Source organism: Mustela erminea, chromosome 20, assembly GCF_009829155.1.
Source record: "Mustela erminea isolate mMusErm1 chromosome 20, mMusErm1.Pri, whole genome shotgun sequence".
Classification (NCBI taxonomy): Eukaryota; Metazoa; Chordata; class Mammalia; order Carnivora; family Mustelidae; genus Mustela; species Mustela erminea.
In genome coordinates this window covers 39,794,204-39,916,099 of record NC_045633.1, presented here as the reverse complement: position 1 = coordinate 39,916,099, position 121,896 = coordinate 39,794,204, and the positions used below count along the sequence as shown (strand labels likewise).

The 121,896-nt window shown below is 44.1% G+C and overlaps 6 protein-coding genes, 2 non-coding genes and 1 pseudogene across 14 annotated transcripts; 4 read left to right on the top strand and 5 right to left on the bottom strand.

The window, feature by feature from the left end:
* Positions 1–420: 420 nt before the first annotated feature.
* On the bottom strand, positions 421–39,808 carry PSPH (phosphoserine phosphatase). 4 transcript variants are annotated; one of them, XM_032328113.1, is made up of 9 exons: positions 39,705–39,808; positions 39,111–39,257; positions 12,231–12,358; positions 11,921–11,981; positions 6,103–6,261; positions 5,311–5,445; positions 4,291–4,436; positions 3,088–3,236; positions 421–897 (listed from the first exon to the last, which is right to left on the bottom strand). In XM_032328113.1, exons 5-9 carry the CDS (start codon positions 6,240–6,242, stop codon positions 790–792), a joined length of 678 nt encoding a protein of 225 aa, XP_032184004.1. In that variant the 5' UTR covers positions 6,243–6,261; positions 11,921–11,981; positions 12,231–12,358; positions 39,111–39,257; positions 39,705–39,808; the 3' UTR covers positions 421–789. The 4 variants fall into 4 exon arrangements, with proteins under 4 accessions (XP_032184004.1, XP_032184005.1, XP_032184003.1 ...); XM_032328114.1 differs by lacking the exons at positions 39,111–39,257; positions 39,705–39,808 and adding an exon at positions 15,087–15,200 and having other exon boundaries at positions 11,921–12,015; XM_032328112.1 differs by lacking the exons at positions 39,111–39,257; positions 39,705–39,808 and adding an exon at positions 15,087–15,200.
* A 315-nt stretch (positions 39,809–40,123) lies between these two features.
* On the top strand, positions 40,124–50,792 carry CCT6A (chaperonin containing TCP1 subunit 6A). Its single transcript, XM_032328104.1, has 14 exons — positions 40,124–40,363; positions 40,802–40,865; positions 42,811–42,945; positions 43,707–43,880; positions 44,351–44,454; positions 45,075–45,185; positions 45,473–45,632; positions 45,715–45,797; positions 46,728–46,824; positions 47,161–47,308; positions 47,706–47,839; positions 48,538–48,640; positions 49,556–49,628; positions 49,901–50,792. The coding sequence occupies exons 1-14, from the start codon at positions 40,227–40,229 to the stop codon at positions 49,971–49,973; spliced, it is 1,596 nt and encodes a 531-aa protein (XP_032183995.1). The 5' UTR covers positions 40,124–40,226; the 3' UTR covers positions 49,974–50,792.
* Positions 43,474–43,607, top strand: LOC116581575. Its single transcript, XR_004282117.1, has one exon. It is a non-coding gene; the product is annotated as a small nucleolar RNA SNORA22 (small nucleolar RNA).
* On the top strand, positions 47,352–47,491 carry LOC116581574. Its single transcript, XR_004282116.1, has one exon. It is a non-coding gene; the product is annotated as a small nucleolar RNA SNORA15 (small nucleolar RNA).
* Positions 50,793–51,082: 290 nt separating the features above from the next.
* Positions 51,083–62,316, top strand: SUMF2 (sulfatase modifying factor 2). 4 transcript variants are annotated; one of them, XM_032328108.1, is made up of 10 exons: positions 51,106–51,202; positions 51,625–51,871; positions 52,666–52,822; positions 55,842–55,956; positions 56,383–56,427; positions 56,772–56,922; positions 57,717–57,772; positions 59,832–59,916; positions 60,087–60,231; positions 61,453–62,316. In XM_032328108.1, exons 3-10 carry the CDS (start codon positions 52,686–52,688, stop codon positions 61,535–61,537), a joined length of 819 nt encoding a protein of 272 aa, XP_032183999.1. In that variant the 5' UTR covers positions 51,106–51,202; positions 51,625–51,871; positions 52,666–52,685; the 3' UTR covers positions 61,538–62,316. The 4 variants fall into 4 exon arrangements, with proteins under 4 accessions (XP_032183997.1, XP_032183999.1, XP_032183998.1 ...); XM_032328107.1 differs by having other exon boundaries at positions 51,625–51,880; XM_032328106.1 differs by lacking the exon at positions 51,625–51,871 and having other exon boundaries at positions 51,083–51,202.
* Positions 61,177–71,757, bottom strand: PHKG1 (phosphorylase kinase catalytic subunit gamma 1). Its single transcript, XM_032328105.1, has 10 exons — positions 70,946–71,757; positions 68,658–68,771; positions 67,989–68,167; positions 67,481–67,535; positions 64,766–64,831; positions 64,347–64,510; positions 63,857–63,947; positions 63,577–63,730; positions 63,313–63,438; positions 61,177–62,943 (listed from the first exon to the last, which is right to left on the bottom strand). Exons 2-10 carry the CDS (start codon positions 68,738–68,740, stop codon positions 62,698–62,700), a joined length of 1,164 nt encoding a protein of 387 aa, XP_032183996.1. The 5' UTR covers positions 68,741–68,771; positions 70,946–71,757; the 3' UTR covers positions 61,177–62,697.
* A 3,704-nt stretch (positions 71,758–75,461) lies between these two features.
* Positions 75,462–79,527, bottom strand: CHCHD2 (coiled-coil-helix-coiled-coil-helix domain containing 2). Its single transcript, XM_032328116.1, has 4 exons — positions 79,361–79,527; positions 77,301–77,550; positions 76,395–76,554; positions 75,462–75,769 (listed from the first exon to the last, which is right to left on the bottom strand). Exons 1-4 carry the CDS (start codon positions 79,408–79,410, stop codon positions 75,759–75,761), a joined length of 471 nt encoding a protein of 156 aa, XP_032184007.1. The 5' UTR covers positions 79,411–79,527; the 3' UTR covers positions 75,462–75,758.
* A 2,007-nt stretch (positions 79,528–81,534) lies between these two features.
* NUPR2 (nuclear protein 2, transcriptional regulator) lies at positions 81,535–83,047 on the bottom strand. Its single transcript, XM_032328117.1, has one exon. It carries the CDS (start codon positions 82,367–82,369, stop codon positions 82,073–82,075), a length of 297 nt encoding a protein of 98 aa, XP_032184008.1. The 5' UTR covers positions 82,370–83,047; the 3' UTR covers positions 81,535–82,072.
* A 31,342-nt stretch (positions 83,048–114,389) lies between these two features.
* On the bottom strand, positions 114,390–118,845 carry LOC116580738 (annotated as a pseudogene).
* Between the last annotated feature and the right edge of the window lie 3,051 nt (positions 118,846–121,896).

The following is a 121,896-nucleotide window of genomic DNA, read 5'->3' as shown; positions in this document are numbered from 1 at the left end:
AAGGCGAAACCCGTTTGGGATGAGTAAAATGTGTTTTTAGTTCTTTTACTTCATGGGATTATCAAATGCCTGTCTTTTAAGGTCACTGCTTTTGTTTAAGGCTCCATTTTTTTAAGCCTTTGTAACATTCCTGATAGGACTAATTCCAAGAGCTAATGAAGCGTCTCCAGCCGCCACCACCCCCACTACCACCCCCACCACCCCCACCAACACCCCCACCACCCCGCCCCCCCGCCCCCCGCCCAGTGTGAGGGTTGGCGGGGTTGCGTGGTTACCAGCACTGCGCCCTGTGATCAGGGTAGGGTCTCCCAACTTCTTGGTCCCTTGCCTGGAGGCTGTTTCTACTCAAACACTGAACGTACCTTAAACATTTGATAGTGAAATACACGACAGGCAGAAAGTGACAATGCCACCAATCTGTACTGATACATGATAAATTTTTATTTACCTCCAAAGGGAAAACCAACATTCACATAAGCTGCCTACCCTGTATTTCCAATAGGCAAGGTGTTTCATTTACTATCCACCTTTACAAGGTTTCAAATAAAATATAGGTAGGAAAATACATAAAGAATTCAGATTATAAAACTCTCCACGTAATTAATGGTCATAATAATGTTGGGACTGCAGTTAAAAAGGAGCAATTTTCTGTAGTCTACTTGGAAGTACAGATAATCGGTACCAAACCTATACATTAGGCTGTAATAAGCAATTATAAGCAAATGGTATCAAACTGTGTAACTCTTAAAAATTTACCTAAAGTTGTTATGAACCGTATAAAAATTGATATTATTCTTCCAGTTCTCCCAAAAGCTCTACAAAATCAGTGATGTACCATTCTGTGTTGTCTTTTACTTGTTGTCTGATCACATTTCCTCCAAATCCAATGAAAACATCCTAAGAGGGGAAAAGGGGGGGAAAGAGTTAAACAAACAAAAAAAAGGATACACCCTGGGGCAGTAAGTGTTCCTTGAAAGAACAAACTGTGCTAAGAGAGGTAAAGCCAAGCCTTCAAAGGGTGCCTTCTTGCCTCCCCTGTCCCAAGAATGAATGAGACCGAGCACCTCTGCTGCAAATCCACTCAGGCCCAGGCCACTGCAGCCTTCCAGGAGAATTTAAGCCCCCTTAACACCAGCACAATCCCTTACAAAGATAAAATCCCCTGAGTTCTAAACTGGACGCAGGCACAGCCAGGCCAGACGATCTCAAAGAGGGAAGATGAGAGAGAAGCCTGGGGTGCAGGTGAAGTCCCACTGGCCCTAGAATCAGGACCACAGCAGGCATCTCCTGACGGGCCCTCTGTGAGCCTGACGGACCTCCCTCCCAGGGAGGGTGTTATTCTGGGCTGAAGGAGATGACAGCCCCAGGATCTGGGGCAACACTCTTCTTTCCATCATTAAATTTAATATTGCATCTATGTTGTTTCCTTAGTATCTGCCAAGTGATACCTTCTTATAGTCAATGGTCTTTTAAAGCGGTACTTTCTCTTTTTCTGCCAGGGTATAGGCACATTGTACCTAATTTGGACACTGAAAATTCTTTTACTTGCCTTTTCTCTTCATTTTTGTTTTCAGACCACACAAGGGGAAAACAGAGCGAGATTCTGACTTCCAGTTAAATTTAGCCTCATAAGCTTCCTGCCTCCTTGGCAGCCCTTTCTGCAAGCAAGCACCGACTCAGCTGTCCCAACACACTGTCGCCTTCCTTCTCTGTCCCCAAGCCTTTCAGGGCTCCCCACAGCCTAGTGGAAACCCCCAAGTGCCTGATACATAAAGTCTCCAGCAGCTGCTGAAGAGAAAGCCCATTCCCGCCAGGTTTTGCCCCCTGACAGGCCCAGGTCCGCTCCTAGTGCGTCCCCACTCTGCTCCGCTGCCCCCCCATCCACATCCTGCCAGGCCTTCACATGGGGCAGCTAACCTTCCTCTATATCACACACTCCTCTGACCATCTCTGAGGGCTATACGCCTGCGTAGACACACTCGCGCTCAGTTCAGTCAGGCCTGTCATTGTCTGATGACGGGTAAAGTCCTCTGCTATTCACAGTTTGGTCATTTCTTGACATCAGGATTAGCAGGAACCTGACAGAACTCTCCACGGTTTCCTTCAGGCACTCCTCGTTCAACTGGCCCAGCCTCTGTGACTAACTCAGCACCGGTGTGGGGGGGTCAATCATCTGAAGATGTCTTATCTTGAGCTGACGCAAGTCAGTGAAAAGGACCCAAAGGTTCTTTAACCACTTTGTGTTAATCATTTACAGAGACAACTATTTTTAGATCTCAGGAAAGTAGGTACTGAAAAGTTCACCACTCTATTTTTGGTTCTTTTTTCTTAATTTAGAATGAAATGATAAGGATAAAGTCCTACCTGAAAGGGACATATTTGATATTCTGGACACTTACTACACAGCATGCGTTTCCAGCTAGTCTCAGAAAACATTCATTCATAGGAATGAAGTGCTTTAACACAGGCACACTCTCAAACCTCCCTGAGCCTCAGTCCCCTTTAACTAGTAAAAATGAGAAGATAATGTATGAAGAAATATTATCAAATATAAAAACACAGGGGCGCCTGGGAGGCTCAGTCCATTAAGTGTCTGCCTTCAGCTCAGGCTATGGTCCCAGGGTCCTTGGAGCAAGTCCCACACTGGGCTCCCTGCTCGGCAGGGAGCCTGCTTCTCCCTCTGCCCCTCCCCCCTGCTCCTGCATGCTCTCGTGTCTCTCTCACCGCACACACATGCTCTCTCAAAAAATAAAATCATATATATGTATGTATATACATTAAAATTTTGGTTCCAGCTACGAGAGCTGTCTTACTATTTCTGGTATTATTCAAGGAAGTGAAGCTGAAAATCGGGCACACACCTGGGCTGAGAGGTGTCAGGAACCAGGTCAAAAAGTTCTAAACCATTCTCTTCCTTAGGTTTGCAAAATGTCAGCTGACATACTGAGACTCAGGTGGTTTTATTTGTTTTGGTTTTTCACAATGCTACCTAGCGTTCTTGTTTAACTTTCACCAATCTCACAGAGTTCCAAATTAGATGTCTAATACAAAAACACAACCAGAAAAACCAGCACACTTAATACGTACAGCAGGAGGGCAGGCTTCCATGTCTGTGACGCCATCTCCAATCATGACTATCTTTTGAAATTGAAATTTTTCCTTTAAAAGTTTAATAACTTTTCCTTTCCCACCAGATTCGGCAGTTGGCTGCATCTCATCAAAACCTGCATATTCACCTTAAAAAAGCAGTTAAAACACTGTCAGTGACCCAAAGAATTATACCGGTAGAGCCAGCTTTGTGCACAGATGATACCCTCACTTAAATATCACCGAGAAAGCTAAAAATGGCCCTCAATAAAGTGACACAGCCTGGATGTCCACACCTCTCCCCACCCTCCAACAGACAACTTTAAAGTACAGGTCCCTCTTGTTGAGGTGTTTAGGTCATCAACACCTTGAGGTCAATCGGTTTTACCCTCTAAGCTATCAGAGCTATAATTCTCAAACCTCACTAAGGGGACAGAACACCATGAAACAGTAATATATCGAAGTTTTAAAAAGTTAATATATAATTCATCTAAGAGGAGATTCCAACTCAGATTTTTTTTTTTTTAAAGATTTTATTTATTTATTTGACAGAGAGAAATCACAAGTAGATGGAGAGGCAAGCAGAGAGAGAGAGAGAGGGAAGCAGGCTCCCTGCCGAGCAGAGAGCCCGATGCGGGACTCGATCCCAGGACGCTGAGATCATGACCTGAGCCGAAGGCAGCGGCTTAACCCACTGAGCCACCCAGGCGCCCTCCAACTCAGATTTGATCGATTTTCTTTCTTATAGTAATTCTCACACTCTCTGCCTACTTTTTTTTTAAGATTTTATTTATTTGACAGAGAGAGATCACAAGTAGGCAGAGAGGCAACAGAGAGAAAGAGGGAGGAGGAAGCAGGCTCCCTGCCTAGCAGAGAGCCCGATGCGGAACTCGATCCCAGAACCCTGAGATCATGACCTGAGCCGAAGGGAGAGGCTTAACCCACTGAGCCACCCAGGTGCCCCTACACTGGGTGTTCTATACAACTGATGAATCACTGAACTCTACCTCTGAAACTAATAATACACTATATGTTAATTAATTTAATTTAAATTAAATTAAATCAATTAAAAAGGAGAGAATCCTTCATCTCAGTGTTTAACTCTGAGGCTGCCTTACTTAAGGTGCATTCCAACAGACATTACATAAGATACCGAACACTAAAACTAACAAGAAAGGAAAAATGGTACCATTCAATTCTTACCATTAAAGTAGAACTTCAGCCTATTGGCAAAAACATTGGTCGACGGGATATTGAGCTTTGAAGCAACATGCTCTACGATGCTCCTAAAGCCACCAGATATTAGGAAAACCTGAACATTTCGCTCTTGGAGGCGACTTACTAGCTCCCTGCAAAAAGAAATATAAAACACCAAAATCATTACTAAACATGAAACATGAAAAGGAAACTAAAATACATTTTCTTGTTTGCAAAGCATATGCCCAAACACATTGGACAAGGTATATTGCTTGGTTAATTATAATGTTTTATGTATTTTTTAAAAGATTTTATATATTTATTTGAGAGAGAGTGAGAGCTACAGAGAGACAGAGAGAGCACATACAGAGGGAGAGGGAGAGGAAGAGACTCCCCACTGAGCAGGGAGCCCGATGCGGGGCTCAATCCCAGGTCCCTGGGATCATGACCTGAGCTGAAGACAGATGCTTAACTGCTGAGTCACCCACAGGCCCCCCATGTATGTTTTTCTAAATGCACTTAGAAATTAATAGGTGGAGGCACTAGGTGGCTCAGTCATTAAGCATCTGCCTTCAGCTCAGGTCATGATCCCAGGGTCCTGGGATGGAGGCCCAGATCAGGCTCCCTGCTCTGCGGGAAGCCTGCTTCTCCCTCTCCCACTCCCCCTGCTTGTGTTCCTTCTCTCTTTGTGTCTCTGTCAAATAAATAAAATCTTTTAAAAAAAATAAAGTATAGGGGAAAAAAAAAGAAATTAATAGGTGGGGCTGGACTGCTTAAGAAACCATCCCACAACCCAATCTGCCCATGAACCTAGAAACAGAAAATGAGGAGGAAACTTCGGCTCTCTCTTTGGAGAAGGGGAGGGCAGAGGACTTGGGCAGAACCACTCAGACAGCACCGCACATAAGAGCTGAAAGAGGCAGGCAGAAGGCAGCACTAGAGCCATAGTGAGATGCTTTCAAGAGGATATGCCCCAAAATGCAGGTGCTGACGGAGAGATGGTACCAAGACCAGGGTTCCTCTTACCTTATGCCCGGGGTCAGGTGTGGGGGGTGCTCAGCTATGAGCCTTTGCACCTGTTCCCTAGAGGGCTGGATCAGAGCTAAACGCTCTGTGAGGGCAGCCTTGAAAGGCACTGCCCCACCCATGGCTCGCCGTGTCCTAGGAGGAAGACCCAACAATCAGACTAGGCAAGTCAGATGTCCCCCAAGTCCACACCTTACCTCCCTAGCTCCTCCAGTGTCCACCCATGAGGAAGGTGCTGCCTAGAGCCCCACCACACAACATGCTACAGTGCCACAGCAGCGAGGCCATGGGAATAAACTTACTGCAGTCTGCTTGAGAATCACATTAATATTTTGTGGTCACATCTCACGTCAAATGCAGCTGAACATGAAATGTCTGCGACCTGGTGACTGCAGGCAGCAATGGGGAGGGCAGGAGGGAGGGAAGGGTCTCACCTGCACATAGACTAAGAGACTCTGAACCCAAACTAGCTTTGTAGCAAGCCACTAAGGCCACACGGTCAGCCATGGACACAAAGCGCTGGACGACTGGGGATCCCCGTGGATCCCCATCCCCACCCCCCATCATTTCCTCTGGTTAGTTATGGTCGTCGTTTCCCTCACTGGGTAAGAGCCTGGTGACTGGATGATGCACACTGGGAATTCAGCCCTGAGTGACGGAAGAAGCTAACTTGCCCAGGGTTTGCTGTCAGGGCCTAAAACTCAGGGAATAACGGCCGTGGTCCTGCATGCCACCCAAACACTCTCTTGCAACTCTTTATCACTTCATAAAGTGAATAAATACTATTCCTACATTTCTGACACGGCAGCCTCAACACCACAGACTTTGGCTAGCTCATCAATTCCTTCTTCTCTGATGACCGTGCTGTCAACATCAAAGCACACTGCATCTGCAGAACAGAAGAGTTTCCTCAACTCTGAATGGGAGACCATCCTCGCAAGAATCTTCCTCCTACAAGAGAAAAAGACAGACATATTTAAACATGCTTCACCATAAAAAGATCCAATTAGGCCTACTAATGCCAATATACTTTGATCTGTATCAAAGTCAGCATATTCCACATAAACATGGACTCCTGGGCTCATTTGTTGTTGTTGTTGTTTTTAACACAAAGTAAGCACCATCTAAATATCAGGCTCTTGGAATACAAAGATGAGCAGGACCAAACTCTTCTCCGAGGAGCTCAGTCTGGTGAAGGTACCGACTTACAAATATATATCACATTCAACCAATATTCGACTATTTTTGACCTGACAATGACTGCAGAAAGGCAAGCGCTGAAGTGGAAATGTGCATAAGATACTAAAGATACTACAGGCACACAGAGAAGATGATTGAGCTTGCCTATGAGACAGGGCTTCCAAGGGGACAGAAACTCAACCCAAATCTTGAAGGGTAAGTAGCCTGAGTGGGTTCTCCAAGGGCAGGGCATCAGTTTGGTGGGTGCTGTGAGTAGGGGGCAGGGAGATGGAGGCTAGAAGAGAGGATAATGACAGCAAAGAGAAGAGCAGGGCCCAAGGCAAGGAACAAGAATGATGGCTGACATTCTGGAAACTGCCCACTGGAGTCCAGCTGCCGGGCAGGGCACCAAGCGGGGCTCTGGGCCAGGCTGATGGGTCTGGATTTTAACATCTAGGTAGTGGAAAATCCCGAAAGGCTTTTTGCCACAGAAGAGTTCAGAGCGGAACAGCACATTTGTCAGTCAGCCATACAGAGGGTATGGCCTGACGGAAGTCACCAGAGAGTAGAGAGAGGGGGACAGAGGGGGGCTGAGGACAGAGCTCTCAGGAGCAGAAAGGATCAGATCAGGAGCCTGGGAAGGAAAAGGAGGTCAAGACTCACAGGAAGAGTCTGAGAGACCACAGAGCTGCAGAAGCGATGGAGGACAGTTTCGAAAGGGATGTCGTGGGTTTTTATTTTTTAAGAAAATCACTGGACCAGAATCTTGGGGGTAAATGGGATCCTAAAGGTTCCCCAGACCCGTCTCTCATCAAATATGTCCCATATGAGGCTACACAGATGATGCAAATAATCTGTATTTAGAACACACACTGCTGAAAACAAACCCCAAGGAGCTGCAGTGCACCTGGCAGAAGGGTCCAGGGCAAAGCTGACCTGGGGGAAGAAACGTTTTATATTTTTAACACTTTTACGCCAGGGGGAGGCAAACTATAGCCGGTAGGCCAAATCAGCCTGTTTTTGTACAGTCTGTAAAGTAAGAGCAAGTTGTTTTTGGTTTTGCTTTTTTTATTGTTTTTCAAGTAGTCTCCACACCAGCACGGAGCCCAACACTGGGCCTGAATTCACAACGCCGAGATCAAGACCTGAGCTGCGATGAAGAGCGGGACACTTAACCCACTGAGCCCCAGCCCCAGGCATGTCTATGTTTTAAATAATTGAAAAAAAAAAATAGAATAAAACTTTGCGACACACAGAAATTGCATGGGTTTCAAAATTCAGTGTCCATAATTAAAGTTTCAGAAGAACACAGCCATGTTCACTGGCTTACATGTCCACAGCTGCTTTCGCATAACACAGCAGGTGGGCCACTGCAGCAGAGACTGTAAGGCCTGCAAAGCCTAAAATATTTACTATCTGGCCTTTGACAGAAAAACTGCAGACCCCTGTTTGGAACCCTTATAAAAGAGGGCTCTTAATGGGAAATTGGAGTTTCACTGGAGACCCACTGACAAGGGGGAAAGAGAAGACAGTCCGTGAATCCAGTAAGATTATAATAGAGTATTAAACTCTAAACTAACATCAGCCTCAATGTGAATTTAGTTTCCGTTAAACAGACTGAGCTCCTTTGCAGGTTGCTTCTCTTCCATTCTCTTAATGTTGTAATGCCCACAGTCCCCGGCCCCCCACCGGTCTTCTCCAACCATACTCACTCCCCGATGGAATTCATCCGGGCTCATGGCTTGAAATGTCGTCTCTGGGATGGGAACTCCCAGATGTGTACCTGGAGCCCAGTCCTCTCTCCCAAACTCTCAACTCCAACCACCTACCTGACCTGACTGACTCGTATGTCTGGGAAACACCCCAAATACAAGCCTAAAACTGAACTCCTGATCTTCTCGTCCCACCAAAACTGCCATTCTTCAATTTACCTAAAGGTAAATGGAACCTTTAGGATCCTGTTTACCCCCAAGATTCTAGTCCAATTAATTTCTTAAAAAATAAAAATCCATTCTCTCCCTTGATGGCCCATGTCCAAAATTCCTACCCAATCATTCAGGAAACTATGCTGGTTCTATCTTTAAAGTCTAATCAAAATCAAGGGGCTCCTGGGTTGCCCAGTGGGTTAAGCCTCTGCCTTTGGCTCAGGTCATGATCTCAGGGTCCTAGGATCAAGCCCCGCCCACATCGGGCTCTCTGCTCAGAGGGGAACTTGCTTCCCCCTCTCTACCTGCCTATCTGCCTGCTTGTAATCTCTCTCTCTGTCTGTCAAATAAATAAATAAAACCTTTAAAAAAAAAAAGTACTTAATCATAGCAGACCTAATGATGCCCTTGCTAAACCATTCCCCATCATTAGCATATCAATTAACCATAATATCTCTGTTATTCAATTAATTTATGCCCTCCATGATTTGGATCCTATTTCACCAACCTTCTCCCCCAAGACAAAACACACACACACACACACACACACACACACACACACACACACACACACACCTTATGTTCATAATATACAGAAGATGTCTTGTTCCTTAAATATGTCATGGTTTTTTAAACCTCTATGCTTTTGCAAATGCTATTTTCTCTGTCTGAAATCACCTAATCCCACATACTCAGTGGGCAAATTCCTATTTATTCTTCAAGATGATAATTAAATAACCTGCCTTATACTACATTATCTCCTACTCCTTCAGAGAATTAATTAATCATTCCCATTCCTCTCCTTGAGTGAAATATCTTTCATCTTTATTTCCAGGACCCCGTAGGTATAAAGTAAATGTTACATAAATTAAATAGAGTTGAATCTAAGAAGTTATTGAGAACTTAGAACTGAGATTATTGTTCTCAACAAAACTATTCCAATTTAGGGGCGCCTGGGTGGCTCAGTGGGTTGGGCCTCTGCCTTCGGCTCGGGTCATGATCTCGGGGTCCTGAGATCGAGCCCCACATGGGGGGTTCTCGGCTCAGCGGGGAGCCTGCTTCCAGTTCTCTCTGTGCCTGCTGCTCTGCCTACTTGTGATCTCCCTCTCTCTGTCAAATAAATAAATAAAATCTTTAAAAAAAAAAACCTATTCCAACTTAGAGTGCTATTAGCCTAAAATTAAAAATCCTTAACCAGCAATGATGACTATCATGAATGAAACAGAATTGACATAATAAATTCTTAAGTTGGAAGAAACTTCACAGCCATCATTTAGGTCTGGTCCCATGCCTTTCTGTAGGAATGATATTAATGTGTCCATTTCACAGATTAATGACCAGAGGTATAAGGAAATTAAATGACCCAGGTGACACAGCTCCTAAGCGATGGCTAAAAAACTAAAATTTGGATCTCAAATGCATACAGATAACATAAAAGGTGGTACATAAATTAAGATGTGGATAAACTGAGAGGCAGATAAATTAAGCAGAACTAAATAAGGTTAAACATTGGATAGGAACCTATCTGGACTGAGGAAATGTCAAAGATTGCCATGAAGAATTCAGACCAGGGTGCCTGGGTGGCTCAGTCGGTTAAGCGTCTGCCTTTGGCTCAGGTCATGATGCCAGGGTCCTGGGATTGAGCCCCATTTTGGGCTCCCCTCTGCTCTCCCACTCTATCCCTCTCCCCACATGTTCTCTCTCTCAAATAAATAAAATCTTAAAAAAAAAAAAAAAAAAAAACAGACCAAAGTTCTGCTAGCTGGACAATGTGATGGGTGATGATTCATTAACAATGAAAGAAGAAAGTCTGCACATTCTTTGGGAGACCAGTGGATAGAAACAAGTTTCATAAATTGTCCAATCTCCACCAAGCCAGGGAATACCAAGGAGCCTCGTATCCCACTCTCTGTGGCTCAGTAACCACCCACGTGGCACTGGTCCAGAGAGAATCAATGCACTTCACATCACATGGAAAGACAGCTACCCCAGCACAGAAGAGCACAGACGGTCTGTCAGCGGAGAAGCAGTGCTTAGTGCAATGCAACCCCCCTGAGCATGGAGAACGAGTCATATGTAAATGGAGGGAAAGCCAGGAGCAGACAAATTACCTAAGAAGAGCTAAAATGAAATATACCTAAGAAGAGCTAAAATGAAATAAATGGGACAGGCTAAAGACTATGCATGAGGCAACACAACATAACTAAGAATGGGCAAGACTCCTGAGGAAGACTGACGGGCTCCTGAAGTCTCAAAACTCCTAACCCCAAAGCCAGTCCACACTGCCCCCCTGCGCCTAGCCTTAGACCTGGAAAGTACAGAACGGGCATCATCTCCAAGAGGCGCAGTCTCACTGAGATGACCAGACCAATCATTATTGTTCATGTCTGAAAAGCCAGTGGCTTGAGCTTCTCCCCAACCACAGACAAAACAAATAGCTTCAACCAGACCATCAGCCTCAAATATGGAAGGAAACACACATTTCCTTAAGTAGAGTGAGGGCTGACTTCCATATCCCCAGATGAACATGAGTCCTGACTTAGGACTCAGAATTGCCGACACCTCCCATGGTGCACTATAGTGGTACCAAAGGCAGAGAAAATACGATGTTTGAGACAAAAATGGCACTGAATTTACTGGGAAGGCGGAATCTTTCTCCACACCCTCCCTGGGAGACAGAGCTGGATTACAGAACCTTAGCTTTGCCCACAAAATGCTCATATCAGGGGATATGCCCTCCACACCAGGGGTTACACAGGTTTCAGCTCCCTGCTCACACTCAAAACAAACGGCCTGAGCCTCCCCTAGCCCTTCCCAGTCCCCACCATAAAATGCCCTGCCTCCTTATTTACTGCCGGTTGCCTTTTTTCTCAGCTCTCCACCAGGAGCCATTCATAATTCAGTCAAAATTCTCATGTCTACAAGGGGGAAAAAAACATCTGGTAAGTTCAGGTGCTTCCAAGTAAATTGTGAACCTTAGAATTTCACATACACAAAACTCCTTGCTAGAGAATGGACTCTGGATCCCTCACATATGGCCCTGGCAGGGGGACAGGACAGGAGGCAGAAGTCCTGGTGGAAGGGTAGGTGCTTTGACATGGCAGTTCCCAGGCCCAGTCTGGACCACTGAGCCCCTCCCTTCCGCGGGTCAGAACAGGTCTCCCACCCGCCCGGCGCCCAGCTGGTCTGTCTGGGGGAAAGAGAGGGCCAAATGGTGAAGAAGCCTCTGAGGACGACCCCTTCTTATCCCCAACTCCGAAAGTACAAAAGCAAGTTTTCCTTCAGGGCCAGGCTTAGGGGGTCTGATTTTAGATAAGAGGGAAAAACCTCTTCACCCAGAATCTCTTTGAACTCCTTCATCTCTGTATTTCATGAGAGGCATCCAAAATCGCTTCAGCAGCTTACTCTTTGTCAGGACCGACTTCTTACCTTCACCTGTGTAAGAACAAATGCAAGCTGGTACAGAGATTGTGGAGATCAAGCACCTCCAAGAGAATAAACCTTACCAGGCTTAGATGGATGTCACCTTGCAGAGGAGCGGTGAGTCGGCTTCAGGTCCTCTAGGCACTGCAAGAAGGCACAAATGCAGCCTGAGAAGCTTCTGGGTCAGAGGAGAATCAAAGAGCCTCTGGTAAGTAGGCCTAGGGTTCCCAGTCAATGCATTTATAGTGTATTTTATGACTCAAAAAAAGTATAGCTGTTCTGCAGAACCTGAGATTTTATGGATCCCACATACATGACAGCAGACAGTTTTATTCAGGTGAGGAGGAAACTGGTAATGATAAATGACAACAACAACAGACAAACCAGACTCACGTTTCTCCAGTGCTGGATTCCTGGGAAATAACACTCTTCTCTCCCTGCTTCTTTCCTGAATAAAAATGCAGCATAAAGCTCTATGAATCTCTTTACAAGAGATCTTGAGAGTTCTGCAAGATGAGAGCCTAGAAGGAGAGGAGGAAACCAACATCAAGGTCCAGACACAAGAGAAGAAAGAGAAACTGTCTAGCTTCCCTCTCCCCACTGGCAGGATTAGTACAAAGAAGGGTCAGATGCAAAATTCCCTAAGACTGCTTCCCTTGCGAAACGCTTGACTTCTGCCTCCTTTCCACACTGCAGAGGAGTAAACACATTATTTTCTCTGGCTTTTATTCTGCAAAAGCCTCAGGTCTGACAGGAAATCACCTAACCCAATTAGCAGAATGCCAACGAGAGGGAAAGGGGAGAGGATCTACTGAGAGAACAAAACGCAGACAGAGGGCTGACTCAGGTATATCTCAGACTCTGCAAAACAGATCCTTCTGTCTTCAAAAGGAGTAGACACAGTGGCCAACATGCCAAGAACAGTCAACGAAAAGTTCCATTGCCCAATATCAAGGGAACACAGCCAACAATTCTGAATTATAATCCTCATAATTAAAACTGTAAGTAGAAATAGATAAAAGTACCAAAACTCAGAAGAAAAAAAGATAATAGAAATAGTTAAGAAGATGAGGCAAGAAAACGCAAAGAGTCTGAAGAGGGGAACCATAATGGCAATAAATAATTCAGAGGGTTCAAAATACAAACCTTGCATAACCTTTCTCTCATCCAATTTTTGAGTTGGTCTCAAAAGCAAAGAAAAGGAATGTGGCTTCCATCTTGGCCCAGCCTCCCTCCCTGCTCTAAAGAAAGGCAGTTGCCAGGTTGGTAGCTGCCCTATGGTGAGGTCCATGTGGCAGAACTGGAAGAGGCCCCCAGGAAACAGCCAGAAAGGAACTGGGGCCCTTGATCCCACAACCCTCAAGGAACTGAATCCTGTCTCCCATGTGAATGAGCAAGGCAGATCTCCAATAAAGCATTCAAATAAACTGGACTTGGCCAACGTGACCTCCCAAATTTTAAACCCACAGAAACTGTGAAAAAATGAATGTTTGTTTTAAAGCTGCTAAGTTTGGGGGTAATGTGTTAAACAGCAATAGGTAGCTAGAATAACAGCTTTGAGGTAGGCAAAACTTTCTTAAATAAAGCATGAACAATAAAAAGAAAGCATGATAGAATGGACTTCCTCAAGATTAAAAACTTGCACTTGCTCTTCAAAAGATACCATGATGGGGCACCTGGCTGGTGCAGTCAGTTAAGCATCTGACTCTTGATCTCAGCTCAGAACCATGACTCAGGGTGGTGAGATCAAGCCCCACATCAGGCTCCACACTGGGCACAGAGCCTCCTTAAGACTCTCTCTCTCTCCCCGCTGCCTCTGCCCACAACAACAACAACAACAACAACAAAAGATACCATAATGGGGGAAAAAAAGAAAAGAAAAACGAAAAAGAAAAGACAAGCTACAGAATAGGAGAAAATACTTACCATACACGTATTTGACAAAGAACTTGTATCCAGAATAAAGAACTCTTACAGGTCAGTAATAACACAACTTATTAAAATATGAGTAAAAGACTGGGATAGACATTCCAGAAAAGAAGATATGAAACGAAACTGAAAAGAAGAATGACTAAGATGAAAAAGACCGACCACACCAAGTATTGGTGAGGACAGGGAACCGCAGAACTGCTCGGGATAGGAAATGGTACAACCATTCTGGAAAACATTTTAGTGGTTTCTGATGAAGTTAAACAGAGGTTTACCCAAGAGAGACCCAAGAGCACTCTCTTTGTGACAGCCCCCAACCAGAAAGTCCACCAGCAGATAAGCGGTCACGAACGGGGGGATATCCCCACACAGGAACCGTACTCAGCGCCCCAGAGGAAGGAATGAGTACCACGCGCCAAAATAAACACAGAAAACGTGACAGTGAGAGAAGGCAGACCCCAAAGACCGCATGCAGCATGACTCCGTTTCCAGGACACACCAGAAAACACAGACGCTATGATGACAAAAATCAGGTCATGAGGGCTCGGGGGTGGGGCGACCGGGCTGCAAAGAGGCCTTGGGGACTCTTCAGGGGAGACGGAAGTATTCTATCCGCTGGCGATTTTAAGTGTGTAGATAATCTCGAAATTCACCCAAATGTACACTCAAAATGGGTGCGCCCTGTTGCGTCGAATTCTACCTCAGAAAACATCAGCTTTAGAGAGGGCACTGGCATGCATCCAGTTACCTGAAAACCTCAACCGTCCCGACGGCTCGAGGTCACCCACGCGGCGGTGAGGGCCCCGCGACCACACCGAGCACCCACCAGCAGCTGTGGTAAAACCGTTCAGAAATCCTGGACTTTGCCCCTTCCTCCCCGGACCCTCACGCCCGCACGGGTCAGTCCAGCCCCGGACGAGCAGCTCCGCGCGCGGCGCCCGTGAAGCAGACGCCGCAAAGCTTCTCTCACGAAGCGGACTCAGTCCCTGCCTCGCGGCGGTCGCGGGCGGCAGCGGGCCCGGCAGGTGCTCCGCGGACACCCCAGCTCGGCCGGGAAAGACGGCCCGGCCGGACGCGCGCCGACCCCCGACCTCGCCGCGGCGACGTCCCGGTGCAGGATTGCATCATTCATTTCCCCGGCTCGGGAACCGGCGGCGGGGGAAGACCGGGGGGCTCCTCCAGAGTACACCGGGAAGCCAAAGCCTGGAAACCCCGCGAGCGCTTCCCCCGCCGCGACCGAGAACGCCGCCGGCCACGGACAAGGCCCGGCTCGGAGACCTGAAGTCGGCACCGGAGCGCCCGGCACGCGCCCAGACTCACCCGGGGCTGCTGCCCTTCCTGGTTGCCGGGCTGCCCTTCCGACTGCAGGCAGCCGCGGGCGCGCCCCGACCCTCCGCCCGGAGCTCCGAGGGGGCGGCCTGCGCAGGGTAAGAGGCTTCCCCGAGCAGCCCCGTGAGGTCTGCTGGCAGCGCGGCGTCCTCCGGGCGGCTTTCCCAGCGGCCGACCGCACCAGCGGGGCCGTGCGCTGCGGGGCTGGGCAGAAGCGCTTGGCCCCGCCCCTGAGCGGGGCTTCTCTGAGCCCGCCCCTCCGCCGCGGACCCGCAGCCTCACCGCCTCCAGGCCCCGCCCCTGGGCGGGGCTTCTCTGAGCCCGCCCCTCCTCCACTTCATGCGGGAGGGGCAGAAGCGCTCCCCGCACGCCACACTAGGAATGAGGGTAAGAGAAAGCCAGGGACTTCTGGGCTCCTTAGGGACCTTTTCTGCAATTAACGGAAGCTTCTAGGGGTCTTTTTTGAATTCACGTTTGACCTTCTGTTCTAGGAATGTAGGTCTCTAGGAGAATTTCAGTAACTACTTCTATCATATCATATATCAACCATCACTTAAAAATATATACAGTATCAAAAGCAAAACAACTTAAATTCGCAACTAAAATGCAGAAAGCTGTGAGTGACGAAATGAGTCTGATCCTTTTTCTTTTCTTTTTTCTTGTCATCTTATTTTCTTCTAGGTGTCACTTGCCGAGCTACTTTTAAGTTGACTATAATAAATAAGGGGTGAGCACCTCCAAACATTTACCTTTGGGTCAGCTGGCTGGAGCAGGACAGTGAGGTGCCGCCCTAAACCTCAGGCGCTAACAGTTCAGGTTCCCTACAAGTGGTCACTCAGGGAGAGGGGACGCAATTGCTGGAGCAGGACAGTCGGTCACCACATCCCTGCTCTTTGCTACAGAACCTCTCAGAACACAGTTCAATCCAGAAACAAGAGTGCTGCTGCTCTTTAGCCAGGCATGCCCTTGAAGTTCAGCAAGAAAATGGTTGGTTTGGGGCACATCTGGTTTAATTTCTCCCAGATGTGTCAAAGAGGGTTCTGATCTGAAGAATGGAGAGGTGGAATTTTGATGTTCTGAAATATGAGGTAAAAAAATGATACCACTAATGGGGGAGGGTAAAATAAGGGGGTCTAAAATAACAATCTAATTAAGAACCTGTTTATATTTTGTAGTAATTTAGACATCAGTATAATAAAAGATGTTAAACACCAAATATTTGTATATAAGCATAGATGGTAATTGAGTATTTCTAAGGGGAAAGAAACCCAAGTACAATAATGTGGGAAAGTATAATTAGTTCCTGGTATTATTCATATTTCATAGATGCTTAATATGAAACATTTCAAATAAAATATTTGCCCTGAATAAAATCTGTCAGCTACTCATGGTCTCTCTACCTACCTCATAGTCACATCTGTACTAACACTTGGATCATGAGGTAGCAGTGCTCTACAACACAAACCACACTGAAAAAAAAAATGTCCAGAGGAAGCTAATGGGTGGTCACAGATAACATGAAAGAACCACAAATGTGTGTGAAATGTGTGTGTGGATGGGGGCAGTCTTGTGGGACTGAGCCCTTAACCTGTGGGATATTATGTTTGAGAAGATAGTGTCCGAATTGAGTTAAATTTAGGATAATAGGATACACAGCTAGTGAAACTTCCACATTTCATGACCAGAAGTAAAGTGTTTTGTGTAAGTAGTAAAAGTCAACATAGGAGGAAAGAATTGGGTTTTGCTGGGAGGAAAAAACCCCGAGTTTTTCTCTTTTTAATTACATACCCATAATGTATTTATTTTATAGCTGGAAATGTGTACCTTTTGGCCACCTTCATGTAGTTCATGCTCCCTACTCCTAAAGCATTTAGTTTTTGTTTTTTTTTTTAAGATTTTATTTATTTATCTGACAGAGAGAAAGAGAGAGAGATCACAAGTAGGCAGAGAGACAGGCAGAGAGAGAGGGGGAAGCAGGCTCCCCGCTGAGCAGAGAGCCCGATGCGGGGCTCGATCCCAGGACCCTGAGATCATGACCTGAGCCAAAGGCAGAGGCTTAACCCACTGAGCCACCCAGGCGCCCCCTAAAGCATTTAGTTTTAATCGATTCATAAACCATTACAAAACTAATAAATATTTTTAAACTAATCTCAACCAATATGAAACCAAAAAAATTAGAAAGGTAAATTCTTCATTCCTTTTACTCCCCAGGATTAACTGCTCACCAGAATTACTATTGACATGCACAGAGTTTTTTCTTCTTTCAAAAATGGGAATAGACCAGTATATATTATTCTGAAGTCTGCCTCATTCACAGGACATATCATGGACATATGTGTATGGTGTGACTGGCTCTAGATTAGAGGTTCCAGCGACCCCCTCCTTAGGTCTGATTGATTTGCTGGATCATGTGCTTTTTCAGAACTCAGAAACACATTTACCAGCTTACTACAGCATAGAGACGGACAACCAAACAAAGAGATACACACAGGGTGAAGTCTGGGAGAGTCTCAAGTGTAGGAGCTTCAGTCCCCATGAAGCTGGGGTGTAGCACCTCAGGGTGTCCTACAACCTGGCGGCTCTTTGAACCCCATACACTTTTGGGTCTTATGGAGTCTTCAGAGGCATGATCGATCAGTAACTCCATTTTCAGCCCTTCTCTCTTCTCAAGAGAATGGGGGCAGGACTGAAATTTCCAAGCTTCTAATTATGGACTGGTCTTTCTGGGGACTAGGTTTCATCCAGAACCCCACCCAGAGGTGCTCCATTAGAACACAAGATGCTCAGGGCATCTGGGTTGTTCAGTGGGCTGTCCAAGCAAAGCAGGAGCCATAGAGGAAATACACACATTGCCACCTGAAACATGGGGGAGAAACACCCTGGTTTCTCATTTCCTCTCATCAGGGTTTCTCCTGGCTAAATCTACCTAGAAGCCAGCTGACACAGGGAACCTAAGGGGAAATATGTTTTCCGTAGGTGTCAGACAGAACAGAGAAAAGGAAGAGCAAGGAACAGATAGGACAAAGGCAGGCCAAGGAACAGCGCAGATTACAAAGACCTACAAATAAGTAATAAAAAACTAATTCCAGGGGCACCTGGGTGGCTCAGTGGGTTAAGCCGCTGCCTTCGGCTCAGGTCATGATCAGCAGGGAGCCTGCTTCCCTCTCTCTCTGCCTGCCTCTCTCTGTCTACCTGTGACCTCTGTCAAATAAACAAATAAAATCTTTAAAAAAAAAAAAAAAAAGAGAAGAAAGAAAGAAAGAAATCAGGGCTTCTGAAACTTAAAAAAAAAAAAAAAAAACTAATTCAGGGGTGCCTGGGTGGCTCAGTGGGTTAAGCAAGCCTCTGCCTTTGGCTCAGGTCGTGATCTCAGGGTCCTGGGATCGAGCCCCACATCGGGCTCTCTGCTCAGCGGGGAGCCTGCTTCCCCCTCTCTCTCTACCTCTCTGCCTGCTTGTGATCTCTGTCTGTCAAATAAGTAAATAAAATCTTCAAAAAAGAAAACAACTAATTCCAGTAGAAATATGGGAAAAGAACATGAATATGCAATTCACTAAAGGCCAATAAACAAACAAAAAAAACTAATTAAACTAGTAAAGAAATTCAAAGAAAAATAATGAGTTACAAATTTTTTCACACATACACAAAGATGAAAAAGGTTGATAAGGATGCAGGAAAATGGGCCCTTATCTGCAGTGTGAATATAAATGCATGCAATTTTTTAACTTCTAGTTACCCATCCCAAAGAGCTCAATCAATGCAGAAATATTTCTCTTTCAGGGTGTTCATTAGATAAGTTAAACAATTTATGTTATGTATATACCATGTGGTATATATATGTATGTATGGTATATATATATATATATTATACAATAGAATACAGCATAGCCATTTAAAAGGATGGTAAATCTATATTTATTGACAAAGAGCTTTTGGACAAATTACTGAGTAAAAATGCAGAATATAAAACAATATATACAGTATGAACTTATTCATATAAATCTGTTTGTAACTGGAAGATATTTGAAATGTTTACCAAAATGCTAAATGGCTGCCTCTCGATGATTTTCACTCTTCCTTGTACTCTTTTGTGTTACTTGAATCTCCTACATGGTTGCACATTAAGTATGAAATTTGTCATTAGGGAAAACATAAAGCTATCCTTATAGTGGAGAAAAATAGGAAAACTTACATTATAAAGCAGGATGATTACAATATAAAAAGTGCAGCCATTCATGACTGAATCTTCCCTTTCCTCCTAGAAATTCTACAAAGCAATGGAGAGTTGTGGTTGAGGGGGACCTGAATATCCTGTCTTCCACAATATTAGAAGAAAAGCCACTAGAGACTCCAAGGCCTGAATAAGGGCCACCAAAAGCAGCAGAGATTGGGCAGCAACGCATGGGGGAGTGGCACTTGGGAGGTCATAAGGGAAGCAGCAGCAGCAGATCCCAGAAAACACCAGAAAGCAGATTCCCTGAGGATGAGAGGTTCACATGAAAATGAAAATACCTGTTGTTCAAAACAACCAGAACGCACACAGCGATAAGTGAGGTTGCACTTAGGCTACAAGAAACCCAGTAGACAGAGAAGGTACACAGTATCCAAAAGAATGTCTTGGAAACCAAACATGATACATCTCAGAAAGTAGATAAACAGCTCACCTCAAATGCAGGCACTATGTTTCCTGGGTTCAGGGACCAGTGACAAAGCCAGAGAGCACAGGTATGACAGCAGGTATGGGCCAGTTTAGGACAAGAAAGCAAAGGAAGAGAGGCTATACAAAAACTGCTAAGAAAAGCCACACTGAACGAGGTGGTGTGACCATGGCAGCTAAAAACTTTGGCACTGTTCAGCCTGGAAAACTACCTTGGGCCCTCTTGCCCTTCCTTCGCAGGAGATCCCTGAAAATCATGGGTCCTAGAAAACACAATTCATTTAAAAATGGATTAAAAATGGATGCCTGGGTGGCTCAGTTGGTTAAGCTACTGCCTTTGGCTCAGGTCATGATCCTGGAGTCCCATATCAGGCTCCCTGCTCAGGGGGCTGGTCTGCTTCTCCCTCTGACCCTCCCCCCTCTCATGTTCTCTCTCTCAAATAAATAAAATATTTTAAAGAAATGGATTAAAAATAAAGAAAAACAAAGTGACAAATACCTTTGTCATGAGTTAAAACTGTGTATGTCCAAAATTCATATGCTTAAGTTCTAACCTCTAGTACCTCACAATGTGAAAACAGTTGGAGTTAAGGCTCTCAAAGAGATGATTAGGTCAACATGAGGTCCTTAGACTACACCCTAATCCAGTCCAACCGGGAGCTCAAAACAAAGAGGAAAGCTGGATGCATGGAGAGACACCAGAAATATGAGTGCACACAGAACAAAGATTCTATGAGGACCCGGTGAGAAATCAGCCTTCTGCAAGCCCAAAGAGAAGCCTTGGAAGAAACCAAACATGCTGACACTTTGATCTTGGTCTTCTAGCTTGCAGAAGAGTGGGAAAACAAATTTGTATTGTTTCAGTCACCCAGTCTGTGGTTTTTTTGTTATATAAACTAATACAACTTTTCATACAAAATTACTATGTAAGAATGGTAGAAAAGAACAGCAAATCTTATCTATAGCTAAAAGTACACACCAGAAAACTGTTAGTCACAGGAAAGATGAAAACTAAGACTGATTATATATTCTGTTTTGATATTAAAAACACAGGGAGGGGCGCCTGGGTGGCTCAGGGGGTTAAAGCCTCTGCTTTCAGCTCAGGTCATGATCCCGGGATCCGGGGATCGAGCCCCACATTGGGCTCTCTGCTCAGCGGGGAGCCTGCTTCCTCCTCTCTCTCTGCCTGTCTCTCAGCCTACTTGTGATCTCTGTCAAATAAATAAATAAAATCTTAAAAAAAAAAAAAAAACACACAGGGAATTGACTCCATCCAAACAAAAATACAAAGGCAGGAGTTCAGGGAAGAGATGACATGAGAAGAGGAAGACAAAAGACAAAACAAAATCTAAGGGAAAAGTCGAAAGGGGAAAATAAAAAAATAAAGATGAAACTAAAAAAGGACACAAATAAATTAGATACTATGAAAAACTCACTTACCAATATAAAGGATAAAACTGACCAAAGCAAACAGTATATAATAATGATAGAGAATTAACCAAACTATATAAAATAATGAAAGAGAATAAAAGAGAAAATGATAGAAAACAGGCAAGGGAGATGCAACAAAAGCATAGCTGAACTTTCCAAAGAAAATAACCAAACATGAGAACAAAATAAGTATTTAAAGATACATAAATAACAGCTACTGGATTTAAAAATAAGGAAAGACACCATTGAAGAAACCATCAACAGCTTCCTGCTGACCTTGGTGGGAGGCAGTGGCTGAATTTGCATCAGCTCTTTGTCCTCAAGATCCTCCTTTAGCTCCTCCCCCTCCTGGACCTAGTGTCATAGCTCCAGGCCAAGGCTTTCCTGATCTTTCCAGCATCTGAAGGACACTCATCCCATCAAGATGAACCACAGTGTGGTCCTCACTTCTAAAAGCCATTTGAAAGCAAGAGCAGTTGCCCCAGCCAGAGATAATGGTCTCTGAATCAAGCCCAGAGGAATGACATGGGGGAGTTGTGAGAGATGCAGTCTGGAGATCCATAGAGTTCTTGTGGATCTAAAGATCTCTCCAGGAGAGGAGTTAAGATGGCAGAGGAGTAGGGGGACCGTAAGTTTGTCTCATCCCTTGAATACAGCTAGATAGTTATCAAATCATTCAGAACACCCGAAATATCAGTAGGAAGTCTGAGAAAAATTCTGCAAGTCTCCTGGGAGAAAAACCACCACTAATCTGGAAGGTAGGAAGCATAGAGACTTGAATCCGGTGTGCTATAGCTAAGGATATGGTGGCAGGGAGAGAGACTGCCTAAGGAGACTACCCCAAAGTATTAAAAACACCAGAGCCAACATTAGAACCTTTAGAAGTCGGCTACAGTGGGGGACGTGCCTGGCTTCAAGGTGCTCAAGTGGCGAAGCTGGGTGGAATCCAGGCTGTGACAGTGCGGTCTGAGGATCGCCAGGTTCGCAAGAACTGGTGGTACCTGCATGCCGAATGGTTCCCAGGCACAGGAGCATGAAAGCCCGCTGAGAACAGTGAGTCCAGGTGCCAACTTTCTGCTCTGGGTTGTCCTAAACTGCGAACCACTGAGCCATCATGTGACTGCTTTCATGGGTCTGGTTCAGCAAAAGGCAGAAAGGTGGCAAGACCCTCCCTGGGTGAACAGCCTGGGTCTACACCGCAGGAGTCCCTAAAAGTTAGAGTTTGGGAACTCAGTGCATGCCCGAGATAAATATGCTCAGACACAGGCAGGGTGAACACTGAGTTCTGACAGAAACCCGGTAGACAAGAGTGATTGATCGCTCTCCTGTAAGGGCTCACTGGAGAGTCCAGGATGCACATTTTTCAGCTCTGGAGCTAGAGAGCTGGGCAACAAGACGTTCATCCCACCCATCAGTACTGAAAGCCCTCAAGGAGCCAAACAGCACGACCTAGTGGACTCCAGAGCTGCTTACACAGAGCCCTGCCTCCCTGTGCACTGGAGGCCCGTTTCCACTAGGGCAAGTTCACCTGAGACCCGTAACAGGTCCCTCCCCCAAAAGACCAGCACAACAGCTCATTCTCACCAAGTTCACTGATCATAGATGGCTGCAAAGCTTCAGCTCTAGGGGAATTTTTTACCTGTATATGTTCTTTCTTTATTTTGGGATCTAATTTATTTTTTAAAGATTTTATTTATTTATCTGACATAGAGAGAGTCCACAAGTAGGCAGAGAGGCAGGCAGAGAGAGAGGGGGAAGCAGCCTCCCTGCTGAGCAGAGATCCCGATGTGGGGCTTGATCCCAGGACCCTGAGATCATGACCTGAGCTGAAGGCAGAGGCTTAACCCACAGACACCCAGGGGCTGGGATCTAGTTTCTTTCAACAAGGAGATCAAAACACACCCAGGATCTAGTTTGTTTGTTTGTTTTCTTTCTGTTGTTGATGATGCTGTTGTTTTTTTTTTTCTTTCTTCTTTTATTTTCTGGACAAAATGATGAGACACAGAAATTCACAAAAGAAAGAACAGGAGGTAGTATTCACAGCCAGGGATTTTTTTTTTTTTTAATTTATTTCACAGAGAGAGAGATTACAAGTAGGCAGGCAGAAAGAGGGGGAAGCAGGCTCCCCACCGAGCAGAGAGCCCAATGCAGGGCTCAATCCCAGGACTCCGAGATCACAACCCAAGCTCAAGGCAGAGGCTCAACCCACTGAGCCACCCAGGTGCCCCTACAGTCAGGGATTTAATCAATATGGCTATAAGTAAGATATCCAAACTAGAATTTAAAACAACAATTATAAAGACACCAGACAGGCTTGAAAAAAGTATAGAAGTCACTAGAGAATCCCTTACTGTAGAGAAATAAGAACTAAAATCTAGTGAGGTCTAAAGTAAAAATGCTATAACTGAGATGAAGTCCCAACTGGAGACCACAAAAATGAAGATGAAAGAAGCAGACAAGTGAACCAGTGATCTACAGGATAAAACTACAGAAAATAATGAAGCTGAAAAGTAAAAGGAAAGAAAACTATTACATTATGAAAATAGACCTAGGGAAGTTAGTGATTCCGTTAAGCAAAATAATATCCATAATACAGTAGTCCCAGAAGAAGAGTGGGGGATAAGGGGCAGAAGTTTCACTTGAACAAATTATAGCTGAGAACTTCCCTAATCTGAGGAAGGAAACAGGCATTCAAGGCAAGAAGCACAGAGAACTCCCTTCAAAAGCAACAAAAATAGGTCAAAACCTCAACATATTATAGTAAAAATTGCAAATTACAAAAATATAGTGAAAATCCCGAAAGCAGTCTGGGACAAGAGATACTTAACCTACAAAAGTAGGCATGTAAGGCTGGCATTGGCAGCAGGCCTGTCCACAGAGACCTGGCAGGCCAGAAGGGATTGGCCCAATATATTCAATGTACTAAATGGGAAAAATATGCAGCCAAGGATACTTTATCCAGCAAAGCTGCCATTCAGAATAGAAAGAGAGGTAGTTTCCAAGACAAACAAAAAGTAAAGGAATCCATGAACACTAAATCAGCCCTGCAAGAAATATTAAAGGGGACCCATTAAGAGAAAGAGAGACCAAAAATAACAATGACTGGAATGGAACAAACAATCTACAGAAACAGCAACTTTACAAGTAATACAATAGCACTAGGTTAATATCTTTCAATAATTACTCTGAATGTAAATGGACTAAATGTCCAATCAAAAGACACTGGGTATCAGAAAGAAAAAACAAAACAAACAAACAAAAGAACAAGATACATCAATATGTTGCTTACAAGAAACACGTTTTAGACCCAAAGACACCTCCAGATTGAAAGTGAGGAGGTAGAAAACCATCTATCATGCTCATGGACATCAAAAGAAAGCTGGGGTGGCAATCCTTATGTCAAACAATCTAGATTTTAAACCAAGACTGTAATAAGAGAGGAAGAAGGACACCATATCATAATAAAGGGCTTTATCCAACAAGATCTAACAATTGCAAATATATATGCCCCTAACTTGGGAGTAGCCAAATATATAAATCAATTAGTAATGAACTTACAGGTGCCTGCATGGCACACTTCTCCCTTCGACTCAGTTCCTGCATTAGGCTTCCTGCTCAGTGGGGAGTCTGCTTCTCCCTCTCCCTCTGCTGCTCTCTCTCTCTGTCAAATAAATGAACTCTTTTAAAAAAGAGCTTAAAAAAAAAAACAAATTTAAAGAAACCTATTGATGATAATACAATAATAGTAGGGGGAATTTAACACCCCACTCACAGCAACGGATGTGGATTCATTGGATTCATCTAAGTAGAAAATCAACAAGGAAATGAGGGTTTGGGGGGTTTTTTGGTGGGGTTTTTTTTTCCATTTAAAAAATTTTTTTAAAAGATTTTATTTACTTGAGAGAGACAGAGAACACACAAGAGAGAGCTAGAGAAAACATGAGCAGGGGAAAGGGCAGAAGGAGAAGGAGATAACCCACTGAGCAGGGAGCCAATGTGGGACTTGATTCCAGAACCCTGGGATCATGACCTAAGCCAAAGGCAGACATTTAACCAACTGAACTACCCAGGTGCCCTGAAACGAGAGCTTTGAGTTACACACTGGACCAGATGGACTGAACAGATATATTCAGAGCATTTCATCCTAAAGCAGCAAAATATACTTTCTTCCCAAGTACACATGGAACATTCTCCAGAATAGATCACATACTAGGTCACAAATCAGGACTCAACCAGAACAAAAAGGTTAAGTTCATACCATGCATATTTTCAGACCACAATGCTATGAAACTTGAAGTCAATCACAAGAAATTTGGAAGGACCACAATACATGGAGGTTAAATAATATCTTACTAAAGAATAAATGCCGGGACGCCTGGGTGGCTCAGTTTGTTAAGCAGCTGCCTTCGGCTCGGGTCATGATCCCAGCGTCCTGGGATCGAGTCCCACATCGGGCTCCTTGCTCAGCAGGGAGCCTGCTTCTTCCTCTGCCTCTGCCTGCCATTCTGTCTGCCTGTGCTCGCTCTCTCTCTCTCTCTGATAAATAAATAAAAATTAAAATTAAAAAAAAAAAAGAATAAATGCCGGGTGCCCGGTGGCTCAGTTGGTTAAGTGTCTGTCTTTGGCTCGGGTCATGATCCAGGGGTCCTGGGATTGAGCCCCACATCAGGCTCCCTGCTCAGCGGGGAGTCTGCTTTTCCCTCCAACCCTCCCCTTCTCATGCTCTGTCTCTCTGTCTCTCTCACTCTCTCAAGTAAATAAATAAAATCTTAAAAAAAAATGAATGAATGGGTAGAAGGAAATTAAATAATTTTAAAAAATACATGGAAACAAATGAAAATGAAAACATGACAGTTCAAATCATTTGGGATGCAGCAAAGGCAGTCCTAAGAGGGAAGTATATAGCAATACAAGCCTTCCTCAAGAAGCAAGAAAAATCTCAAACACAAAATATAACGTTACACCTGAAAGGGGGGGGGGGGCGGGGCAGCAAATAAAGCCTGAACCCAGCAGGAGAAAAGAAATAATAAAGATTGGAGCAGAAATCAGTGATGTAGGGGAAAAAAAAAAACAAACCCAACAACAAAACAAAACAGTACAACAGATCAACAAAATTAGGAGCTGGTTGTTTAATAAAAGAATTAGAAAGACTGATAAACTTCTAGCCAGACTTATCAAAAAGAGAAAAGACCTAAATAAATAAAAAATCATGAATGAAAGAGGAGAGATTACAACCAACACTGAAGAAATACAAACAGTTCTAACAGAATATCATGAGCAATTATATGCCAACAAATCAGACTATCTGGGGGGAATGGATGCATTCCTAGAAACATATAAACTACCAAAACTGAAAAAGAAAGAAACAGAAAATGTGAACAAACCCATAACCAGCAAAGAAATTGAACCAGTAATCAAAAATCTCCCAGAAAGCAAGCATCCAGGAATGGATGGCTTCCCAGCGGTTTTCTACCAAACATCTGATGAAGAATTAATACCTATTCTTTTGAAACTGTTCCCAAAAATAGAAATGTATGGAAAACTTCCAAGCTCATTCTATGAAGCCTTAATCCCCAAACTAGACAAAGATCCCACCATAAAGGGGAATTGCAGAACAATATCCCCAATTTTGCATGGATGCAAAAATTCTCAACAAGATACTAGCTAATAGGATCCAACAGTACATTAAAAGAATTACTCACATGACAGGTGGGACTTATTCCTGGGCAGCAGAGGTAGTTCAACATCTACAAATCAATCAATGTGATACAGCACATTAATAAAAGAGAAAGGATAAGAACCACACAATATTCTCAATAGATGCAGAAAAGTCATTTGACAAAGTACAGCATCCTTTCTTGATAAAAACTCTCCACAATGTAGGGATAGAGGGAACATACCTCAACATCAGAAAAGCCATATATGAAAGAACCATAGCAAATATCATCCTTAATGGGGGAAAACTGAGAGCATTTCCCCTAAGGTCAGGAGCATGATAAGGATGTCTATCCAACAAAAAGCAATAAGAGGCATCCAAAGTGGCAAAGAAGAAGTCAAACTTCTACTCTTCACAGATGACATGAAATGCAGACTTCACCCAGTCCCAAAAGACTCCACCAAAAAAAGTGCTAGAACTGATACAGGAATTCAGCAAAGTTGCAGGATATAAAATCAATGCTCAGAAGTCTGTTGCATTTCTATACACTAACAATAAAGTAATAGAGAAATCAAGGAATCAATCCCATTTACAATTGCACCAGAAACCATAAGACATCTAGGAATAAAACAAACCAAAGATGTAAAGGATCTGTATTCTGAAAAACACAGAACATTTATGAAAGAATTTGAGGAAGACAGAGAGAAATAGAAAAACATCCCATGCACCTGGGTTGGAAGAATAAACATTAAAAATGTCTATGCTACATCCAGATGGCCAACAGACACATGAAAAAGTGCTCCACATCACTCGGCATCAGGAAAATACAAATCAAAACCACAATGAGATACCACCTCACACCAGTCAGAATGGCTAAAATTAACAAGTCAAGAAATGACAGATGCTGGCGAGGATGTAGAGAGAGGGGAACCCTCCTACACTGCTGGTGGGAATGCAAGCTGGTGCAACCACTCTGGAAAACTGTGTGGAGGTTCCCCAAAAAACTGAAAATAGAGCTACCCTATGACCCAGCAATTGCACTACTGGGTATATCCTGAAGATACAAACGTGGTGCTCCGAAGGGACACGTGCACCCGAATGTTTATAGCAGCAATGTCCACAATATCCAAATTATGGAAAGAACCTAGATGTCCACCAACAGATGAATGGATAAAGAAGATGTGGTATATATATACAATGGAATACTATGCAGCCATCAAAAGAAATGAAATCTTGCCATTTGCGATGACATGGATGGAACTAGAGGGTATCATGCTTAGTGAAATAAGTCAATCAGAGAAAAACAACTATCATATGATCTCCCTGATATGAGGAAGTGGAGATGCAATGTGGGGGGGTTGGGGGGTAGGAAAAGAAAAAATGAAAGAAGGTGGGATTGGGAGGGAGGCAAACCATAAAAGACTCAAACTCAAAAAACAGACTGAGGGTTGCTGGGGGGAGGGGGGACGGGAGAGGGTGGTGGGGATATGGACATTGGTGGTGGGGGGGTATGTGCTATGATGAGTGCTGTGAAATGTGAAAACCTGGTGATTCACAGACCTGTACCCCTGGGGATAAAAATACATTATAAGTTTATTAAAAATAAATAAATAAATTTAATTTTTTTTAAAAAATGTCTATGCTACCCAAAGTGATCTACATATTCAATGCAATCCCTATCAAAATACCACCAGCATTTTTCACAGAGCTGGAACAAACAATTCTAAAATTTATATAGCCAAATTTGTACCTAAAGTAATGTTGAAAAAGAAAATCAAAACTGGAGGCATCACAGTTCCAGACTTTAAGCTGTATTACAAAGCTGTAATCAAGATAGTGTGGTATGGGCCCTGTTTTTGACACAGGGATCAATGAAACAGAAGAGAGAACCCAGAAATGGATGCTCAACTCTAGGGGTACTAATCTTTGACAAAACAGGAAGGAATATTCAATGGAAGAAAGACAGTCACTTCAACAAATGGTGTTGGGAAAATTGGACACTCATGTGCAGAAGAATGAAACTGGACCACTTTCTTACACCACACACAAAAATAAATTCAAAATGGATGAAAGACGTAAATATGAGACAGGAATCCATCAGAATCCTAGAGGAGAACACAGGCAACAACCTTTTTGACATCAGCCACAGCAACTTCTTGCTAGACATCTCTCCAGAGGCAAGAGAATCAAAAGGAAAAATGAACTATTGGGACCTCATCAAGATAAAAAGCTTTTGCACATCAAGAGAAACAACGAACAAAACTAAAAGACAACCTATAGAATGGGAAAAGATATTCACAAATGACATATCAGATAAAGAGTTAATATCTAAAACTATAAAGAACTCATCAAACTCAATACCCCCAAAAACAAAAAATTCAGCTAAGAAATGGCAGAAGACGTGATAGACATTTCTCCAAAGAAGACATCCAAATGGCCACCAGACACATGAAAAAATGCTCAACATCACTCAGCATCAAGGAACTACAAATCAAAACCACCTCACAGGAGTCAGAATGGCTAAAATTAATAACCCAGGAAACAACGGACACCAGTGAGGATGTGGAGAAAGGGAAACCCTCTTACGCTGTTGGTGGGAATGCAAACTGGTACAACCATTCTGGAAAACAGTGTGGAGTTTCCACAAGAAGTTAAAAATAGAGCTACCCTACGACCAAGCAATAGCACTACTGCATATTTACCCCTGGTATTTATCAATCAATCAATCTTTAAAAAAGAATTTTCAGATTGCATCTAAAAGTGAAACCAATCTGTATGCTGCATTATTGAGGCTCACCTAAAAGTGATTCAGAAGATTGAAATAGGATGACTAAAGATCTGCTAGTCAAGGGCAAATAAAGGAAAGCAGGAGTAACAATTTTAATTGACAATGAGGTAGAGGCCAAAAATCTTTAAATGAGAAATACTGCTTACAGTTTTAATTCACAATGAAGAGAAAAGGTATAAGTATCAGGAATTATGTTGTATAATATCATACTCATAAAGCAAAAATTACAAGTCATATAGGGAAAAATAAATTTACTCTTGCAGTAGAGGAGTTACTTTTAATGAGTACTCAAACTTACAAAAACCTTAGTAAATTTTTAAATAAAAATGTTTTGGGGTGCCTGGGTGACTCAGTGGGTTAAAGCCTCTGCCTTCAGCTCAGGTCGTGATCCCAGGGTCCTGGGATCGAGCCCTGCATCGGGCTCTCTGCTCATCAGGAAGCCTGCCTCCCCGCCCCCACCCCCGCCTACCTCTCTGCCTACTTGTGATCTCTGTCTGCCAAATAAATAAATAAATAATATTTTTTAAAAAAATAAATAAATGTTTCCACATAACAAAAACAAAAGCAAACTTCATAAAGTTAAAAGATAAATCTATTGATTCAAGGGCATGAAGAATCCAAAGTGGTCAAGTGACAGTCTTAATTTCCAATTCATTGGAATGTCTCCTATTAGAAGCATTTCTCCCTTTAGAACTAAGACCAGTAGCCTAGTAGAGCACAAGTTTTTAGGGATAGGTAGCAAAAATTTTACTGGGTTACTAGGGATGCCATTTCTATTTCCATTTCTTGATTCCTAGACTGGTGAATGCCTGGTATGAGAGAAACAGCACCCTATATTGGACATTGATTCAGAGTATATAAGCTTCCTGGAAAAACTTTCCCTCAGCCCCACTAGATACTGCCACCTGGCTGGCACTGTAACTGAATCGGAAACGCCATTCCACCATTCTGTCAAATCAGCTACTTAGGATGGTGGGGAACATTGTAAGACCAGTGAATTCCATTACCACAGGCCTATTGCCTAGCTTCATTTGCTATAAAGTTGAGTTCCTTCACCAGAACCAATGCTGTGTGGAATACCGTGATGGTGGATAAGGCGTTCATTGAGTCCACAGATGTTAGTTTGGGCAGAAGCATTATGTGCAAGGAAGGCAAATCCATGTCCAGAGTGTCAATTCCAATAAAAACAAATCGTTGCCTCTTCCATGACAGAAGTGGTCCAATGTAATCAACGTGCCATCAGGTAGCTGGCTCATCACTCCAATGAATAGTCATATCAGAGATGCAGTGTTGGTCTCTGCAGACTGAGCACTTGGCAATGGCTATAGCCAGGTCAGCCTTGGTGAATGAAGTCCATGTTGTTGACCCCATCATAACCTCCAACCTGCCACCATGGCCACTCACTGGGCAAAGACAGCAGTGGCTTGAAGGGGCCAATTGTTATCCACTTATTAAAATCATCCTCTGCTGTGGTCACCCTTTGCTGAGCATTTATACAGGACACAAATATATTCATGTTTTTCACTCATTCAGAGAAATCAACATATCTCTTTTGCAGACTTCCTTGTCAGCAACCTTCTAATCATGTTCCTTCCAAGTCCCTGACCACCCAGCTAAACCACTGGCCACAGCCCATGAATTGGTATATAATCACTCATCAGGCCATTTCTCCTTCCAAGCAAAACGAGTAACCAGATGCACTGCTTTAAGTTCTGCCCATTGAGAGGATCTCCCTCTATCACTGCCTTCATGGATGTACACAGCTGCCCACTTTTGGGTGGTGCCTGCATATCCTGCAGAACCATTTGTAAACCAGGACCAAGTTTTCTCTTCCTCTGTCACCTGATCAGAGGGAACTTCCTATAAAGCCACAGGTGCAGGCTGGGACATTGAAGGTAGGACAGCAGGAGTTAGGACCATCAATATTTGGGCCACTTCTTTATACAATTACTTGTGCTTCCAGGACCTACTGGGATATTAGTCTAGTTATAGTTCTAGGTGCAAAGAGGGGTGGTGGGAATGGGTTCTGAAGAGAATCAGCAGTGTCTTCCAAGGCAACTGTCTTGGGGAAGACCATTAGTTTCCTAGTGCAATGCAGGATATATCTCCACAGAGAGGGGTAGACAGACTGCTTCTACCAGCAAAGAAAGTACAACTGAATTTACAGGCCCAGTGTCCCAAACTTCATCAGGGCATTCTCGTACACCCCATTCCAAATATCAGGATCCCATTCCTTCCTCACCAATGCCTCCACTTTTCAACTCACATTATAATTTGGCTACTAACATGATGAGATTTGGGGTTTGGTTTTCAGCAATCTCAGCTCTGCAGCTACAGGAGTATCTTTCAGCATAGACAGAGAAGCTTTCAATCATTTATACAGTTCTTGGGCTGGGACTCTGAACCCTTCATCTCATCCATTTTCCCCCCACTTTGTTCAGTGACATTAGAAGCAACAGCAACTTCATTATACTCGTTAGTTTGACAAAAATGTTTGAAGGTATCACACACAGTAATCCAGATACTTGCCTCTTGTGTTTGATTAGGAATATCCAATAGTGGTATTTCACATATTCCTATTTTCATATCATGTCACGGATTTTATCATTACTTTTACTCTTTACTACTGGAAACACAATCCTTAGCATCTTTAAAATCTGATCAGATCAGAGAGCCAATTCTAGAAACCCCAGAACCTACTCAGAGAATTCACCCTTAAGATTCTGCTTCCTTAGAACCACTCTTAGTATCAAAATCTGTATTAGTCAGGATTCTCCAAACAGAACCAACAGGATGCATATACACATCTATATATCCATCCATAGCGAGGGAATTATCTACCATTGAGATTAAAAAAGAGAATTTTAAGGAATTGGCTCATGTGATTGTGGAGGCTTCATGAATCCAAAACCTGCAGCACAGGCTGTCAGACTGGAGACCCAGGGAAAGAGCTGCAGTTTGCATCCAAAGGCAGTCTGCTGGCACAATTCCTTTTTGCTATAGGGAGGTCAGTCTTTATTCTATTAAGGCCTTCAACTGATTGAATGAGGCCCACCCATATTATGTAGAATAACCTACTTTACTCAAAGTCCACCAACTTTTTAATATCATCCAAAAAAACACATTCAGAATAACATTTGACCAAGTATCTGAGAACCAACATTGCCCAGCCAAGTTGACACATAAAATTAACAATCACAAATGGTTATCTCTTGGGGAAGTTTATAAATTTATTTAAAATTTTTTGTTTTTTTCTAGGATTATCATATATTATCTTTCTAATAAGTAAATATATATTTTTAATAGTTTTTTAAAAAAAAGATTTGTGGGGCACCTGGGTGGCTCAGTGGGTTAAAGCCTCTGCCTTCGGCTCTGGTCATGATCTCGGGGTCCTGGGATAGAGCCCTACACTGGGCTCTCTGCTCGGCGGGGAGCCTGCTTCCCCAACTTCTCTCTGCCTGCCTCTCTGCCTACTTGTGATCTCTCTCTCTGTGTCAAAGAAGTAAATAAGGTTTTTAAAAAATAAATAAAGATTTGCTTTAGGAAGTCTACCCTAGTAGCATAGCACTCAGAATATACCATTATAGCTGTTGAATACATTGTGTATATTGTGTGTCCTATTGTATGTTTGTCTAATAAACTAGGAAGGCTCTACAGAAAAGAGCCTCCACTTTTCATGTACATATGTTTATCCCAAGCACACTACTCTGCTACAAAGTACACTCAAAGAATGAATGGTGAATAACAGAAAAAATATTACCCCAAATCCATACTATTACTCCACCTACCCATTCTAAACCTGGCCCACTTCTGGGATTTCTTTGACCTCTTCAGACTCCTAGACTAGAAATGGTGACCACGTAGTACGTTTCAAAATTCTGTCAACTTTATGTCAAGAATGCCTGTAGCCCCTGGCCTTTTGCTATCTGTATGTCCACTGCTTTGATTTGAATATCACACTTATAAAACGTGAGTTTTATTTAAAAAGTAATATATGCTTATTTCTGAAAGTGTAGGCCAAAAGAACAGATTTTTTAAAACCATATAATTCTATACTTCATTTAGGAAAAATCAAACATGCAAAATAGCCAGAAAATTTCTGAAGAAAGATTGAAGAGGATGCAGCTCTACCAAACTTTGAAACATATTGTGAAACTATAGTAAATAAAATATGGTATTCCTACTTACATAGACTTAGCTATGATTTAGTCCAAGGTGGATCCAGGTACATTTGAGAACATAGCATATGCTAATAATTGCATTACATATTAGTGGTGGAAAATATGAATTATTCTGAAAAAAAATTAAACTGGATTCTGTGTGAGCTCTTTCCAAATACCGACAACCAATTCAGTCCTCAGATACCAAGGTTCTTGATTCTCCAACACCAACTGTGTATCCAGCAATTCAATCCAATTCTAATTCTACCTGGAATTAGCCCAGACCCTGCAGTGAAGGGCTCAGTCCCAGAAGATTGCCTCCACTTCAGACTCCAGTTACAAGCTCCAGGTCTACATGCTACCTCTATTTCTGTCTGACTTGGCTGCAAATTTGGGGGTTCCCACAATTCCCTCCTCGGGTTTGAAAAAAAAATTTTTTTTAAGATTTTTTAATTTATTTGACAGAAATCACAAGTAGGCAGAGAGGCAGGCAGAGAGGCAGGCAGAGAGAGAGGAAGGGAAGCAGGCTCCCTACAGAGCAGAGAGCCCGATGTGGGGCTCGATCCCAGGACCCCGGGATCATGACCTGAGCCGAAGGCAGAGGCATTAACCCACTGAGCCACCCAGGTGCCCCAGGTTTGAAAATTTTTGAGACTAACTCAGAACTTGGGAAATCACTTCACTTAGGTTTATGGTTTATTATAAAGGATACAACTCATAAAGAAACCAAATGGAAGAAATGCACAAGATCTGGTAGTGGAGAAGAAGCACAGAGCTTCCAAGCCCTCTAGGTACACCACCCTACCAGGATACCAATGGGTTTACCCACACTGGTTATTTAACCATTTTTATAAACTATCATATAACTATGCCTCCCCCAGAGGATGGGGGCATAGGACTGAGAATACCCACTGTAATCACTGTGTTTAGTCTTTCTAGTGACCAGTCCCCATCCTGAGGCTATCTAGAGTTCTCACCTTAACTTACATCATTAGCACAGCTCAAGTATATTCTAAATGGAATTGTTATGGATAACAAAATATAATCCCATCACTCAGAAATAGTTAAGAACTTCTGTGCCAGGAACCAGGGACAAAGACCAAATATATATTTTCATAATACCACAGATTTTTATCACATTCCTTACTAAAATAAATTTCAAATGAATCAAGGATTAAAATGAAAACGAAAATCTTAAAAATACAAAAGAAAACATGGAAGAATTTTAAGAATACGTTTTAAGAGCATAAGGCCTGTTTTACACAGTAGAGCACAAAATCCAATGCCCATAAAAGAAAAAATATATATATACATATGACTACAGGAAAAGAATTTTTTAAATTTTTAATTGGAAAAAAGACATACATACAAACTACTGTACAAATAGTATAGAGACAAGTTAATTGCAACACAGAAAACATAAACAGTTCCCACAAATCCACAAGAAACCAAATAGGAAAGCAGACAAAAGACATGAATAGACAGCTCACAGAAACAGGTCACATCTAAGATACAGGCTCACCTTCACTCTCAATAAACAAAACTTTAAGATACCATTTTTCACCTACAAGACTGGCAAACAAAGAAAATGTTAAATATGTTGATGTATATTCTTCTGGTTCTTTATTGATATACACACAAATATACACACATACACTTGGAAGACTTAAAAACAAGACACTGGACACACTTTGTATATTTCATATTTTCATTTATATACTTCTGCATCTCCCTTTTGTGGCTACATAAATTTGTGAAGCTTTGCAAAAATAAAAATATTCTGAAATTTTTAATATAGTATTTTGATGCATATCCTTGTTTTGGTATAGATACATGGGGAGTGGTTACAAAAATGAGAACGTAAAATTTACGCCATTTAGTATGTTTTTCCCTCTTACCAAGAACACCTCTTTATGTCATTAAATATGCCTTCAACACCTCTGCACAAACTTTTCAACATCCTTCTTCCTGTTTGCCCTATCCTTAGTTTTCTCTCTTCGTTCATCCTCCATTCCACCTCCAGAGTCATCTTCATCACTAGTTTGTGAGGTTCCCACTGCTGGCCCAGATGTCTTAATCAAGACACGACAGCCAGGGGACGCCTGGGTGGCTCAGTTGGTTAAGCAGCTGCCTTCGGCTCAGGTCATGATCCCAGCCTCCGGGGATCGAGTCCCACATCAGGCTCCTTGCTCGGCAGGGAGCCTGCTTCTCCCTCTGCCTCTGCCTGCCATTCTGTCTGCCTGTGCTTGTTCTCTCTCTCTCTCTCTGATAAATAAAAAAAATCTTAAAAAAAAAAAAAAAAGACATGACAGCCAGGAAATACTACTTTTCCAGATTTGTCTCTTGCAATCTTCTTCTCTCCATCCTAAGTATACACCTTTCAATGGGCATGCCAGTTCCTTTCACTGTTGCTCTGTCTGGAATCACTCTCCTAAGTCCTCTTCTTGCAAGACTTATCTATGTATCTTTCAAAATCCCATCAGCCTCATCTTCTCCAAGAAACTTTCCTTGGTGCTCAAAGCTAATATCTCTGTGCTCATTGTACTTCATTTCTCTTAAATATAACATCTTACAATCTATAGTCATTCACCTATTTATAAGTTTATCTCCTTGTAGGCCATGCCTGTTGAGGATTAGGGATGTTTATTTCTATACACACTGGATGGGAATGGGGATAAGAATGAGGAGTGAAGTGGTCCTTGAAGAGTGTTCCAAGCACTGAAAAATTCAGAATGACCAGGGAATGCAGTGAGTAAGAGAAAAAGAGAAAAGGGTTTTAACCCAGAGGGGTAGACACAAGATGTTGCTGATTCTGGAAGCAAATTAAGCGTTTATATTTCAGTCTAAGGTCTTGAGGATAACAGGGATTATAAGCAGAGCTGTGGCTCATAGATTTACTTTTGATAGATTGCTCCAGTAGCAACATGGGGAAGAAAACCAGAACGATTACTTAGGGCACTACAGTAGTTATACAGGTAAGAAATCATCATGGCCTAAACCTGAGTGGTGTAAGTGGGGATGGAGAAAAATGGATATATCTAGAAAGTTAAAGTGTTCAGGGAGTAAGTGGATGTAGGGGGCTGGGGCAAAGGGAGGAGTCAAGGGTGAAATTTAGATTTCTGACCCTCTACTCATACAACACAGCATGACCTTGTTGGTCACTTAACCTTTTGGGGTTGATTTAATCACCTATGAAACTGGCTTAATTATACCTGACCTATTAAATGGCAAAGGATTCATATTAGTGAATGAAACACTACATGTGAAGTCCCATAAGAATTATATAGCTTAAAAAAAAAAAAGAATTATATAGCGTAATTATACCGTATGAATGCAAAAGTGGCAATTACTTCACAGCTTCCATGTTCAGGCACAACACAAAGCATATTACTTACAAACATAATTTCATTTAATTTTTTTTAAGATGTCACTTACCCTTACTTTATAGATTAGGAAATAGAGTAAAAAAAAAAATTAATTTGTCCAAGGTCACCTAATGGTACATATTGTTAAGCTAGAATTCTTTTTTTTTTTTTTTTTGCCAAACTAGAATTCAAACTCAAATTGTTTGACTCTAGGATTCTATTACCACCACCTTGCCTCATTAGAGTTCATTCCTCAAAATTTTATTCTTTATTGAATCCCTCTCAAATCAAATGGCTAAATATCTGCTGTCACCACAACAGCTTCAATTATAATTGAAATGGAGCTGCTCCAAGAACATGACCCTTTCTGTGAAATTCTCCCAAGACAATCTAGCGTTTTCCACTCTACACATATATTAGCATACAGGGAACACTCCCTTGCTACATTCTTTTGCATGGTATAATGAAAACAATTAATTTGCTTCAAAGTGTGGCAGTGGAGACTGCTATATGCAAACAGACTGCCTCTACAGGGATCTGTGGATCTGTTTTGCTGAGACTGTCTGGTGTCATGTTAGTGGAGCTGCCTAATAAAAATTCCATTCAGGGGGTGCCTGGGTGGCGCAGTGGGTTAAGCCTCTGCCTTGGGCGCAGGTCATGATCTCAAGGTCCTGGGATCGAGTCCTGCATCCGGCTCTGTGCTCAGCAGGGAGCCTGTTTCCCCTTCTCTCTCCACCTGCCTCTCTGTCTACTTGTGATCTTTGTCTCTCAAATAAATAAATAAAATCTTTAAAAAAAAAAAAATTCCAGGGGCACCTGGGTGGCTCAGTGGATTAAAGCCCCTGCCTTCAAGCTCAGGTCATGATCCCAGGTTCCTGGGATCAAGCCCCGCATCGGGCTCTCTGCTCAACAGGGAGCCTGCTTCCTCCTCTCTCTGCCTGCTTCTCTGCCTACTTGTGATCTTTGTCTGTCAAATAAATAAATAAAATCTTAAAAAAAAAAAAAAATTCCATTCAGGGGCACCTGGGTGGCTCAGTCATTAAGTGTCTGTCTTTGGCTCAGGTCAAGATCCCAGGGTTCTGGGATCGAACCCCATTATCCGGCTCCTGGCTTGGCAGGAAGCCTGCTTCTCCCTCTCCAACTCCCTCTGGTTGTGTTCCCTCTCTCACTGTGTCTCTCTCTGTCAAATAATAAATAAGATCCTTAAAAATAATAAAATTCCATTTATTGTGTATTTCTTGCATCAATTTTGATTTTTTTTTTTAAATATTGTATTAAAATATTATTGGTCTTGGGCGCCTGGGTGGCTCAGTGGGTTAAGCCTCTGCCTTCTACTCAGGTCATGATCTCAGGATCCTGGGATCGAGTCCCGCATCGGGCTCTCTGCTCCGCAAGGGGCCTGCTTCCTCCTCTCCCTGCCTGCCTCTCTGCCTACTTGTCATCTCTGTCAAATAAATAAATAAAATTAAAAAAAAAAAAAATTGGTCTCAATTACTAAGTTTTTGGTGCCCCTTTAAATTTTGTACCTCAGGAGATCCACCCCCCTTTCCCTACCTGCAAGCACATGCCTGGAAACCGCACAACCTTCATCTCCGCTCCCGTCTCCCCGCTCGTCTGTAACAGTCAATACGTATATCTGCACACACATAAGGTGCTGACACAGTAAGTAACGCTGTGACTCAAACGTGTGCGTGTGCTTTTCCGATTCTCAAGCATAAAGCCTCCTCAGAGCATTACACACCAGGGTATTCACGGCAGCTGAAGAGCAAAAGACCGGAAACAACCTAGGTGTCACCCAGCGACCGGTTAACCCCGTCACTCTCACAGAAAATACCCGCAGCCGTTAACGGGAAGGGGGCGTCCCTGCTCCGACTGATGTGCAAAATCGCTGAGATGGAGTGTAACACACCCAACGTGCGCGTTATAAACCGGCATCCGTGTGGAGGAAATGCTCGTACCTCTGCAGGCTTATTTACAAACTCAGCATCCGAAGTTCGGGGTATCTGAGGGTGACGGCGTTGTCTGAAGGAAGCTGAAGGAAAGGCAAGAAGCCTACTTTTCACCGCACCCTTCGGCACTTTGACTTCTAACATTTTCCTCATTACCTGCAAGAATGAGGCCAAACGTCACCTCGCAGACCGAATACGGGCGCTGAGGACTGGGAAGCACAGAGGAACCGCACGCAGCCCTCGGAATTGGTCATAAAAGGGAGTCAGTCCTCTCCGAGAACCGGATCCCGACTCACTCCACCATCGAAAACCTGCCTCGAGGGCGCCTGCGTGGCTCAGTCAGGTAAGCGTCTGCCTTCCCCTCGGGTCGTGACTCCAGGGTGCTGAGATCGAGTCCTCCATGGGGCTCCCCGCTTCTCCCTCTGCCCGGGCGCTCTCCGACAAATGAATGAAGAAAAACCCGCCTAGAGAGCAGCGCGTCCGGGGCGGGGGGGCGCTCGCCCGGCTTCTCCTCAGCCCACAGCTTGCTAACAAGGCACCGCGCACCCGCCCTCTTTATCTTCGAACCCCCGAGCACTGGGCGAGAGACACTATCAGACGCACCGCCGTGTCCCCACGGCACCGAGACCCCCTCCAAGCACGCAGCAGTCAAGAAAACGCTGCTGACAGGACGCCGAGCGAACCGCGCGAGTCGGGGGAGGGGGGAAGTCCACCCTACATCTGCGGCCGGAGACCTCCGCGAGAGCCGCCCGTTCCGCAGTCACGCCGGGACACGCTTGGCCCACAGGCCCCGCCTCCGTCCCCAGGTCCCGGGTCCGAAAAGCCGGGGCCCGGCCGCCGCCGACACCAACCGCCCGGAACCCTTACTGCCCCGTAATAGAGCCCTCCTACGCGCAATGGCTGCTGGGCGGCCGCGAGGGGCGGGACCGTCGGTGCCACCACCCAGTGAGCGGCGCTAGCCGACCCGCGGCCCAATGGTAGTGCCGCACGGGAGCGCCGGGGGCGGGGCGGGCGCGCCCGACTTTTCCAGAAGCCTCCGGGAGCGCGCGCCTCCTGGCCACGCTGGGCCGGCGTTGGGCACTCGGCGCGCCGCCCGGTCTCTTCCTCTTCCTGTGCTGGTTAGCCATGGCGGCCGTGAAGACCCTGAACCCCAAGGCCGAGGTAGCTCGAGCCCAGGCGGCGCTGGCGGTGAACATCAGCGCGGCCCGGGGCTTGCAGGACGTGCTGAGGACCAACTTGGGGCCTAAAGGCACCATGAAGATGTAAGGCGGGGCCGGCGGGGCGGGGGCCGGGCGGGCACCCAGCGCCATCGCGGGCCTGGCGCAGGGGGCCCGGGCCTCGAGCCGGGCGCCCCCGGGCTTCACCGCTCGCAGCTGCGGTCCTGCTTACCCGCAGACTCCCGGGTCGCTCCTGTTTCCTGCCCCGGCCGTTTCCTCTTGTAATGGATGCCGTTTCTGCGGAGAACAAAGCCGCCCGCGTGCGCGACTCGCTCCGCGCCCGGGGACTCCGGCGACCCCGAGGGGGGCAGGCTGTTTCTCCGAAGGGAGGGCGTGGGCACTGCACCATTCCTGTTACGGGTGGCGAGAACTGGCCGCGTGGCCCCGCTGCCTAGGATCAGGGTAAAGCCCGATTGCAGTGGGACTCTTCAGTTAGGTCCCCGTTGAAAAAAGTCACACTGGTTCTTTTGTGCCTTCGAACAGGCTGGTTTCGGGAGCTGGAGACATCAAGCTCACTAAAGACGGCAATGTACTGCTTCATGAAATGGTGAGAGGCTGCTCTACCAGGTCCAAAATGTCCGGGTTTCCCGCGTTGCGTGTGATTTGCAGGAAGGTTTTTAATGTTATTTTCAACAGAGGGCACGTTGGTCAGCTCTCAGCAGGTCTTTCAGACAGTGGAGGAAGTGCGGTAAGAGCGCTGACCGTACAGTGCCGGGAGGGATCCTGCAGTCACAGCTAAATTTTGAGTGAGTCCCTGTTCTCGCCATGTAAGTCTGTGGTTAAAGGGTTGTAGTTATTAAGATTAACTGTTAAAATCTGAAAAACTAAGTGATTGACAGGTGCAAAATGGTTATACTTTTTCGCCTTTTAAAATATTCATTTCTGTCTTTTAACATCTCTCTCCACCTCCAGACTCAAAGGGAGATAAAACTCTGTTTTACTGTTGTTGAAGTTCACTGACCAAGAGCACGAGACCGTTGAGAGAAGCACTTGTTTGACTCATCCCTAGGTTTCCAGAATCTAGCACTTAAAATCCAAGGAGTCTATTACTTAAAATGCCTGTGTTTTGAGGCTGGGCTTGAACTCAGGACATTGAAAGGCCCTGAGATAGCAGTGGGAAGTTTAACCAAATGAACCACCCAGGCGCTAAAATACAGGGCTTTAATAGTGCTGCACCATGCCTTCAGTACACAGATGTTTGTAAATGTCTTCACTAAGAATTAGATAATCTAGAAAGTTCAGTTTTATTTTTAGTTGGCTAAGTGGTGACCTGCACTAACAGACAATACTTAGAGTCATAGGTTGTCAAAAAGGTTTTATCTGTGTGGCTTCTTTTTTTTTTTTTTTAAAGATTTTATTTATTTATTTGACAGACAGAGATCACAAGCAGGTAGAGAGGCAGGCAGAGAGAGAGAGAGGAGGAAGCAGGCTCCCTGCTGAGCAGAGAGCCCGATGTGGGACTCGATCCCAGGACCCTGAGATCATAACCTGAGCCGAAGACAGAGGCTTAACCCTCTGAGCCACCCAGGCGCCCTGTGTGGCTTCTTTTATTTGAGTTCTTAAATTGTGTAATACAATATAAATTGAGAGACGGGTGCTTGGGTGGCTCAGTGGGTTAAGCCTCTGCCTTTCGCTCAGGTCATGATCTCAAGGCCCTGGGATCGAGCCCTGAGCCCCACATTGGGCTCTCTGCTCATTGGGGAGCCTGCTCCCCTCTCTGCCTGCTTCTCTGCCTATGATTTCTCTCTCTTGGTCAAATAAATAGAATTTAAAATATATATATATATTGAAGAAGCACATGAAACCAATGAGAAATATATAGTATTACTCATGTAATATTCTTGTCCCCCCCAAAATTAACATCACATTTAGGTGAGATAGTTTGCAAGGTATCTGGCCTAGATTCTTAAAACTGTCAGTGTCCCCAAAGAGAAAAGGCTGGAAACTGTTCTAGATTACAGAGAATAAGGAGACTTAAAAACCAAAAGCAGTTCAGGAACACTTTTTGCATCCTTTGTAATTTTAAGAATCCGTGGGTGATATTGGAGACTTAGTGAATGTCCTGTTCTTACAGAACCTTTCAATATTTAGCATTCACTGATGATCTTTGTAATTTTTTGTTCAATTCCAAGTAAACTGGAGACAGATTTAATTTTAGAAGGAACCTGGTTTACTCTCAAGAGTTCTAAAGAAGCTTGCATGGATTTGAAATTATTTCGTACTGTTAACTCTGCATTCTTCAGTAAAACTTACTAGGCCTCAGATTTCCTCATCAGTAAAGCAGAGATGATCTCAAATCTATATGTGAAAATGTTTGAGTTACCATAAATTAATGTGGGAAATAGTTAATGGTGAGTTTTAAATCAGCGTGGTTTGTAGCTGAACACTTGGGCAATTTACACAAATAGATACACTTATGGAGACCTTTCATACATCTTATGGTATATATGGACTATTTCCATTCAAGTATTTTTTTTCTTTTTTACTTTCAGCAAATTCAGCACCCAACAGCCTCCTTAATAGCCAAAGTAGCAACAGCCCAAGATGACATAACTGGTGATGGTACCACTTCCAATGTCCTAATCATTGGCGAGCTACTGAAGCAGGCGGATCTCTACATTTCTGAAGTATACATGATTCTTGTTTCTGTAGTAGTTTATATGTAGGAAATTTGTATAAATTGAGTTGTTAATAATAGCTGTGGCCATGTAGTAGAATGTAAAGAGCAGGGGCTTAATCTGGGAACTAGAACCTATATCCTGGTCTTCATACAAGTTTATTGTGATCTTGGACAGATTAAGGAAACTTCCTTGGCCTGAAAGCTTTTTAAATCAAGTTGCATTTATATATTATTTATATAAATCTATAAGAGAGTGATAGTTGAGATCTCAAAACAGGATATTCAGGACTAGGCGTATTTATTTAAAGGACAAAGCCAACTAAAACATAAAGAATTACAAAATGTTTTTAACCCTGAGTTAGTCTGAGGGTTAAAGCAAACCTTAATAGTAATCCAATGCCAAGAAATTCTTGGGAAGAGAGAAAAAGCAGACCCCTAGTCTCCCTGTTTGTTTTTGTTAGTAAATGATGTGAATCGAAAAGGTAAATGGTCTTCTTGAGTATGGTTGTAAGTTTTGGCTGTTATTCCTTGTGGTTTGCACAGTGAACACCCAAGTGTGCTTTATAGTTCCCTTGGCTTTGAGTCTGTGCTAGAGCAATGTCTGTTCTTTCCCTCTGCATTGAAAGGACTATTTACCCTTTTAAATGTATTCAGAAAGTCAGCACATTGTAATAAAGCATGTGAATGATCCAGAATATCCCTTTAAAATATTTTACCATCTAGTTGAAGAACTCCAGTTAGCGGTGGTTATATAATTGTATATTATAGGGTCTTCATCCCAGAATAATAACAGAAGGATTTGAAGCTGCAAAGGAAAAGGCACTTCAGTTTTTGGAACAAGTCAAAGTAAGCAAAGAAATGGACAGGGAAACACTTATAGATGTGGCCAAAACATCTCTGCGTACTAAAGTGCATGCTGAACTTGCTGATGTCTTAACAGAGGTATGTTAAATGTATGTGTCCAGTGTGCACACCTATACTGAAAACCCCTGGCATACTTTCTAGTTGAAATTACAAAGTGCTACCTAAAAACTCACAGTGTCATACCATGTGAAATAAGTATATTTCTCTTTTTGTGGCATTGAGAGTTGATGTGTGTGAAATGAGAAAAACAGCAGTATACCTGACCGGGTTATAAAGATGTAATCAGAGTTTTCATCAAAGGTGTATAAAATTGAGATTTTATTGTGCAAAAACTTCCTATCCCCAATATTTGTAATAGAATAGTAGGGATGTCAGTTATGTAATTGTAAATTGAGATGTCAAAATTTAAGTGACTTCAGTCCTTTATAACTAATGTATTCTGTTACTGACTAGAAAAGAAGCATAGATTGATTCAGAGACTTTGAAGAAATGTAAATATCTGGACTTCTGCAAATCAAATTCATTTAATGGTTATGCTCTTATTGTAGGCTGTGGTGGACTCCATTTTGGCCATTAAAAAACAAGATGAACCTATCGACCTCTTCATGGTTGAGATCATGGAGATGAAACATAAATCTGAAACTGATACAAGGTAGGTGGTAGAAAGCAATGAAATACTTACAAAGTGTGTTTATAAATTTACAGGCGCTTTATACGTATGTTCATATCATTTGGCTGATTTCTTTTTCTTCGAGTTTATGTGTATTGCCTAGATAAGTTACTTTTTAGTGTAATTTAGTATTTAGTTTGCTCAATTTTGCTCTTGAAATGATGTATTTATAGTTGGAATTATTCTGAAAAGTGAGCTGTGTCAGTGATTTATTAAACTGTAGGTTACAAAGCATAACAGGAGACTTTCAGGGAATTTAGAATATATATTACATTTCAGAAGCCTAATTCGGAAATAATTTTTTAAAGGAGGTCATCACAATTTGAGAGCCTGCCAGTTGCTACTGTTTCTCTGCAGAATTTTCTGTACAAGATAAGCGTTGTTACTTTTGTTTGAATGGCTTGTTTTTGTACTATGTTCTGGGTATTGCTTTTTCATAATTGAACCTGCCTAGATTTAACCCAAAAGCCTTTTTCAAAAACTCAAGAAATACAATGTGAAAATTACCAATACAGTCTCAATTCAGTATTTGAATTTCATTAGTATAGGTTATAAATCATCTGGAACTAAATAACAGTACAAATTATTATGTGTTTCAACAGCTTAATCAGAGGTCTTGTTTTGGACCATGGGGCACGGCATCCTGATATGAAAAAAAGAGTAGAAGATGCATACATCCTCACATGCAATGTGTCATTAGAATATGAAAAAACGTGAGTTTACAGCCCCTTAACAAATGGAATAGAAAGGTGGAGGAGCTGGGTATTTTGGGCAAGTCACTTGTGAGATTTAAGTTTCCCCACTGAGGGCAGTAATGCTTCAGTTGGGTTCAGGTGAATTCTGGAAAACAACCTCTGAAAATATACTAGGGGCAGGATTGGAGCTCAGTGGCTATTTGTTAAATCTCAAGACCAATCCTGTTTCTGAGGCTGCTGGTTTATCTTTTCAAAAAATAAACATTCTTCCCCCCACCCCCCTTCCATAACTTTTTCTTAAACAGAGAAGTGAATTCTGGCTTTTTTTACAAGAGTGCGGAAGAGAGAGAGAAGCTTGTAAAGGCTGAAAGAAAATTCATTGAAGATAGAGTTAAAAAAATAATAGAATTGAAAAAGAAAGTTTGTGGTGATTCAGATAAAGGATTCGTTGTTATTAATCAAAAGGTGAGAATGAAATGAGTCTGTATTGTCCATTTTGCTATTTTTTAAAGTGCCTTTTGTTTTAACTAACTTATTTTTGTTATAGGGAATTGACCCATTTTCCTTAGATGCTCTTGCAAAAGAAGGTATAGTAGCTCTGCGTAGAGCTAAAAGGAGAAATATGGAAAGGTATGCATAGCGTATTACCTTAGTATTGTAAATTTTACTTACTTTGCAAATTAAGTGGGATTACTTCTTTTTTCTGTTCTTACTATTGTGTTTTTCCTTTTTTACTCTGAATAAAATACACAATACAAAATTTACCATTTTACTCATTTTTTTCCAACATAAAATCTAGTGGCATTAAGTTACATACACATTATTGTGCAACCATTCTCATCATCCACCTCCAGAACTTTTTCATCTTCTCAAACTGAAACTCTACTCATTAAATAATAACTTTGTTTCTTTCCCCTGCCCCTGCAAATACTACTATTCTACTTTGTCTCTGTGAATTTGGTATCTTATATTAAGACATCATGCAATAATTGCCCTCTTGTGTCTGGCTTATTTCATTTAGCATGATGTTTCCCAAGTTCACCATGTTGTAGTGGGTTAGAATGCTGTTCCTTGTTAAGGACAAATGATAGTCCGTTGTATGGATATATCACCTTTTGTTTAATGCATTTATCAGTGGACGCTTCAGTTTCTTCCTTTAGGCTATTGTGAATAACGCTTTTCTGAACATTGTTGTATGCTTTCCGTTTTAAACCATGATGTGTGTATGTACATTACCTTAAGAGAGTATGTCAAGAGAGTATCAAGGGGTTTCAGAGAACGACTTTTTCCCCAGACCTCACCACAATGAAGAGCTCTTGTTCATCTTGAGATTTCTTATCAGAGGAGTATTTGCTGACTTTCAAAGAGTGGATTAAATGTGAAGTTAGGAAAAAAGACTAGTTTAGCTGGTTGGTGGTGAATGGGAACATTTAAGTTAAAATAACATTTTAGGATTTTAGTATGTAATTCTGAAAGATTGCTTCCTAAAAATTATTAATAATCTCTTTAGACATAACAGAGCCGCTTACACATCTTCCTTAACACACTTCACTGTTTTAGGCTGACTCTTGCTTGTGGTGGAGTGGCTCTAAATTCCTTTGATGACCTAAGTCCTGATTGTTTGGGACATGCAGGACTTGTCTATGAATACACATTGGTAAGTGTATTTTCTTTCCAAAGATAATGTAATAAATACTGATTTTTGGTTCATGAATTCTTTGGTAGTAAAAATTCATTCACACTTAGGATCAGGTTTTTGCTTTGTGTACATACATTTTGAAGGTTATGTGTAGTAAATGATAAGCCACTGATGGGAAAAAACACATTTCTTTTATATGTGATTTTTTTTTTTAATGAAGTAATTTGCTGTAATATTATTGGTCTGTTGGTCCCTTATTAATATGCTACTTATTCTTCCATAAGCCCTGTAAGCTTTTCATTCTTTGTCCAAACATACCCTGTTTTTGAAAATAATTATCTCTTGTTCACATAGGGAGAAGAGAAGTTCACTTTTATTGAGAAATGTAACAATCCTCGCTCTGTCACATTATTGATCAAAGGACCAAATAAGCACACACTCACACAAATCAAAGATGCAATAAGAGATGGCTTGAGGGCTGTTAAAAATGCTCTTGATGATGGTAAGATCCTTACTGTATTTATGTTCTTTGGCTAATGTGAAAGGCATGGCTGAATACTGTGTTCTTTTTATCAGTAGTTTACACAGCCAGACACCATGCAAAAGTAAAGTCTTCCCTCTAAAATGCCTGTGATGGTATGCTAAGCTTTTTCATAGCATATCATATTTAAAAGTGGGTACAGGTAAATGAGCTAATACTAAAAGCTTGCAGATACTAGTTAAACCGTTTTGCCATTTGATGTGTTGCTTATAGTGCTTTCAAATACAATATTAACATTGTGACTGTAACACATTCTTAGGAAATTAATGATTTTTACATTGTGTTTTATGTATTAAAAATTATTCTACAGCTTTATTTTGGTAGTTGAGCATTTCTCTCCTTCGCCCACCCCCCATAGGCTGTGTAGTTCCAGGAGCAGGTGCAGTGGAAGTGGCAATGGCAGAAGCCTTGATTAAGTACAAGCCCAGTGTAAAAGGCAGGGCCCAGCTGGGAGTTCAAGCATTTGCTGATGCATTGCTCATTATTCCCAAGGTAGGACTACCTTAACAGTCAGTGTTCCTAACTATATCAAAATGAGTTAGCTGATGAAAGTTTTTGATAATGTGGGATCTTTTTCGTAATGTAGATTTTGAGTAAACAGGTTTTATCAACTTTTTCATGAATGTAACTAGAGTTTGGTATCTCTCATCAGTCAGATGTGTTTGGTTCCTCTGGAAGGGATTGAATATCTGAAGTTTCAGATGCAGGAGAGAAATTGTTTTTAGAGGGTTTGGAGTGTAGGGGTTATATTCCCGAGTAAACCTTGCTTTTATTTTTATTCTGTCATGTGCTCATTTGGGGGTATTGCTCTTATCAGTGTGTTGCTGGGCTAAGTGGATTGAGTTAGTAACAAATGTCTGTTCTGTGAAGTGAATGTAAATACCGGTCTGTCTTCATTAAAGGTTTGTTGTTTTTTTGTTTTTAAGATTTTTTTAATATATTTGACAGCACAAGTATTGGGAGCTACAGAGAGAGGGAGAAGCAGGCTTCCCATTGAGTAGGGAACCCAGTGCAGGCTCTGATCCCAGGACCTGGGATCATGACTTGAGCTGAAGGCAGACGCTTAACTGACTGAGCTACCTAGGCTCCCCTTTGTTTGTTTTTCTTAATTGGAATTACAGTTCATTTATTGTTGATTGACTATCACTTCTTAGGTTCTGTCTTTAAAGGATTAAATTTGTTTGCTTTAGGTACTTGCTCAGAATTCTGGTTTTGACCTTCAGGAAACACTAGTTAAAGTTCAAGCAGAACATTCAGAATCAGGTCAACTTGTCGGTGTGGACCTGAACACAGGTAAGAGAACACAGCTATTTGTAGGGGGAGAGCTAGATTCAGGTGAGAGAAAGCCAGGAAGGATAAAAAATGGAGATAAATGAAAAATAAGTTTAAAAAAATGGAGATAAATGAATCTTGGTGTGATGCTTTGCAGTTTGACATCAGTGTTATTAGGGAACCCAGAGTTGTAAAAAATATAAAAATGGAATGACTAGATACAGTAAGGGAATAAGGTAGACATTTGTGTAATTTCAAAGAGGATGGATTTTTAATGTTGCTGAGTAGTAGTAGGTGGTTCAGGTTAATATGGAAGGATTTCATGTTGGGCTGACTGTACTCAGTCTTTTATCCATGACTTTAAAAAGAAAATACATTAGATGATGGTATTCGTGGATGAAAAAAGGCTGAGGATAGCAAATAATGCTGGAAGATGGGACCAAGTCTTAATGAAATGATTTTAAAGTCCTAGTCTTAAATGCAGTCACACAAAATAGACAAGTAGAAAGTGGAAGAGAGAGAACTGAGATGTATACTCCCATGCAGTATGTGTAAGACCTATTGTTATCAATAACATCATTTACATTCAGGTTAATAGAAAAGGTTCCTGGGATGAGGGAAATGATAACCCATTTTGGCCAGACTATAATTCAAATGCTTTTTACTTTAATAGGGACAAATGAGAACGTGTCCCATAAAATAGAGATGATAAATCATTTGGTAACCAAATAGAGCATTACTATTACTAGAAGCCTTCTGAGTAGAGATCAACCAGTTAATCAGAGATGGTATATACAGGATTCATGGTTTGGAGCAACATTGGACTAATTGAGGAAGTCTGGATAATGATGAGCAAATGACAAAATACTCTGTTGTCTTAGCATTCTGATCTTGTAATCTCCTGTGTGGTTTTAAGAAGCCTGGATTTCTTTGCAGGTGAACCAATGGTAGCAGCCGAAGTAGGCATATGGGATAACTATTGTGTAAAGAAGCAGCTGCTTCACTCCTGGTAAGTTTGAGAAAACCAAAACTAAGATAACCTTTAGGGACTCATCATACTCTTTGGTGTTTTCTATTTAATTCCTTTGGTTTTTTGTTGTCGTTTTTTTGTTTGGTTTTGGTTTGCAGAAATGATCATTAACTGAAAGTATAGAAATTAAACTAGCCTCCCATGTTTTGGAGAGGAAAGGAGAAACTTAATTGGATATAATTTGCAGTTTGGAAATTGAGCTGAATTAGGGTTCATATCTCAAATTCATCTGAATTTTCCTCCCCTTTCAGCACTGTGATTGCCACCAACATTCTCCTGGTTGATGAGATCATGCGAGCTGGAATGTCTTCTCTAAAAGGTTGAATTTGAAGCTTCCTTCATGTCATCCGAATCATGAAGACTATAGAGTGATTCTAAGAATATAGCGACAATTTTGTCCAAGCTTCAAACAATTTTCAAAAGCATCTTCTTTTCCCATATGAAAAAAGAGAATACTGACACCTAAATTCTGAAGTTCTGAAATTACAGTATTTTTTTAAATTGCACTGCAGTGTATACCCATCAAGCAGGCCGTTTTTACCCAATGAGAAGGATGTTTGCTTTAGCTAGAGTGATAACAAAAGTCCCATGTTAGTTAAGTATATGTTATCTACCTTGTTATTAAATGTAACTTGAAAAACAAATTGTAATGGTTTAGTAATTTCTTCTAATGGGAGTATTCTCATTTATCCATTGTTACACTTGGAAGTTTTCGCTAATACAAATACTAAAGTAACTTAAAATTTTGAAAGCGTCCCTTTTTAGTAAATTCCTGTGAGTGAAACTATTGGATCTTGAGACTTCTAGTGATTTCCAAGCAGCTGTGCTTAAATAATGCTCCCCAGAAGAGCCGTCGTGAACAGAAGGACGGGGGAGTTGAGTGAAACCCGAGTGTGACGTGGGGAAAAAAGGCCGTCTCACCACTGCTGCCTCCACTCCTTTCAGGCCGCGGCTGAGGGGTGGATTCTCCGCGGGTCATGTCTTCACACCCCCGCGCTTGTGCCCCTTCCTCCCGCGGTTACGGTATGGTCGGTGTATCTCTGCAGCCCCTGGCCCCAAAGTTGTGTGTTGTGAAGCTTTGTGTTTTGGGGGACTTGGCAGCTGCCTAAGTACATGCATAATAAATGTTAAGTTGAAACCTTTTCTCTGATCTCCAATGCTATTCCAGCGCCCGACAAGGGTTAGAATATAAAAGGGAAGGAAATCAAAATGTTCTGTTCATAGGGTAATGAGGGACTTCTGGAAAGGCAGCGTCCCTCAGCGCTGAGCCTGACACCGCTCTTACCTGGCTCCACACGTGTTCAGTCAGGACCCAGCCGTAGCCCCGGAAGAAGTAAACCTTAACGCCAAAAAAAAAAAAAAAAAAAGCTCTGGCCGTACGCACGCACTACGGCGTCCGACGTGGGGCACGCACTACGGCTTCCGACGCGGGGCACGCGGAGCGCATGCGCAGCAGGGCCGTCCTGTGCGCGCGGCTCGTGTTTCCGGCATGGGCCCCTCGCCGCTGGTCCCGGCGCTCTTGCTGCTCCTGTGTGGTCCGCGGTTCGCGTTAGGTCAGTGTGCTGGCCTGACCCTGTGTGCCCCGGGAGACATCAGGAAGGGGGTGGGTTCCCCGCCCTGGTCGGGAGAGAGACCGTGGCCCCTCCGCCCGCTTCCTGGAAGGGCTTGCGGCGGCCGGACGCACCTCCCGAGGCGGCGCGGTGGGAACGGCGTGCACTCCCTTCTTTTTCTCTTTTCTGGACGTTAAGTGGAGGAGGATGTAAAGACATCCCTTCCCATGTGCCCGTCGCGCAGCTTAAAACAGTTGCGAATTGATAGCTAATCTTGATGTTTTGGTGTCGCTCCCACTTTCCCATTTCCCTGCAGCCTTTTTGAAGTGAATCCAGGCATTACACACTTTTATTTGTAAATATCAGCTTGAAAAGCCAAAAGAGAGTCACGAAAAAAATGCTGTCCTCTTTCCCTGCCTTAAAAGGGTAACAGTTCTCGTTAAGTCCCTAAACGTCGGCTCCCCAGTGTCTCTGTTCCGGCTTACGAGCGCTGGTGTCGACATGAAGTGGCGCGGCAAGTGCACGTCGTCTCCTAACTGCCTTCAGTCTGAGGGCCTGCTGGCTCCGTTCCTCTCCCTGAGGTAGCCGAAGTCCCCGTGGGAGTGCGTCAGAAGGAGCGCAGGAGGTTGCAGACAGAAACACGCGAAGAGGGTGCACGCTGCTGCCATAAAGGAACGTAGGGTACTTAGACGTCCTTAAGTAGAAACAGGACGTTCCAAAGTGGGGACAAGTGCGGTGGGTTGGAAATAGCACTGAGCAGGAAGTAAGGAGACCCGGGTCATCTAGTCCTTATTCCCGGCTAACTAGCTTTTCACGTGATTTTTCCTTTTTGGAGTCCTGGGTTTTTTCCTGTTAAATAAGGGGGTTGAATTAATGATACTTTTAATCCTGATTTTCTGAGGTTCAAACAGTGGATATGAAGGATCTCAATCAATTATTTGCTAAGTACTGTGCTCTGTGCTAGATGCCAGGAATACAGTGGCCAAATAGATATAGTACTTTTCTTCCTGGAACATCTAATATAATGGGGAAAATCTGTAAGAAATGGGGAGGAAGAGGCAGAGAAACAACATGAGAAGTATGGATAGACACGTTCTGCGAGTATTAGTGTCTAGGTTTAGGTAGCTGGGACAGAGTTGTTGGGTACAGGAATAGAGCAGTAGGGACTCATCTTTGCAGTAATTGAGTAATTACCATCTGCTCAGAACATTTCACACATAAAATTTTAATTTACACAGCCACACCTATGAAATAGTTAGATGTTATCTCTACTTTGTAGGCAAATAAATCTGCCTAATTTGCCTAAGATTACCCAACAAATTAAGTGGCAGAACAAGAACTTAAGGCCAGATTTTTAAGCCTACTTTTTTTCATTACACCCTTATGAATATTACATATAATCCAAATGTTGCCACTTGTTTAATATATATTCATGTATTACTGATGATGGTTCTTCTTCTCTGCAGGCAATGGGCAGACTACTAACATGGTCCAGCTACCAGGTGGGAGATTCCAGATGGGAACAAATTCTCCAGATGGCAGAGATGGTGAAGGGCCTGTCCGGGAGGTGACAGTAAAACCCTTTGCCATTGACATATTTCCTGTCACCAACAAAGATTTCAGGTACATCAGGTGTTCTTCCAGGAGTGGTAGAGCTTTTTCAATTTTCATTCCTTATATCTAAGAGGAAAGTAGCTTGTTTACTATTACATGTCATCTTTGCAGTAATGCTGTGGGATAAGTGTTACCTACAGTTTTCAGATGAAGAATCTGAAGTTGGAGGTTCACGCTGTGTTAGTGGCAGAGCTAGGTCTGGAACTCACATCCCCCAACTCTTCAGCCAGTGGATTTTCCATTACACTGGGTATAGCACTGAGAATTATGGGCGGAAGTCAAACACTCAACAAAAACCTCTTCCACAGGGAGAAGGAATTGGGAGCAGGGTCGTAGTAGCTGAGTCTCTTAAATTCCCTTTATATTTACTTAGGGAAATGGAGTTGGTCTAGGAAGGACATTGTGGTTCCAGCTCAATCTAAGAAGCCATGCTGAGCTGTCTTGGTCTCCTCAAGGTGGTATGTTTGTGTATGTTTGTGCAGCCTAAAGCAGAAAATGATCCAGAAGATACCTGTAACTTACCTTCATATGATACAGGAGGGGGATGGAGAGGGAGGAGGGGAGTATAAGGAAAGGAAGGAACAGAACGACAAAGCAAACGTGGGAAATGACTTAAGTGTTACATTGTGGACTTAGAAAAAAGTTGATTCGGGGCGCCTGGGTAGCTCAGGTAGCTCAGGGTCCTGGGATTGAGCACGCATCAAGTCCCTGATTGGGCTCCTTACTTGGTGGGAAGCCTGCTTCTCCCTCTCCCATTTCCCTTGTGTATGTTCTCCCTCTTGCTGTGTCTCTCTCTGTCTCTGTTATAAATAAATAAAATCTATAAAAAATAAAAGACAAAATTTTTTTTTTTAATTCAGGAGACACAGACGGAGATGAGCATAAGGGTGGTTGGTGACTTCTCAGGCCCTTTGACTTAGTGATTCCTCCCTTAAAGATTCTCCTTAAGGAAAAGAAAGTCTTCCAAAAACATTTAGCTAAAAAGATGGCATTGTGAACAAATACTAACAACATAAGGATCACTTAAACATGTTACATCAACATCACAGAATACTTAGCAGCCATTAAAATCCTTTTGTCAAAAAGAATTGTGAGATGTTAAGTGAAGAAAGTAGCTTACAAACAATATACAGGGTATGATCCTATTTTTAAAAAATACGTGCATGGAGTGTAAATGTGTTTAAAAAGGACTGGAAGATGTAACATTGCATTAGGTAACAGATTTTGCCCATGTTTTTGTGATGTCCAAATGAGAGTAATTGCACAGAAGCACTTTTTTTTTTAAATTTTTTTAATTAATTTTTTTTTAAGATTTTATTTATTTATTTGAAAGAGAGAGATCACATGTAGGCAGACAGGCAGGCAGAGAGAGAGAGAGGAGGAAGCAGGCTCCCTGCTGCTTGAGCAGGGAGCCCGATGCGGGACTCGATCCCAGGACCCTGAGATCATGACCTGAGCCGAAGGCAGCGGCTTAACCCACTGAGCCACCCAGGTACCCCAGCACTTTTTTTTTTTTTTAGGTAAACACCTTAAAGCTATTTAGAAATCCTGCGGATGGGGCAGAACAGGAAAGGATATGGACGATATATCTTAGTTGATGTAATAATGGATTTCAGTTTTTTTATTTTTACCTACCTCTATTTTCTCATTTTTCTGTAATATGCATTACTTATATGTGCTTTTTAAAAGAATGTTTATTAAAACTTAAGGAGAAATCACTTCAGGTCAGGCTTGCACTATATCATGACAGAAACAGCTAGCTGGGTAGACGCATGTGCACTTTTGTGTATTTCAACTTATGATCTGTTTTGTGATAGAAATCTTTTATATTTCAAATAACACTTGTTTTTTATTTATTTATTTTTATCATCTGTTTATAATAGACTTTCAGCAAGCCTCTAAACGTTGCTTAGAACCCATGATTTATCTCTGCCTCTCTGGTGGAAGATTTTCAAACCGTTCAGACACTCTGAGGTTGGTAAATAGCTATTAATCTGACCTCCTCCATTCTCAGTGCCCCTTTGACAGGTGAACAAGGTCTTCTCAGATCAAAGGGCGGGCATCGACGGGGTACTTTTAGCCCAGTGAAAACAATCCATCTTACCCTGGCAGTTTGCTTGCTGAAATTTGCTTTACCATACCGAACTGTGTGAACATCCGTTCTAAAATTTCAGCACGTTATTTTTATATGATTCCATTTTTTTCATCTGTTAGATGGAAATAGTAACACATTCTGCCTCCCTCTCGTGATTGTTGGGTGAGTAGGTGTATGATGAAGGCCTTTCAGAGAGGAGACCCATCCCCTGCCCCCCACCGCTTAAATCTTCTCAACACCTTTATTCATAATCTCCCAAAACTGGAGATTACCCAGATGATCTGTGCCTGGTGAATGGGTAAGCGAAGTTTGGTTATGATCCAATTTATTGGATGATCCAATTTATGTATGATCAATTTATGTGAATTTATATTCTTGGCGAGGGAAAACCATTGGGACAAAAACAGATGAGTGGTTGCAGAGGCATGAGGGAGTTTTTAGAGGTGGTTGATAGACTTGCTCTCTATCTGGATTGTGATGGTGACTGTCTGCTTTGTCAAAAATCACAAAACTATGCACTAAAAAGAGTGCCTTACTGTATGTGAATTAAACATACAGCCACAGATTTTATTTTATTTTTTTAAAGATTTTATTTATTTATTTGACAGAGATCACAAGTAGGCAGAGAGAGAGGAGGAAGCACGCTCCCCGCTGAGCAGAGAGCCTGATGCGGGGCTCGATCCCAGGACTCCGGGATCATGACCTGAGCCGAAGGCAGAGGCCCCAAACCACTGAGCCACCCAGGTGCCCCCAGCCACAGATTTTAAAAGAAAATCTCCTGCCCGGGCTTTCGTAGGACCTGCTTGTTGCTGCCGGAAACTCTGTGATGTGTGGCTTCGAGGAGACTCTATGAGGTTTTCTGGAGCAAGAGGGGGTGAGAGCAGGACATGGAACCTTATCCTCAGCTTAACCAAGTGAAATATCTCTTTTCAGGGAGTTTGTCAGGGAAGAAAAGTACCGGACAGAGGCTGAGATGTTCGGGTGGAGTTTTGTCTTTGAGGACTTTGTCTCAGATGAGCTCAGAAACAAAGTGACCCATCAGATGGAGGTGAGAGGACCGGGCTTGCCGTGGAGGGAGTGCGAGTGGGTTATGGTGCTTACGGTAGAGCATCACAGGGAAGCCCACCTGAGAGCTGCAGGGGGCGGGCTGGGGGGGGAGCAAGAGAGACCCCCTGCGGACGGTCCGCGGGACACACACTCCTGGTGTTCACACTGGGCTGGTTTCTGCGCACTGAGGCTCAGTAAGAAACCAGATACATGTAGGGTTCAAGTTACTCCCTGAGCTGACAAGAGAACAGCCTGGCACCCCTCCAGTAACAGCAGTGAGGTGACCTGCTTTCAGGGGCTCAGAAACACCCGCACTTGGACCCCCTGCTTCTGAGCCTGAAGTGTCACTCTGCCTCGTGTCTGTCAGCCAGGAAGGTGCCCTTGCGGGATCAGAGAATCTGGCGGTCATACTTCTTCTTTTTTGTAGTCTGTCCTCTGGTGGCTTCCAGTGGAAAGAGCGTTCTGGAGGCAGGTAAGGGTTGGTTCCTGTGCCTCATTTTTTTCCACCCCTGCTGACTCTTATTCTGGAAGCCTGGTTTCCTTTGAGCCCTTGCCCATCTGGGGATACTAAACTAAAAAGGGCATCGGCCAAGCACCCTTGTTTCCTCCGCCCTGATCTTCTTGCCCCTTGCCCATCCCATTCCCCTCTGGTTCACATTTATGCTCCTGACTCGCCTCCGCTCACGCTCCAGGCGGCCTCCTCCGACTTCCTTGCTCCATCTAGTGGTAAAAGCTGAACTCAGACACCGTAGGCCTAGCCGTCCTCCGACTTCTGTGAAGTCCCAGAAGCTTGTCTCACTTCATCCTGGCTGTCAGCCTGCAGGTCCTGGCTCTGGCATCCGAGAGAAACTGGAGCTCCCAGTGGTACACGTGAGCTGGAATGATGCTCGTGCCTACTGTGCGTGGCGGGGGAAACGGCTGCCCACTGAGGAAGAGTGGGAGTTTGCTGCCCGAGGGGGCTTGAACGGTATAGAGCTGGCAAGGCGACTTACCCGTATTCTTCTCCCCATCCTGCCCTGTGTGGGAGCGTTGAAGGGGGGGAAGGGTCCGTACTTCCTAAAACAGTGCTTCTTAATCTGTGTGGCTGGCGGAGGGCCACTTGATACCATTCTCAGTTCTGATCCATCTCAGACCAATAAAAGTTAATAACTGGAAAACTGGAATGAAGAAACAGACGTAAAATTGGTTTTTCTTGGAGATTCTACCCAGACATGTTATATTTCAATGCATATAATCAGAACAACATAGTACAGGGAATAAGAAAAGAATTACCCAGAATCCTTTTCCATAGGCGTGAAGGGACTCCTACAAAGAGCGGCAGTCCCGACTGAACAAAAAGTCAGGAGAAGGAAACAGCAGCTCCGCTGCTTTTTAAATACCAGCCATGCCATTAGTCAAAACTACTGTGATAAATGAGGTTGCTTGTTTATTTATCCAGTCTAAGTCCAATGGACAAGTGTCTGAGCTCTTACTCTCAGTGTCTGTACCTCTCCGGATTTGAGCGGGTAACAGATAGTCTACAGACTGGCTTGAGTCCGAGCCACACCTGGGACTGCACTGCCCTGGAGCAGATCAGGCGGCCAAGGGCTCCGAATGCGGGATGGTGAGTGGAAGGGACAGGCATGGGAAATGAAAGTAAGTAATCGCTCTCTCTCTCTTTTCTCACCACCTCCTGACTTCCTTCTGGTTCCCTCCCTCTCTCTGGCTTTCCTTTTCACAACCCTTCACCTCCTCCCCCACTGTCTCCTTGTGTCCTGGCAGGTCAGGTTTACCCATGGGGAAACCAGTTCCAGCCAAACCGCACCAACCTGTGGCAGGTAAGTCATATGTTCCTCACCCCTGTCCCTTCTCAAAGCATCGACCAAAACCTCCTGAGGCGAAGCATTGTGTTGGGCTGTGGGACTGCAGTGGGCTTTGTGTCCTAGTGGGACAGGAACCTGGTAAAGCAAAGGACATTGTGGTAGGTCTACATATCGAAGAGTTGCAGAAGTTAGTGACTGCCTGAGCGTGGTGGGGGTGACTTCATGGAGAAGATGACATTTGAGCTGATGGAATAGGAGTTTGCCACATGAAAATTGGAGGAAAGGGTGTTCACAGCAGAAGGAACAAAGTGAGTGTCAGCATTGTATTGGAAAGGATACCGTGTTTTCAGAAATGGGACAAATTCAGAGAGGCTGGAGCCCAGGAGGTATAGGAGATGAGGTAGACAGCGGGTTGTACGATTTTCCCCACAGGCGGTGGGGAACTGGTGAAGGATTTTATTTTTTTTTTTATTTTTTTTTTTTTAAAGATTTTATTTATTTATTTGACAGAGAGAGAAATTACAAGTACACTGAGAGGCAGGCAGAGAGAGAGAGAAGGAAGCAGGCTCCCTGCTGAGCAGAGAGCCCGATGCGGGACTCGATCCCAGGACCCTGAGATCATGACCTGAGCCGAAGGCAGCGGCTTAACCCACTGAGCCACCCAGGCGCCCCTGGTGAAGGATTTTAAATGGGACTCACAACATCATTCGATTTGGGGAGGATGCTAGTCACTCATTGGTGCCTAAGTGAAGTAGAGCTGCAGTGGGGGCAGGGGTGGGAGCTGTCTCTAAATTTGAGGCTGTGGCAATGGCCCAGGGGATTATGAACACGTGAATCAAGTAGAAATGGGGTGGAGAGGAAGCCAAATGGGAGAGGCATGGCCGAAAGATAGACGGGGTTTGGTAATTAATCAAAGTGGAGATGTGGGAGGGAGTTGGATTCAAGCATGAAACTAAGCTTGGGCAACAGGGTTATGGTGCTACCATCATCCAGAACAGATGGTATGCAGTTGGGGTCAGAAGGATAGAACGTGATGGGTTTAGCATCAGCTTAATTTAAGGTACCCTTGGGTCGTTTATGTGCTCAAACATTGAAAACATGAGTCTAGATCTATGAGTCTGAATCTTAGGACAGAGGTCTGGGTTAGAGCAAGTGGTTTGAGAGTCAGCAACATCTATCTTAGGCAAGAATGTTATTCCCCTGGGAATCCCTATAGAGTGTGGGGGGGCAGGCACAGCATCCGCATTTCAGGGGAAAGCATTAAAGTGGACCTGAGGGCTAAACTGATCTTTAGATGATCTTGGGATCAGAGCTTTGCAGAAAGACACATCTGAGGTATTCGCTCTGTTGTCTTTGATAAGTTAACCACGTTGAGCCTCAGTTGCCAGTTTCTTAAAAGGAGAAAATACTCGCCTCACAACCGTGCAAGGATGAAATTAAAAGAGAGAAATGTGGCAGCCGGAGCAGAGTAGCTGCTGAGTAAATTATTACCCCTTCATCTTCCTTTTAGTGAGATCAGCTTCTGTAGAGTAGGGGGACCTGAACCCCAGTTTTACTGAGAAGATTGAACAAACTGCATTGGCAAATACAGGTTCCTTTCCAAGCATTTTGGTGATAAGAACAGATGGGGACAGTAGAGTCAGGTCAGATGAGGGAGAGTTAAACTGTTGGGGGTAGAAGGGGAGGAGATGGTGCAGGAGAGCACAGGGCAGGCATCAGTCGTCCTTGAGAAGGGAGGTGGTGCTGCGCGGAGAGGAGGAGCCTCCCCAAGGCACTGAAGACCTGGCGTTCAAGGCTGAGAGGTGGAAGCTGCTGCAAGTGGAGAAAGTGGGAGTGGGATGGGCTTGACGTAGACCACTATGGGCACAGGGAAACCACACATTTCCTAATCCAGCCAGGAGGTAAGGGTGGAGCCCGTGAGGAGACAGGTTTGGGAGCTCAGGATGGGCATCTCAGTACACTGCCTCATGCCCTTCATCCTGCCCCAGGTGACCTTGGTTTTCCTCCGGGCAGGCAGGAACACCCACCTTGGAACAGGATGGTAAATGTTTGAGCTTAAATTTCTCCCCCTCAGGGAAAGTTCCCCAAGGGTGACAAGGCTGAGGATGGCTTCCATGGAGTCTCCCCAGTGAATGCTTTCCCCCCCCAGAATAACTACGGTAAGATCTCCCTCCACGTTGCTGTCAACACTCAAATTGGTTGGTGGGATCACTCTGCCTGAAGGATGAGGCGAGAGAAACACCACCAGGGAAGCATTTGATACCTATGGGGCAGGGGAGTGGGGGATGGTGCTGCCCAGCCTGGGACTGACCCGCCTGCTGTGCTGCAGGACTCTATGACCTCATGGGCAACGTGTGGGAGTGGACAGCATCTCCATACCAGGCTGCTGAGCAGGACATGCGTGTCCTTCGGGGGGCCTCCTGGATCGACACAGCTGATGGTTCTGCCAATCACCGGGCCCGGGTCACCACCAGGTGAGGAGCTTGGTAGCTGGGGTCTGAAGGTCTGGGTCCTGTTCTCTCAGAGCACAGGCAGCCCCAGAGCTGGTGCTGCTGCTGCTTCCACCCCTCGGTCTGCACCCCAAATTGTGGGTAGAGGAAAGAGAATAAGCAGCATTTGCCCTGAGAAGCAGAAGAACCTAGGTCAACTTGCACCTTTTCTTGCCATCTCTCAGCAACCAGAGAGACTTTGTGTCTCGCATCATAAGGGTTTCTCCTCTCGTCCTCATAACTAGGTGGCAGAGGCAGGGGAGGGGAATGGCCACATCAGTACTAGGTCATGGCCCGTGGTCATGGAAATGCTCACTCTTCAAAGTGGAAAGCACATGAAAAATCATTTTCTATAACCATTTTACTTCACAGTCAAAATAGGTTCACAGAGGTGCTGGGACGTGCTCGTGTCACACAGATGGGTAGTGTTGGTGCCTGAGTGGTAGAGTCCCAGGCTCCCGAGTCCCCTGCTGGGACTCTCTGCTTTGCTCATCTGTAGGGTTATTTGGATGATCTCCCTCTGACTCCTCCCATTCCTGGGTTCCATAAGGACCAGAAAGAGACCACAGTTTCCGTGGCCTCGGGAAGTCAGGTTTGCAGCTGGTTCTTTTGGTACATTGAGGGCCCTGGCTTTCCCTCCCCTCCTCTTCTACAATAAAGTAGTAGAGAAAGTACTGCCTGGGAACCAGGAAGCTGGTTTGCCACTGAATCTCTTGTGCCCGTGAAGCATTGGTTGGCCTTGGCCAAGACATTTGAATCTTCCTGGTATCTGATTCTGGGTCTGTAAAGTGGTGAACAAACCTGCCTGCCGGAAGGTTGAGAAACGGCAAATGCAGGAATATATGTGAAAGTCCTTTGAAAAGTATGAAATACTCATTGGCACATGATATTCTCGCTTCTTACTGACAGGTTTGTCTTGGCTGAGTTATTCTGAACTGTGAGCAGCCGAAGCTACTAGTCATTGCCTTTCTTGCCTTCCAGAGCAGACGCTCAAGGCTACGCACTCCCACTTCCTCCACCCTTTCCCAGGTCCCTTCTTACCCTTTTCCCCAGGAGTGCGCTCAAACCAGCCTTCTTTCTAGTCCCTGCCCTCAGTCCTTAGGCACCCTGGACCACAGCCCTAGGAGGTGGAGCAGGAAAGTTGGGTAAGGCTCCAGGCCCCTTTCTCAACGAATGTCCATTCTCTTTCCTCTTCTCTGGTGGCAGGATGGGCAACACTCCAGATTCAGCCTCAGACAACCTAGGCTTCCGCTGTGCTTCCAGTGCAGGCCGACTGCCTGGGGAGTTGTGAACAGCCACGCAGAGCCGAGAAAAGCCCGGTGGTACCCGTGTCACTCCCACACAGCCACACTCCACACAGCCAAACTCCAGGCTCTTCAGCTTTAGCCTCAAGAAGGAGTTCCCTCCCCTTACCCCATCCCTCTGTGGCAGACATCTCTCATCAGGCCAGGAGAGGACTCTGACCTCAGAGGAGGGGTACCGCTATCTCTTGAAGAAGGGGCCTGACTCAGGGATAGTGGCCCGGGAGCTGGCCGTTTCTCATAGAGGTCAGATATTAACCATATAGGGCCAGTCCTTAAACATCTGGGGCAGAATGCTCTGAAAGGCCCGTCGTTAGAAATTTTTAAATTTGTTCCCTCTCCCTTTCTCAGTGCCTGATGCAGGGATCCCACATTGTTTTCCGAAGACAGAATTTCCCCATTTTTCTTTGTTTCCCAGCGAACTGCTGTAGAAGGAAAATCGTCCTTCATTAGCCTCATTTGTGGTGTTTCATGTGCCTTTGAGAGAACCTGATTTCCGCTGTTGGTCTGTAGAAGGCGGTAGCTGGGCTCTTTAAAGCACAGTGTGAGTCTTAAAAAGGTCTAGGAGAACTGAATTATGGACTAGACAAAACTACATTGTGGGAGTCACAAAGTAAGTAACACTCCAGAGAAACAAATACCAGAACCTTCCTTTTCTATTATTAATTATATGAGGGCTTCCATATGCCTCTAAACACATGTCCCTGGAAAGGAACCTGCTCCCATGGTGTCGGTGTTGCGGGGTCAGTAAAATTTCCACAATTGTGTATCTCAGACTGTCCTCTCTTTTACCCTCCTCCTGGAACCCTAAGGGAAGTACCTGTGAGTGTCAGGAACTCTGGGTCTCGGGGAAGGACCTGAGATGGTGGTACAGCTGGGAAGGAGAGAAGCAGGAAGGCTCTCAAACCCAAATACCAGTTGCCCCTCCCCGGACCTGGCCCTGACCACACTTACAACGTGTGATGGGAGCACCCTGCTCTTCCTGTGCAGAGCCTCTGAGAGGGGATGGTGGCCCTAGTGCCAGGGGTCCTGGCCAGGGCCAAGTGCCCCCTGTGGATAGAGGCCTGGGCATGGTCTTACTCCTCAACTTACGTTTCTGGGCTTCCCCCCTTGCCTGTCGCCCACCCTACCTACCCCGCCTGCCAGCCCCTCAGTAGTCTTCCTCAGCCAGGGAAAGGAGCACAGCCTTGGGTGTGTTCTCGAAGAGGGCAGCCCGGTTCTGCTGCTGTCCCTTCTTCACCCAGTGGCCATACATTCGGAAAGCGTAGGCGTCGATGAGTCGGCGCAGAGGCCGGAGGGCATAGGGGTCACGGATGACGATCTCCCGGGTCACAGGCTTCACCCGGCGGTACTGGTAATAGATCCGCACTGAAGCCAGTACTGTCAGAGCGATCACCTGTGGAGAGCCAGAAGTGAGAAGCTGGCCCCAGCCCCGCCAGCCTGTCTCCTTCCCCCTCCGAAGCAGAGAGTCCCTGAGCTCGTTTGCCATGAAGCCTTGTGTTCCTACTGCTGGGCGCTTCCTCGTGTTCTCCCTACATCCCAACCCCTGCGGCATCTGCAGAGATGTAGGCTGTAGGAGCCAGATGGAGCCTTCTCTGAATTCAGAAGTTGAACTGGAACCATCGCGGGGATGGGTGGAGAGGGGAAGGGCAGGTGCTCTGGAAGCCCTGTGGGTGAAACGAGTCCCTGGGGGAAGGAAGGGGACTTGGAGGCTTGGGCTTGAGGAGTCCTGCCCCGGGGCCCTGGGTGGGAGGAGCTTCAGTACCTTGAACTTGCCCCGGGGGCTGAAGTGGCGCACTTCTTCTACCACATACTGCTGGAAGAAGGGATGCGCTAAGGCCTCTTCTGCTGAACAGCGGCCCTGGGGGTTCACCACCAAGAAGCGGGAAACCTGAGAGAACAAGGAAGGGAGCTGAAGACACCAAGGCAGGGTCCCCGCTACACTTGACGAGACAGAGGGTCTTCCCAGCAGGGTCCTCCATTCTGCAGCACGATATGCCCCCCACTCCCAGCAGGCCTGGTCTCTCACCAAGTCCTTCACAGTGTCTGAATAATCATCCCATTCAGGCGAGCCGAACTGGTAGTTGCCACTCATGATCATCCTCAGCATCAGCATCTGTTTCCGGTGCCAGAAGGGCGGGGAGCCGGCCAGCAGGGTGTACATGATGACCCCGGTGCTCCACCTGGCACCAGGGAGACAGGGAGGAAGGCGGCTGTGGCTCCTGCCATTTCCTCCCTCCATAACCAGGTGCTCCGAGCCATGGGGACTCCCCTGTCACTGTGGGTCGCTGTCTTCCCAGTGTACTCACATGTCCACCTCCTTCCCGTAGCCTGGGTGGTCATCGTTCATGGAGCATTCGATGATCTCAGGGGCCAGGTAACTGGGGGTCCCACAGACCTCTGCAGGAATAGTTTCCATCGGGATAGGTCAGCAGGGGGCACTTGGAAGGGGAAGGTCCAAAGAAAACAATGGTGACGTGGTGATAAAAGTGACCGGGTGCTTGGGCTGGGATTCTTCTAACACTGACCAACTGCAGGACCAAGGGCAGGGACTGGGTGCTGGCTCCTAGGACCACCTGCCTGGGCCTGTGGTTTCGTGGCCTAGAACACCAGCAGTGGGAACCTGGCCCAACCCTGGGATGAGGCTTACCCGAAAAGACACCTAACCTGAGACAGGAACATTTTTATTCCGGGGGAAGGGGGGAGGACTTGGAGGAGAAATGCAGGCATTTTCTGTTCCTGGAAGTGTGGATGAGAGAGCCTGAGCCTCTGACATAGGTCAAGGCCATGTTACCAGACCTCGCAGCTTCTCTCCTGGCTCCAGCTGGCAGGAAAAACCAAAGTCGGTGAGCTTGATGTTCATGTCATCATCCAGAAGGATGTTCTCAGGCTTCAGATCCCGATGCACAATGTTGAGTTTGTGCAAGTTGCGGATAACCTCCAGCAGGGCTCTCATGATCTTCCTGGGGTGGGACAGGCACGTGTTACTCTTCGCTCCTCCTCTGCAGGGCCAGGTCTCCCAGGAGGGAGACGAAAGCCCATGTACCTGCCGGACTGCCAGTGAGGGAGGGCTCCGGACAGGCTGGCGGAAGGCTGTGGAAGCCTGCAGCACACCCCCAGCCCAGACAAACGCATGCTGTGCCCCCTCCAAGCCCTGGGTGGTGGGACCACTTGTGCTCTGGGACAGGGGGTGGTGGTGGGGGCAGGTGGATCCTTACCTAGTTTCCTTCTCACTCAGAGTGACCTTCTCCGTGAGGTAATCGAAGAGCTCCCCTCTCTTCATCCTGTGGGGACAGAGTGTTTGTGGCTGGATTGGTTCCAAGTCCACCCCTCCTTATCGTGCTCCCAGGGACCTATTTCCTACCCTCACATCTCCAGAGACAGGGTGGGCCACGATAAAGGACCAAGGGCTGCAGGGAAAAGCTGGGGACGTGAGTAGAGCCGTTGTCTAGATTAAGAGAGCGGGGGGGCTGAGGGGGTGGGATGGCAGCAGTGTCGGGTCCCCCCATCTGTGGAAGTCCCAGCCCAGACTGGGATCTGTCAGTGTCAAAATCAGGGCTGAGGGGTGCCTGGGGGGCTCAGTGGGTTAAAGCCTCTGCCTTCAGCTCAGGCCATGATCTCAGGGTCCTGGGATCAAGCCCCACATCGGGCTCTCTGCCCGGCAGCCTGCTTCCTGCGCTCGCTCTCTCTGTGCCTACTTGTGATCTCTGTCTGTCAAATAAATAAATAAAATCTTTTAAAAAAAATCAGGGCTGGGAGGTGAAAGAGGGACCCCGAGCCACTGGTCCAAGGCCCCAGATGCAGAGCAGAAGGACAGGAGTATCCTGATCTTTCCCAGGAACGAATGGTAGAAGCCATAGTGCAAGTGCTGAGGGAGCAAAGTCTGCTTATTTTGGGATTAAGAATTATGGTTCAGTCTTCTCACTTCTTGGGATGACGTGGAAAGAGGTCGCTGCTAGAACAATCTAGTTACACTCTGGAGGGCAACTCAGGACAGCATTAAAAATAGCTTCCCCGAGCGACTTCTTCAAAGGTTAGGGATATTTGAGCTGCCTCAAGGGTTCTAAAGGACCATGTCACTGAGCAGAGTTGGGACAGCTGCGGCCGGTTAAGTCTTGGGGGTCCTGGGAAAGTCTCCCCTGGTTAAATAGGAAAGATGCGTCCTGCCCCCTCCCAGCCACCCGTCTGGGGAAATCGGTTTGATTCCTAAGGCACAAGGGATTTGGCCCATGGCACAGAGGCAAGAAAACCCTTGAGCTTAGCTGGTGGAGGTGGAAGGGGGCCCCTTTGAGGAGATAACCTAGAATTCACAGCGGTGAAACTTACTTGCATGATACCTGTACTGTGTTCCTAAAAAGCAATGTGTGAATCCAGTTTTTATCATTCTAATTCCATTTTAAAGACACTAGGAGAATTCACCATTAGCAGCTGCAGAAAGATTTACCAGTAAAACTGGGTACTGTGCAGGGTGCAACGGGCTGTGGCTTCCTGGAGGTGGCAGTTGGACAGTACACACCGGCCAAGTTACACTGTGTCTCCGAGCACAATAACCCTGCTCATACTACAGTATGGCTACAGTATGAAACATTCTAACAAGACAAAATCTACTTGAGTAATTTCCTCAGGTAAACCCAGTCCCTAAATTAGCCATTATGTGTGGAGAAATCAAGACGCCCCCACAGGAATGATGCACGCAGGGAGATTGACATTCTTCGGTGAGGACTCAGGGGAGTTGGGGAACAGGGAGCTGGAGGGCTCCCTTCCCTGGGACGCTTTTCTAATAATGATAGTAAGTCTGAATGCATTGTTCATAGAGCACTTTGTGTGGTTGGAATTTAATGCTGAGAGCCTGGGAGATAGAGAGGTTGGTGTCATTTTTCCTTTCTTGAGAAAACAGAGGCTCTCAGAGCTAACACTGACAGGAGCTCATCTTGTGAGCCCTAGTGGTGCAGAAGCAGGGGGATAGTGACATTGATGATGACAAGGAAGATGTCATTCTTTCAGCCACACCCCAAATATAACCTTTACCACCTGCTTTCCTGGGCCTCTTGCACCAATACTGAGGGTCTCCTCCTTCCCACTCTTGCCTCCTCACAGTCAGATGGATGCTTTTCAAAAGTAAATCAGATCCCATCACCTTCCTGCTCACATCCCTCCAAAATCCTGACTCTGGCTAACATGCCTGCAAAATATGGTGTTCAGTCCAGACCAACCTCACATCCTGCCAACACCACAGGCTTGCTCCCTGCCCCCACCCTGGCTTCCCGGAACATGCAAAGCCCACCCAGCAGGGCCCTTGCTTTGGCTCTTCCTTCTGCCCTTCTGCAGAGCCTTCTCCAGGTCTTGGCTCTGATCCCTCCCTCACTTCGTCTGTGTCTCTAGTTAGGTCACCTTCTGGAGAGCGTTCCCTGGCCGGTCGTTCCATCTAAAGAAACCCCACCTCTCTCTAAGCCCTGTTCTGGCTCATGTGTCTGTACATGCACGTAACTGTGCGTGTGTTGTGGCTGACTTTATTGCTTTCTCTTCACTCTCTGAAAACCCTTCCACAAAGTCAGGGACCTTATATGTCTTGCTCATTGCTGTGGCCTCCGTGTCTAAAGTGAGGGTTGAAGGACCGCTTGTAGAAGGACCGCTGTAGTAAATAATTCATAGCATTTACATCCTGCCATTTGCTGTGCTATTATTACTTCTGCAATACCCGTGAGAAAACAGACACTGAAAGAAATCATTGGCTTCTACATGGTGGACACAGGACTCGAGACCTGGCAGCCTGACCCCCGGGGCTGATCTCCCTAATGCACTGGAGATCGTATTTGGCCTCCACAGTGTCGGGAGCTGACTGTTGGGCTCCAGGAAGCACTGGATAGGGGACCACTACAGGAGGTTCTCCGACAGGCCCCAGGGTGTGGCTGGCTCTGGGGCTGGGTACTTACAGATCAAACACCAAGAAGAAGAAAGTGTTGGTCTCATAAGTGTCCTTCAGCTGTACTGAAATGGAAATGACTAACTCGTGTCAGGTAGCAGAGGAGCCTGGGCAGAGCGGCAGCAGGGGTAGAGGAGCAACAGGTTTAAAGCTGCTTGGACCGACCTCAGAAGCTGGAAGGGGCGTCAGAATACCGTTCGAAGGAGGACCGCTAAGGGAGGGACCCGCCCAGGGAGGACTGCTAAGGGAGGGACCCGCCCAGGGACTTCACGTTCCCATTCCCAACCTGCAGCCAGCCCCAGCCCTGCTTGCAACCCCTTCCGTCTGGCTGGAAGAGGAGGCTTAGAACTGAATCTCCGCAGCGGAGAGCATGGAACTGGGAGTCTCACGCCTCAGGGCACCGGGCTGGCGGGGTTTCAGGGGCAGGAGACACGCCGGTGGGGCCGCGATCCTGGACTTGGGTTAGTAGAGCAGAGTCATGGTGGAGCACCGTGCTGGGGCCTAGGGCCACCACTCACCGATATTGGGGAGCCCTGAGACCTTGTGCAGGATGTCCACCTCCTTCAGTGTGGCCTCCCGCAGCTCCTGCACCTCCTTAGGGCTGAAGCTGCCTCCGCCAGTGATGTCAATGATCTTCACAGCGTACTCCTGGCACGTGGGCTTGTGGATACAGCGCCTGACAACGCTGCTCACTCCTCTGGGGGTGCGGAGGACAGGTGGTTCCAGGGCTCCCTCACCCCAGGGAGAATCCCAGGTCTAAGCCACCAAAGAAATGTCCTTTCTTGCCCACCACCTCCCTGTGAGCTTGGGGGGAGGGTGGGATGAAGGAGGTAGTTGGAGGGTGATTTGTCTGGAGCTGCTTAGTAATAAGCCTGGTCTTGGGACCCCTGACTCCTAGTTCAGTGCTTTTTCTCAGCACTGAAGGCCATAATCTTCCCTCTGACCCCTGATCTCCGACACTGGCACAAAACTGGGTTTGGATGTGCTTGTTGACAGCACCGGGACAGCTCTGCTGGGAGAGGTCTCTTACCTGGATGCTTCTGTACCTTTCTCATCGGTCCTGGTTCAGGAGGGCAGGACCCAAACTAAGGGTTTCTTCAAGGGGATAATGCTTTGGGGATGGAAAAGGGGCCATGGAACCTGCTGGAGCCTAAGACAGCACTTCCTGGGGAAGGTCTGGGCCTTACCTGCCCAGGATCTCCTTGGGCTCATAGTTCTCATAGAAGCCCTGTGCTGAGTACGAGTCTGGCAGTGCCTCGTCCCGGGTCATGCTCAGCAACTTGGGGTGATTCTCAGGGGCTCTGAGGGAGAAATAGAAAGACGCTGTCAACTGAATTCTACCCTTGAAACTAATATTACACCAGGTGTTAACGAAATTGAATTTAAATTAAAAAATAAAAAAAAGAAGCAGCAGCAGCTGTTAGTCCTCTTGATCTAGGTGGTGTGCCCTTTGAGGGCCGGGCCCTTTCTCACCCGTCTGTATCACCTGGCACAGAGCAGCCCTATTGTGAATGCTCCAAACACCTGCACCTTCCCACTGGCTGTAAATTTCTGTGAACCCCAGGCAAGCACGTGGCTCCTGGAATGTTCTGGCTGTAAGCTGCTGTTCCGACAGCAGGTGGTCGGCCAGGCCTAAGCCCAGGCTGGAGGCAGGAGGTTGGGCCATCAGCCCTCAAGGTCAGCTCTCACAAGGCTGTCACACCCTTGAATCTAGAAAGAACTCCCGAGAAACCTTCAGGGGACAAATTAAAGGGCTGTCTCCTCTCTTTGAGGAGATGAGGGTGGTCCTGCTTTTCCTCTGCTTGTTCTCTGCACTTCTGAGAGATGAGAAGCTTCATGATTTCCCTTCTTGATATGGCAGTCCTATAGCCTTTCCCGGCCACCTGCAGTCATAACTGTCCTCTCCTGGAAACTCCCCTCCTTCGAGGACACACTTGCTGTGCTTCCCACTGTTCCTTACTCATTCTGCCCTTATCCAGGACTTTCCTAACCTTCTCTCCTCCCTCTTGTCCTCTCCTTCCACCCTCCCTGCCTGCCTGCCTGCATTCTGCTGTCCCTCGCTCCATGTCTCTCTCTCTCTCTTTCTTCCTCTTCTTTCTTCCATACTCCTCGAGAAGCCCTCTGCCTGGTGCTCAGAGGGATGCAGAGCTTAATGGTCCCAAGCTCTGGTGTCACTCATCAGTGGGTGGCGTCACCTCCTCCATTCGACTGATCTTATCCGGGATGCCCTAGCCATTCCTCCCCACCTGTGCCCAGTGCTGCTCCCTGAATATGAGTCAATGGTTGGAGGTATCCCTTTGGCTCACGGTCCTGATGGCAGAGTGGACCTGTCCTCAGAATGCCCCATGTCCTACCAAAATATTGGCCAGTGAGCCCTGTGGCAGGTACTGCCTTTCGGGGCACTACCAAGCCAGGATATGCAGGCCGGACACAGAGCTGCTGAGCTAGCTGGCTTTGCCACAGGAATATGGAGGCCACCTACCCACCAGGCCACCTAGTACTCCTACCTTTGATAGAGGATTTGAGGGATGGAGAGAATCATCTACCGACAGGAGGAGGGGCGGACAGAAAATGGGCACAAGTTCACACTCAATAGGGCCAAACCGGCCTCTAGTCTCACTTCTACTGCCCTTTCTGGGCTCAGGAAGGCCTGGTCTATCCAAGGGGCCAATTTTCTGACCAGCCAAGTGGGGCTAGCTGTTCCAGGATGCCTGGTGTCCCCACTGCTGGGTGCCTGGTTACCAGAGGAAGAATTAGAATAACAACAGTCTCCTTTGCCAAGAGCAGGTGCCCGGGCTGCTGCAGGCTCCCAGTCAGCAACCCCAGCTGAGCACAGAAATGTCTGTTCCTATAAAAACAAGCCTATTTCCTGCAAGTCCTTTTAAGCTCCCAAGATGGGCATCTGTGCCCCCACCTGCCACGACTGGGTAGCACACCGTCTCTCCCTTTCCCCAGCCCTCCATAGGCAGAGGGTGTATCTATCTGGACCACCACCCCACCCCCAGCCCCGGAAGCCATCCAGGCTGGGGTCTCCATTCCCCGGCATGAGGAGCTTCACAGACTTCTGGCTGCACTCACCTCTCCTGGGGTGGGGCAGGAGGGCCAGCCCCTTGCTCTAGGCCTAACTTGGGCCATCTTTGGGCCTCTGTCCATGGCCTCCATCCATACCCCCCACACCTTTCCCAAGACTTCTTTGGGAAGGGTCCCCAGATGGGAGTAGGTTACCTGATTTTTTTTGGAACAAAACATCCCTCCCCCAAGCTCAGAGAGTCTGAAAATACAGGGAACCTGCTCTCTGTAGGCAAATACCCTGAGGGGGGCTTCAAGAGTCGGTGGTGTTGCTCTGCATCCATCTGCCCTCAGAAGAGAAAAGTGGGTCTAACAGCTCTTGGGGTTTCAGTCTTCTCTGCCGCAGAGCCTCTCCCTCTCTCTGCCTGTCGCCTGGCTTTTGTCCATCACCCGCCCAGCTACTCACTGTTAGGTCCTCGCAGGCCCCGGAGTGAATGTGACAGGAATCCTGAAGTTCTCAGAGCCCCTTGGGGAGTGGGGACAGTTGAGCGCTGAATCGGCTCCCCCGCAGACGCTCGTGGCCACAGTAAGATATCTTGCTGCTCCTCCTTCGGCTTTCGGGCTTTGCCACTTGGTGACGGAAGGCTGACGTACCAGAAATAAATCACAACTGCAAACCTGGGATGCAGGCCAAGGCCCGGAGTCTCCCCAGGAGGTGACCTCTGCTGGAGGGTGAGGGAAGCTCGGGCGGCCTGGGACCAGTCAGGAAGGCAGAGGTGACCTGTCTCCCCTTGGGAGCTCCCTCCGCCTCCGGACCCTGAGTAGACAAAGCCAGCCTTGGTGGGAATGCAGTCACTTCTCTGGGAACCATTTCTGTGTATGTTGAGAGCAGGGCCCTGGAGAAACCCAAGCACTGGCAGACCCATAGAGCAGCCCTGGCTGCCATGGGGACCCAGACATTGGGGCCCACGGAGGAACGGTTAGTGTGGCTGACTTGCAAAATGCAGACCTTAAAGGTTAGGGAACATCCCCTTTAGGAATCGATCTCTGACCTACCTCCATGATTTCATCCTTAACCCATTTGGTTTTCAGCCAGGAAAAGCATATGGGCTCTGACAGTGTGCGCCCTTGGGCTCTTCCGGTGAGGGTCCTCATCAGTATGATTAAGAGGTTGACAGAATTGGAAATAATGTATGGAAGGTGTTGGCACACAGTAGACACTTACTTATTGCTCTCTCGTTTTAAGCTACTCTTTTTTTCTTTTTTTTTTAAGATTTCATTTGTCAGAGAAAGAGAGAAGGCACAAGCAGGGGGAGAAGCAGGCAGAAAGAGAAGCAGGTTCCCTGCTGAGCAAGGAGCCCGATGTGGGACTCGATCCAGGACCCTGAGATCATGACCTGAGCTGAAGGCAGACGCTTAACTGACTGAGCCGCCCAGATGTCCCTAAAACTACCTTTTTCCAAATCCCTAATTCGAATAGAACAAATGAAGGGAGGGGTAATGCAGTGCCCCACACAGAGGCTGAGCCCACAAGCACACCTGGTTAGCATTTCACAAAGCACTTGCACCCCAAAACTCTGGTGTTAAGCTCATGGTAAAGAGAATGTGACTTGCTCAAGGCCACTAAATACGTAAGAGGTTCTAGACTGATCTCAGCTGTGGCCCCAAGTGCTCTTTCCGTTATTCATGTTGACCATCTGTTTCTTCCCCTGGGGGAGATACTTGCTGGACTGCTAGAGAGGCAGGAGCAGAAGTGACTTGGGGTCTGTGCATAAAGGCTTCTGCTTGCTGAGACGCAGCATCTGGCTCAAGATGAAAACACTTCACTTAACAGTCACTAAGTTCCCTGATCCCTTCTGTTGTCTGGATGCTAAACTACAGACTTGATTTCTGCTTTATACTTTCAGTGTTTAACAAAATCCCTTCTAACCTCAGGGCAAAAGGCCAATGTATCTAGTGGATTATTCCTGTCTCTTTGTAGCCATGGCTTCTACCAGAGAGAGGCCAGGCCAGCCAGACTCTTGCATTTATTGATGTCAGTGGTTCATTTTCCTTTTAATTTTTTTATTTTACTTAAATTATCACATATTAATTTCACGGGTAGAATTCAGTGATTATTAGTTGCAAACAATGCCCAGTGCTCATTACTCCAAGTGCCCTCTTTAATGCCCATCACCCAGTTACCCCATCCCCCCCACCCCCCGTCCACCTCCTCTCCAGCAACCCTCTATTTGTTCCTCATAGCTAAGGGTCTCTTTTTTTTTTTTCTTAAGATTTTATTTATTTATTTGACAGAGATCACAAGTAGACAGAGAGGCAGGCAGAGAGAGAGAAGGGGAAGCAGGCTCCCTGCTGAGCAGAGAGCCCGATGTGAGGCTTGATCCCAGGACCCTAGGATCATGACCTGAGCTGAAGGCAGAGGCTTTAACCCACTGAGCCACCCAGGCACCCCATCATAGCTAAGGGTCTCTTATGGTTTGTCTCGTTTTCATCTTTTATTATTCTTTCCCTTCCCGTATTTATGTTTTCTTTTTTTTTCTCTTGACCATTCTTTTATTTTTTTTTTATTTTCAGCATAACAGTATTCATTATTTTTGCACCACACCCAGTGCTCCATGCAATCCGTGCCCTCTCCAATACCCACCACCTGGTTCCCCCAACCTCCCACCCCCCGCCCCTTCAAACCCCTCAGATTGTTTTTCAGAGTCCATAGTCTCTCATGGTTCACCTCCCCTTCCAATTTCCCTCAACTCCCATCTCCTCTCTAACTCCCCATGTCCTCCATGCTATTTGTTATGCTCCACAAATAAGTGAAACCATATGATAATTGACTCTCTCTGCTTGACTGATTTCATTCAGCATAATCTCTTCCAGTCCCGTCCATGTTGCTACAAAAGTTGGGTATTCGTCCTTTCTGATGGAGGCATAATACTCCATAGTGTATATGGACCACATCTTCCTTATCCATTCGTCCGTTGAAGGGCATCTTGGTTCTTTCCACAGTTTGGCGACCGTGGCCATTGCTGCTATAAACATTGGGGTGCAGATGGCCCTTCTTTTCACATCTGTATCTTTGGGGTAAATACCCAGTAGTGCAATGGCAGGGTCATAGGGAAGTTCTATTTTTAATTTCTTGAGGAATCTCCACACTGTTCTCCAGAGGCTGCACCAACTTGCATTCCCACCAACAGTTTAAGAGGGTTCCCCTTTCTCCACATCCTCTCCAACACATGTTGTTTCCTGTCTTGCTAATTTTGGCCATTTTAACTGATGTAAGGTGATATCTCAATGTAGTTTTAATTTGAATCTCCCTGATGGCTAGTGATGATGAACATTTTTTCGTGTTTATGTTTTCTTAAATCCCACATGTGAATGAAATCATACGGTATTTGTCTGACTTATTTTGTTCAGCGTAACACCTTCTAGTTCCATCCACGCCATTGCAGATGGCAAGATTTCATTCTTCTTGACAGCTGTTTATTTATTTATTTATTTAACATAAACTCTGCGGTCAATGTGGGGCTTGAACTCATGATCCCAAGATTGAAAGTGACATGATCTACCCATTGAGCCAGCCAGCTGCCCCATTTTCCCTTGATTCATTGATTCAACAATATACTATTAGGGTGGGGCACCTGGGTGGCTCAGTGGGTTAAAGCCTCTGCCTTAGGCTCAGGTCACGATCTGAGAGTCCTGGGATTGAGCCCCACATCAGGCCCTCTGCTCAGCCGGGAACCTGCTTCCCCCTCTTTCTCTGCCTGCCTCTCTGCCTACTTGTGATCTCTGTCAAATAAATATAATCTTAAAAAAAAAAAAAAGAATAAAAAAAAATACTATTAGGGTACCCACCATACAGCATCACACACCATGGACATAACACTATTAGAATTTAGAAGTTCTGAGCTTTCACAGAAATGGGCGCTGGGGGATTTGCCAGGAGTGAATGGTCAGTGGTGGTTCAGGCAAGGTGTTCTTGGCCCCTTTCAGGAATTCAGTAAGACTGGGACACTCTAGGGGCACCTGGGTGGCCCAGTTGGTCAAGCATCTGCCTTTGGGTCAGGTCATGATCCCAGGGTCCTGGTATGGAGCCCTGCACTGGGCACTCTTCTCAGCAGGGAGCCTGCTTCTACCACTCCCTCTGCCTGCCATTCCCCTGCTTGTGCTGTCCAATAAAATCTTTAAAAAATTTTTTTGAGTGGGACACTCTAAGAACACAGTTGAGAACAGGAGGCAGCAACTGGAGGAAGATCTACTCACTCAACAGCGCCTTCCTCACCTTGCAGGAACACGGGTCTCTGCAACTTGAAGAAATCCAGTAGCCTCAGAAAGGTGCATCTGAAAGCAGAAGTGCAGAGCACAACGCAGGCTGGAGAGAACTCCCAGAAGTGAATGATATTTTGAGTTGTGAAGAATTGCGCTGGGTTCCTTTTTTAAAAATGATGCACCCCAAATTGAGCCCATCTCAAGACAGCATGGAGTGGGCAGCTGCAGCTAGCTTGAGTCTTTCAGCAAAGGGAAGCTACAAGGCCTTACGTAGAAGAAAAACATTTGCAGGGGAAATGCCTGTACTGAGACTGGTTCACATCTCTGACCAATTAATTGGATATAGTTGGGGAAGTGACAGAAATGCTGACCTGGCTACAGGAACCCACTCCTGCAATAGGTCTCCGCCCACATTTCCTTTATCGCTCACTTTAAAACAGTTTTCTACTACTGCTCAGTACCAAACCCTGGCCTTCCATCTGGAACCTTTTTAGTGAGCACTGCTGGCTAGTGAGCGACTCCTTACGGAACTACTTTCCTACAAAAGCTCCTCGGGGAGCTCAGCCAGATCATCCAGATGGATGCTAATTTAATATTAAAACTATAAAACATAGATGCTTAAAGACAAGTTGAGACACTTGGGTTCTTTTGCAAAATGCCTATGTGCAGCGTGCGTACACCATATCTAATTTATAATCTCACACTTCAAAGACACCACATTTTGAGAGAAAATCACTTTATTCTATTAATTAGTTCACAAATGAGAACATCACAAAAGGTGATTTAAGGAGGCACACAAACATCCTTGCAGCCCCAAACTCAAACCATCTCAATGAACTTCTATTCAGTAAGAACATGCTTTTTCATCTCAATTCTGAAGAAAGCTGTAATTAAAGATGGAAAGGCTTAACTGGTGATTTTATACTTTATATATTCACTGTTAATTATATATTTTTATGCTAAATTAACTTGGTCATGAGAGATGATTTTCCGTGTCTTCAATTTGAACTTCTTGATTAGGCTAATCCTGCAAACAGAAAAGGTAAGTTAGTAGAGTAATAACTGTGTATTCTTGGCAAAGCAGAAGCCTTCCAAATGGTAAAAAGACGGATGAAAGCCCAGGTTTATCAGATTCTTGCCTAAATGAAGGTAGGAAAATGAAAATGAGCATTTTAACAGATGGTGAATTCTTAGATCAAAAGGAGGAGATTATATAAACAAATTCACTGCCAGCACTCCAGATAGCCCAAACCTCAGAGTTCCACTGAGGGACGGAATAAACTCTTTTCTCAAATAAGGTGTGAAGAATGTCAATAACTTATCAGTCCTTTTATCTAATCTTGGACATGGGTGAAAATGGAATCTAATTTTTTATTCACAGCTTTATGGCTAGATCACTCACATCCTGTAACCAGAACAAGACTTGACACACTAATCTACACCCACTTAAAGAAGAACCAGAATCACAATGTAACTGGCAAAAACTCAAGATAATGACTAGAAACCTCTGGACCAGCTCTTTGTTAGAAGAACTAGATTATTTTTAAAATGTAAACAAAATCTCCAACTTGTCAGTTTAATTTATGACACAGAATCCCAAAGTTATGAACTGAGCAGATGCAGGATCGAACAGGGACTGATGCATCACCTACCATTTGCAAATCTGCACTGTTTCAGCACCTCGCTGAAACCTTCACAAAGCTTAAGGTCACCCTGGTTCTGGGCGCACTCCAGAAACTGTTTCATCTCATAGTGGCAAGGGCCAAACTGCTGCTGTGGCTGCTGGTACGCTGGCTGGGCTCCCTGAGGCTCCTGAAAGGCACAACATTCAGGACCATTTAGAAAGCAAATTAGATCTACGCCTGAACAAAGAACAGTATCCAATGTCTTTGAGGTCAACTGAGGAAACATAACTAGAACTAGATGGAAATTAAGGTTTCTATCTAATAACATGGAAAGTGAAAAAATTTAAACGCAAAAGCAAATGGACTTTAACAAAATTCCAGTTATAAGAAGGAAGATTCAAGAACAATGAAGCAAAATACCAGTGAGGTTCAGTGAAGTTTCATGGAGGAGAAAGTGGGACTATTACAGAAAAATTGACAGATGAGAGTATCGAATACACCAAAATACAACAGGCTACACACCAAACACATATGCTCATCAGAGAAATAAATTCACATACTTCAGAAAAAGGGGCAGTGGCAAATGTCAGAGAAGAGATCATAGTACAGAGAAGAGATTTAGAGCTACTGAAGAGATTTTTAAACACTTAGTAAGATTGAAACTAAATTTAAAATAAGGGGGAAATGGCTGTTTACAGTGAAATCAAGTTGAACTGCTCTTCTATTCCTTAAAAACAAATACAATTTGTTCAGTACTTGATGATGCTGATCTAAGCCACTAACAACTGCCAAGCTTGGCTCTTGATAAACCATTTTCTGTTAAAAGCACTGTGGATTCTAAAATTACAGACAGTTCCTATACATAAGGAACTTAAAAATAACTAGGTTTTCTCATAATGACCCACGGAAAGAAAACACTGCTCAAAACCTTACCTGGTAAGTGATGTCAGGCCTTGAAGGCTCAGCACTACTTCCTCCACTGAAGCCCCCAGTGATGGCGTGACCTATCGTGTGCCCAACAGCAGAGCCCACAGCCACGCCAGCTGCAGTGGATGCCATCTGGGCCATGAGACCGGGCTGCCGGGGTGCAGCCGCAGGTGAGCCAACAGCAGATGGGGGAGCCGCTGCTGGCGGCTGAGCTGCAGGCGCTGGTCTCGGTGCAGCTCTCATCTGAGGAGCCCGGCTAAGAAAGAACAGAACAGAAAGTATGAAATGCCCACCTGCTACCAGGTTTGGACTTAAAGGAACGGTAGTGTTGACCATTTAACACAGGTCTGAATTGCAGGGGTCCACTTTCATGTGGATTTTTTCGATAAATACAGGATAGGTACGCCACCGTATGTATTTTCTCATGATTTCTTAGTAACATTTTTCCTTTAGTTTACTCTATTGTAAGAATACAGTATTTTAATAATAAAACATACAAAATACATGTTACCTGCTTCTGTTATTACTAAGGCTTCTGGTCATCAACAGGCTCTAACATGTCCAGCACTGCTTTAAAAATCTTTACCTATGGTGGTGGCTCAAGTCATGACCCCAGGGTCCTTAGATTGAGCCCCGCATGGAGTTCCTGGCTCATCAGGCTACCTGCGTCTCCCTGTCCCTGCCACTCCCCCCTGCTTGTGCTCTGTCAAATAAATAAAATCTTTAAAAAATAAAACAAAGGGATGCCTGGGGTGGCTAAGTTGGTTAAGCGGCTGCCTTCGGCCCAGGTCATGATCCCAGGGTCCTGAGATCAAGTCCTGTATCCGGTTCCTTGCTCAGCAGGGAACCTGCTTCTCTCTCTGCCTGCCTGCCTCTCTGCCTGCTTGTGCTCTCTGACAAATAAATAAAAATTTAAAAAAATAAAATAAAAATCTTCACCCATGTTATGTTTCCTCCGGCCATTTTTAGATTACTTCCTCAGGTGCTCTTGCCCCAAAAAAGGCTAGGTCAGAAGTTTATACTTCGGTTCCATCAAGGTGCATCTGGCATCACTTTAGAAAAATGTGGTTTTTGGTTCTTTGGAGAGAAACTTCTTTCCGTTAAACTTCTTTCCCTATACTCCTAGCCTACTGTTTCACCACAATCCACCCTACTCCAGAAAACCAGTGTGCTAAAACGTCCTGAACTGGAAGACTCGGGTCGGACCTGGCTTTCCTACGCACTGATAGAGGGACCGTGGACAGCCGTCGATTTCCTTATTTCTGGAAAAGATGAGTAACATCTCTCCCTAAGGTTACTGGTGTTGAGGTTAAAGTAACCGTGTACTTTCAAAATATTTTAAGACCTAGAAAACGGGGGGCGGGGGGGCAGGAGGCTCAGCTGGTTAGGCGTCCACCTTCCCCGCGGGTCATAATTCTAGGCCGTGGGATCGAGGCCCACATGAGGGGGGCTCCCTGCTCAGCGGGGAGCCTGTTTGTCCCTCTCCCTCTACCGCGGCCTCTGCTTGTGCTCTGACAAATAAGTATTAAAAAAAGAACTAGAAAACGTCCCCTACACGGGAGGCTTCAGTAACTGCGTTCCTGACTAGGCCGAGCCCCCGGAACCCACTGCTGGTGCTCAGATCTGCCAGTTTACTGAAGTGCGGGTCATTTCCCCCATCCTACGGCCTTTCCAGCACACTCCTCCCCCCTCCTCCTTTGGGGGGGGGGGGCTCCTCCTGACGTTTCGGCTCCCACTTGAAGATGCCACCTCCAGGCCGCGGCCGCTCGAAGGTAAAAGGCGCTCTGGGAGCGCGCGGCGGGCCGGGCCGGAGCGGGGGTCGTGAGTTCCAAGCCCCTCCCGGAGGAGTCACTTAACTCAACGGGCTCTAGGGAGTCACGGGCGCTCGGAACTGGGAAGGGCCCCGACCGCGAAACCCAGCCGAAGCCCGTGACAACCAACGAGCGGCGGCGGACGCTGACCCCCGCCACGCCGGCCTCCGGGCGCCCCCGGCCGCGGCGAGGCCTAGCGCGGCCTCCGTCTGCGTCACGCGCCGGCTGGGCCTCAACCCCCCACGGAGGCCTCACCTGGCCGGAGGGGCCATGCGGGAGGTGCGGCTCCGGCTTCCACGCGGCATGGTTCCTGGCGGAGCGGCCCTGCTTCCAGACGTCCGAGACGCGGCGGAGACCCCAGCGGCTTCGGCGGCGCCGCAGAACGGAAAACACGGGGCGGGCTGGGCCTGCGCTTGCGACCAATCAGCGCGCACGCAGAGGCTCCTGCTCGCCCACGTCCGCGCGGGCCCTGAAGGTCGCTGGAAGGGCAGGACGCCACAGCCGCGCCAGGTCGCACGCGGTTTGCGTCATAAGCTCCGCGCCGGACGCCGGCAGGGGACCGGAAGTGCGTGAGGTAACCGCGCGAGCGTTCTTCCCCCAGCTGAGCCTGAGTGGGCGGGGCTTGCGGTTCGCTTCCCTGGGCGCGAGGACCGTCGCCGCTTCCCTCCGGACCTGCGTGTTGTTAGTCCGGCGGACAGATCTCTGGCGCGACTGCCGCTGCCCTCGGACGCGTTAACTCTCAGCATGAAGTTACTCGCCCGGTCGGGTGTTCTGAGTCACCGTGTGGGCGCGCGGTAGGGACTGAACGAGGGAGCCGGAATACCTCAGGCAGGATCGACGGCGCCCAGTCGGACCTGTTTGTCTTTCTCTCATCTGGGCTGAGGCAGCAGAAGTGGAGATTAGCGGCGCCTCGCATTTATGGCTGCGCGTGCTCGGACGCTCTTAATCTGTGTTCCGGCCTGTGCGCGTCAGCGGGGTAGGACCGTCCGCTGGTAGTCACCCGTGTTCCGAACGACGGTCCGGCGCCCGCGAGGCCCTGCAGGTCCACACGGCAGCACGTGAGACAGGCAGGGAGCGGGACACAGACGCCCGCATGAAGCAGGTCGTGGCGACAGGAACGGAAGCAGCGCGAGTGAGATGGAAGTTGAGAGGCAGGAGAGGGCGGCGGTCTCTGAAGAGGCGGCATTTGAATAGACTCCTGGAGGAGGCACGGAAAGGAAACCAGGTGTCGATCAGGGGTCGCAGCATGCGCGGCGGAGGGAACAGCAGTTGCGAAAGCCCCAAGTGTGTGCGTTTCCGTGACTGTTGGTGCGACAGGCGGCTGCAGTAACGTTTCCGAACCGCTGCAGTAAGGGGGGAGGTTGGCTAGTGGCATTTCATGGGAAGGGCCTTGGGATGGGGTGGGATTTATGGAGGAGGTGAAGCGGAGGTGTTCCCTGCATTTCTGCGTGGATGTCTAGAGACGCCTTCCCCTTCCACCAGAGTAAGAGAGTTTAACGCATTATTTCCAGTAACAGGGAATGTGTGTGCATCCAAAAGGTAAATAACGCACAAACCTTTCACGAAGAAGTTTTATTTTCACGGAACTCAATGAAAGCTTTAATAATGATGCGACTTTGTACTTGCCGTCGGATAATTCATAAGCGGAGAAGGAGTAAAGGAGCCAGCCTTGTATAGGACATCGGGGCCCAAGAAGAGCATAACTGTGGACAGTTCAGGCAAGCATCCAGAACAGACTTTTTAAATCATTCCTGGCTTAAGTCATTAATTCCTACACTGAAGAGAGAATATTACATATTTGTACCAGGCTATTTTGTAATGGTATAAGATTTGAAACAACCTAGATTCCTGTCAGTAGAATACTGATTTTTTTTTTTTAAGTCACATCACATACTATGTAACTATAAAAAAGAATAAAAAAGAGCTCCAGGCAGCAGCTTTTTCTGCCCAGGCTTTAATAAAACCACCCCTGTGCACCAAATATGTCTCAAGAATTCTTTCTTCGTCATCAGCTCTGGACCCCACCTCACCAAACCTCACCTATATTCCAAAACCACATCATTTGGTACCTGAATGTGGAGCTTCTGGGTCTTTTCATCTGGACTCCGAGCTTCCACACAAACTTGGTGAGTGCTTTCTCTCCTCTTCCTTTACTTTCGTTGCAGGGGCCTGATCTGCGTACCTGAGGAATGGGAGCTAGCAGGGCGCGCCTGGAAGGACTAGTGCGAGATCAAGTCTTAGCCAATGTCCCATGTACACGATTACAGCGGAATACACTTATTCTGGCGAGTATTAAGCCTGCACACCACATCTGTGAATCGTGCAGGTTCCGCCTACCCCCATTCATCTTCGTTATGCGTAGATGAACTACTTTCTTTGTGGACTTGAAACGAGTTACCGTAGCAACGGGGAAAAGAAACCACCAAGAGTTAAAATGCCGTTCTTGTTGCTTTAATTAGAAACCCTAAAAAGGCACACCCCTTGGACACTTGGTGTTACTTAACAATCACAAGGAAAAGAGGCGGCGGCGGTCAACCTGGGCGACGTCGGGAAGAAATGCTGGTCCACATGCACTCTCCCCTGCGGAGCACAGCTGCCGCCGAGCCGGAGAAAACACTTCGCTCGGGGCCGCCGGGCACCCCGCAGGGAACCGCCAGGCCGATCACTGTCCCCGGCCCGCGCGCAGGCACTGGAGGAAAATGCTCCACTCAGTCTTAAAGAGATGTTTCCGCACCACCGAGCCTCTTCTCCGACTCCCCACTCTGACCGTGTCGATCCTTCACGCCATTCGTACTGCGGCCCAGAGGCGAGCGGGACCGGCTGTGACTCGCCAGCGGGAGCCGCCGCGCGGGGGGGAGGAGGGGCGAGACTGCCCGCCGCAGTCGCAGACGGCCGGCACAACCGGCGCCAGGGCGGCCAGGGTTCTGGGCCAGGGTCCGGGCGGCTGCAGCCCGCACGCACCCGCGCTCAGACCAGGCGGGTGCGCGCGCGGGGCTGCAGCTGGCGCTGGCGACGCTTGCGCTGGCCGTTGAGGAGCTTCTGCGCGACCTTGCGCTCGTGGCCGCCGGGCACTGGCCAGTTGGTGCGCAGTTCCCGCTCGCGCCGCGTCCGACCCTTGCTGCGCCCGGCCCCGCAGGCCGGGAAGTCGCGCAGGTAGTAGTAATCCAGGCAGTCGTAGAGCTCCTCCTCGGAGTTCACGGGCGGCCACCCCTCCGGTGGCTGCGGCGGGACCTGAGCCTGGGCGCTGAGGAGAACCGGGTCCATGGCGTTGCGCCCCAGGGCCGCCCGCCCGCGCGCGCGCGCGCTCCTGGCAGACCGTGCCCCGTCTTCCGATTGGCTCTGCCCGCGGGGGCGGGACCTCGGGTGACGTCACAGAGCCCGGAAGGAGGTGCTCGCGGGAGCCCGCGCTCCAGTCGCAGGAGCAGGGGCCGCTCCCTCCGCCGCGGCCTGTGGCAGCGGGTGCGGGAGGGGCCTTCGGCGGAGTCCGGCCGAGCACTCGGTCCACGCTGGCCCGAACGGGAAATGGCCCGAAGTCAGCCGTGAGAGACTGCGTACGGGAAACCGGCCGCGCGCGTCCAGAGACTCTCCTCAGCCGTGAACATCAGTCAGGTTGTAGGTGACGGAGGGAGCGCCTGGTGGTGACGTGAGGTGAAGCGGTCGCTCCCGTACGAGCAACTCTGGTGTCCCGGCAGCGCAGGGCCCCACGGCCGTCCACCGAGGAGACCGAAAGGGAGGCCCGTCAGAGCGCTGCCAGCACTGCGGCCGCACGAGCGCGGCTCCTTTCCCTCCCGCCGTCCCCCTCTCGACGAGGAAGGAAGGAATGATCTGAAGCGGGAGGCGAGGAGGGGCAGCGAGAGATCCCCACGCGGGCCCGCTGCGGCGCCGGGAGCCGCGCGACTGCGGATTCCTCGCGGGAGCCCACGACCCCGGCCAGCGGGGCCGCACTCGTTAGCCGGCTCGCGCAGGGGCCCGAAGGAGGGGCGGCGGCGCGAGGAGGGGGCAAGAGGACCCGGGCCGGGGGACTGCGCCCGAAGGAACAGGTCTCCGCACTCCGTGGCCCCCGGCTCAGCGGCGACGCCCAGGGCCGATTCCCCAATTGCTGTCGCTCTCAGCGCCGCTCCCGGGAGTCACGGCCGCGACCGCCTTTATTGTGCGGAGGGTTAACAAGCCCAGATAATTCTCGTCCCACAAAAATTGCGGCTCCCCTCTTGGGGATTTTCTTTTTAACAGATCAGAAATAATTCCCGACTTAAAACAAAACAAAAAACGCCTTCCCTGATACTCGATCTTGCAGGGTTTGGTGCTGATCTGAGTTTTCCCTCCGCGCTCTGAAGCCGGCTCCCGGCTGGGGCGTGGCCTGCGTACCCGCTCCGAGGGCGGTTTCGGGGGATCCTTAAAGGAACGAGTCCCTGAGAGTATTTTTAATAAAACGCCGAGAGGATTTTCTCTTCCGCCCACGTCTTATATTTGCTATTGCGAAAAAGAGAAACTTATATCGTTTTACTACTCTCCCACGCACGGTCTTTTAAAAAAATCTCTCCGGAGTTGTTTGTTACGAAAATATTCAGATACCTCAAGAGTACAGAGAATAGAACAATGAACCCCCGTATTCTCCACGCGGTTTCCACGCTTAACAAGATCCTGTCACGTTTGCTTTGCACATCCCTTTCTGTTTTCTTCTGTGGCGGACCTAATGTCATCTCACCCCGATATTTCTCAATATGAGCTCTAAAAAATTAGACCTATTGCAGTGTTATCTTCACACCTGACAAAATCAGCCAGTCTTGTTATTAGCTCATCCTCAGTCCAGAATCCCATTGCTCTGATTGTCTAGAAGACACCGCGATGCAGTTCAGAATATGAGCGAAATCTACATGAAGCTTGCTTGGAAGTCTCATGTTTTAGGGCAGTCTCCCTGTCCTTTTCATATCCCCTGATATTGACTTGTTGCAGAAACTGGGTCAGTTGTCCTGTAAAATGTCCCACTTTGTGGATTTGTCTGCTGCTTTGTGGTGTCATTTAACTTGTTCCTCTCCCACATTTCCTGTAAATTCAGGTTGAATCTAGAGACTCGTTTATACTCAGATTCAATTTGGGGGTAAAGAAAAGTTCCTAGGAAGTAATGTGTGTTGGTATCACACCAGGATTTCCACGATAATTCATTGTCTCAGTTTTAGTGATGCAGGTAGTAACAGCCTTTCCTTGAAATTGTGAAGTTCCACATAAACTTTTATTTAATGATTTCATCTATAGTTCATTGCTTTATTTGCTATTATGTTTATTTGCTATTATTTCATTATAGGCCACAAAATATAAATTTCTAATTCAATCATTCCTTCCACATTTATTTGCTAGAATTCTTTCTTTCATCAACCTAGTCCATTTAGTTACCCTGAAATACATTTTGGCAAGAAAGGCAAAACAAATGTTTAAATCCTTTTCATTTTTTAAAGTTTATTTATTGGGACACCTGGATGGCTCAGTTGTTTAACCATCTGCCTTCCGCTTAGGTCATGATTCTGGGGTCCTGGGATGGAGTCCCGCATTGGGCTCTTTGCTTAGCAGGGAACCTGCTTCTCCTTCTGCCTGCTCTGCCTGCTGCTCTTCCTGTTAGTGCACTCTCTCTTTGACAAATGAATAAATAAAATCTTTAAAAAAAATAAAGTTTATTTATTTATTTATGTAAGTAATCTCTACACCCAATGTGGCACTTAAACCCATGACCCAGAGATCAAGAGTCACATGCTCTTCCAACTGAGCCAGCCAGGCACCCCTAATTCCCTTTTACAGATGGGTTTTCAGGGTTCTAACAGACTCTACCTTTTATCCTATTGAGAATCATTATGAACTCAAGTACCATTTTAAAACACAGTGTGTTTAATCAATTTCATTCATTTTTTACTCACTTTTAATACTCAAATTGTTCCATCTTTGGACAGTGGGGGCTCCTTCGTGTGATTCTTATGTTCTATTGGCATTAACCTAGTAGTCTTGGAGAATGCCTTTGTTTGTGTGTAAACCAAGATGTCCATCTAGGCTCATCCTATACATTGTATGCCCCAGACCTGGAATTAGCTATTTCCCCAAGGAGTCTTTGACCTTTTTTAGTGTAGAGAATGGATTTAGACACAACAATCTTAGGGTCTTGTATTACGTTTCTTGGTCTTTACATAAACCCTGTGAACTATTACTGTCCCAGTTTTCCAAATAAGGAAATAATTTAACAACTTCCCTGAGGTTATATAACTAATAAAAAGCAGATTCAGGCTAAGAGTGAGATCTGACCCCTACGTAACCGTATCTTCCATTTTACTATGCCCCTTCATAGAAACTCCTTACTTGTCAGTTCACAGATTGCTAAACATGCCTGCCCTCCTAAAAACAGGTGCCAACATCTGTCTTGCTCTCTGGCCCCAGAACTCTAAATTGATTCTGATGATATCATTGCAGTAAGATTATAAAGTGGACTTTATACCTTATGTAGTGGTTTGACCTCCAGACAGGGGATAAAAACTAGTAAGTGTGCTTCAGGAGAAGACTTCAATTCCTCATGTTAGCATAACCATGTACAGTTTATAAAGCTCTGTCACTTTCTAAAGATTATTGCAACTACTTCATAGGGTAGTGGAAAGAGAAATGGAGATTCATCTGGGTCATATGGCTTGCCCTTGATAAGGCAAGGCTTATGGTGCAGTGACTCCCTGTGTCTGCATTAAGTGACACTCATTCACAAGCTCAGAGCTCACTACGGCTTATATTCAACACTTCTTTCTCTTCCCCACTTATTCATGCATTTGCATTACCTGTGTATTTGTCTAGCTCCCCTATAACATTAGAAACACCTTTGCCTCCACCCCCATCTTCAGCTCACAGTAGTTATAAAATAAATGCTGAATGAATAAATGTCGAATAAATACATATATGTATGTTTAAACAACCAGAACCATTAAAAGCTCTTAATGAAAATGAGCAAAATTTAAACAATAATTTAAACCTCATTCATTCAAAATATATTTTCTAAACATGTAGCATGTGCCAGATATTGTTTTAGACTTTCAGGATTAAAGTTCCCTGCTCTCATACATTTTATATTCTCGAAGAGACAGACAATAAAAAGTATGTAATATATGATCTCTCAGTGATAAGACAAGAAATATGCAGCATGAAAATGTAATGAATGTAATATTTTAGACACAAGGGTTTTTTTTTTTTAGGTAATGGTATGGGAACAAAGGGCAAAATGAAGACACCAAAAGTGACAAGAGCTAAATAGTAGAATAGGAACCTCCAAACTCTTATTCTCACACAAGACATTAAAGTGAACAAACAACTAAACAAAAATTCAAAACCCAGAAACTAGCTAAAATAATCCTCTAGGCGTTCTGGTAAACAGTTAAAGTAAATACCCAATCAAGAAAAAGTCAGGGCGCCTGGGTGGCTCAGTGGGTTAAGCCGCTGCCTTCGGCTCAGGTCATGATCTCGGGGTCCTGGGATCGAGTCCCGCATCGGGCTCTCTGCTCGGCAGGGAGCCTGCCGCCTCCTCTCTCTCTGCCTGCCTCTCTGCCTACTTGTGATTTCTCTCTGTCAAATAAATAAATAAAATCTTAAAAAAAAAAAAAAAAGTCAGATTCAAAACAGTAGGAAATTTTGTACTATTTTTACCTGTCCTTGCCCCACATCGTTCATGGCATAGCAATGGTTTTCACCTGAAAGAGGCAGCAGCCCAGTCCTCAATTCCCTCCTTCAAACCAGAGAGAGCAGAGCAGAACTTACTTTAACATTCTAAACTGCCTGGGGGCTGAAGGACTTGTATCTGCTTTGTCTCACTGAAAGCTTAAGTGGAAAAGTGATGGGCATGGCTCAAGAAAGCTGCAGAGGACTACAGACCCACAGGGATTATAGGTGGAAATATACAATAGACCATCTATAGTCTCAAGAAGCTCTTGAGACTCTGGAAAATTAAGACATTAAAAAGTAGCCATGCATACAGGGGAATTAGTAAAGACACAAAGGCTGAGGGAAGACACATACTCAGAAGGGACATGAGAAGACTTTTGAGCTTTCAACCTCGAGCTGATCTCAAGTTCTAGAGATGAGCCAGATAACTAAGAAAGAATGCATAAGTGCAATACCAGTCTGCAAAGACTAGGAGAGATGGGTTCTTTCTAATGCCCAATTTCAACATCACAGAATTACAAGGCATATAAAGAAACAGGGAAACATGACCCATTTAAAGGAGGAAAATAAATTGGCAAAAAACATCCCTGAAAAATCACAGCATCAGACTTATTAGACAAAGACTTAAAGAAAAAAAAAACTAAGTACAAAAAGCTAAAGGAAATCATGAATATTGTATGTGAACAAAATGAGAATATAAACAAAGAGGTTGGAATTATAAAAAGGAACTAAAAAATCTTAAGCTAGAAAATACAATAACAATTTTAAAATAAATTAGAAGGGCTCAGTAGCAGACCTTTAGCAGGCAAAGCATCAGTGAACTTGAAGATAGGACATTTTGAAATTATCCCATCTGAGGAGAGAAAGAAATGTGAACAGAGCTGAAGGAACATGTGGGGGATCATTATATGCATTATGGGAATAACACAAGGAGACACGAGGAAGAAAGAGGCAGAGATTATTTGAAGAAGTAATAAGAACTTCACAAATTTGAGGAAATACATGGGTCTACAAGTCCAAGAAACTCAATGACTCAAAATAGGATTAAACTCAAAGAGACTACACCAAAACACATTATAATTAAACTATGAAAAGAAAAAGCAAAGAATCTTGAAAGCGTGAGAGAAAAGTGATCCATTATGTGCAAGAGATCCTCAATAAAATTTGTAGCCTGAGCATGTTGCTGGCTCAGTCAGTGGAGCATGAGACTCTTGATCTTGGGGTTGTGGGTTCAAGCCCCACATTGGGTGTAAAATCTCTTTTAAAAATTGCAGCCAAGGGCGCCTGGGTGGCTCAGTGGGTTAAAGCCTCTGCCTTCGGCTCAGGTCATGATCCCAGGGTCCTGGATCGAGCCCCACATCAGGCTCTCTGCTCAGCAGGGAGCCTGCTTCCTCCTCTCTCTCTCTGTCTGCCTCTCCAGCTACTTGTGATCTCTGTCTGTTAAATAAATAAAATCTTTTAAAAAAATTATTAAAAAAAAATTGCAGCCAATTTATCAGTGAGAAGTTGGAGGCCCAAAAGGAGTGGAATTATATATTTAAACTGCTGGAAGAAAAAAAAAAAAACTCAACTGAGAACTCTATAACCAGCAAAAACAAGGGAGAAAATAAGACATTTCCAGATTATATTTAAACTGCTGAAAAGAAAAAAAAAAAAAACCTGTGAATGAGAACTCTATATCCAGCAAACAAGGGAGAAAATAAGACATTCTCAGGTGAATAAAAGCTAACGGAGGTCATTATCATTTGGATCTGTCTTCCAATAAATGCTACAGAGAGCCTTCTAGGTTACAATGAAAGGATTCTAGACAGTAACTTGTAGCCAAATAAAGATATAAAGATCTCTGTGAATGGTAAAAGCATGGGCAAATATAGAAACCAATATTGTTATAATTTTGGTTTATAACTCCACTTTCTATTCTACAAGATTTAAGAGACAAATTCATGGAGATAATTATAAATCTATGTCAATGGGTATACAATATATAAAGATGTAACTTGTGATATCAATAACAGATAGTATTAGTTGTATCCAGTGCAGTTTTTGATTGTGTGTCATTGAAGTCAAGTTGGTATCTATCTGAAATAGCTTGTTATAACTTTGATATGCAATCCCCCTGGTAACCACAAAGAAAATATTTATAGAATACAAAAGGAAAGGAGAAAGGAATCAAAGGATAACCTAGATGAAATGGGCAAATCCCTAGAAACACAAACCTACCAAGATTGAATCACGAAGAAATAAAAAAGCTGAATAAATTTATGAAAGTAAGAAGATTCAATCGGTAATCAAACACTTCCCAACAAAGAAAACCCTTAACCAGATGGATTCACCGGTGAATTCTACTAACCTTAAGAATCAACACCAGGCCTTCTCAAATTCTTCCAAAAAACTGAAGAGAAAGGAACATTCCTACTTCATTCTATAAGGTCAGCATTACCTTCTTAAATAGCCAGATAGACACTATGAGAAAACTATAAACCAATTTCCTTTATGAACAATGCAAAAATCCTCAACAAAATTTTCTAGTAAAGCAAATTTAGTAGCATATTAACAGGACTACTGACCGAGACCAAGTGGGATTTGTTCCTGGAATGCAAGGATGGTTCAATAAAAGAACATCAACAAACTTTCAGTTATAACATGAATAAGTTATGGAGAGGTAATGTCTATCATGATGATTATGGTTAGTAATACTGTTTTGCATATTTGAAAGTGGCTAAGAGAGTAGATCTTAAAAGTTCTTATCACAAGAAAAAAATGTTTCATAATTATGTACGATGATGGATGTTAACTAGATTTATTGTGGCGATCATTTCATAGTATAAATAAATATCAAATTGTGGTGTTTTACACCTAAAACTAATATGTCATATGTCAGTTATACTTTAATAAAAATGAGAAAATTCGTGTAATACACCACATTAACAGAATAGAAAAAATAAACCATATGATCATTTCAGCTGATGTGGAAAGAACATCTGTGAGGATTCATCACCCTTTCATGATAAAAGACTTGGCAAGCTAGGAATAGAAACTTCCTCAATGTAAATATGTCATATGCGAAAAACCCACAACATCTCACTCAATGGTAAAAGACTGAAAACGTGCCCCCTAAGATCAGGAGCATGACAAGGGTGTCAGCTTTCACCATTTCTATTCAGTGCAGTTTTGGAAGTTCTAGTCAGAACAATTAGGCAAGAAATAGAAATAAAAGGCACATATATTGGAAAGGAAGCAGTAAAATTATTCTTGTTTGCAGATAACATGATCTTATATGTAGACAAATCTTGAGTCTGCACCTACACACAAAATTGTTATAACTAATAAATTCAGCAAAATTACAAATAAATCAACATTGAAAAATCAGCATATTTTTTATCAACAATGAACAAACTGCAAAGGAAATTAACAAAATTCCATTTATAATAGCATTAAAAAGAATAAAATACTTGGGAATAAATTTGATCAAGGAGGCAGATTTGTACACTGAACTACAAAACATAGCTGAAAATTTAAAGTGTATGTAAATACGGGTGCCTGGCTGACTCAGTCAGTGGAGCATGTGACTCCTGACCTTAGGTTGTAGGTTTCAGTCCCACATTGAGCGTAGAGATTACTAAAAATAAAATCTTAAAAAAAATTTTTAACTAAAGAAGTTGTAAATGGCAAAACAAATTCATCAATCAGAAGGCTTAATATTGTTAACATTTCCATACTACCCAAAGTGATCTACAGATTTGATGCCATCCCTATCACAACGCAATGAACTTTTTTTCTTTTTCCAGAAATAGAAAAGCCCATCCTGGGGATCCTTAACAGTCAGAAAATTCTTGAAAAAAAAGTTTGGAGGACTCACACTCCCTGATTTCAAAACCAACTACAATGCTAAAGTAATCAAAACAGTGTGGTACTGAAATAAAGGCAGACATACAGACCAGTGGAGTAGGAGAGCCCAGAAATAAGCCCTTGTATATATATGGTCAAGTGCTTTTTAGCAGATGGTGCTGGGTAAACAAGATATTCACATGCAAAAGAATGAAGTTGGACCCTTACCTTACATCATATATAAAAATTAACTTAAAGTAAATCAAAGACCTAAACATGAGACCAAACTATAAAACTCTTAGAAGAAAACATAGGGGAAAAATTCATGACATTGGATTTGGTCATGATTTCTTGGATATGAACCTAAAAGCACCGGCAACAAAAGAAAGAAATAGATAAGTTGAATTTCATCAAAATTAAAAACTTTTGTGCATTAAAGGACACTATCAAGAGAGTGAAAAAATCTACATAATGAGGGAAAATATTTGCAGACCATGTATCTGATAAGGGATTTAGATCCAGAATGTATACAACTCATTGACAACAATAACAATGACAACGATGAAAAACCAACCTAATTAAAAAATGGGCAAATATACACTTCTTCATGCTGGCCCTTCCTTGACATATTGACTTCTAACCCCTGTGGTACTCCAGCAGCTATGATCAACAGGAAGGGGTTTTTTTTTAAGATTTTATTTATTTATTTGACACACAGAGATCACAAGTAGGCAGAGAGAGAGGGAAGCAGGCTCCCCACTGAGCAGAGAGCCCCACTAGGGGCTCGATCCCAGGACCCTGAGATCATGACCTGAGCTGAAGGCAGAGGCTTAACCCATTGAACCACCCAGGTGCCCATCAACAGGAAGGGATTTTGCTGCTTACAGATTTATTGCTTCTTGGTTCTACATTCAATCTTCATTGCTTGCTGTGGAAGAATGGAGCTGGACCATATGAAAGTAATTATTCCTTTGTCAGGTGGTGCAATGTTAAGCTTTGTCAGCTGTGGGCTCTGGAGAACAACTGCATGAGGAAGGGGTTTTCCTTCTTGTTCTGGTGTATTCCAGCAGGCTCCGGTAGTATGCAGGGATTCCTCAGTGCCCACCTCCTGCAGCGCAGATGGCTTTTCCAGTACCATGGGCTGCGGCTCATGTAGCCCCTCCAGAACTTGCCTTCTCCTGTAACAGTGGTTAGCAGCACCCAGGAGCCAGTAGTTTCTCCCTGAAACACACTTTCATTGGCTTTGTAGCTGGGTGCCTCCAGTGAGACACCTTTCTATGAAATGACTTTCTTTGGCAGCTCAGAAGGTAGATTTCCAGCAAATTGTGGAGGGCAAATTTCCAGCAATTACCACTGGCAGAGCAACAAGCAACTTCTGTGCCCTCAAGTTGCACACAGCCATGTCCTCTCCAACAAGGTCTCAGCTCTATCTTAGCCTCAGAGGTGGTCTGTGAACCTTATGTCTGCTGATCCTATATTCTTTAGAGTTCTCTTACTTTTTACCAGCCAATTACCCTCATTACTCAAATCCCTTGTTACAGTTAATTCTACACATTAAAGTTTAGCTGTTAAATTGCTGTGTGGCTTCCATCTCCTCATTTGACCCTGACTGATACAGGGTCCCTGCCCAACACTACAAGGAAGAAGGACATACAAGTTCTCACCATCGTATGATATACTGTGCCAAACCAGTAGTGGGACAGAGTGCTGGGGACAGTAGGTAAGAAGGTGCTTCAGAGGTCCATGAAGACTTACGAGAGAACTAAGCTGAAAGGAGGAGTAGGCAATCAGGACACTCCATGTTCATCATTAATACATCCTCTTGTCTTTCTCCTCATGCTCTCATAATAAATGTCTGAATTACAGCAACTCTGTCTCCCAAGTTGGGTCCATGCCTTCTACCCCACTATTGCTCCTCGGGCCAGGCCACCATCATCTCTAGCTGGTTTATCTGAGAACCTGTAATTGTCCTTCCTTCCTTCCAGGCTTGCTCACTTCAGACTCTTCTCCACACTGACACCAGAGGGATTCTTCTAAAATGCAAAGTCACGTCAGAACGGTCTTTCAGCAAAAACTGCTGGTGGCCGTGCATTGCCCTTTGGACAAAATCTGACTCCTTTTGGGGGCACAAAGTGTGGGAACATCTGGTCTCTGCTCACCTTCCCAGTTTTATTTTGTGCCACCTTCGAACAGCCCTGCTCTCCAGCCACATCAAATGTCAGTTTCCTCAGGGACCTATACAAGTACTGCTCCCCTTTTAGGAAACCGTCTTCCCACCCCACCCCACCCCCGCCCTTTCACTCTCGTCTTTGCTTCCTTAGCTCATCCTTAACCTCAGTGAGGGTATCTACTCCTCTGGGAAGCCTTCCAAGCCTGCTTTCTGTGACCTTGTGTATGTTTCAGTCACGCCCTGTACTTCTCTCAACCCCTTCTCACAGGCTAGTAATTGTCTAACATATATGTCTCCTTACTACACTATAAACTCCATGAAGTCAGAAACTTTTGTTCACCATCGCTTCCTCAGCACCTGCTATAGTGCCCGATACCTATTAGGTGTTTGATAAGTGTTAGGGAACAAAAAGAATGTACAAGCAAAAGTGACAGGGAGAGTATGCATGAAAGTATGTTACATAAGCCGAGTGTAGGGGCATGGGTAGGAGTGGCTGGACTTGCAGGGCAGGCTGTTGGAGGCCAGGCTGGGAAGGGCCCTTTTGTTCATGCAAAACAGTTTATACTCTACAGTGTAGGGCAAACATCCCACATTGGCTGCTGGGATGCCCTTCCTGTTCATGCATTTCATTTGACCAAGACAGTTTTCAAACTTTCAAATATGGAGGACCTGGGTGGCTCATTTGTTGGGCATCTGCCTTCAGCTCAGGACCCTGCGATCCAGCCCCACGTCGGGCTCCCTGCTCAGCGGGAAGCCTGTTTCTCCCTGTCCCACTCCCTCTGCTTGTGTTCCCTCTCTCGCTGTGTCTCTCCCTGTCAAATAAATAAATCAAATCTTAAAGAAAGAAACTTCCAAATGTGAATGATTTTTAGTGTTCCACAATTCCCACCAGTCCCCATATTAACAGGAGCCCTTCCCTCATTTAAACTGGCTGTCTGCCCCACTGAGATCTGTGTTTGCTCTCCCTGCCGATGGGTGGGAGGGAAGAAAACAAAGACAGGGATTTAAGATATGAATTCTAGAGAGATAGATGGGTCCACCCTCTGTAGGGACTGTATTTTTGGGAGGCCCTTGGAAGAAGCAAATTTATTTTATCCAAAAGGCCCTGGGAGTGAAGATAGACCCAGAAAATCGGAAGAATTGCCCCCATTTTGAACAGCATCTATCTTTAGACTGCTCAGCTGGCCAATGCTTGGCTGGGTCCACTCTCCTGTTTGCTTTCTGAAATGGAAACTGCCCTGATGGAACCTGAAGTCAGAGCTGCAGTAGGTCAACACTGACTCAGCAGCCTGCCCTGTTGCAAGACCTTGTGCCAGGAACTGTACAAGATACAAAACATTAGGGAGGGCTGGAATATAGCATCCTCTGGGGGAAATAACAGCCACAGACACACACAGGGACCTGTAGAGACAGTGGGCTGGTGCTTTGACAACGCTCTACCTCAATAAGATCTCTACGGTACAGAACAGGGCCTGCAATATGCCAGGAACTCTGGTTTTTCATGTTTCCAATATAAATAGGCAGGGCCTGAGGGAAATGTTCCTTCTAAAAGAAACTCCTTGTTTTTTAATCCAGGTGGACCATTTTTTCAACTTATAAAGGGGGCATTACCCTTGGAGTAGCCTCAAAACTCAGGTCCACTCTCCAAGGACTCCTGTCCCAATGTAAAGGTTCTTGGAAAACTAAGCTCCTGATCAGAAAGAAGCCATGAACAAGCTTGATGGTCAGTATCTCTTCCAAAAAAGAACACACCTCTTTATTGAACAGAGGACCCTCTCCATCAACCAAGGCTGATGGAGGTTCCTCAAAAAACTGGGATGAGTTTTTAACAATTTAGTTCTCCTCTTACAAAATTTCACCTAAGCCCGAGATTCCCTTAAGAACAGGTACCATCCTGTGCTTTCATGATCATTCCTGCATTTGTGGTTCTTGCCAAGTAAAAGCAAATGATGTCCTGCTGAGTTGGATGAGCCGTAGTTTCCCAGTAGCTGGAACAGAGAAAGATGATGGACAAGTGTGTTCCATTCAGCACCCACAGTTGAGGCAGACTGACCTCAACACCTGTGCCCCCGATGCCACCTTTCCCTGCCGGTAGTTCTGGAATGAGGCTTTTGCTTTGTAAACACCACTAGCAACAGTTTATAAAAGCAAATGAAGCCATAAATACTTCACGAAAAAACTCTGTTCCCAGTTCCAGCATAAATTGGGTTAGATAATCATTTTCATGAAGATTTCCCTAGGTCACAATCCTAATCATATCTTGAAATGAACAGAAAATTCCATGAAGATAAAGAGTTGATCCTTTCAATTTGGACTTTCAAGAATTACCTGTGCACAGTGTTGGTAAAGTATGAGTACCAATAATCTTGAACAAAGCCTCACTTGAATTTAATTTAATTTTTTAAAGATTTTTTTATTCTTAAGGAATCCCTACACCCAACGTGGGGCTCCCAACCACAATCCTGAGATCAAGAGTTGCATGCTCCACCAACTGGGCCAGCCAGGCACCCCTATTAATTTCATTTTGTAGTACTTGCTTATTTTGTAGTAGTTTTAGGGGTAGCTGTAATTTAAAAATTAATAGAGTTTATTTCTAGAGTTGTTTTAGGCTTATGGAAAACTGATGGGAAAGTACAGAAGGTTTCCACATACCACCCACTGTTTCCCCACATTGGCTTCTTCTATTAGGGTCATGCATTTGTTACAACTGATGCGCAAATGTCGATACATTATTATTAACTAAAGTCCAATAGTTTACATTAGGGCTCACTCTGTGTCCCATAATCTTTGTGTTTTCACAAATGTATGATAACATGAGTCCATCATTATTGAATCACAGAGAATATGTTCATTGCCCTAAAAATCCCCCTACTCCAAGTATTTGTCCTTCCTGCCCCCAGCCTCTGGAAAAACTATAAAAAACCATAAAACTCCTAGAAGATAACATAGGTGAAAAATGTAGCTAACCATGGGCTTTGCGTTGACTTTTTACATACGACACCAAAAACATGATCCATGAAAGAAAAAATTCACGTTGGGCCTCATTTAAATTAAAAACACCTGCTCTGTGAAAGACACTGTTGAGAGAATGAAAAAGCATGCCACAGCCTGGGAGAAAACCTTTGTAAAACTTAATGTTTGTTGAAAAACTGGTATCCAAAATATAAAAAGAACTTTTAAAACTCAACAATAAGAAAATTAACAGTTTGCTTAAAAATAGGCAAAAGATCTGAACAGACACCCCACAAAAGAAGGTATACAGATGGCAAATATGAATATAAAAATATGCTCAAGAGGAGCCTGGCTGTCTCAGCTGGTAGAGTATGTGACTCTTGATCTCAGGGTGGTGAGTTTAAGACCCACACTGGGTGTAGAGCCTACTTAATTTTAAAAAAAGGTTAAAAAAAAAAAGAAAATATACTCAACATCATGTATCATTAGGGAATTACAAATTAAAACAACAATGACACATGACTGCATGCCTATTAGAATGCTAAGTTTCAAACCATTGACGACGCCAAATGTTGGTGAGGGTTTAGAGGAACAGGAGCTCTCATTCATTGCTGGTGGGAATGTAAAACGATATAGTCATTGTGGAAGACAATATGGCAGGTTTTTTTTTTTTTTTATAAAACTAATTGTAATTTTTAAAGAAGATTTTATTTATTTGACAGACAGAGCTCAAAAGTAGGCAAAGAGGCAGGAAGATAGAGAGAGGGGAGGAAGCAGACTCCCTGCTGAGCAGAGAGCCAGATGTGGGGCTCGATCCCAGGACCCTGGGATGAGAAGGCAGAGGCTTAACCCACTGAGCCACCCAGGCGCCCCTAATTGTGATTTTTTAAAAATTGGAAATCAAATCTATAACTTGTTTGAAGTCAATAGTACCATAAGCAGACTTTTCTTTAAGAGCTAAGTAAAGCTTAAAAAACAAGTAACAATGGGGGCACCTGGGTGGCGGTCAGTTAAGCATCAGACTCTCAGTTTTGGCTCAGGTAATGCTCTCAGGATGGGTGGGATCAAGCACCAAGTTGGGCTCCCTGCTAAGTTTGGAGTCTGCTTGAGATTCTCTCTCTCTCCATCTTCCTTTCCTTGTGCCCACTGCCCCCATGCATGGCTCTCTCTCCTTTTCTAAAATTAACAAATAAATAACATTTAAAATAAAAGCAAATAGCAATGGAAGATGAAGTTTCTGGTATTAGACCAGCAGTACCAAATAATGCTGTGTGAGTGCCTGAAAAATAAACCCATTTTGCAGGAGGTAACTTTAAGTACATATTACAGATTCCTTATAGTTCAGGCAGAATTCAAACTCTACATTTTAACAGTAAATTTTCCTGAACAAAACTATTTTTAAAAAGGTAAAACCTAGGTGTTTTTTATTTGACCAACTCCATCTAAGTTTAGATGTGTCTAAGGGCTTAAGTCAGTGATTTTCAAACTATGAGCAAAGGGGTTCCACAAGGTGAAAATTGTTTTGATAACAATGTTAAAGATGGTATCTACCTCTCACTCTTGTTTTCTCATTAGTGTAGAGTGGAAATTTTCCAGAGGCTACATGTAGTGGGGTTTCACAACAGATTGAATGCTGATATGAAAATCCAGCTGTCTTTTATTAAGCCAGACATTAAGGAGACAGGCAAAAATGAAAAATGAGTCCACTTTTCTCACTATTTTTTTTGTTTTAGAAAATATAGTATTTTAAAAATACATTATTTGGCTAAAATTAGCAACACAAGAAACAACAGGAGTTGGCAAGAATGAGGAGAAAGGGGAACCTCCTCCACTGTTGGTGGGAATGCAAGCTGGTGCAGCCACTCTGGAAAAGAGCATGGACGTTCCTCAAAAAGTTGAAAATATAGAGCTACCCTACGACCCAGCAATCGTACTACTGGGTATTTACCCTAAAAATACAAATGTAGTGATCTGAAGGGGCACGTGCACCCCAATGTTTATACCAGCAATGTCCACAATAGCCAAACTATGGAAAGAGCCTAGATGTCCATCAACAGATGAATGGATAAAGAAGATGTGGTCAGGGCGCCTGGGTGGCTCAGTGGTTTAAAGCCTCTGCCTTAGGCTCAGGTCATGATCTTGGGGTTCTGGGATCGAGCCCCGCATCGGGCTGTCTGCTCAGCAGGAAGCCTGCTCCCCCCACCCCGCCCGCTGCCTGCCTCTCTGCCAACTTGTGATCTCTGTCTTTCAAATAAATAAATAAAATCTTTTTAAAATTAAAAAAAAATTTTTTTTAAATGAATACAAAGAGAAAGTATGGGGATTCAAGGAACTCAAAGGTAATTTGCATGTTAAGAGATGCATAAGTGTTTGCTTTAATGTGTAATGTTTTTTAGGAATTAAGGTTTGAAGTGTGTGTCTATTAGATAAAATATGATAAATAGCCTGAAGTGTTAAGAGGGTACTTTATAAATATCAGATAATAAGTTAATATGCTTTTTTAGAGCATTTATTTAGGTGATTAAAATCTAAATCTAACTAATAATCACCTGCTTACCTGCTTATTAATAAGTACGGTAGCTGCATTTTATCATTTTAGTGCATTTTATAATAAATTGTGATTACACTCTACTGTATAGGTTTTTATGCCTTATTTAGCTAATATAGTGAGATATTCGTGAGTAAAATAAGGTACTTAGCCCAATTATGAAGGCAATTTTACCTACACTCCAGTTTATTGTGAAAAAAAAAAAGTATTTGGTATATATTTTGATGAGAATTTGCAAGAAAAAAATTATTATATAATATAAAATTTATCCAAAAATTTTAAATAAAATAAAAATAGAACTACCCTATGATCCAGCAATTGCACTACTAGGAATTTACCCAAAGAATACAAAAATACTAATTTGAAGAGATATGTGCACCCCTGTATTTATAGCAACATTTTTTTTACAATAGCCAAGTTATGGAAAGAGCCCAAATGTCCATCAACTGATGAGTGGGTAAAGAAGATGTGGTTTGTGTGTGTGTGTATGTATACACATACATAAAATGGAATATTACTCAGCTGTATAAAAGAATGAAATCTTGCCGTTTCTAATGACATGGATGGAACTAGAGAGTACAACGCTAAGTGAAATAAGTAAAAAAAAAGACAAATACTGTATGATTTCACTCATATGTGTAATTTAAGAAACAAAATAAGTGAACATGGTGAGGAGGAGGAGAAAGGAAACCAAGACACATGTATTTTCATTTCTTTTCTGGAAAGCATCTAGGAGTGAAATTGCTGGGTCATAATGTAGATGATATTTAACTTTATGAGAAACCACCACATTTTCCAAAGTGTTTTACCATTTTACATTTTCCAACAATGTATGATTGTTTCAGTTTCTACACTTCCTGGCCAACAATTGTTTCAGTTCCTCTCCTTCCTTGTCATTGTTTTTAATGTTAGCCATTCTAGTGGGTTGGAAATGGTAACTCATGAGTTTAATTTGAATTTCCTTTTCAGAAAACATCCCCCATCATATTAAATTAAAGCTATTCATTTGAGTCTTACTTATATGGTACAATGACATTTATTTTTAAAATCAGCTTTGGTTTTATACCTATAGAAGCAGCTGTGAGAATAAGGCATTTATAAGGAAATACTGCCCCAGTGTTCCATGTCTTGCCTTCTCTGAGTTGTTAGAACAGAGATGTGTTGAGCCATTGGTCTTTTCATTGACCGTTTCTCTCTTCTCATCCCAGGACTTGATGGAAGCCAAGGAAAAGTTCTGGGGATTATGCCTGAACTTAGCACTTGTGATTGTTGGAGCACGCCTGGCTGTGGACAAGGGTGTGCAAGGGCACAGGTGTTAAGGAACTGTGTGCTGCTTGTGTTCTGATTTTTGGCAACTTGACTCTACCCTTGGGGTCAGTTTGTTTAGTTAAACTGAAGTCATCATAATGACTTCACTTCTGTGACATTTTTATCAAATCTATGAATACATACATAAAGAATGGTATGAAAACAAGAATAAGGCATTTATATCTAGTTTTCTATTTGTATATTAAGTTTCATTATAATAAAAATAATACAGGTCAACATTAGAGGGTCATAATTTTTCCTTTACAAGATGTAAGTGCATTTCTTAAGTTTGAACAGCTAACCTAGCCTACACGTCTCTACTATTCTAGTCTCTGTCCAATTTTCAATAAGTTAATTCAGCTACAGTTTTTTTCATCTACATTTACAACTTGTTTCTAGTCACCTTATTTGGATTCAGGTGTTTCTCAAGCCTCAATTAAAATTTCAAAAAGCGGGGCGCCTGGGTGGCTCAGTGGGTTAAGCCGCTGCCTTCGGCTCAGGTCATGATCTCGGGGTCCTGGGATCGAGTCCCGCATCGGGCTCTCTGCTCAGCAGGGAGCCTGCTTCCCTCTCTCTCTCTGCCTGCCTCGCTATCTACCTGTGATCTCTCTCTGTCAAATAAATAAATAAAATCTTTAAAAAAAAAAAAAATTTCAAAAAGCATACTAAACTAGGTTTTTCTCATTGGTACATTTTATTGTGTTAATGTTTATTGGTGTAATTCTTGGAATGTAATTTTATTCTTCATATTATGATTGTCACAGCTGAGTGTGGGACAAACTCAAAATAGCTCTAAATACCTCTTTACTAGGTGCTGAACAATATTTTGTTCAGAATGTTTTGGTAATATTAACTTTGGGAGATATATATGGCTTTTGAAATTTGGTCTTGAAGCTAGATGAGTAATGGGCTAAAATATTTTAAAATTTTTTTTAATTTTTTTTTAAGATTTTATTTATTTATTTGAGAGAGAGACAGTGAGAGAGAGCATGAGCGAGGAGAAGGTCAGAGAGAGAAGCAGACTCCCCATGGAGCTGGGAGCCGGATGCGGGACTCGATCCCAGGACTCCAGGATCATGACCTGAGCCGAAGGCAGTCGTCCAACCAACTGAGCCACCCAGGCGTCCCTAAAATTTATTTTTAAATTATAGATGTATATAACCATATTATCAAGAGTTTGGAAAATACAAGAAAATAAAAAGAATCACCCTTACTCTGGTATCCTAACACATCCATGATCATTTTGTAAATTCATTTTCAATATTTTAATATTACATGTTTTTGCATGGTTATGCTATAAGACACATTGTTTTTTCATAGACTTGACAATGATAATTTTTAATGATACATAAGTTTATATTATGTACAACTGCCATAATAATAATAAAAACAACAATAATAACAGCTGTAGCTAAAATGTACTGAGCTCATACAACATGCCTATAAATACCATAGATTATTTAATTTCTCACAACTTTATTTTACTTAGCCACTCTACCTCAAATTGCTTCCAAATTTTCACTGTCTTTATACAGATGACCTTTCTTTAAGTTGAATTGATTCCAAAGTGAGATATTTCCAGAAGTGAGTGAGTCATAAGACATGAACATTTTTGTTGCCCTTGATACAAATTGCCAATTTTTATCCCTGAAGGCTCATATAAAATACAAATGTCACTAAAAGCACAAGAAAGTGCCCATTTTAGTGTATCTTTAACAGCATGAGGAATTGTAATTTAGTAGGGTTTTTAAAAATTATTTTTAATAGATAAAAGACCTCATCCTTACTTGTCAAAATTCAATATCTTTCCTTACGTTCATTTATTATCTCTATTTCTTTTCTAAATCATCTGTCCATTTCACCCATTTATTTATAGTTAATGTTTCTTTTGCCAATTTGATGGTCTGTTTGTTTACTTAATTTTTCTAAATCATAAAAATGGTAAATGGTTACTTTTGAAATAAGATGTGAAAAATTTTCTTCACACCCATGCTCCATACGCTTATTTATTTATTTATTTTTAAAGATTTTATTTATTTATTTGACAGACAGAGATCACAAGTAGGCAGAGAGTCAGGCAGAGAGAGAGGAAGCAGGCTCCCTGCTGAGCAGAGAGCCCGATGCCGGGGCTCAATCCCAGGACCCTGAGGTCATGACCTGAGCTGAAGGCAGCGGCTTAACCCACTGAGCCAACCAGGTGCCCCATACTCTTTTTTTTTTTTTTTAAAGATTTTATTTATTTGACAGAGACACAGATAGACAGAGAGACAGGCAGAGAGAGAGGAGGAAGCAGTCTCCCTGCTGAGCAGAGAGGTCGATGTGGGGCTTGATCCCAGGACCCTAGGACCATGACCTGAGATGAAGGCAGAGGCTTTAAACCACTGAGCTACCCAGGCGCCACCCCCATACTCTTATTTAAAGAAAGAATTACTGTGAACAACTTGGGGCATATTCTTCTAGATACAGACGCACAAAGTAGATCTCACTTCCTATTTTTACACTTTTATGTATCGTGGGCTTCTATGCTAACACCTATGGGCTTACCTTAACCTTTTTCATGGTCTCATAGTGTTTTATTTCATAGATATATCACCATTTATTAATGAGCCCTTGTTGGCATTTAGGCTCCTTCTCAAATCTGCTATGAGCTCCTTGCTTAATTAAAAAGCGAACTTGTATCATATCCTGGTAACATTTCCTTCCTGAGTTTTCCTCATAAGCCTTTGGATTTTGGTAACTTTTCACATTCTATTTAAAATTTGGAAGTGTTGGGCGCCTGGGTGGCTCAGTGGGTTAAGCCGCTGCCTTCGGCTCAGGTCATGATCTCAGGGTCCTGGGATCGAGTCCCGCATCGGGCTCTCTGCTCAGCAGGGAGCCTGCTTCCTCCTCTCTCTCTCTGCCTGCCTCTCCGACTACTTGTGATTTCTCTCTGTCAAATAAATAAATAAATAAATCTTAAAAAAAAATAAAATAAAATTTGGAAGTGTTAAATGTCTATTTCTTTTTTTCCCTCAAGATGTCTTTTATTATTTTCAGCTCTATCCTGGGCTTCACAGTGAGGCAACATGTCATTGATGGTCAGAAACTCAAGAATGATCCAATAATAGTGCATGTCTCGAGTACTATGAAGAGAATCAAGTTAAGGGGAAGTGAGAGAAAGCTCCACAGATAAGATGATATTTAAGCTGGATTTTGAAAGGTAGGGAAGAGGTATAGAGTCAGAGAGGAAAAGGGATGGGGGTGGAGGGAGCCAATCAGAGAGGGGAACGGCCCTGGTAAGAGCCGGACAATTAAGATGGTATACTTTGTTCAGGGTATGGTGAGTTAAGAGTGGCTGGGCTGTTTTGGAAGAGAGTAATGATAGTCACAATAATGTTAAGCATGATATTTCATTAATGCTCACAGAAAACACAAGTAGGTGCTGTAATTGTCCCCATTTTACAGATGAGGTGGTTAAGACTTAGGAAAAATGAGGGATTTGCTCAAGCTCATATAGCTATTGAAACAGTCAAATTTAGGGTCTGGTCCAACTTTGAGTGTTCTTTGTTCATTAGCACCAGGCATCTCATCAGTGAAGAAAGTGGATAGTCCAGGTTGGGGCACTTGCTTGTCAGGTTAAGACTGGACTTTTTCTTAGAGACCACAGGGATCCACTAAAGATTTTGGAATAACAACCAAATCTTGTTTTTAGAGTGACTTTGGTGGAGGCATGACAATGGATTGGTTGGACAGGAAGAGAAAGAGGAAGGAAGGAGAAAGGGAGACAAGAGGAAGGCAGGAAATCAGCTAGGTACTGTTCACTAAGATTTTAATGATTGCCACACCCTGGGTTCAGCAATTTCTGTTGCGAGAGCCCAGACGACAACTGTGGAACTGAAAGGAAGTCACCCACAGATTCTTAGAAGGTCGAACCAATGAGGTTTGCGATGACTGGCTGAATGTGGATGGTGCAGGAGTATGAAGTTTTGATGAGAAAAAAGAAATCTGTTTTGCGGTGCATACACTGAGTCTGTCTGGTGAGCTGTATCTTGGAGGTGCATGGCATCTGTCTGGATAAGACTAGAAGACATCTGGAAATGAGTGTGGTGCTAAGAAGATGGATTTGGAAGCAGGTAGGGAGCAAGCCATTGAAGCTTTGTTAGGAGATAGTATCTCAAAAGAAAAAAAATAAAGGGAACACAGACCAGAAGACTGAGTATCGCCTTCACAGGTGGACACTGGAGAAGCTGCTAGAAGTGGAGAAATAAGGGGGCTGCAGAGAGTGCCCCTGGCTTCACCCAGCATGCAGGAACCAGGGGTCCATGGTCGGGAGTAAGCTGACTAGGCTTGCCTAGGAACTTCCATGCACGGCACTGAGGGTGCAAAATGATGAAAGAGACTGTGTCACTTGGAAGGAAAACATTAAATTCCAGGAGAATAAGGTCAACAATCAAGGAAATCATCATCAGGGATGGGTAATTCAGCAAACTAGGTGAAAAGGTTTAAAAAAATTATTATTGTGGTAAAAAAAAACACATGACATTAAATTTACCATCTTAACCATCTTTAGGTGTACAGCTCAGTAGTGTTAAAATATATACAGATCTCTAGAACTTTTCATCTTGCAAAACTGAAACTCTATACCCATTAAACACTAATTCCTCCTCCTTACTCCCCTCCCCACATGCTGTTATCTTTCTACTTAATGTTTCTGTGATTTTTACTATTTTAGATATTTTATATGAGTGGAGTAAAAAAATATTTGTATTCTTGTGACTGTTTTATTGCACTTAGCGTATTGTTCTCAAGGTTCATCCAGTTTTAGCCTGTGAGGGAACTTCCTTGTTTTTTAAGCTGCATAATATTCCATTGTACATATAAACCTCATTTTAAAAAAAGATTTTATTTATTTATTTGACGTAGAAAGACACAGCAAGAGAGGGAACACAATCAGGGAGAGTGTGAGAGGGAGAGACGGGCTTCACGCTGAGCAGAGAGTCCAATGAGGGGCTCGATCCCAGGATCCTGGGATCATGACCTGAACTGAAGGCAGAAGTTTAACTGACTGAGCCACACAGGCACCACATACCTCATTTTTTTTCATCCATTCTTCTGTTGATGGACATTTGGGATATATACCCAGAAATGAAATTCTTGGCCATATGTGTTATTCTTCTTCAAAATTTTTAGTTTTCACAGAAATGGAACAGAAAATCCTAAAATTTATATAGAAGCAGGGAAGACCCTGAATAGCCAAAGGAATATTGAAAAAGAAAACCAAAGCTGGTGATGTCACAATTCTGGATTTCAAGCCATATTACAAATCTGTAATCATTAAGACAATATGGTACTAGCTGGCACAAAAACAGACACATAGATCAATGGAATAGAATGGAAACCCCAGAAATGGTCCCTCAACTCTATGGTCAATTAATCTTCAATGAAGCAGGAAAGAATACAATGGAAAAAAAGACAGTCTCTTCAACAAATGGCTTTGGGAAAATTGGACAAGCACATGTAGAAGAATGAAACTAGACCATTTTCTTATACCACACACAAAAATAAACTGGAAAGGGATGTAAGACCTAAATGTGAGCCAAGAATCCATCAAAATCCTAGAGGAGAACACAGGCAGCAACATTTTTTTACCTTGGCCACAGCAAATTCTTGCTAGACACATCTCCAAAGGCAAGGGAAACAAAAGCAAAAATGTGCTATGGGCACTTCATCAAGATAAAAACTTTTGCAGAGCAAAGGAAACAGCTGACAAAACTAAAAGACAACCTACAGAATAGGAGAAGGTATTTGCAAATGTCTTATCAGATAAAGGGCTAGTATCCAAAACCTATAAAAAACTTATCAAACTCAACACCCAAAAACCAAATAATCCAGTCAACAAATGGGCAGAAGACATGAACAGACATTTCTCCAAAGACGACATACAAATGGCCAAAAAGCACATGAAAAAATGCTCAACATCAGGGAAATTCAAATCAAAACCACAATGAGATAACACCACACACAGGTCAGAATGGCTAAAATGAACAATTCAGGAAACAACAGATGTTGGTGAGGATGCAGAGAAAGGGGAACCCTATTACACTGCTGGTGGGAATGCAAACTGGTACAGCCACTCTGGAAAGCAGCATGGAGGTTTCTCAAAAAGCTGAAGATAGCGACGCCTGGGTGGCTCAGTTGGTTAAGCAGCTGCCTTCGGCTCAGGTCATGATCCCAGCGTCCTGGGATTGAGTCCCACATCGGGCTCCTTGCTTGGCGGGGAGCCTGCTTCTCCCTCTGCCTCTGCCTGCCACTCTGTCTGCCTGTGCTCGCTCTCTCCCCCTCTCTCTCTAATAAATAAATAAAATCTTTAAAAAAAAAAAAAAAGCTGAAGATAGAGCTACCCTATGACCTAGCAATTGTACTACTAGGTATTTATTCAAAGGATACAAACACAGTGATTCAAAGGGACACATGAACCCAATGTTTATAGCAGCAATGTTCACAATAGCCAAAGTATGGAAGGAGCCCAGCCATCCGTTGACTAGATGAATGGATAAAGAAGATGGAGTATGTGTATATATACATATACACATACAATATATAATGGAATACTACTCAGCCATCAAAAAGAACGAAATCTTGCCATTTGCAACAACATGGATGGAACCAGGGTATTATGCTAAGTGAAATAAGTCAGTCTGAGAAAGATAAATATTATTATTTCACTCACATGTGTGGAATTTAAGAAACAAAACAGATGATCGTAAGGGAAGGGATGGAAAAATAAGATGAAATCAAAGATAAACCATAATGGGGCGCCTGGGTGGCTCAGTGGGTTAGGCCGCTGCCTTCGGCTCGGGTCATGATCTCGGGGTCCTGGGATCGAGCCCCACATCGGGCTCTTTGCTCAGCGGGGAGCCTGCTTCCTCCTCTCTCTCTGCCTGCCTCTCTGCCTGCTTGTGATCTCTCCCTGTCAAGTAAATAAATAAAATCTTAAAAAAAAAAAAAAAGATAAACCATAAGGAACTCTTACCCATAGGAAACAAAACAGGGTTGCTGAAGGAGAGGTTGGGGGGAACTGGAGTAACTGGGTGATGAGTATTAAGGAGGCACTTGAAGTAATAAGTACTGGCTGGGCGTTCTATGCAACTGATGAATCACTAACTCTACCTCTGCGATCAATAATACACTATATGTTAATTGACTTTAAGTTTTAAAAATCCCAATGCCCAGGCTGCACTCAAACCAAGTGTATCAGAATTTCTGAGGATAGATTATGGGTATTGGTATTTTATGAAACCCACTAGGGTGTTCCAATGTGCAGGCAAAGGTCAAGATCCTCTGCTTTAGGAGTTTTGTTAGGGAGACGCCAATAATGTTTGCCCAACTACTGATTATAGCCCTCAGCCCACTGGAGCTGGCTTGAGCCCCACCCAAAATTCAATAAATCTAAATACAGGGTTGGGAAGGATGGAGCAAGAGAATCTGAAATTGTAAATGTTTCTCCAGTGATTTTTTTGTACACAGAGAAAGAGGTTGGAGAACTGCTTGATTCCCATGTTTACAGACTGATTCAGAAAGCTGGCTGCTGTGGAACAGTTTCCTTCTGTTTCCTCTCCCACTTGACATATTTGGACGGATAAACAAGGATACTTTCTCTCTCTCTCTTTTCTTTTTTTTTTTTTAAATTTTCAGCTTTTTAAAAATTGTGTTACGTTAGTCACCATAAAATACATCATTAGTTCTTGATGCAGTGTTCCAAGATTCATTGTTTATGTACAACACCCAGTGCACTATGCAATACGTGCCCTCCTTAATGCCCACCACCAGGCTCACCCATCTCCACACCCCCTTCCCCTCTAAAACCCTCTGTTTGTTTCTTGGAGTCCATAGTGTCTCATGGTTCATCTCCCCTGCCAATTTCCCCCAATTCGCTTTCCTTTCCTTCTCCTAATGTCCTCCAAGTTATTCCTTATGCTCCACAAGTAAGTGAAACCATATGACAATTTGCTTTCTCTGCTTGACTGATTTCACTCAGCATCATCTCCTCCAGTCCCATCCGTGTTGATAGAAAAGTTGGGGATTCCTCTTTCCTGAAGGCTAAGTAATATTCCATTGTATATATGGACCACATCTTCTTTATCCATTTGTCTGTTGAAGGGCATCTAAGCTCCTGCCACAGTTTGGCTATTGTGGACATTGCTGCTATGAACATCAGGGTACTTGTGGCCCTTCTTTTCACTACATCTCTATCTTTGGGGTAAATACCCAGTAGTACAATTGCAGGATCATAGGGTAGCTCTGTTTTTAATTTTTTGAGAAATCTTCACACTGTTTTCCAAAGTGGCTGTATCACCTTGCATTTCAATCAACAGTGTAAGAGGGTTCCCCTTTCTCTACATCCTTTCCAATATTTGTTGTTTTCTGCCTTGTTAATCTTGGCCATTCCAACAGGTGTAAGCTGGTGATTTTGATTTGAATTTCCCTGATGGCTAATGAGGATGAACATTTTTTTCATGTGTCTGCTAGACATTGTATGTAACAAAGATATTTTCTGTTCTTGATCTGTTTAGATGAGTAATCCTTTTCTTTCAGTCAATAAATGTTGATGGAACACTTATTCTATGCCAGAGGCTATTCTAGTTGCTAGAGTTATGCCAGTCAAAAAAGAGGCAAAGAGTCATGACTTTGTGGAGCTTACATTATGGTGGAGGGATGATTAACAATAAATCTAGTAGATAGGTCAAACACGTTACCATTGATAAGTGTTTTGGAAAAAAAGAAAAAAACTTGAGTATGGTAAGAAACTCATTAATGCAAGACAAAGTCATGGCTTCCCAACAATGCCCATGTCCTAATGCCTGGGACCAGTGAATATTTTACCTTCAATAGCAAAAGGCACTTTGCATATATGATTAAGGAGACTTTGGGTCAACCCAGGGCAATCACAAGGGTCTTTTTAAGGGAAAGAGGGAGGTAGGAGAGTCAGAGTTGGAGAAGGAGATATGTGTGGCGATGGAAGTAGGTGTGAGAGAGAGTTGAAGATGCCACAGTGCCGACTTTGAAGACGGAGTGTCCATGAGCCAAGGAATGCAGGTGGCTTCTCAAAGCTGGAAAAGGCAAGGAAACAGATTCTCTCTGGAACCTCCAGAAAGAATGCAACCCAGCTGACACCTTGATTTTGGTCCTATAAGACTTAACTTGGATTTTTGACCTCCAGAAGATAATAAATTTGTAAGACAAAAAATTTTGTTGTTTTAAGCCACTATATTTATGGCAATTTGTTACAGCAGCAATTAGAAATTAATAGTGGGAATGGGCACAGAGAACAATATAAAATAGAGTGGGTTAGCCTCAGTGAAGTGGACATTCAGCAATGGTTTGCAGGAGGTGAAGGAGCTGGCCAAGGGGTTAATTGGGAGAAAAGCATTTCAGGCAGAAAGAGCAGAGTAAAGGCCCTAAGCGCTGTCTGCTGTGTCTGAGGCTCAGGGAGGTAGCCAGCAGAACAGAGAGAGTGAGGGAGAAGTAGGGGAGGAAGCCAGAGTGTTGATAAGCATTTGTCAGCGCAGATCATGTGAGCCATTGGAAGTCTTTGCCAGGACTTTGGCTTTTGTTTTGAGAAGGAAATCACAAGCAGGTTCTGAGCAGAGAAGTGACACAATCTGTGTTCTGATTTAAAAAGATTCTGTGGCTGCTGAGTTGAAGAGACTGGAGGGCACCCAGGTGGCTCAGTCGGTTAAGCAGCTGCCTTTGTTCAGGTCATGATTCCCAGGGTCTTGGGAATAAGCTCCCCATCAGGTTCCCTGCTAAGCGAGAAGTCTGCTTTTCCTCCTGCGCCTCCCCTTTACTCTCTCTGTCTCTCAAATAAATAAAACCTTTAAATGAAAAGAAAAGGTATTGCAGAAAGATTTGAGTAGAAGCAGGGAGACCATAGCAGCATCTGGGTGGGAGATGACCCTGCCTGGGGTCAAAGAAGTGGTCAGATCCTGGATACTTCTTGAAGATCAAAAGGATTTCCTTCCTGATGGACTAGATGTGGGGTGTGAGCAAAGATGGGGTCAAGCCTGGGTTTTAGTTTTGTGAAATTCTTAAATGATTTTTTAAAATAATACTGTTTTTCCCAAGCCTACCAACTACAGAAAGCTAGATTAAAGAAATCTCAGGTCAGATCAGCCCCTTGTAGCACTATAGCCATGCAATCAGGTTTGTGATGCTAAGGCTAAGGAGACCTCCACATCATCAATTAAATTTAGTAAAAAAAAAACTTTAAAGATTTTATTTAATTTTTTGACAGAGAGACAGCAAGAGAGGGAGCACAAGCAGGGGGAGTGGGAGAGGGAGAAGCAGGCTCTCCATTGAGCAGGGAGCCTGATGCGGGGCTGCCTCTCAGAACCCAGGGATCATGACCTGAGCTGAAGGCAGATGCTTAATGACTGAGCCACCCAGGCACCCCAAATTTAATCAAATTTATTTCATCATTCTTGATAATCTTATATATATATATATATATATATATGGTTTGGGGGATTCTTTGTTATAACACCTCATTGATTTTTTTTTCCCTTTCAGTTTTGATTAATGAGGAAATGAAATTAAGTTGTTTGCATACTTTATCCAAGGTGGTGTCACATTGGCTAAATCAAATCAATACTTGAGCAAATGTGAAATTACAGCTTCTTTAGCATGGAACATTCTAGGTATCATTATTGAAGATGTCATTTAAAAAATAGTCTTTAGGGGTGCCTGGGTGGCTCAGTGGGTTAAATCCTCTGCCCTTGGCTCAGGTCATGATCTCAGGGTCCTGGGATGGAGCCCCGCATCGGGCTCTCTGCTCAGCAGGGAGCCTGCTTCCCCCTCTCTCTCTGCCTGCCTCTCTGCCTACTTGTGATCTCTGTCTGTCAAGTAAATAAATAAAATCTTAAAAAAAAAAAAAAGAGTCTCTTTAAAAAAAAATAGTCTTTAAAAAACAGCTGTTCTTGGGGTGCCTGGACGGCTCAGTTGGTTGAGGATCTCTCTCTGGCTCAGGTCATGATCTCAGGGTCCTGGGTTGATGGAGCTCTGCTCAGGCTCCCTGGTTGGTGGGGCATCTGTTTTCTTTCCTCTGTCCCTGCCCCCAGCTTGTGCGCCCTCTCTCTCTTAAATAAATAAATAAAATCTTTTTTAAAAACCCAGCTGCTATCATTTCACATTACTTGCTATTTAGGCACTTTGAACTTTTTTCATTGGAAGGCACATAAATAAAGCAGACTACTGGCATCTGTAATGGATGTAGCATTTGCAACTGGACTCTGCAATGCGCCTTCCAGAGTTGTAGTTTTACTAATGAAGTTTCGAAAGCCGCTCAGCTAATGACTTAGGTAACCAGCTACCCAGCATTACAACTCTGCTTTTTTCCCCTCCACTCCTCAAACCTGGTCAGAGTGATAAAAACTTGCATTGCTTTTTTTTTTTTTTTTAAGATTTTATTTATTTGAGAGAACACAGAGGTAGAAGCAGACTCCCTGCTGAGCAGAAAGACCAATGTGGGACTTGATCCCAGGACCCTGGGACCTTAGGCTCACCCTTAGGCATGAGCCCAAGGCAGACGCTTAACCAACTGAGCCACACAGGCTCCCCTGGTCATTCCCTGTTGATGGACATTTGGTTTATTTTCACTTTGGGGCTACTGTGGAAAACGTTGCTATGAACATTCACGTACAAATGTTTGTATGGACATATGTTTCATTTCTCCTGGATATAAACCCAGGAGTGCAACAGTTGGATCATATGGAGACTATATATTTAACCTTTGGGGAAACTGCCAGACTCTTTTCTAAAGCCGTTGCATCCCCACCAGCAATGTATGTATCAGGGTCCCAATTCCTCCACATCTTCACCAAATTATTATTTGTCTTTTTTATTATAGTAATCCTAGCAGTGTGAAGTGATAAAACATATATATATTTTTCAGTTAGTGACAGTGTATGTGTGAGGGGGCTGCCGGGGTGGCTCGGTTGGTTCAGCATCTGAATCTTGATTTCAGCTTAGATCATGATCTCAGGGTTGTGAGATCAGCCCAGTGTGGGGTTCTGCACTGGACAAGGAGCCTGCGTGGGGTTCTCTCTCCCTCTCCTTCTGCCCCAGACCCCCCGCCAACTCAAGCTCACTGTCTCTCCCTCAAAAAAAAAAAAAAAGACAAAACAAAAAAAACAAACTCTCAGTTAATCACAATGGGAATTTAGTTATTTAATGCAGCCACTAATTTAATGTCACCAATAAAATCTAAGCAGTTATATCACAAAACCAGGGTTATAACCAGTAGGCAAGTGTTAATAATCTATATAACTTAACATTACACCAGAAAAGTAATTGAATATGAAGTTTCCCTTGATTTTTGGTGGTCATCAAATTTCAAGGCAGAGGTTACCAATAAAATTGTAAAGAACAGATTTTAACTATTATCAATAAAATGGTAGAAATTTAATAAGCCTTTTAGTTTTCCTATCAGGCTGAAGATTTAAAACATCAAGCTGGCCCCAATCTGTAAAAAATGACAGAAAAATATTTACAATGAATGGGCAGGTTATTTAATTGCAATTGTTCTGGAGGGCTACTCACTGCTGGCGAACAAACAAACACACTTTGAGATTAATTTCTCAGTGCAAAGAAGTCTTCGTAAATACTGTGATAATATAAACTTGAAATCAAGACAATGACGGAAAATAATACACAAGTCAATTTTATTTCTGATCTGTCTTCATAAAGCTTTCTGGCACCAAATACCCAACAGTGTTCCTCAATATAAAACTAAAGTAAGAAGAGTAAAATGATCTACTTGCTGACATTCTTTTACAGAATTATCTTTCACTAGGACAAGGCTCAAGTTCCATGAACTTGCTTCTCTAGGGTGTGATTAGCCGAGCACTACATTTATAAACTGATAGGACCCCTCAAAATGCTGAACACAATTTTCAAACAGAAGCAAAATTTTCCCTCCAATTGTTTGTTCCATGTGCCATGTTATTCTTGAAACTTACATGGTTACCAATAGGAAAAGAATTAGGGACGTTCTGAACATATCTTGTACTTTTTTTCAAGGCTAAAGTGCAACGTATTTCCATATTTTAATAGGAAGAAACATCAAACATATATAATAAAGGAACTGAAGTGGTAGTAAAATAAATTTTTTAAAAACCACCTCTTTAAATATATATTTGAAGAGGGGCACCTGGATGACTCAGTCATTAAGCACCTGCTTTCGGTTTTGGTCTTAATCCCAGGGTCCTGGGATCGAGCCTCGAGTTGGACTCCCAGCTCTATCTCTCAAATAAATAAGTAAAATCTTTAAAAAATAAGTATTTACCTGAAGGCTACAGAAGATCAATTTAATTTTTCTTCAGTGAAATCTGTAAGTGAACCAAGTTTTCATAGAACTTGACATTTTGTTTGTTTTCTTTTTCCCAGGATCAGAAATTCCAACATTTGAAGGAAAAAATAGAAAAATAATAACATTGTGTGACAAATAGAAATTAAGTTCATAAGGAACCTTTTTAAAAAAATGAAATATTATGAGCCAAACTATGGAAAGAACCTAGATGTCCATCAACAGATGAATGGTTAAAGAAGATGTGATATATATATATATATCTATAGATATATATCTATAGATATATATATATATATAGTATTCCATTGTATATATACAATATACAATGGAATACTATATATACTATATATATATAGTATATATACAATGGAATACTATGCAGCCATTGAAAAGCCCAAAATCTTGCCACTTGCAACAACGTGGATGTAACTAGAGGGTATTATGCTAAGCAAAATAAGTCAATCAGAGGAAGACAGTTATCATATGGTCTCTCTGATATGAGGAATTTGAGAGGCAGGGCGGGGGTGGTTGGGGGGCAGGCAGGGAAAAAAATGAAACAACATGGGACCAGGGAGGAAAACAAACCATAAGAGACTCTTAATCTCAGGAAAGAAACTGAGGGTTGCTGGAGGGGTGTGGGGAGAGATAGAGTGGTTGGGTGATGGACACTCAGGAGGGTATGTGCTATGGTGAGTGCTGTGAACTGTGTAAGACTGATGATTCACAGATCTGTACCCCTGAAGCAAATAATACATTACAAGTTAATTTTAAAAATGAGATATTATGGAAGAAAATACCATGAAAATAATAATAACAATATGAGAATGGTTTTTTAAGCACAGTAAATTTGAGCTTTGGTCTTCACGAAGATAACAACTTATATAAGGAAACTATAAATATATAACACTCCAGGGAAAAAAGTCAAATTACATATTATTTAACATTCTGTAGGCCTAGAAAACTTTTGAGGGGAGGAAAAAGAACAGCCAACTGAATCTTCACTTAAGAATACAGACCTATGGGGGCACCTGGATGGCTCGGTTGGTAGAGCGTGGGACTCTTGATCTCAGCGTTGTGAGTTCAAGCCCCATGTTCGATGCAGAGATCACTTAAAAACAAAATCTTGGGGGGAAAAAAGAAGAATACATAACTACGAAAAATTGCTGGGTCAAAAGGGTGCTCCAAATGGAATCACTAGTCTGTGAAATCATACGACTTAGATATATTTTTAAAATAAAAGAAAAAATACTAAATAATTATAGTTACTTCCAAAAAGGAAATCTTAAATTAAGAGGATAAGATTCTAATAGTGTAAACGAGCATGGCTCAGAAGGCAAACCAAACAATGTATCCAAGATTCTGTCCATAAAAGTAAAGACATTACATCTTTAATATTAAGGAAAAAGGCTATAAAAAATTCATTCTCAGACGTGGTTTTAGTAAAGGCTCATTTGGGCTACTCTGTGGGTCTGTAATAAAGTTCCATGGGTTTGTGCACTTTCCAGCATTACTCGCTGGCCAATTCCAAAGAAAAAGAGCCACTCAATACAGTGAACTGCCCACTGGTGTTGCTGCGTAAATGGTTTACTCCTGCTTGTCACTCACTGTATCGAGGATCATCCGGTTTGGTTTTCCTTTGCTTCACGTTCTTCTAAAGCTGACCTCACAGCCAGGAACTTGGATAAAGGATTAACCGTGGTTTTATCTTGTCTGTGCCCCATCATCTTCTTCAATCAGTGGGGGATGAGACCTGAACACTTGGTCTGTTCACTAGCACTATCCAGTACTGGACCGACTGCCACTAACCCTAACCCTAACCCTAACCCTGTTACCAAGCTCATACCAGGAGTCATCAGATGTCTTGGTCCATTTGGCACTAGGTCCTGCTAACAGTGAGAACTGTCACCACGGTCTTCGGCTCCACTCCCATTATTCAGGCTGTTGTTTCTTGCCTCGCTGTAATCTGTGCATGGCCTGTATCTCCAGTCCTTCCTCAGTGCTGTCACTGAGTGCTTGCTGATTATGATGCTTATTGATGCTGGCTAGTTCTCTCTTGATGAAGTATGAGATCATCATACTCTCTTCAGAGTATACTCACCACGACTTGGATAAATTTTGCTGATAAGTGCATCAGTGTTTGGGGCTGGCCTTAGTGATCTTTTAGAAACTAGCTTTTCCCAACAGGGAGGATATTCTTTGATTGCTTGCTTTAAAGACTTATTTATTTATTTTAGAGAGAAAGAGAGAAAGAGCACACGTGTGAGGGGCAGAGGGAGAAGGAGAGAGAATCCCAAGCAGACTCCACACTTAGCATGGAGCCTGACTTGGGGCTCGATCCTAGGACCCCAAGATCAAGACCTGGGCAGAAACCAAGAGTTGGACACTCAGCCAACTATTCCGCTTGGGCACCCCAGGACATTCTTCATTGCCACTTCCAAGGGCTGTAATAATGCAATCTGCACAAAAACGGTGTAAACACTCTTTTGAAGTCATGGTGTTCTGCAACATATCCAAACAAATTGGGCACAATAATTCACTGTGTAGACTTGGAGATGAAACCACACTTTCTAAGCCATCTGTTATTGCCTCCTCAGGTGTTCCTTGTAATTCCTATAAACTGAGTTCCCATATTCTGCTTAATGGTCAAGTTCCATTTGTTGCATGGCCTGAGATGTTGTGGCTCCTGCCCCAAGTCCAGGAATTCTGGCCCCAGCCAGACTCAGATTCAGGTACAAGGTGCGCCTTAATGAAAAGTGGCCTTAAATGAAAGTCAGTGCTAGATCTGGTGTCTGAAATTTAGGAAAAGCTAAGAGGCATCTACTCAATTTTTTTTTTTCCCAGAAGACTATTTGATAACTGACTTTCAAATCCTGTATCTATAGGAATCATAAGAGTCTGAAGGATAACTTAAAATTTTCAACTAAACTACACTGCAGTAATACTCATGAATTTGGGGATTTGTGAAGGTCTCAGGACTGGACCTGTGAATGCCAAGAATCTACCCTCCGTCCAAATCCTAAAGTTGCCTTGTCACAGAGACAGCATTTTATAAAAACCTTGTCATCAGCCATCACCTAGCTTCACTGGCAGGGCAATCACTGAGCCATTCATTTGTGCTTTAGCGTCACTGCCGCAGGAGACTCAAACAAAGGCGAGATATTTTTATAGTCTTTGCTTCTCCATCCGGGAAGCCTCTGTGTTCTGAGTTTTCACTCCCCATCTTTAGAAGGTTCCTGATGGCTTTTATGCCGCAAACCTGGGGAGAGAGGAGTGCAAGTGTTATTGGAAGATAACGTAAGAGGTTAAATTTGTAGTTCAGATAAACAACTGATCATTTTTAAGATCCCCCATTATTTGTTTATCTGACATACAAATTTAGCAGCACATTCTGTATTTATATTTGCTCAATTTGACAACCCTAAGTGGAGAATAAAATTTATAGTTACCCTGCTTCCCCGCCCCAGAAGGCTTTTGTGTGGGAGACTACAAACCAGCTCAGAGAGACCGTTGAGGATGGAGGAAGTGGAATGGCAAACTCAAGAGTTGGAGTTTGGGGGATGGCCTCTGGGGTTGGGAGGGTCCGAGGCCTGTGCTTTACTGCCTTGAGACTCCTGAGAAAGTCCAGCCCACCCAGGGAGCTGGCAGTGGGGGTGGGTGGACACTGAACCAAGTGATGGCTGGAGAGCCACATGGCTCAAAGCCCTGCCAAATAACCTTACACGGCTGTGTGACTCAAGACAGGGAACAACAGGGACAAATGGGGTTTGTCGGACACACTTCAAGTGACTGGCTCAGAGTACGTGCTTTACGGAGCATTTAGAACAAATGAAGAAATATGTTTCTGGAATTTCCACAGCAAATATCAAAATAATACTCACTGTATTTCTTTTTTTTAGATAAAGATTTTTTTATTTATTTGACAGAGAGCACAAGCAGGCAGAGAGGCAGGCAGAGAGAGAGGAAGGGAAGCAGGCTCCCTGCTGAGCAGAGAGTCCGATGTGGGGCTCGATCCCAGGACCCCGAGATCATGACCGGGGCTGAAGGCAGAGGCTTAACCCACTGAGCCACCCAGGCACCCCAAAATAATACTCATTGTATTTCTCACAAAGAAGTTTCTTTTGGTCCTTCCTGTCCCAAGTGTCCGGGGATTTGCTCTCTTAGGACATATCTACTTCGGCACCAGGCATAGCAGTCACAAAATCCCTATAGCATCAATTTTACTGTCCAAACTACAGAAAAGTACATACTATTTGAGCACCACAGAAATATCACAGTACCATCTAAAAATGGTTTCAGCCTGTTTTTAAAGCATTCTCCATACAATATTTTAGCACAGCTGAGATATTTGGAGATTCCCTTCAAGGTTTGTGATGAGGAATGTGACCAGTATTTTTCAGTTTATTCAGCCTAATCCTACATGATTAATAATACAAATCATTCCTGTACCTCTAGGTACATGTGTGGTTTCGAACATGGTGGATTCTTAAGATAGACTGTGAAGAATGGAGATTGAATGTTCTTCCTCTGCTATGAGCAAGTCTCCCAGAAAGATGAGTTGAATGGAGAAGTTCATTCAGCCTCTCCGAACTTCAGTTTCTCATTTGAGCTCAGACTTAAACACCACTAAGGTTCTTTCTAATATAAAGAGAATGCTATTTGCTATTCAAAGACCTGGATTTTAGTCCTGGCTTTTCCAGTTATTAGCTGTGTGACCTTGGGAAAATTATAAAACATCTTTCAACCTCTGACTTCTCACTTGTAAAATGGAGATAATAATATTTCCCAGATTGTTCCAAGGGTCAAATAAACCAATTTATGGGGTAATACTTTCTAATAAACTATGAAGTAATACATTAATGCAGAGGTATCAATTTTCATTTTTAAGAGTAGCTGATCATAGGGGTGCCTATGGGTGGCTCAGTGGATTAAGCATGTGACTTTTGGTTCTGGCTCAGGTCATGATCTCAGGGTCCTGAAATGGAGCCCCTTGGCACACTTTGAGTGCTCAATGCAGAGCCTGCTTGAGATTCTCTCTCTCCCTCTGCCCCTCCCCACCATTCACGCTAAATAAATAAATAAGATCTTTTTTTTAAAAAAGAGTAGCTGATCATAAAGCAAAATAAAATAAAACAAGGGGTGTCTGGGTGGCTCAGTGGGTTAAAGCCTCTGCCTTCGGCTCAGGTCATGATCCCAGGGTCCTGGGATCGAGCCCCTCATCAGGCTCTCTGCTCAGCAGGGAGCCTGATTCCCCCCCCCCCTCTGCCTGCCTCTCTGCCTACTTGTGATCTCTCTCTGTCAAATAAATAAATAAAATCTTAAAAATAAAATAAAATAAAACAGGCTTTTTGGGGTTTTGGTTCTTCAAAAGTCATGAAGACTGGAAAGTTATAAATGTACTAACTGGGCCTTTACAGCAACAGGGACTCAGTTTAAAATGTTCATGACTCGTGGTATACAAAATGGTGCACTCTGGGAATGCCTGGCCATGGTGAAGGACCAGAGCCTATCAGCTCTGATGCAGAGGGGCACTGAGCGGACACTGAGGAGCCACTGGGGGCTTCTTGGAGCACTGGTTTCCAGCAAGGCACGAAACATGACTCGTCTGGTGGCTGTGAAACATTTTGCTTCATGGGACTTTAAAAAATCCTACTTCTCACTGGGGGCAATCCCTAAAGATTCAAATTACATACAACAATTTTGATGGACTCTAGAGTGTGTGGGAGTGGATGGAGGGAGGGCTGGGTGGGGTGCTTGGGGAGGGAGGGATGGTTCTAAGTAGAAAGAGATCTGCTAAACTATTCCATGACCTGAGGAACTTAGGCATGCTGAAATGAAGTTTGAAGTACCAGCAGCACGGACTGACACCCATGGTAATGCATTTTCTTCTGCCCAGAATCTGTAGACTGCTCCATGGGGTCCCAGCATTCTTTAGAAGCTGCAGTGGAGCCAAGGGACACGTCCCAAGGGTTTATTAGAGTTTGGATTTATGGGTTGGGTGGCATTATATAATATTGTAACAGTCTGGGACATATAGTTATTAATCCATGTCAATTAGTTAATTAATATTGAGTTATTAGTTATCAACTAATTGATTCAGCCTCTCGTGGGAGCCTACTGTGTGCTAGGCTTTGTGCCAGGAGCTGGAAACACAAAGTGTAATCGGACTTGTCTTGACCTCAACTAGCTCATGGTGCGGTGCAGAAGAACGATATAACAAGAGATACTGTACTTATAACTCAAGGTGTTAACTGCATACATCTGGATTCTACCACTTCTGTTTATTCTTTCTGAGTCTCGGTTCTTATCTGTGAAAGGGAGTAATAACACTTCCCTTACAGTCTGTGCACAGTTGTTTGTATAGATCCTGGCTTCCTGATATGTGCTTCTGCCCCTCCCGCACGTGGAGAATGGCTTGACTATGGGAGAAGGCTGTACTCTCTCTCTCTTTTTTATAATTTTTTAAGATTTATCTATTTATTTAACAGAGAGAGAGGTAACACAAGCAGGGTGAGTGGGAGAGGGAGAAGCAGGCTCCACACTGAGCAGGAAGACTGATGTGGGGCTCCATCCCAGGACTGGGATCATGACCTGAGCCAAAGGCGGAAACCCAACAACTGAGCCACCCAGGTGCCCCATATGCTCCCTTTTTGAGGGACTGATTCCATTTGGCTTTTTCAGGTTACAAGGAAGAGATGGGCAACCTGAAGACTGGGAGACTTCTTGTGAGGAAATCTAGTATCCAGCCAGCTACTCTGTTATTCTTGGGGTCTTTATTTCTCTCTCTCTGATTTCCATCATCACAAATCTTCTTTGGGTTTTGATTGGATCCATTAGTCACCATTCAATGGAAGATCCACAACCGGAAAACTCGGTTAGATAGGAGAAGATTCACCATCCAATATAGAGGACCCAGCAAAGGTGCAGACTCTGGCCCAGAGAAGTCTGTCTAGCATAGCTAGACATTTTTTCCAAAGGCCAATATGCATAAAGGCTGATATTTTTCTAAGTTTTAATTCCAGTTAGTTTTATTTTAATTCCATACAGTGTTATATTAGTTGTAGGTATACAATATAGTAACTCAACACTTCCACGCACCACCCGGCACTTATCACAAGTGCGCTTATCCCCCACCACCTTTTAACTCATCCACTTATCCACCTACCCTCTGGTAACCACTTTGTTCTCTGTAAATAAGAGTCTTTTTCTTGCTTTATCTCTCTCTCATTTTTTCCCTTTACTTTGTGTTTTGTTTCTTAAATTCCACATATGAGTGAAATAATATGGTATTTGTCTTTCTATGACTGACTTATTTCGCTTAACATGATACTCTCTAGCTCCATCCATGTCATTACAAATAGCAAGATTTTATTCTTTTGTATGGCTGAGTAGTACTCCATTGCATACACATATGCCACACCTTCTTTATGCATTCATCAGTTGATGGACATTGGGGTCTACATGATTTCGCTATTGTAGGTGATGCTGCTATAAACATTGGTGTACATTTTATCCCTATGAGTTAGTATTTTTGTGTTTTTTAAAAGATTTTATTTATTTATTTGACAGACAGAGATCACAAATAGGCAGAGAGGCAGGCAGAGAGAGGGGAAAGCAGGGTCACCGCTGTGCAGAGTCCGAAGTGGGGCTCAATCGCAGGACCCTGGGATCACGACCTGAGCTGAAGGCAGAGGCTTCAACCTACCAAGCCACCCGGGTGTCCCAGTATTTTTGTATTCTTTGGGTAAATACCTAGTAGTGCAATGGTGGATAAGTAGTTCTATTTTTTTTTTTTAAGATTTTATTTATTTATTTATTTGTCAGAGAGAGAGAGAGTGCAGGAGAACACAAGCAGGCAGAGCGGCAGGCAGAGGCAGAGAGAGAAGCAGGCTCCCCACTGAGCAAGGAGCCCAATGCGGGACTCGATCCCAGACCCTGGGATCATGACCCGAGCCGAAGGCAGCGGCTTAACCCAGTGAGCCACCCAGGCGTCCCGGTAGTTCTATTTTTAACCTTCTGAGGAACCTCCATACTGTTTTCCAGAGTGGCTGCACCAGTCTGCATTGCCACATCCTTGCCAATACCTGTTTCTTGTGTGTTGATTTTAGCCATTCTGACAGATGTGAGGGGATACCTCATTGCAGTTTTGATTTGTATTTCCCTAATGATGAGTGGTATTGAGCATCTTTTCGTGTGTCTGTCGGCCATCTGTATGTATTCTTTGGAGAGATGTCTGGTCATGTCTTCTCACCATTTTTAAATTGGATTATTGATATTTTGGGTGTCGAGTTGTGTAAGCTCTTTATATATTTTGGATACTAACTAACCCTGTAGCATAGATCTCATATGCAAGTATCTTCTCCCATTCTGTAGGTTTCCTTTAGTTTTGTTGATTGTTTCCCTCACTGCACAGAAGCTTTGTATTTTGATGAAGTCCGAATAGTTCGTTTTGCTTTTATTTCCCTTGCCTCAGAAGACATATCTAGAAAAATGTTGCTATGGCCAATGTCAAAGAGGTTGCTGACTGTGTTCCCCTCTAGGATTTTAATGGTTTCTTGTCTCTTGTTTAGGTATTTAATCCATTTTGAAATTTTTTTCATATAAGAAAGTGGTCCAGTTTCATTCTTTTGCATGTGGCTGTCCAATTTTCCCAACACCATTTGTTGAAGAGATTGTCTTTTTCCCATTAGATATTCTTTCCTGCTGTGTTGAAGATTAATTGGTCATATTGTGGCCATTGATTGTGGGTTTATATCTGGATTTTCTGTTTTGTTCTATTGATCGGTATATCCATTTTTGTGCCAATATCATACCTTGTTGATACTACAGCTTTGTGATATAATTTGAAGTCCAGAATTGTGATGCATCCAGCTTGCTTTGCTTTTCCAAATTTGCTTTGGGTATTCAGGGTCTTTCATGGTTCTATACAGGTTTTAGGATTGTTTGTTGTATTTCTGCAAAAAAAG

What these genes read in the sequence shown, in the direction of transcription:
- PSPH (XM_032328113.1), bottom strand. Translation starts at nt 6,242, where the DNA reads ATGGTCTCCCATTCAGAGTTGAGGAAACTCTTCTGTTCTGCAGATGCA. An exon ending in GCTGAAGTTCTACTTTAATG is followed by an intron (nt 3,237 to 4,290) that starts GTAAGAATTGAA and finishes TGCTTTTTTAAG; the next exon opens with GTGAATATGCAGGTTTTGAT. An exon ending in TGGAAGCCTGCCCTCCTGCT is followed by an intron (nt 898 to 3,087) that starts GTACGTATTAAG and finishes TTCCCCTCTTAG; the next exon opens with GATGTTTTCATTGGATTTGG.
- CCT6A (XM_032328104.1), top strand. Translation starts at nt 40,227, where the DNA reads ATGGCGGCCGTGAAGACCCTGAACCCCAAGGCCGAGGTAGCTCGAGCC. An exon ending in TCATTAGAATATGAAAAAAC is followed by an intron (nt 45,186 to 45,472) that starts GTGAGTTTACAG and finishes TTTCTTAAACAG; the next exon opens with AGAAGTGAATTCTGGCTTTT. An exon ending in TCGTTGTTATTAATCAAAAG is followed by an intron (nt 45,633 to 45,714) that starts GTGAGAATGAAA and finishes TTTTTGTTATAG; the next exon opens with GGAATTGACCCATTTTCCTT.
- SUMF2 (XM_032328106.1), top strand. Translation starts at nt 51,139, where the DNA reads ATGGGCCCCTCGCCGCTGGTCCCGGCGCTCTTGCTGCTCCTGTGTGGT. An exon ending in AAGTGACCCATCAGATGGAG is followed by an intron (nt 55,957 to 56,382) that starts GTGAGAGGACCG and finishes TCTTTTTTGTAG; the next exon opens with TCTGTCCTCTGGTGGCTTCC. An exon ending in CCCCCCCCAGAATAACTACG is followed by an intron (nt 59,917 to 60,086) that starts GTAAGATCTCCC and finishes GCTGTGCTGCAG; the next exon opens with GACTCTATGACCTCATGGGC.
- PHKG1 (XM_032328105.1), bottom strand. Translation starts at nt 68,740, where the DNA reads ATGACCCGGGACGAGGCACTGCCAGACTCGTACTCAGCACAGGGCTTC. An exon ending in CTCAGGGCTCCCCAATATCG is followed by an intron (nt 67,536 to 67,988) that starts GTGAGTGGTGGC and finishes TTTCCATTTCAG; the next exon opens with TACAGCTGAAGGACACTTAT. An exon ending in GCCCCCGGGGCAAGTTCAAG is followed by an intron (nt 62,944 to 63,312) that starts GTACTGAAGCTC and finishes GGCTCTCCACAG; the next exon opens with GTGATCGCTCTGACAGTACT.
- CHCHD2 (XM_032328116.1), bottom strand. Translation starts at nt 79,410, where the DNA reads ATGCCGCGTGGAAGCCGGAGCCGCACCTCCCGCATGGCCCCTCCGGCC. An exon ending in CGCATGGCCCCTCCGGCCAG is followed by an intron (nt 77,551 to 79,360) that starts GTGAGGCCTCCG and finishes GTTCTTTCTTAG; the next exon opens with CCGGGCTCCTCAGATGAGAG. An exon ending in GGCCTGACATCACTTACCAG is followed by an intron (nt 76,555 to 77,300) that starts GTAAGGTTTTGA and finishes TGTGCCTTTCAG; the next exon opens with GAGCCTCAGGGAGCCCAGCC.
- NUPR2 (XM_032328117.1), bottom strand. Translation starts at nt 82,369, where the DNA reads ATGGACCCGGTTCTCCTCAGCGCCCAGGCTCAGGTCCCGCCGCAGCCA.